Genomic DNA, 120,788 nt, shown 5'->3' with positions numbered 1-120,788 from the left:
AGTGAAGTAATCAAACTTTGTCCAAAAATTTGGGTCTTCACTTCCTAAAAGCCTCAACCAGGATGGCTGATGGTCAGGACTCCTGGGAGTTGAAGTACAAGACCTGAATCTTGACTAGAATAACGCCTTGGAATCAAATGGGTTTTATCTATGTGTTAGGTCACAATTTATTCAATAGCTCTTCTCTAGTTGGAACTAACCAACAGAATTCTAGCTAAAACTCCTGGAAGTCTGAGATTTTGACTAGGATTCCCTCAAATCTGAAGATGGCCTGAAGTAAGTGTTGTTCTTGCAGCCTGAGCAGTAGACTTCAGCGCTCTTTTTGTGGGTGACCTGGAGATGTCAGTGAAAGCTGTCCTGATTAATTTCCTGCTATCCCACTTTTTCAGCTGCTCTTGAAATGTTCCAGTTTCTCCCACTTCCCCCCATTGTCCTCAGCTTCCCTCCTTAGCTGCAAATTGGGTTCAAAGTGCAAAAGTAGTTTCTACTCAACACAGCAAGGAAAAGATAAGAGCACAGGATTGTGCCTTTCCCTGTTGGGTCATGCAAAAGCAAACTGCTGCAGCATCTCCAACCTAGCTTGTGTGTTCTTCCTCATTAATAACTTTTGCCCTCTTGACCAAACTCTGATGTCGCTTGACCAAAGCTGTCTGGGTTTTCAACTATGAAATGCTGGAGGTTATTGTAAGAGGCTGAGCAGCTTTTAAGCATCCTGTTTGCCTCATTTAAGCACTTGACACTGTAATAGATGTGTATTAGATAGTAGCATATTATAAAGATGGACGCATGCTAGTTCTGGGCATGGAGCCAACCTAATTATAAATAAAGATAAGAGCTGAGATAGTGAAGGAAGATACTAGCAAAACCAGTTGCCCATTTGTAATCAAGAAAGGAAAACAGTGACTAGCCTGACTGGGAATGAACCTCCTCTTTGGAGGGATACTGGCTGAGATCAGTAGGATAGTGACATCTCCTACTGAACCCCAGGCAGAGTTATAGATCACTATTTGGATTGGATGAGGAATGGACTGGAGGAGGAATGAGATTTTCTAGCTGACTGGCTAAACAAATGCTGGAGATAATAGAGAAGAGAAGCCTTTTGAGCAGTAAAGCACCAGAATTTGCTCCTGATGAAGCTGGTTCACCTCCAGGGTGTTGTTGGTGTTAACTGCCCTTGAATCAATCTCGACCCATGGTGACCCTATGGATAAGACATCCCCAAGATTCCCTGTCCTCTGCTGTGTTGCTTAGTTCCTGTAAACTCATACCCGTGACCACCTCAATAGTCCATCCATCTAGCATGGAGTCTTCCTCTCTTTCTTCCCTTTCCTAGCATTATTGTTTGTTTCCAATGAGTCCTCCCTTCTCATGATGTGTCTAAAGTACAACAGAGTACTACTGCTGCTGCTAGGTAATTGTCTACATATGGTTAGGGTTGCCATAAGTCAGGACCTCCAAACCGGGACAAATGTAGGACACGTGTTTAAAAAATGGAGGACACACAAAAAAATTGATTTTTTTTTTTAAAAATGTTAATATAAATGCCTGTTTCTTAGGCATGATCAAAATGGAGGACATTTGGGCATTATTTCTAGATAGATGTCAGAAATGGACTTCCCTTTCTGGCAAAACACCCCTGACCTCCATTCCAAAAAACACACGACAGCACATTTGGGCATTTCACATGGCTTCACTGAACATGGCCTCTTGCATCAGAGGCTTATTCCATAACCAAACCCCTTGGGTTTAACACTTAGCATGGTTTAACATGGCTATGCATATTGAACATGTCAAGGTGGTTTCACAGTTCTTGCACCAAGTGTACTTCTCAGAAGTGTGTGTCAAGGGACTTTGGTTTTTCTTCACTGCGCATGAGTTTGTAAAAATCACAGCAATTTACATTGACCAGGCCTCAGAACCAAAAACACACAGAAAAGGCACTTTGGAAAGTCACACTCTCTCAGCTTTTGAAACAGTGCATGCATGCCTCTCAAGCTGACCCACTCATATCTTCATCATCATCATCACCACCACCACACTATCACTGTCAAAGTAAGGGAGACTTGTTAGCATTAAAAGCACCCCCCCCCCAAAAAAAAAAAACCACCTTGAGGCCTCTCTGGCCACTCACTCACCACCTCCTTCCCCTCCACCTCCTCCTCCACCTCCTCCTTCTCCTTCTCCCCCTCCTCCATTCGCCTGGGGGCTGGGGCGGACGGGGCGGAGGAGGAGGGTGGCACGCGGCTGTGCGCAGGAGGCGAACCGCCTCCAGCTTTGCCTCCTCCATGCGGCCGCGCGGCCTGGGGAAGAGGAGGAGGTGAGTGGCGTGGCCGCGCGGGGAGGCAAAGGCGAAGGGAGCCAGTGCCTCTTGCGCGTGGGCGCGCCACCCTCCCTGCCTCCCCGTGCGGCCGCGCCACCTTCCCCCGCCTCCTCCGCTCCCTCTTCTCCTCCTCCCTGCGCGCCCGTGCGCAAGAGGCGCTGGCTCCGTCGGTCTTCGCCTCCTCCATGCTGCGGGCGGGCGCGAAGCCTGGGGGCGAGGGGGCGGAGGAGGAGGGTGGTGCGGGCGCTCGGGGAGGCGCCTCCTCCGCCCCAGGCAGGCCTTGCTGCCCTCCTCTTCCTCCCCGCCTCCCCGAGGAGGAGGAGGGCAGCGAGGCCCTGCAGGCCGCAGCAACTCGGCTGCAACCGGGGGGGTCCCAGTTTTTGGGCTGCACCCGTGCCGGGAGGGGCCCAGGGCCCCCAAAATCGGGAAATACACGGGTGCAGTCGGGTTATGGCAACCCTACATATGGTAAGGTAGCCCTTTCTTGATGAAGCTTGTTATCTAATACCCAACTTACTGCTGGTGTAGAGTTAAAGCTAAAAAGACACACTAGTAACTTAATCATATGACCCCCATTCTTGCCATGATTACATGAATGAAAATAGGTGCATCCATACCAGACTGGGACACTATTTACCACATGTCCCTTCATTAGCTCAACTGGGCTGTTGCAGGTCGCCCATGCTCACTTCTGCCCTTCTTCTTAACTCTGCATCCCTGCCCTATTTGTCATCCAATATGGCTCTTGGTTATGTGTGTGCGTTTGGATTTTTAAACACAATTCCAGAATTGTGCTAATTTGATTTAACAAAACCAAAAGCAAAAGTAAAACAAAGCTGTTCTGGAATAATGAAGAAAGGAGGAGACACTGACACCACATGACCACACAATCCTGGAACTACTACAACATCATTTATTGGACCTGAGGACTAGCGTTACATCAGTGCACTTGGGAGATTATTGATGGCTTTTCTTCATCAGTGGCAAGGTTCAGACTAACCATACTGGGGACCTTATCACACGTGAAACTGGAACTCCAATCCAGAGCCAATTCGAAGTGAAGGGGAAGCAGAGTTAATTCTAATCTAAGGCAATTCATGTGATGAATTATCACATGTGAAGAACGAAATTTTGGTCATTCCTGAGTCAAAGCGGAGCGAGTGTACATTAAATTATCACAGTGATACATACCATGCGGATTCAATGATTCAAACTGGCACCCTTGCGCATGCTCAGTGGGGCTCTGAACGCATCATGAAACTTTGCACTTCTGGGGTGAAGAAGGGGGCCACTTCCTGGTTCACGTGAATGCAACCCTCACATGAACTGTTCCTGTCATCTCTCCCCCCCCCAGCCTCAGATCGCCCCCTCCGTTGCTCCCATCTCTCCCCCAGCCTCCGATCACCCCCTCCATTCCTAAAGGAGCACGGGAAACAAATAGAGCAAAATTGCAGCACCGCATCATGGGAAATTTGCCACCTTGGAGGTTTGGGGGTTGTACCAGGGCCGAAGCAAAGTTGCATTCCACACCAGAACAATTTGGATTGAAAGTGGTGAACTTGGAAACATTTTTTGTGAATTCACTTGTTTCTGAATTCACCAAAATCAGGAGTCACTTTGGATTGACTTTGGATCTGCCTCAAAACGACCCCCCCCCCCAATAGAAAGCAATCATGTCACGTTTTCACTTGAATTCACATGGTTGGACCAGGAGTGACTTCAGATTTCAGCTGCAAAATCCGTTGTGTGATAAGGGCCTTGCAGAACAAGGCAGCAATAAGAGGGAGGTGGTGCTATTATCAAACTTTTAAAACTTTGCATTAAGAATTGTGTGTTATGAGGTCCTAAGGGAGGAGATGTAATGCTTTGCTATGGCCTGTTAAAGACTGCCAAAATAAAGCTGCTTCAGGTCTCTTTGAAGGTATGCTATTTAAATGATGCACAGGTCCTAAGAGTCTGGAGGTCATGCCAAAGCCACACTCCATTCCTAAGCACTGGAGTGCAGCTTTGGTGCAGCTTCCGGATTCTTCGGATGCATGCATCATTTAAATAGCATACCTCCAAAGAGACCCGAAGCAGCTTTATTTTGGCAGTCTGTAACAGGCCCATGTAATTCAAATAGAGGTGTAAGAATGTGCCTTGATTGAATCAAGTAAGCTGTGTCTCTGAGAAAAGTGTATTTATTGCTAATAAATCACCCAGTGGGAAGAAGGAAAGGCTGAGGAACAGTTTCAGAGGATGCACAGGGTGAAGAAAAACAAGTCTTGTGGAGGACAAAAATGTGCTAACTTTCAGAGAAAACTTGACCATTTTAAACTCTTTCTCTCTAGGGCGTCCGGCACTTTTTGGGCAAGTAAGTACTATTTGCATTTTTCTCTTTCAGTAGCTGCTAAAACCCAGTATGTAGCACAACAGCACTTATTTATGGCAGAACCAAGCGCTAGTTTTGACCCCAATGGACAACAACCTGGCAAAATGTATTTAAATATTATTACTGTATTATATACACCACCTTTCTACTGGTTTACTCCAGGTGACTAACAAAATTTGAAACTGTACATTACAACTTAAAAACAATGCAAAGTATTTAAATGTAAATACAAAGTTTAAAAAAACAAACTATCTTAAAAATTTAAAAATATTACAGATTAAAAATTAATAATAATAATAATAATAATAATAATAATAAGTATTTATTTGTATCCCGTCTCTCCCTTTTTGACAATCATGGCAGGTAACAGCAAGAGTTCAGATTCAATTACATGATCAATAATAAAAACATTCCCTTAATCTCCCCAGTCCTCTAGGCCTCCCACCTTCACATAAGAAGTCATAACAATAAAACCATACAAAACAATAACATTAAATGTTAATAATAATTAAATGTTAAAAACTCTATACAAAACTTGAACAGCATTTAAAGTCCAAATCTTGTCAAGAAACATAAGTGCAAAAGCCCACCCTCCCCAAACTATGTCCTGCATCTTGCTTTAGGGATAAAAGAATTGCCCCTAGATGTGTTCCACAAGCAACAATTCTCCTTTAGAGACCAAAAATGTTTTTGAAGCTGCAAGAGAGGAGTATCAGGGAGGCTTTGGAGTGGAAAAGTTTAGGTGGGGGAGTGTTGCATGAGCTGTGTGTGACCCACCCTTGTAATAGCAGATCTCGCAACTGATTCCAGGAGTCACCATTTTATTTTCCCATGGAAAGTCAACTCAAAGTACTGTCGGGGAAATTAAAATGGAAGCTCATAGAGCCAAATACTTTTTTTCAAAAAACAGTGTTTCCAGCTGTGGAGAACATGTGGCCCTGGATATGTTTTTGGCCTGTTATTAGCTAAGGATGATGAAAGCTGCACACCAAAAAACATTGAGGGCCATAGACCACTACCCCTGCTGTACTACTTCAGGCTGCAGATGGAGGTTGGCATGCTTGAATGCTTCCCCCATTGCACCCCCAAACCCACAACAAAATGCTTTGCTAGCATGCTTATAAGGGCTCAGTTAAAAAAAAACTGTGACACATGTTCGGTTTTTTCCTGTGGTCACAGAGGATTTGTTTTCTCAAGTAGCTGAACTGAAAAGCAGAAACTCTTGCTTGTAGCCAAAAGTGACAAAACCCAGCTAGAGTATCATAAATTTCTTGATGTGTGCCTTCAAGATCTTTCCAACTTATGACAACTCTGAAGTGGACATATAATAGGGTTTTCTTGGCAAGATTTGTTCAAAAGAGGTTTGCCCTGAGGCTGAGAGTGTGTAACTTAGTCCAAGGTCACCCAGTGGTTTTCATGACTGAGCCGGGAATCAAACCCTGGTCTCCAGGGTCATAGTCGAATGTTCAATCAACTACGCCAATCTGGCCCTCTCAAAAACTGGACTCTGCTAAGTCTAGCTGTCATAAAATCGTAGAGTTGGAAGAGACCACAAGGGCCATCCAGTCCAACAGGGCCCCTGCCATGCAGGAAATCTCAATCAAAGCATCCCCAACAGATGGCCATCCAGCCTCTGTTTCAAGACCTCCAAGGAAGGAGACTCCACTACACTCCGAGAGAGCGTGTTCCACTGTTGAACAGTCCTTACTGTCAGGAAGTTCCTACTAATGTTGAGGTGGAATCTCTTTTCCTGCAGCTTGGATCCATTGTTCCTGGTCCTGTTCTTTGGAGCAGCAGAAAACATGCTTGCTCCCTCTTCAATATGACATCCCTTCAAATATTTAAAAAGGGCTATCATATCACTTCTTGACCTTCTTTTCTCCAGGCTAAACATCCCCAGCTCCCTAAGGTGTGCCTCATAGGATGTGGTTTCCAGACCCTTCACCATTTTAGTCGCCCTCCTTTGGACACGCTCCAGTTTCTCAATGTGGTGCCCAGATCTGGACACAATATTCCAGGTGGGGCCTGACCAAAGCAGAGTACAGTGGCACTATTACTTCTCTTGATCTAGACACTATACTTTTATTGCCTAAAATTGCATTGGCCTACACAAGTTGTAAGAGGTCATAGACTGGACCAATTTAGATGATCCAGATAGGAAAGGTTGCATTTTTATAGTGGAGACATTTTAAAGAATTGGTGCCACTAGAAGTTTTTCTTTGACCTTCTAAACACAGTAGTTGAGGGATTTAAAACTTTCACAACTGGAACTGCATGTACTTGAGTGTAAAAATGAAAGCGATCTTAAACAGCATACCAGCCTGCATTATAGCCTCCCAGTATTGTTTAATGGTTGCTCTTATTTCTTCCCACCAGATTGGCAGCAGAGAACGGGCTTCAGCCTGGAGGAGACAAAGATGATCTTCTTGTGCTTTGCAAGGAATTCAGCCTGGGCAAGTTCAAGGGCCCCACCCAGCACTTGGCAGGTTACCCACTGTGCCTCATCATTGCACAAGGTAATTTGGAGTCCATCCACACTGCAGAAATAATCCAGTTTGACACCACTTTAACTGCCATGGCTTAATGCTGTGGAATTCTGGAAAGTACAGTTGGTTGTGGCACCAGAGCTTTACTATCTTCAATTGGCAGGCAAGACCTTTTTATTTAGGCATCCCTTTAGCGTTTAAGTTATTGTGCCAGAGGAATTTTTATAATGGGAGATATGTGTTTTTATCTTTTTACTATGTTTTAATGTGCTTTTAATTGTTGTAATTTAGTTTTTAATAGCACTGTTTATTTAATGGTGTTTTCTGAGGCTGCATCTGGACATCACTTTAACGGCCTTAGCTCAATGCTGTGGCATTCTGTGAATTGTAGTTTTTTGTGGCACCAGAGCAAAGCTCAACAAACTACAGATACTATTGTACTTTGGCCACATCATGAGAAGGCATGACCCACTGGAAAAGACAATAATGCTTGGTAAGGTCGAGGGCAGTAGGAAAAAAGGATGACCATATTCCAGACAGACTCAGTCAAGAAAGCCATGGCCCTAAGTCTTCCAGACCTCATCAGGGCTGTTGATAACAGGGTGACCTGGAGGTCTCTCATTTATAGGGTCACCATAAGTCAAAGTTGATTTGATGGCACTTAACAAAACTTTCTTTTTACCTTGATGTAAGTCATATTGAGTCCTGTCCTGGGAGAAAGGTGGAATATAAATAAATGAAACAAATAAATACATAGACTTTGATGTCATTAGATGTGTCATTAAGTAGCCATAGACCACAATGCATCTGCATTGCAGTGGCAAGCTTATAACCTGTTGTTGTTGTTGTTGTTGTTAACTGTCCTCAAGTCAACCTCAGTTCATGGTGATCCTGCAGATGAGACATCTCCAAGACCCCCTGTCCTCCCCTTTTCTGCTCATATTCTGCAAATTCAAGCCTGTGGCCTCCCTGATTGAATCTATTCATCTGGTGTGTGTGGTCTTCCTCCCTTTCTACCACCATCAGTCTTTCTCAGGATTAACGTCTTTTCTAGGAAGTTGTCACTTCTCATGATGTGGCCAAAGTATGACAGCCTCAGTTTGATCATTTTGGCTTCTAGGTGTATTTCCAGCTTGATCTGTCCCGTGACCCATTTGTTTGTCTTTTTTGCTGTCCATGGTATCCTCAGCATCTAGCATCACATCTCAAATGAGTTGATTTTCTTTTTACCCACTTCCTGTACTTGCTTCACTGTCCAGCTCACATCCATACATAATGATGGGTACTACCATCATTGGACCATTCTAACTTTAGTGCTCAGTTATATATCCTTACTCTTTAGGATTTTCTTTTGCTCTTTCATAGCTGCCCTTCCCATTCCCAGTCTTCTCCTTATCTATTGATTGCAGTTTCCATTTTGTTCAGTGTTTGCTCTAAGTTATGTGAAACCTGTACCCATCTGTGTTTGAATTTTGTGTGTGCTTTTTTTTCCTTTTCTCTTTTTTTGCTCTATGTAACTTGAACAAAAATGTCAAGTAAGATGAACAATACCTTGCTGAATTAATTTCCCCTTTCCTTCCCAGAGTTAGAACCTGTCCAGCTGGACCTTGACACTGCTCATCCCATTTTTACTATCGTTGACAAGGGAATGCATCTGATCATTCAGGTAGAGCATCGGAAATATTGGAATGACCCACAGAGGTTTCAAGGCTATCAGACTGTTTGCGGGAAAAATGGCTTCACTGCGGGTAAACATTATTGGGAAATAGAGACTGAAGACATAACAGCCTGGTTTATCGGTGTAACCATAGACTCTATCACAAAGAAAACACAGATTGGACCAGAATGCTGGAAAGACAACATCTGGGCTATAGAGCTAGCTAGAGTGAAAGGTATTTGCCCTGAAGCTACGTCGTCATGCTGGAGGTTTGGAGTGTACTTGGACTATGAGGAAGGCCAAGTCTCTTTTTATAACGTGAATTATGGGTCTCACCTTGGCACACACAAGGTCGAGTTCAAAGAGAAAGTTTACCCTTTTTTCTGTCATTTTGCATCCACACCAAGAGATGCCTCTTTGACAATTTGTCAGAAGTGGTACCCAGTTGCACCTGTATCATAACATCCTTCCATGTACATATCCCTGGTACAGCTTGATTTTTCTTTCTTTTCAGTCTTTTCAGAACAAAGTGGGATGGGGTCTTCTAGGCATAAGCATGCATAGAATGATTCTTATTTCTCATTTATTTATATCCTTTAAAAATGTAAGTCAGTAGCATACATTATATACTCTAACCCCAGCTTGGAAAAGCTTCTTTTGAGGAACTACAGCTCTAATACAGCTTTTTTAATTCAAACCTTCCTGATCCTTGAATGTGTTCATAAAAAAGATCATGTGCCACGTGTTGAAGGCAAATCTCAACTTCGGATCAGATCAGAAGAGCCCCATCTCATTTATTTTGCTGTGTCTCTACTAAGGGGAGTGAAAGAACAGGGAAGGAAAGAAATGTAGGTCCAAAACTCATTTCCGAAATCAGTGTAGCCAAATGCATTGTTATGTTTGTTTTCTCTGTGGTTATATTTATTTATTTTCTTTGTTCCTGTATGTTTGTATTGGAATCTGGGGCCTTTCGCACAACACAATTATAACACTATGTTTCCATTTTAACTCCCATAGTAGTATCCTATGGAATCCTGAGGTCTGTAGTTTGGTGAGGCACTACAGATCTCTAGCTGAGAAATCTAAACAACCCTTCCTAAACTTCAGATCCCAGGATTCCATGGGATACTACTATGGGATACTACTACCTTGGCAGCTAAAGTGGAATAATAGTGTAGTGTGAATAGGCCTCTGGTCAGGTTCCTTGTAAATAAAATCATTAAAAATTTTAAAGGGAGGGAGGGTTAATGGGTTTGATGTTGACATGCAAACTCTAGTAGTTTGTAGTTTAAAATAATATGTCTCCATTCATCTGTATCAAATTTTTTTTACACATACCACAATTTCTCATTCAAAAAGTGACTTAAAGCCAGCTTGGATACAGTTAAAATTTGATCGTTCAATCAAATTGGATTGTTTTAAAACATGGAATCAGTATTTACAAGGTGGAATAAATTATTCCATTGGAACGGTGTGTCCAAGAAAATTTCACCAGATGGATTTTAAAGAAAAATAAAAATGTGTTTTTTAAATGCCTGAAATCATAAATATTCATGTGTATTTAGAAATGTAGATTAGCCTGCCTTAAGAAAATGTTAAAGCTGTTTCTTCAAAGATGGTGATGGTTTTTTCAATTAAAACTGAAGTCTAAACCCCAGTTATTTTTATTGAACTATGTGAAAATAGATGTTTAATTGAAAGATGAGAGCCAGTTAAAACATATAGGCTGTGTATCCCTTACACAAAATGCTTGAGAGCAGGTTTTTCAAATTTCCTTTTTATTATTTATTTATTTTGGAATATTTGCATATACATGACATATTTTGGAAATAGGATCCAAGACATGAGGCTGGAGAGAGACAGATTCCTGCTATTTCATAGATCCTCATGCCTCTCCAGCCTTGCCAACACAATATATACTACACTACTTGTATTGTAGCTTAAAAAGTTTAGGATTTTAAAGCATTTTGGATTAGGGATGCACAATCTGTGGTAACAAATGCAAGAACTTTTCGTTTGGTTTTGGCTGAGTTACATAACTATAGAATTGGAAAGGCCTCAAGAATCATGCAGTGCAATCCTCTGCCATTCAGGAAGATCGTGATCCAACCTGTTTAAAAACCTCCAAAGAGGGAGACTCCACCACTCTCCAAGGGAGTGTGTTCCACTGTCAAACAGCTCTTACTGTCAGGAAGTTCCTCCTAATGTTGTGGTAGAATCTCTCTTCCTGATTTCAGTTGTTCTGTGTCCTAATCTCTGGAACAACAAATCAAGCTCTGTCTTCCATGTGACACCCCTTTAAACATTTGAACACGGCGATCACGTTACTCCTTAACCACCTCTTCTCCAGGCTAAAGATACCCAGCTCCCTGAGCCTCTCCTCATAAGGCATGTCTTTCAGACCTTTTGGTCACCCTCCTCTGGACATGCTCCACTATGATGCCCAGAAGTGGATTGACTATTCTAGGTGAGTCCCAACTAAAGCAGAATAGGGTGGATGCAGTGGTTTAGTGGTTAAGATTCCAATTCTGATGATTGGAAAATTGGAAGGTTGGCAGTTCGAGGCCCAGGTACTGCATGATGGGGTGAACTCCTGTCACTAGTCTCAGCTTCTTCCAACCTAGCTGTTCGAAAGCATGCCAATGAAACTAGATAGGTGCCATTTTTCAGTGGGACACATTTGATAGTCATGCTGGCCACATGACCGCCAGAGCAGTCCTTGGACAATGCTGGCTCTTCAGCTTAGAAATGGAGATGAGCACCACCCACTACAGTTGGTTACAACTAGATATTCAAGTCAAGGGACTACCTTTCTCTTACCTTTATTATTTCCCTTGTTCTAGACACTATACTTCTATTGAGCAGGGAAGAATTGCATTCGCTTTTCAACCTGTTGCATCACACTGTTAACTCATGTTCAGCTTCCTTCTCACATGTATTGTCAAGCCAGGTGTTCCCCATCCTTTATCTGTCCATTTCATTTTTTTCTCCCTAAGTATCTCACATTTCTCCTGTTGAAATTCATTTTGTTAGGTTTGGTCCATTTCTCCAATCTGTTGAGGCCATTTCGATTTCTGATCCTGTTCTCTGGGGTACTTGCTACTTCTCCTAATTGAGTATTCTGTAAAATCGATAAGTGCACCCACTATTTTATCATGGAGGTCATTGATAAAGATGAATAGTCCTGGGCCCAAGACAGAACCCTGTGGCACCCCACTGGTCATTTCTCTCCAGGATGAAGAGGAGCCATTGCTGAGTACTCTTTGGGTTAGGTCAGTCAATCGGTTACAATTCCACCTAACAGTAGTGTTGCCTAGTCAGCTTTTTACTAGTTTATTTGCAAGAATATTGTGGGCGACCTTCTCGGACATTACTGAAATCAAAATATGATATATCCACAGCATTCCCTTCATCTACCAAGGTGGTAATTTTATATTAAAAAAGAGATAAGATTAGTCTGGAATGACTTGCTTTTGAGAAACCCATGTTGCCTTTTTGCAATTACGGCATTCCTTTCTAAGTGCTTACAGACTCTGTTTAATAAAATATTCTAGAATCTTTCCTATTATTGATGTGAGGCTAACTGGGTAGCAATTGTTTGGGTCCTGTTTCCCCCCCCCCCCTTTTTTTTTTTTTTTTGAAGATGGGGACATTTAGCCTCCTCCAGCCTACTCCTGTTCTCCAGAAATTAAAGATTACTGCCAGTGGTTCTGGAATTATTTCTGCCTCTTGGATGCAGTTCATGTGGCCCTTAAGAGCTGAATTAAATTAGAGTAGCCAGATATTTCTGTACTATCTCTCCTTCCCTATTCAGTGCTGCATTTCTGTCCCTAGGAGGTCATCTAGTTAAGCAAGTGCTGCTTCTCAGGCTATCTGATGTGGGGAACTGGCAACTCCCCCACTTCCCGGCAATATGCCAGTGACTAATATATTTGTAGTCTACAACTGCATTTTTCTTTCTTTCCTTGAAATCTGTGAACCAGCACCTGATGACTTCTGGTCCAGCCACCACCACTTTCAATAGCAACTATTTAGTTTAACTATGCTGCTTTAGGATATAGACATTTATGCCAAGATTGGGGGGGGGGGGGGGGTTTGGCTCTGATACAGTGGAGGAAAAGTAAGTATTTGTGATGGCCTTTCACTTTAGGCATGAATGGTAAGTATTAACTGTCAATGTATTTCAGAAAGCCACAACTTCTAAAGTGATTTCTAAACAAAGTGAATTTGAATGTCAACCAGTTGAAACACAACTTTTCAAAAGACTTCAATAAATTATTTTGCTCAGTTGATAAGATTTTTGTTTCTCCTGGTACTGAGTAGAAGCCTTTCTGTCCCAATACTGTGTTTCAAAACAGCAACTCGTTTTTATACCGTTTTATTGAGAGAGATACAAAAAAAGGTATTTACAATTTTTTAAGGCAACATCTCCACACTATGTGTCAGGATCAGCGCCGTCTCTTTGCTGTAGTGGGTGGGGTGGGGGCTGTTTGTGCCACAGCTCTTCTCTTGCTGGCCCTGGTAATGGGAACAACAGGACTGGCAGGCAAGGATGTGCGCACTTCATCCAGGCGATGGGCTTCCAAATTGATCTTCTGCTGCAATATACCCGTCAGGATAAATTCTGAATTAGCAATTGGTACTTTGGCATCTTGTGCTGGTTTACACCGAGGCAGGTCGTCAGGACATGAAACCACTATACGCTTTTCCTGAAAAGGGTTAAAATACAATCAAACTATAATGTGTCCTTTAAAAAAAGGATTAATATATAATCTGACAAAATTCACAGCCATCTTTTTTTGTCAATCCTTTCTGCCAGTGCACCCAATCCCCGATGCCCCCCCCCCCCCCGGGTAAGTCAGTGATGTAGACTTCAGTCAACTGACTGAAGTAACCTTAGTGACTCAACCTGGACTTGACCTGGCAACCAATGACATGCTGGTCTGACTCAGGACTTGCATATTTTCAGTGATTGACTTGCTGGCAATAGGCTTGAGCCAAAAGGATCCTTCTAAACCTCTTGAAGAGCGTTAGAAGGCTCCTCTGATGTGCAGTCTGCACAGGCTGTCAAGCAGACCTTAACCCCAGCCCCAACCTCATTGCTTAATTTACTTGCTTTTCCCCTCTGGGAAAAATTGCTCTTTTTTTTCTGTTAAAATTGGCTCCCAGACTTGAGACTTTACTTTAAAGTATCATGCAAGTACTTGAGACTTGGAGTAAATGACCTGATTACATCACTGGTGAGAGTCAACATGATGTAATGGTTTGAGTGTTGACCTAACACTCTGGAGACAGAGTTTGATTCTGTTTGGCCATGAAACCTACTGGGTGACCTTGGGCAAGTTACATGCTCTCAGCCTCAGAGGAAGGCAATGGCAAACCTCCTCTAAACAAATCTGGCCAAGAAAACCCATGATAGAGTTGCCATAAATGGGGAATTACAGTCAGCCCTCCCCATAGGCAGGCTTGCCTTCCATGACTTTGAGATTATGTGGAAAGCAAGCCCCAGCAAAAGTAATGGGGCGTGTACCTGCGCCGCCAAGAGCACACGCTAATGCAAGCACGTGCCCCATTATTTTCTATGGGACTTCACCATACATTCTTTTCCCCATACACGGGGGCATCCAGAACGGATCCCCTGCATATGGGGAGAGCAGACTGTACTTGAAGGGATGCAACAAAAACCACCACCACACTGGTAAAAGTACACTTTCACTTGCTCACCTTGTAGGCTCGAGGCATTCTGGGTAAGAACATCCCACCACTGCATTTAACGATATCTCTCATGTGCTCAGGCTCTGGCTTGACATTAGGTGTGACATGTATCTCATAGCCCTGGAAGGAAAGGAGACAGATCCATAGTGTGGCTTACTAGCATGGTATGTATGTGTTTGCACCAAATCATAGCAAGAAATGATACAGGTAAGGATCAAAAACTGGTGAACCCAAGTCCCTGTCTTATGGACTATAATTCACCCCTCACCAAGGAGAGCACATCTGTATGGCATGGAACATACAGTGAAGTTGGTGACCATAATACTGCTAATGCCACAGGGTTTGTTAACATCCATGTAGTATGAAGATCCCCTGATTTCAGGAGCAGCTCATTTTTTCCCATCCCCTATTAATTTGAAATACCAAGGCTACCAAGCGAACCCCTAATAGAACAGAGTGTTGATCAACACAACCCAGGGCATTACAGTTCTCAGCCTGAAGGCTAGGAATACCCATTTATGTCCTTTAACACCAGGGTGAGCAACCTGCAGATGAGATTTCAGTGAGGAGGTTCCTGAGCAGGATTATGGTCACAGGGACAAAGCTAAAAGGTTGGACCAAAAATGCCAACCTGAAGCCCTCACTGCCTGTAACTAAGTCTCAAGACCTTCTAGAAGGATGGAAAACCCACACAAAAACTGAGCTATTGTAAAATGATGGTCTGAAGAAGAGGTGGTCAACCATATATGGCCCTAGACCTGCGGTATCCCAACCTCTTTTAATAGTTGCTAATAAGGGAGAAATTGAAACAGGAGCCACTATTTGGATTCTGGCAGCTCCACTGACTGGAAGTGTTTCTTGGGCAGACCACAACAGCCTAGTGAAAAAGGCAGATTATGACCTTACCTGGAACAGGCCCCCTTCCTGCTGTGCTATCCTTAGTGATGTGGTGAGGCTGAACTGGAAATTCTTCTCCTGCTCAGGATCACAAACAAGGAAACTATTGGGTGCCAGGAAGAAGGAATTCTGCCTACTCTGTGAAGGGAGAGGAATAGGATATAAGGAGGCAAAAAATGGATGAAAGACCACTCATTCGCAGGAGGAGGAGCCTGTGCTCTTCAGCCAATCAACAAAAACCAGACAGATAGAGAAACGAATCACCTTAAAAGTGTCGGCCCAAGGATCTGTCTTGTAAGAACCAATATTGTTTAGTAGTTGGAGTATCAGACAGGAATATGGGAGGTCCACACTTTCATGGCCCTGCTGAAACTTGAACTCTGTAGGTGACACTTATTACAGGTTGAGTCTCCCGTGTCTGGAATTCCATCTTTAGACTTGGGTCCCATCTCTAAGGTATCTCAATATTATATACACATATTCCAAAATCCAAAAAAACCCTCTGAAATCCAAAATATTTCTGCTTTCAAGCAAGATTTTGTAAATACATGGGAATACATAATGGGATATCTGATTAAGATGTGAGGGGAATGTCAATTATTAGATCTACAGATTAAAAATGACAGTATGTGTTAATTCATTGAAGCGAGATTAATCAAGTAATATGACAGAATTGGACAAATACTAAAGAGGATAGTAAGAACAGTACAAATAGCAAATGCTTTTAATTAAAAAATAATAATACTTTTAAAAATTGGCAGCAGCCATTTTGAAAGATTGCATCTAGAAAATCTTTTCCAGACTATTATGATCTCTGCCCAAGTTCTTCTGGTTCTCTTATACCGGTTGATTCTCCCTTATCAAAATGCTTGGAACCAGAAATGTTAATACAACTAGCTATTTTAATTAATTATGTAACTTCTTTACGAGGAAAGGATTAATAATTATTTATTTGATTTAATGAGACTCAAAGCAGCTTACAATATCTCGACTCAACCACTTTCCCACTTTTAGACGGAAGTTCTACAACAAAATCTACTCACTTTTTTTCTTTTAAATCAGTCTCCTAAATAAGGACCTCAAAAAGCAGACCACAGCCTTCAGTATATTACCTCACAGAGGACAAAGTGAGTAGGCAAGCTATGGCTGCCCTCTTAAGCCAAACAAAAGAAAGGTGGAATATAAATGTAACTTAAAAAAATGAGCTCAGCATTGTGGATGCTAGAGGTGCTCAAGTACAAAAGTCTTTTTCAGCTGAACTATTTAAGATCTTTTAAACTAGAGTTATTAGGGGCTCTCCTACATATAAACCTTCTACTCCTCCATTGACCTCCGAGTCCACTCCATCAATTCAGTTATGCCAACTTGTGTGCTCCATGTTGCCAACTGTGTCACTAGGAAGTACTTTATAGCCCAGTTCTTCTTTGGATTACCTACTGAGAAACACACCTACATAGCCCAATGTGTCCACCATCTTAGGTTTTATGTACAATAGTGGTGGGAAGCTATGGTCCTCCAAATCTCTTGGCCTACAACTCCCATCAGTTGTAGTCAGGATAGCCAATGGTGAAGAATTATGGGAGTCCCAAAACATCTGGAGCTGACTACCCATTATGTAATAATTGTCCTAGGACCATTTCTGATCTATAGAACATACACAGTCAATCCACATAATACATGAGTTCATATGATATGAGTTCAATTTCACACATCAGAAAAAAATAGGGTTAGCCTAGTACGTACTGACAGTGGCAAAATGGCGGCGCCCTGTGTACATGGGCGCCGCCATTACGACATGACAGACGCATAGCGTCCACACGTCATGTCGCGCCTGCGAGATCACAAGTGCACCATTTGTCCGCTTTTTCCGGGTTCTTTTTCCGCCGGCGGGAAGCCGCATGGTTTATCTGCTGGGGCTTCCCGCTGGCAGAAAAGGAGGAGGCGGCAGACCGACCTTTTCGGGAGGTCTGTATCCTGCCACAAAACTGTGCTGGAAGACCTAGAAAATCCCTAGAGAACACTTTGTTGTTCATTTCAGCTAAGAGAAATAAGGTTGCAGAGTATGCATGAAATAGTGGGCCTGTACAGACAGGCCAAAATAAAGCTGCTTCGTGTCACTTTGGAGGTATGCCGTTTAAATGATGCATGTGTCCTAAGAGTCCGGAAGCCATGCCAAAGCCATGCTTCAGTCCTTTGGACTGGAGCGTGGCTTTGGCTTGGCTTCTGGCCTCTTAGGACTCATGCATCATTTAAACAGCATACCTCCAAAGTGACCCGAAACAGCTTTATTTTGGCCTGTCTGTATGGGGCCTGTGTTACACAAATGGTTCCAGAACAGATACCCCGTGTAATACGCAGGCCACCTATAGTATCTGGCTCTTCAGCATCACTGCCAAATTTTAAATTGGAAGGTGGCCAACATCTTGATCCCACCTTCCTTGCAGCTGGTTGTGTCTCATCTCTCTGGACTTGTAAGCAATGCCCTGATTGTGTTGGAAGGACCGTATCAGTGGTGCAAATCTTGTTCTCTTTTTGAAGCCAAAACAATTCCACCCCAGGCAGCATGGTTAGTGGTTTGAGCATTCGACTATGACTCTGGAGACAAGGGTTCAAATCCTCTCTCAGTCACAGAATCCCACTGGGTGACCCTGGGCAAGTCACACTCTCTCAGACTTAGAGGAAGGCAAAGGTAAACTCTCTCTGAACACAAATCTTGCCAAGAAAACGAAGGGCACCATAAGTCAGAAACAATTTGAAACAACTTGTTACAAAACAAATGTAAATATTTAAGAAGTAATTGCATTGCTTTGTTTGTTGTTATAATTGGTTTCATGCTTACTTTGTAATTTATGGTAGCTATATAGTATTTTTCTTTTCATAACACTTTGTATATCACCCTGGGTTCCTCTGTGAATAGAGATGGTTTCTAAATATTAAAACTAAAACATGATCCAAAACTATAGAGTTCTGGCTACAGCACATTATTTCCCTTCTGGGTAGGCTATAGTCACTTAGCTCTTAAAATCTACTACCCTCATTCTGAGAATAGTAGAGTAGCAGATTCCTGTCCTAAAATAGGGCTGGAGAACAAGAGGCCCTAGAGGTTTTTGGATTGTAGTTTGCATGATCTCTCCCTACTGGCGATGCTGGCTATGGCTCCTGGGAGCTGAAGTCAAACAATGTATGGAATACAGCATGGCATAAGGCAGCAGCTTACCTTCTCCAGCCAGTCCAGTGTAACAATGGGGATGCCTTGAGCCAAGGCACACAAGAACTTAACCGTGCGACGCACACGGTCTGTCACAAGGTGGGTGCAGTCAAAGACAGATTCAGCCAGGGAACCACCCAGCTCCGTCACTACCCGCTCTCCTTCTTCATCAATTACTCCTGTGAACAGTACCTGGAAGAGGAAGAGAGAAAGTCACACAGTAAATTACATAGTACTTCAAAAGCACAGTCCTCGGCTAACCTTTTCCATTGCCTGAGAATTGAGATGTATTGGAGAGGTCACCTTCGTGCCTCACCACTAGAGCCAATACATTACGGGAGGGCACAGGAGAGGGCCTTCTTTGCTGTGGCACCCCACTTATAAATACCCTCTTCTCAGAGGCCCAGCTGGTGCCAATGCTGTTGTAATTCCAACACCAAGTGAAAACATGGCTTTTTATTAAATTCTTTTGGGAACCCATTCTTTGGCACCATTCTTTCTAAATCATAAATCCAATGTGGATCAGCAATACTCCTCTTGTGGTGTTAGTGGAGAGGATATCCAGTTCACTTTGGCATTTGAGCTAGTCAGAGGACAAAGGCACCACTTACTTCAAAATCCTAGCCTTCCCTGGAATGCGACCTGCATTTTCTACCCCCTTTTAACTGAGAGGCCTTAAAAATGACTACTCTAATTCCTTTCCCAACTATTTCCGACCACAACTCAGAAGTTACTTTTTGGAATCACAACTCATCAAATCTTCAGACAGCATGATCACTGGTTATGCCAGCTGGGAGATTCTGGCAGTTATATTCTAGCTCCATATTTTCATTTTGCCTAGAGTCAGTTCCAGAGCAAACTGGTAGGACACCTCCCAGACAGATCAAAGGGTCAGTCACCACAAGGAGCAGAACAAGAAAGCATGCCCAATTTGTACAAATATCCATTTCAGCACTCAGTCCCATAGCAGCTTTGGAAATGTGAACCCACAAAAATTACTAGTCTGCAAAAACTCATTAAAAAAAAAAGCCCAGTGGTAGAGAAGGTTGGTTTCTTCTGCAGTCAGCAGCTTGCTGCTTTTCAGTGCTGGATGCAGAGGAGGAGCCTTCTTTCTTTTAGCTGCCCACTTGATTTCTATGCTGGGTTCCATCCTTCCTGTAACATTCCTAAGGTCCTGTTCCTGTTGAGCAGAATGAGACCTCCAGAGAGCACCTATCCTACCTGCCACACCCGCTGATTTGAACTCCAACAGAACATTGTTGAGACTCCACTGACACTTCCCATCTCTTGATGCTGTGGAGATGCTTCTGTCCTTCCTCTAAGTTTGGTAATAGGACCAGACCAAGCAAAGGTACATGAAATAGCAGTGTGAGAGCTACAATAAAACCTTTTCCTTTAAAAAGTATTCCAAGTAAGAAAGCTCCATAGCAAAAGGTTATTTTTTTTTAAATGAAGGACCATCTTTGCCTCAGGAACAAGAGTAGAAGTTACAAATTACAGACAGATTAGATCATTCAGCCAAGCCAGGAACAGTAATAAAAGCCCCTGATATGACTAGCTAAAAACTTTTTCCTAGTCTACTCAAAGATCAGAATATATCTGTAGTTCTTGATGTTCATAGGATAGCTGGGAGTCTTTGTCAAGTCTCAACCACCTTCCCCAGGGGTGTGACAGGAGGATCTGTCCCCAAGCTCCCTTTGTCTGAGAGTGTCTTAGAGTCCCCTAGAGTCCACTTCTGGTCCTTTCTCAGGCTTTTTATAACCCCTGCTGAGTAACATCTCAGAAGAGTTTTGCACTCCTGCCCAACTGTTCATTTCATTGTGCCATCACTACCTCTTCTCCTCTGTGACACTGAGCCTCACTAAATGTAATCTAGCTTCTTCACCTCATTTAACCATTTGTTGTCTAAAACGAAGGTTATCTGTTGTTCAGATAATGGAATGGCCCATTATCACACTTCTTTGCTAGCTTGCTCACTCAATCCCCCCTCCCCCCCCCCACAATGTCAGACTGCCTGGGGCTACCAATGTTTCAATCTAAGGCTGACCTATGCCTTGGAATCCAAACTCCAAGAGGCAGGACTTCTCAAGAGTTCAATTTCATCAGAACAGCTTCAGTTCCTCCTAACAACCCAATGCATGCACATGATACCTTTGGAGCATGAACACTGGAGGCCTGGGATTGGTTCCGAGGCTGGTATCTCATTTCCACCGGTTTGCTCTCTGTGCTCTGACTCCGTAGCCTCCTTCCCGAAGATGGTGTGGATTGTGCTGGGGAGTCCTGGGGGAAAGAGGAAATATGTTCCAGAGCTTAGAAAATGAAACATCTTTGAATCCTGTGACCTGCCTTACATCGTGGGATCTCATGACAGCATACAGTTAAAAGCAATGTAAATGGTTTAAAACAAAATTAAAACAATAAATGTGATTTGAATAGTGGGCCCTTGGTATCTGCAGAAGTTTAATTCCAGGATCCCCTGTGGATGCTAAAATCTGTGGCAAGCCCCATTATATATATTGGTGCTGTAAAATGGTGTCCCTTACACAAAATGGCAAAATCAAGCTTTGCTTTTTGGATATATATTCAAGCCATGGATGTTGGACCTCTGGATGCAGTATCCGTGGATACTGATGGCCACTATATTAAACAACTGAACAGGTCAGAAACAGCTGAAACTTAAATTATTTACATTTTGGGAAATGTAAATGACAACTAATTACAGTCCAAAGAACTTCCAACCCAAAAAGTACCTCTTCCAAGCTCCAAACAAAACATGCACTAGTTTGCATTAATGGAAAGACTCACAGACTTAGCTGGTCTTTTGGATACCAAGCCTCTCCCTCTGGCATACTGCCTCCTGGTTACAGAAAGCTACCAAGAGCCACCTACATCAATTTAGACTCACCTTACAGGTTGCTTTATTACACTATGCCAGCTTGCCACACAACGGAGAGGCAGTTTTCCTCCAAGAACAACATATGTTTTTTGCAAGCCATTAACACCACATGTTTTGTCTCATTTTCAACAATGGAACAAGGTGACTAATGCAGTTCTTATAATTAATAGCTATCAAGTCAACTCTAGTTTATAGTGGCCCTAGGTATGGGAGACTGCAGTGAATCCTGGTCATGAAATCCCTGTTCAGGTCCTGCAAATTCTTCATGACTTCCTTCACTGAATCTATCTATCTGTAATATGGATTTCCTCTTTTCTTACCTTCCACTTTACCTAGTAGCCTCATAGTTTGTCAAATGGGCTTCTTGGCAAGAAATAACATAACCAACATTTTCGCCCAATGTCTGTTTCATACCTCAGGCCGTCTGAGATAGAAAGACCAGCCATATTTCCCCCCTAACATGCCAGAAACTAGTACCATATTTGTGCCCACTAGCTGTAACTTTTTCTTTCTTTCCTGGAAGCTTACTACAGATTTGGGCTGGCTACTGAGTAGAATGGTCATGAAGTTCACCAGCTGACCATTGCCCATGTTCTGATGGATGCCATCTGAGGGTGAGCAATTGGAAATTGTCTATAGATGCCTGGTATACTCATGGTTCATAACTGCTACAATGCAACAACAAAGGCAATAGGCATGAGGAATGAAAGTAAATTGTAAGAGCAAGGGAGATAAGCACATATGCCTTTTTTCTGAAAAAGGAATCCATTGTACAGTTGTTCTTAATTCTCAGGAGTCAAGTTTTCTTTTCACTACTTCTGCCACCCACCTGCCCAGGTCTGACAGATTTCCCAGTACCCTTTGGGCTTGGCGTGCTCACTGAAGAATTTGACCATCTTTTGGACCGGGTTCGAGGGAGTTCTGGCGGCTGTTCTTCCACAGCTTGTGTTGCAGTTCTCTGTTTCTCCTGCCTTGTCAGCTTTCTGGTTCCTGGGCTGCCTGCAGCTGCTTCCATTTCTCCTTTCAGCTTGTCTGTGGCCACAGCTTCCCTTTGCAAGTACCTGGCTCGGCCCTGCCGTGTGGCTACTGCTGGTGCTCCATTCTTCAGCTTCTTATGAGGGCTCACTTCCTCTTCTTTGGACTGTTCCGTTTTTCCCTCCAGCTCTCCCATGTGCAGTGCTGCATTGCTGAGTTGTCGCAGTCCCCTGCGTCTGGAGACAGGGGCTGCTGGTTCTTCAGATCTTTCTGTGTTGCCAGACTCCACATGGCCACGACGGCGGAGGCTTCGTCCTTGTGGAACAGGAGCTGGAGAAGAAGCAGAAAAGGAGCGCAGGTTGTATTGCTTCCCAGAGGCAGAGGTCTTCAGTGGAGAGGGATCTTCTTCAGAATGCTCTGGCACCTGTAATATAGGTAAGATGATAGTAGGACATCTCTTTTAGCCCAAGGACTGAACTCATTCTTAAAGAAAGTCTCAAGAGGACTGATGGGGGGGGGGGGGGGCTTGAAAAATGAGCTCAAGGAACCCTCAGGCTACACTTGTCCACTCCTGGGATAAAAGAGAAATCTAGGGAAGGCAGAACTTTCAGTTTCCCACCAGAATAGGAGTGGGATGCTACAGGCCATTCTCACAAAGTTAAGACCAATATCATGCTCACCTGTTCAATATCTCTTGCTTCTCTCACAGGTACTGAACTTCTTTCTTCCAGCTCACCATCTACAAAAAAAGTAACAGCTTGCAGTGAAGGATGCAACTTCTGTTTCTGCCACTGAGGCAACCCCAATCAATGGAAAGAATGTCAGAAAGAGACAGACACACACACACCGCCACACACATGCCTCTTCTTTCATTCCCTTCCCCATAACCTGTTTGGGAAACAAGAACTGCATTTCCAGAATTTCACAGGAATCCATTAAAACTGCTCCCCCCCCCACCCATCTGTCTGCCTATTGTCCAGATCTGAAAGAGTACAACTGCCCTCCTCATTAGCCATGGCTGATGCAGGTTGGGGTGAAACACACAGGGAGTCAGACTAAACCTTGCTCTCCTTTCAGAGGACTCATGGAATCAAGTCTCTCAAGCTTGTTGATTATTGAGAACTCAAACAAAATTGAGGTTTAGACCAGAGCTTGGAATAGTTACTGTTGTGCACTACAACTATCAGAACTTTCCCTATTCAGGAAAGATGGCCATAATGGCTGAGGAATTCTCAGAGCTGTTGTAATTATTTTTCCAATTTGTGATTTAGAATTTGTTGTCCTTTTTAGCCCCATTTATCCATCCCACACCCAATCTGCTATCTGACTTAGCAGAGATCACTTTGGGCACTATCCCTGTTCCCCTGTGTTTGCAGGAAACTGCTGTGACAGACAAGTATCAAATCCCACACTGAGACGTCAAATGGTTAGCATGAAAAATCTGACTGCAAACACAGCCAGGTATCATCATCATCATCATCATCATCATTATTATCATCATCCATGTCTCCTGACTCTTCCTAGACTACACAGTAAAACAGCTAGTGCTCTACCAACACTCTAGCTGTTCATTACATGGTTTTCTCTCTTGAGAGAGAGAAACCCTAAAATGGAACAACTAGAACATCTTTTATCCAGGAGAAAAAGAGGTGAAAACACTCCAAATGCCTTCTCTGTCCAGTTTTCAACAGCCTTCCCTGTCCTAGGAAGGGAGAGGGATGGCCTCTTCCCCAATGAGGCAAGAGAAGAAGAGCATTTGTCCATAAAACAAAAACATTCATCAAATGAACACCTTGAGATGAGTCTCCAGCTTCTTCTGTGAGTGAAGACTTGACCCTGGATTTCCCAAGTACCAGTCCAACACTCAAATCCCAGCATCACACTGGCTGTCATGCTTACATTCCTACATGTCTCTATGTCACAGACAAGTGTGCAACTGCTAGACAACCATGTGGTCCACAGCCCCATGGCTCACCTGCCTCACTTTGTGTCTGTGATGGTCCTGTGATGCTTCCACCTTCAGGAATTGCTGTACACACTTGTTCCCTCTTCACTTCCTGCAATGTCAAGGGTTGGCTGCTGCCCACAGTAAGACTTTGCACTGGTTGAACTGACCGTGTTTCCTCTTCCTTCTTGAATTCCTCTGCCCCTTTATCCACTGCTGTCTGGGAGACAGGCTGAGAAAAGGGCAATCCTATGGATTGAGTGCTGTCCCTGGAGGAACTGGTGGCCTGCTGCCCCGTAGTGGTTGAAACTTTAACCACAGCCTGCGTAGCCTGCTCAGAGTGCCCATCTTCTTTGACAACAAAGGCTTGTGTGGGTTCTTCTGAGAGTTGCCAAGGCCCAGGCTCACTACAGAATAGCTGAGTGGCTTCCAATGTGTAAGCATCTGGATCTGAGTCCTCCTCTTTGAACGGGGACTTGTGCTCTGTATGGAGAAAAGAAGATTCAATTCCGAAGGGCTTCACACTCACCTCAGCCTGCCTCTTTCCTCAAAACTGTTGCCCTACTAATAGGGTGACAGCTCAGAAAAAAGAGCACATGGTCTGCATGGAGACTATGTTGGGTTCAAACCTGAGCATCTCCAATTAAAAGAGAAGAGAAACAGATTGAAAAAGCCTGGACAGTTTCTTCTAATCAAGGTGGACATGGAGCACATTTGCACTACAGTACATAATATTTACAACAGTTGGATACTACTTTAACTGCCACTGCCCCATTCTAGAGGATGCTGAGGTTCTTTGAAATCTCTGCTGGAGAGCTTGCGGCAGAGCTGATCACAACTCTCCAGGAGAAAGAAATCTAAGTTTATTGGCAAGCTATAAATCCCAGGGTTCTGTAGAATGCAGCCATGACAATTAAAGCACAGTAGTACCAAACCACTACAACTGTGTAATTCAGACATGTTCACAATGGGCCAGACCCAAACCAGGCACCCTCCCATCATTCCAGCCATTCTGACTGGGGATTTAGATATTTTCAGATTTGTCTGGCTGTTTCTAAGCTCTGATTCGGAGGGCCACAGGTTGCCCACTGACAGTATACTTCCTTCTTTAATCACATCTACTATCATGGCACAAAAGAGGGAAACAGAGAGGTTCTCTGACTGCATACAGCTGGGGATAAAAGAATAAAGGAATGGAAGTAGCAGTCCAAGGAAAGCCGAGGGACTTAGCCCATTGTTCTAAAATCAGTGATGGAATACTGTCTCCAGTTCTGGGCACCACAGTTCAAAAAGGATGTTGGCAAGTTGGAGTGTGTCCAGAGGAGGGCAACCAAAATGATGAAGGGCCTGGAAACCATATCATATGGGGAGAGACTTAGGGAGCTGGGTATGTTTAGCCTGGAGAAGAGACAGTTAAGAGGTGATATGATAACCCTGTTTAAGCATTTGAAGGGGTGTCACATTGAGAATGGAGCAAGCTTGTTTTCTGCTGCTACCCAGAGTAGAACACAGAACAATGGATGCTAGCTACAGAAAAAGAGATTTCTCCTCAACATTAGGAGAATGTTTCCTAACGGTAAGAGCTGTTCGACAGTGGTGGAGTCTCCTCCTTTGGAGGTCTTTAAACAGAGATTGAATGGCCATCTGTATAAAATTACTGTCAGGCTATGTATATATGGTGTATATGAAACATAAATGAATTTTGTCTTTAGACTTGGGTCTCATCTCCAAGATATCTCTTTATGAATATATAAATATTCCAAAATTTGAAAAGATCTGAAATTCAAAACACTTCTGTTCCCAAGCATTTTGGATAATGGATACTCAGCCTATAAACAGTTTTAAATTATTTTTACAGTAATGATACTCATTGTCATCCACCCTAAGATATGGTACAAGAGAGCACGTTAAAATATTTTAACAAACATAAACTGAATGAAAACCTGTTCAGATGGATTCAGTGCAAGAATTCCATGAGAAATTCTAGGTAATCCCAAACCAGACTGCAAAGGGATCTTGCAGCACCTCTGAGACTGTGCGACAGAAGTTGTAATGTAAATCTTCGCAGACTTGGTCTACTTCCTCAGATGCATGGTGTGCTGTAACTTATTTCACAAAGTTAGTCTCAAAGTTAGATCCTTTTGCATACTGATATTCTAGACTAACACTGCTAGATCTTTGAATTACAGACCAGAGTGTATCAATCCCTGTTAGTCCAAATAACAAATCATGAATAGCACCAGAGTTCCAGCTGAATTACAGAAGAAGCTGTCAAGCAAACAGGTCCCAAATGAACATACAGTACCTTTCCCATGTAGGAGTCTGGCTGGAACAGTGGGGGATCTGAAGTCCTGAGTGGGCTCCTCTTCCAAGTTGCCACTGGAAACTGACATGGTGGTGAAAAAAGAAAAGACAGGAATTGTGTTAATCTCTGATGAAAACTCTATCAGAAAGAACCAGTTTGTGGCTGCATAGTGGGGCAGCATCAATATTTATAGAGTTGAAAGAGGGAGCTGAAAGCATTAAAAACTGCAACCCTTGGCACTGAACTCCTAGTTCCCTTGCACACCACACATTTATAAGTGTTATGATTCCACTTTAACTGTCTTGGCAACACCCTCTGAGAACCTAGGATTTGCAGTTTAGGGGAAAATACTTAAATTCCCAAACAGAGAGATCTAGTGCTTCCCAAAACTACAAACCCCAGGATTCTGCAAACTGTAGCTATAGTAGTAAAAGTGGAATCATGGCACTATAAATATATAGTAGGCAAAGGGACCTGTTGTGAACAGCTAGATATCATGATCAAGTCCACCTCAAGAAATGCAAATACCTTTGTAGGTGGACACTTATTAACATAAGCAGAACATTCCTAACACTAAACTACAGCCTATCTAGTCTAGGCTTCTGTTTCAACCAGGTGCCTCTGGGAAGCCCCTAAGCAGGATAAGAGCACAATTATTATTATTATTAACCTTTATTTATGAAGCGCTGTAAATTTACACAGCGCTGTACATGCAATCTTTTTAGTTAGACGGTTCCCTGCCCTCGGGCTTACAATCTAAAAAGACATGACACAGAAGGAGAAGGGAGTGGTGGAGGGAGAGGGTAAGAGGTCCAGCAGTTCCTCTCTACCTCCGAGGCCTGGACCAAGGCAGATGGACTGAGGGAGGGCTTGGCTTCAAAATGGAAGGTTAATCTTCATCCAGGGAAAATATATACTCTCAAGTAGGATAATACAAATACAGTACATAGCAATACAGGAAATGGTTTGATAAACAGGCACTAAAAGAACATCAGATGGTAAGCGACAATTATGCAATGCCTGGGAAGGCTTCTCTGAACAGGATGGTTTTCAACTCTGTTTTGAAGCTAGTTAAAGAAGTGATGGCTCTTGCTTGTGGGGGAAGAAGGTTCCAGGAGTGAGGGGCAGCAAGTGAAAAGGGGCGAATCCGGGATGGGGCAGAGGAGATCCTGGGCTGGGACAGCAGACCTTGACTACCAGAACGGAGGGCCCTGGTGGGAAGGTGAGGAGAAAGAAGGTCTGATAAGTAAAGAGGGGTCAGTCCATGGAGGGCTTTAAATGTCGACAGCAGGAGCTTATACTGAATGCGGAAAGGGAGGGGGAGCCAGTGAAGGGATGCCAACACAGGAGACATGTGGTCAGAGCGGTGGGTGGAATTGATAATGCGTGCAGCTGAATGCTGGACAGAGATTAAAGGACGGAGGTGAGAAAGAGGAAGCCCAGCCAGGAGAACGTTACAGTAATCAAGTCGGGAGATCACTAGGGCATGGACCAGGATCTTGGCAGTAGAGGCGGAGAGATAAGGTCGGATTTTGGCAATATTGTACAGAAAGAATCTACAAGCCTTGGCTGTGGTCTGGATCTGAGGGATACACGACAGAGAAGAGTCAAAGATAAAACCAAGACTGCGGACTTGCTGGACTGGTTGAATAGAAATGTTGTCGACAGAGACAGAAAAAGCGTGTTGAAGGGTGGGCTTAGGGGGAAAGACAAGAAGCTCCGTCTTGGACATGTTGAGCTTCAAACGCCGATGGCGCATCCACTGCGAGACGGCTGTGAGGCAAGACGAGACTTGCTGTTCAAGCCTTGGAGAAAGGTCAGGGGCAGAAAGATACAGCTGGGTGTCATCGGCATAGAGATGGTAGGAAAAACCAAAAGAGCTAATGAGTTTTCCTACAACAGAAACAACTGTTCCACAACAGAAACAACTGGTGAAACAACTGTTCCTACAACAGAAACAACTGGTGAAACAACTGTTCCACAACAGAAACAACCGGTGACATCTCCAGTCCTGGAGGCAATCCAATCTTCCACTTATCTCTTGCTTTCCCATTTTACATAATCTGATCTCTCCCTAGCCCTCCAGCTAGAATCTTTTCTTTTCTTTTACTTGGAGGGTTCTGCCTTGCTTTTCTCCCACATAAGAATTAGTGTAGTATATTGGTTAGAGTGCTGAAATGGCACTTCAGAGACACAATTCCCACTGAGCTAAAAATGCACTGGGTAATATTTATTTGTATCCTGCCTTTTCCCAAATTGGGACTCAGAGCAGCTTACAGTCGAAAAGCACAATTACACTAGGACAGTGTTGGACAAGTATTAGGATTGGGGGTGGGTTGCATTGCCCATGGAACCTTCAAAGGAAATTCCTGCACCACCCTCAGAATCTGAAAATTGTGTGCGGGAGGTGGTGGGAACATGGGGGCCTTTTGCCATATTTCCACACAAACACACACCCATTCACATTGAGCCCTGTAACAGAAAATCAACTTCCAATTGACTTCCTTCTACAACAACTGGCCTCTCCTGGACCTAATATGTCTTAGAAAGGATATGGTGAAATTGTCTTGGTGGGGCAAGCATCACATGTGGCCCCTGAACCACACATTTGTGATGCCTAAAGGCCCTGCCACAGATCCTTCATACTCTGCTAACACTCCTCTTATTTTTTTAAAAGGCAGGTTTTTCTCACAATGTTTGCTTCTGAAATACAGTGGTACCCCGGGATACGAATTCACCGCGTTACGAAATTTCCGGGGTACGAAAAAGTTACATTGGAAAAAACTGTTCCGGGTTACGAAAGATTTTTCGGGTTACGAAATTCATTTCGGCGCGAAATTCAAATGTGAAGTGTGGCTAGCGGCTTTCCAGCGCCTTTTCGGGTTGCGAAATGTATCGGGTTACGAACGGCGCCGCGGAACGAATTAAATTCGTAACCCGAGGTAGCACTGTATGCAGAACAACTTGCAATGCAAGAAAACTCATGAAAATACCCTGATCCCAGCCATAAACCCCCAGAACCCTACCTCTTCTCATATACCTCCATTGTCCTCTCTAACACCTCTCAAAACGGCTACCAGAAGTGACACAATAACAAGAGCGTAAAGTGTAAAGATATACAACTGAACACTAAAGTTAGAATCGTCCAAGTCATTGTTTTCATTATGTATTCACTTATCTCTATGTATAGATGTCAGCGCTGGACAGTGAAAAAAATGGATAGGAAGAAAATCAACTCATTGGAGATGTGGTGCTGGAGACAAGTGCTAAGGATATTGTGGATGGCCATAAAGACAAACTAATGCATCCTTGAACAGATCAAGCCTGAACTCTCCCTGGAAGCCAAGATGATGAAATTGAAGCTGTCATACTTTGGCCACATCATGAAAAGGTATGACTCTTTAGAAAAGACAATGCTTCTGGGAAAAATAAAAGGTAGAAAGAGAGGAAGACCACATGCCAGATGACTAGACTCAGTTAGGGAGGTCATGGACCTCAATCTGCAGTACTTAAGCAAAGCAATGAAGGATATGTGGTCTTGGAGATGTCTCATCCACAGGGACACCATGAAGTGGGGCCAACTTGAGGGCAGTTAACAACGAACAACATTTTGAGCATGACTACAGAGAAAAACAAAGGTAATTGGGCCTGCTGGCCAGAGTAAGGTTTGTGGGGAACTAGAGTGAACTAGCCTCCATGCAAGAACAGCCTTAGGGGAACAAATGCAGCTACAGACCACACTTTCCTCATTCATAGACTGGGACATGTGGTATCACTGATATTAGATGAGGCTAGTGCTTTGAAACAACAAAACTCACAGAAGCAAAATGGTGCCTGTAAAGGCCCTAGAACAGGGGTAGGCAACCTTTTTGAGCCGGGGGCCAGGTTGCTGTCCCTCAGACAACTGGGGGGCCGAAGCCAAAAAATAAATAGTTAAATAATTTTTTAAAATTTGAAATAAATAAATAAACCGGGACAAATGTAGGACAAAATTTTCAAATGGTGGACACTTTTTTTAAAAAAGTGGAGGACACGTGAAAAAATTTGCTGATTTTTTTAAAAATGTTACTATAAATGCATGTTTCTGAGGCTTCTATAGACAATTGCCCCTGCGCGCGAGAGGCCAAAGGCCCCGGCGGCAATCGGCGGCAGGACCGGCCTGGGGCCGGTCCCAAGGCCTCGCTGGGCCGCATCCGGCCCGCAGGCCGCAGGTTGCCTACCCCTGACCTAGAAGCTGCCGCTCTTAGCCTGGCATTTGGTATGTCAATCTTCTCTCAGGAAGCCTAGGAATTATGGAATCTCAGTTCCTACTAACTTCATCCCAGTAGACAACACTCCTTTTTGGGTAGATCGAGAAGTCCTGCAACATTCCTCACCTGCTGCTGCGGTATCTCCTGGCATTTCAGTACTGGGAGACGAGGGCTCAGAAGACAGAAAATACTGTGTTGTCTGGAAAGCCAGGTCAGGATCATCTGGGGAACAAAAATAGAACAGCGCTTTATAAAAGGTTAATAATAACAGACAAATGGACCTTCATATTTCTAATGATCAAGCATGAGCATCAATATTAATAATAAGGCTATAGGCATTGCCATACATAATGTATCAGTATGTTTAACGGGGACCCTGAAGTTCGCAGAACTACAAAATACCTTTAGAAGAAACACCACAAATTTAGTCCTCCATTTGTTTTGGACCTCAGATCCCAGAAACCCCAGCCAAGTTGGCCAACAGTTAAGAATTATGGGAGCTAGGAGCTGAAGTCCATAACATCTGGAGGACCAAAGGCTGGGAAGAGATAGGGTGGCAGTACACTCCAAAAACAGTACAATCAGGACTGAATATATTCAGTGGGTACAGAAAGCATGACTCATTAGAAAAGGCAATGATGCTAGGAAAGGTAGAAAGTAGAAAGGAAGGAAGACCACATGCTAGATGGTTAGACTCAATCAGAGTGGTCACAGGCCTGAGACTGCAGGGACTTGAGCAAAGTGGTAGAGGAAAGGGGGTATTGGAGATGTCTCATTCACAAGGTCACCATGAGTCAAAACTGACTCGAGGGCAGTTAACAACGACAAGCACAACAACACAGAACACTGGCAGATTACTGGAGAGAGAAAAAGGAAATGAGTATCCCAACAGACGCCAGGGCTTGCTGGTTTGAATGCTGAAAAAGAATCAATCCACACTTAACATGTTATTTCACTTCCCACTTGTTAACTTTATATTCCAGCATGCAATGTGCCAGCACATGCTGCTGTAGCTTCTAAAGGACACCAGGCCAGCATATAGCCATGCTCAGTGCAACTGCACAAGGCATAGGTGTAACTTTACTGTTCAATGGACATCTCAAATATTTCACTACAATGTAGGGACAGCAGGGAAAAAGTGACAACACCTTCTTGGTGCTGTTGCACTGCAATTTCTATCATTCCTAGCCAGCATAGGGAGAGTAATTACTTATCTAATTATTTAATTTATACCCCACCTTTTTCCTGGGATGGGAAAACAGTGCAGAATAATGGGGAGCCGTAATCCAATCACATCAGTTAACAGTTCCCAAATGTAATTGTGACACCAGAACTCATATTTTAACAACAGGGTTAATCGTCCCTTGTCCTCAGTGTATCCATATATTTTATGCCTAACTAGATTACAGGACTGTGCTATTAAAAAAAAGATCATCACCTAAGTTCCCCCAATTAGCAGATCTGCCACTGACGGAAAAGAAAGAAAAGAAAATTTGCCTTCCTTTCCTTCTCCTTCCCATCTCCTCACCATCAGTGTTACTGTCCTCTCCTGAACAGGACTTGTTTCCCTCTGCGTCTGTATCTTCATCTTCTTCACAAGGTCCATGGTGGACTCTCACTTCCATTGCAAAGCCAGTTGATTTCTCTCCATTCAGGCTAGATCTCACAGGAACTAATAACTGAGTATCCTGCTCTTCTAGGGGTTTTCCTGGCAATGGTGCAGTCACTTCCTCTACATCTGTATCACTGTCTTGAGCCACAGATTCCTTATGGGGTGGAGAAACCACTTCTACATCTGTATCACTGTCTTGAGCCACAGATTCCTTATGGGGTGGAGAAACCACTTCTACATCTGTATCACTGTCCTCAACCTCAATTGGCCCAGGACTATTTTGGAAGCCAATATCATGATTCTCAGGGTAGCTCCCCTGACCTCCTCCACTTGGCGCAGCAACAATGGATTTATGATTCTCCTCAGAGGCCATGTCTTGAGTTTCCATCACCTCCTCCTCTTCCATATCTGTATCACTATCAATAGAGAGAACAGGCAGAGACTGATTCTGAAGTGAGATGGCTCGCTTTTCAATGATCTCAGAGTTTTCCTTCTCATCTAAGATCTCAGACTGTTCACTGACAGCTTCATCACTGCTCTGCTGTTGAACATTAAGGTTCTTTATCTCCCCTACAGCAGCAGCAACAACAGCATTCTCTTCTTCCAGGTGATTGCTATCCTGTCGCATGGCCTCTTCAAGGGGGATCTTTTCCAGATCTGCATCACTCTCCTTAGAGCTTACAGGGTGAGGACTGTGGGGCTGAGCAACATCTGAATTTTCCAGCACCAAGTCAGCCATTTCCACATCTGTATCACCATCACCATCCACCAGAGCAGCCTCATGGGTCTTCAAAGTCTCACCTGAATTCTCCACTTTGAGGGATGTGTCATCCACATCTGTATCACTGTTCTCATTTTCACTAGATTGTTGAGATTTAGCCTTCATTTCTGGGTAACTGTTGACCTCCTCCACATCTGTGTCACTGTCTTCATTCTCACCAGCCTCAGAACCTTTAGGATGTGCAGGATGTGGATCCTCTTCTGCCTTTTCCATACCTTTGCAGCCATCTTCCATTTGAGCATCAGACCCAACACTGGAATTCTCCATTCCACCCTCTGCATCTGTGTCACTGTCCCTGTTTTCAGCAGTTTTCTGGGCCTTTGGAACACCTATGGGCTCTACTTCTTCCTCCACATCAATATCACTGCTCACATCAATAATTGAAGAATGGTTCTTCCGACAGGCAGCACCTGGATCCATCATCACGGGTTCATCCACATCTGTGTCACTGTCCATTTCTAAGCCTTTGTCAGAATCTGTCAAGTCTGCAGCTTTGGATGATTTAGCCATGCGACCTGCTCCATCCTCATCTTCCACATCAGTATCACTGTCCAAGTGGACGTTTTCTACAAGGCTAGGAATAGAAAGAGCGGTTCCCTGCCTCTCAGCTGTTACTTCTTCCATGCCTGGGAGGCCTGTCGCTTCAACCTCTGTAGCTTTTGTCTCTACAGCCTCTTGCTCTTTGTCCAATGGAGGTGGACCACCATTCTCACAAGGGACTGATTCAGCATCCTGACATTCAAAGCACAGACGCAGGGAAGGACAAGGTGGGTCACTGACAGAGAGCTCTCCACTTTCCTCATCACTATGGGGGACAAATGACAAAGAGAAAAGTTAAAGACAGATTCCTCTACTCTAACACCTAAGCTCCTGAGCCAGTTAAAGAAACCAGAGTAACTGAGCAATTAACTACAGAGGCAGCTAAGAATAGGTTTGCTTGGGTTTTTTTGTGGGTTTTTCGGGCTGTATGACCATGTTCTAGAAGAGTTTATTCCTGACGTTTCGCCAGCATCTGTGGCTGGCATCTTCAGAGAATGTTGGCATAGAAGAGAGCTGTATGTATGTATGTATGTGTATATGTATGTATACACACACACACACACACACACACACACATATACTGTGGAGAGGAATTTCCATGTTAATCTGTGTATTGTTCTGTTTTTGATGGCAGGGCCTAAGGGTGGGAGGATATGCAAAGGAGGATTAGTGTCTGCTAATTCCTCCCTACAGTGTGTGTGTGAGAAAGAGATCCAGCCACATAGGATGAAAAACCCACAAAAAAACTATGGATGACAGCCATGAAAGTCTTCGATTTCACAACAGGTTTGTTTGTTCATTTGTTATAGAAAGACAATACTTCCAGTGTTTTTCAGTGAAACATGCATACATCACATCAGGCTCCGTTTGAGAGGAAGCATTCCCTCCTGTGTGAAAGTAAAGGGAAGATGCTTCCTCTCAGATGGTGTTTGCTATCTGCACTTTTTAATATATATTTTATAATAGCTTTTTACAAATGTGTTCCTTAGTCAATTAAGGAATATAACCATTAATCCTTAGTCAATTAAGGAATATCGAGGAGGGTTTTAGTCGACTTAATTTAACTGACTAAAATTTACTGCCCCAAAGCGTCTAATAGTTATGCTTTTGCACAGCTGTTACAGAATGAGTCTCCCTTATCAGGAATTTCAAAATCCAAAATATTACAAAACCTAAACCTTTTTTCAGGAGTAGCTGAAATGAATACTCCTTTGCTTTCTGGTGGTTCAATGTACACAAACTCTGCTTTACGCATGAAATTATTTAAAAATATTGTATAAAATTACCTTCAGGCTATGTGTATATGAAACATAAATGAATTTTGTGCTTAGACTTGTGTCCCATCTCTAAAATACCTCATTATGCATGCATATGCAAATATAGGTATTCCAATCCCCCCACCCCCAAACATCCAAAATCCCTTCTGGTCCTGAGCATTTTGGATAAGGGAAACTCAATCTGTATTAAACTCTCCAGACCAGCACACCATAAGGAATTCTAGGATCTGCCATCCAAATACTAACTTTGCTAAGCTCTGGGTAGCCTGAGACGCACTGGTCTATGTCACACAAGTGGCTCCTAGCACTATTAAATAATTGCTCTCCTGTTGTATGCTATGGAGAGAACTGCAAGGAATTTCCCAGAGTCATAGAACATAGATAAAATCATGGAATTATTGAATTGATAGTCATGTGGTCCAACCTCCCCTGGTGATACAGGAAATCCACAACTAAAGTATCCCTGACATAAGGCTAGCCAACCTCTATTTGAAAACATCCAAGGAAGGAGAGTCCCTTTTACTAGTGAACAGTGCTTACCATCAGGAAGTTCCTCCTAATGTTTACAGTAACTGAATTAATTTTTTTCCATGTGAATTCATTGGTTGTAATCTCTGGAGCAACAGCAAAGAAGCTTGCTACAGCTTCTATCTGAAAGCCCTTCAAATATGTGAGTATCTCCTCAGGAGAAACAAGAGACATGTCTCAACATAGTTGTTTTATTTGCTTTTTTGTTTGTTTGTTACTAATAAAGCAATCATCTTTCGGGCATCTTGAAATATTTCTTCTGTGAATTCAGTTGGATGCTCCCTAGTTTCTGCTTCTTTTATCATTCTGAGCAATCATTAAAAGGCCAAAAAGATGATGATGATGAACAATAATTAAAAGAATAACAGATAATTTATTCAGTACTTAGCAAGCCCAATAAAAACCAGAACCGAATCCTTCCCACAATGCATATATGTACACACCTTTCCCCCTCAACAGATGACAATCTTTAAGGCTCCTAAGCCCTCTCCCCAAACTAGTTACTCAAAGTAGACATACCTTTCAGGCACAACAGTAGGAGAAGGAGAAGAAAATACAGAGGAAGCCAAATTGGACTGATCTCCAGTGCCATCTTGGCCAGAGGAAGCAGAACCTAGTGGAGAAAGCAGATTAAATGAAAGAGGAAGCAGCCACAGAAGGGATTTCCTCTTTCCTCACCACCATGAACTAACTCTCTCTCTCTCTCTCTCTCTCTCTGGAAAAGAGCATTGCTTGGCCAATGAGCAAAGTGGGAAAAGTTAGGCTACACCACAGTATTTAGCATTCCTAACAACAGTTAAGTCCTTCTGAGAAATGTAGACAGCCACACTTTATCTACCTCTGGTATATAGCAAATATTTTAACACAGCAGTAGGCAACTGTACCCCTTCAGGTTCTGGGAGTGCAGCTCACATAATCTCTCATCATTGTGTATGCTGACTACAGTTAATGGGAGGTGTGTGTGTGTGTGTGTTTGTGTGTGTGTGTGTGTGTGTGTGCGCGCCTTCAAGTTGCTGGTTGATGTATGGTAACCCACAAATTTCAAAGGGTTTCTTAGACAAGTACTCAGAGATGGTTTTGCCACTTCCTTCCTCTGAAATATAGTGTCTGGTATTTATTGGTAGTCTCCCATCCAAGCACTAACCAGGGCTGACCCTGCTTAGCTTCCAAGATTAAATGGGATCTGGTGCCTTGAGGGTATTAAGGCTGATGGGAGTTTCAACCATACTTTAACTTCAGTTCTGGTTTCAAACAACATCCACTATTATTAAATGATCCTAGGAAGGACAGGGCTTCTTCTCAAGCATCTGAAGAGCTAAGGTTGGTCAAGTGAATAAGCATCACAAACAACACAGGAACAAGACAGGTTTGTCTAAGAGCTTGGAAATGTTACTTTTTGTCTACAAATCCCCTGGCCACGCAGAATCCATCGGCCATAATTTTTGGGGAACCAGAAAGTTATACCCACCCTAAAAAGTAACTGTTCCAAGCTCTGGCTTGAAATACAACTGGTGTACAGTGTCTCTCTTATAGTCTTCCCCAACCTAGTGTCCTCCAGGTGTTCTGCACTATAGTTCCCAGACTCTCCCAGCTATGAAACTTCAGTTTAAAAAAAAAAGAAATGAAAAGAAAAGAAATGAAAGCCAAGGCTCTCAAGAAACTCATTTCTGTGGCTAATACTACATTCTGTATTTTTGTGCATCCCCTAAGAATCACAGGATGCCCCATGGTGGATACTAACAGTGTCCAACACAACAACTTAAACATCTGGGGCCTGTAAGAGTTGAAAGTCCAAACATGGACACTTCCACTTACCATCTCTTGTAGGGACAGACAAGTTCCTGCCTGCCCCATTCACTACATCCTCTTCTTCCTCCTCCTTGTCAGAATCCTGAACCAGGACTCCACCAAAGCCCATCATCTTCCTCCCTGGCATAGGTGTCTCCTCAATAGTCAAGACGCTGGCATCCACTCTTGTCTGGGTGGGAGGCACCTCCATGGAGTCATTGGGAGAGTCAGGTGCAGCCTCTGTAGATAGTATGAAATACTGGCATCCCACGTCACCAAAGAGCAAGGTGTCACCATCCTGAAGGCTGTAGCGGACTTGGGGGATCAAGATCATCCGTTGGCGCCGGGTGCGGTTTAGGCTGCCCTTGTCGTACAAAAGGTGGGGCCCATCAGGGATGGGAACTTCGATCACAGCATGAGCTTTGGAAACCGATGAAGCAGGCAAGCAGATCTGACAGCTTTCTAGGCGCCCAATGATGTTCTCTCCTGGATAGATCCAGAAATCTAGAGGTGGAAGAAGTCAAGACATGAAAGGAACCCATATCTCTCCTTGTTCTAGGGCAATTGGTGGGCAACTGCAGGGGGATTTTCACCTCTCCACTCCTATAGGGCCCACATTGGCACTCACAACACAACCAGAAAGGACATCAAATTACTTCCAATTTTGATTTTCGACAGGGGAGGGGGGATTAACAATTGGTAGGGTCAGCGTGGCATAGTGGTATGAGTGTTGGACTACAACTCTGGAAACCAGGGTTTGATTCTCCATTCAACCATGAAACCCAGCTGCTTTGGGTCTCTTTGGACGTATGCTGTTTAAATGATGCATGCATCCTAAGAATCCGGAAGCTGCACCAAAGCTGCACTCAAGTGCTTAGGAATGGAGTGTGGCTTTGGCACGACCTCCGGACTCTTAGGACCCATGCATCATTTAAATAGCATACCTCCAAAGAGACCCGAAGCAGCTTTATTTTGGCAGTCTGTAACAGATTCTATGTGTATGACGTGTATACGAAACATAAAGGATTTTCCTTTTTAAACTTGGCTCTCATCTCCAAGAGATTTCCTTATGTATAATGCAAATATTCTAAAATTCGAAATCCCAGCTTGGTCATGAAAACCCACTGGGTGACCATGGGCAAGTCACACTCTCTCAGCCTCAGGGGAAGGAACAGCCTTTCTTGTTCTGTGCCTCCAAATCATTTTTGAATTATGGTGACCCTAAGACGAACCTATCACAGGGTTTTCTTGGCACGTTTCTTCGGAGAAGGTTTGCCATTGCCATCCTCTGAGGCTGAGAGAGTGTGACTCCCCCAAGGTCACCCAGTGTGTTTCATGTCCGAGTCGTAGTCCAACACTCAAACCAGGTGTCACTGGTGGATTTTGGATACTATTGTACTTTGCTATAGTTTGGATACTATTGTACTTTGCTATATAGTTTGAGTTGCACTACAACTCTAGAGACCAAGGTTCCATTCCCAGCTCAGCCATGAAAACCCACTGGCAAGACATCACTCTCTCAGCTTCAGGGAAAGGCCATGGCAAAAAACCCTCTGAACAAATCTTGCCAAGAAAACCTCATGGTAGGGTACCTATAAGTTAAAGATGACTTGAAGGCACACAACAACAACAACAACAACAACAACAACAACAGCAACAACAACTCTGAACTCCCATCATCCCAAGCCAGTGAGCATGTAAGATTGTGATCTAAATAGAAATCATGCAGTGGGGAGGTACTAGAACAAATGACAGTACTTGCCCATAGGGAAACATTGGGAACTACTTGCCCATAGGGAAACATTACTTGCCCAATGTTCTCCTATGGGCAAGCATTCTCCAATGTTCCTCTATGGGCAAATGCTGTAATTTCTTTTAGTGGCTCCCCAGTGAATCAAAAATAGGCATAAATGCCCAAAGATCTAATTCTATAAATGCCAGAGGGGGGGTGGGGGGTGGGATCCTTACCTTTCTCAGGGCCATACTTGCTGCTCAGGAGGTGCAGGCGCCCCACAGGCTTGGGGTCACCCCCAGAGTGGTCCTCAAACCCATTGGGGGCCTCATAGGGGTCCCCATCCCAGTCCAGCAACTGGGTTTGCTCCATGCTGCAAGTAATAACCAGTAACACAGGAAGCAATGGCAGCCCTGCTATGGCAGGAGGGCACTGCCCCACTTTGCCCTCCCAGACCTCACCTGCCCCTAATTTCTCCTTGCATTACTCCTCAGAGATCCTCCCCCAAAACATAATGACACCCCCCAGAAATCTCACACCCCTTTCCCCCCAAGTTTATTTTTAGGGGGCCTGTCCCTTTAAATCTCCCCTCCTCCTCCGCCTCTTCCCCCTCCCTTGGAAGGGACTTAAAGTCTTCCCTGAGCGCTCCCCTAAAGCAGCATTCTCTGTTGAGCAACGCCTCCTCGCGCGTCCCGCCTTTCACCGGGGGGATTTTTCTCATTGGCTGCCACTGCTGCCGTTTTAAACGCTTCTCGTCCTCCCATTGGTTGGTTCATTTGGTGGTTGATAGCGAGTCAACGGCTCTTATCCTTTCCCCGCTCCCTTTTGTAACCCGACTGCGGATTGACCATAGAGCGGAGGAATCGCAAGGCTAGAGAGTAGCCCGGCTACCATAGAGTTGTTTCAAGACTGTCTTCTACTTTTCACGGTGGAAGCCATTTTGTTGGTCCTCCAAAGGGGTGGAAGCAAATGAGACGCCTATAATATAGAGAGCAATGGCAAATGCTAGTTGAAATTGCCTGTAACAATTGCAGTTGCTCAAACACTTTTTTATACAGAACTGCAGTTGCTTAAACACATTTTTATTATTATTATTACACAATTATTATTATACTGTACATTTTTTTTAAAAAGTGAAATCTTTATTGTAGACCCCAATAAGACTCTGATCTAAATAAAAAGCATGTAATGATTTTTTTAAAAGTGCAAGTTCAAGGGCCTTTTCCTCAATTCAAATCACATTTTGTATGAAAATTTTTAATATTTTGTTTTCCATTTTTTCCTTATCCCTATGGTATATTCAGTGGGCATATGGTGTGCCTTGAACATGGGCAAGAAGTCACACTCTCTCAGCCTCAGAGGATGGCAGTTAGAAACCTCCTCTGAAGAAATTTGACAAGAAAACCCCCATTAAACCCTTTTAAGGGTCGCCATAGAGTCGGAAAGGACTTAAAAGCACACAACAACTATGCCGCATTGTGCCACGTTACAATAACATGCGCCTCCTTTTTTGTTTCTGTGGCCACGCTGGAGAAATAAAGCATCGCTTTAATTGTCGTGGGTCAATGCTGTGGAATTCTGTGATCTGTAGTTTTGTGAGCTGTTTAGCCTTCCTTCTCAGAGAGGTCTGGTACCTCTCCAAACTACAAATCCCAGAGTTCCATAGCACTGACCCATGGAAGTTAAAGTGGTGTCAAACTGTGAAATCAAAGGCTTTCATAATAATAATAATAATAATAATAATAATAATAATTTATTTCATACGCGCCTTTCCTCATGGCTCGAGGCAGGTTACAACATAGTTAAAACAGTCATTACATAAAATACATATATTAAGAGATCTACACAATATTTATATTACAATATGTAGAACGATAATTGATATAAAATTCATGGCTGGAATCCAAAGTTTTTTTGTGGGGAACATGGCCACACAGCCCCCAAATCACCACCAAAAACTATGTTGTCAAACTGTTGTTCTTGCAGTGTGGCAGCAGCCAGTCTGTCCGAACGTACATTTTATCCCCATGTGACACCCACGTACCACTATCATTTGTAATAACAGACACAATGTATGTTGGGAGTACGCGACTTCCTGAAAAACAAGGCTAACTGCTTTATCACACCAGGGAGCAAATGGGATTTAAATGAGAGTTAAACTAGAGAAAACCAGGAAATGTCATGTGATAAACATCAGGCATTTCCTGATTTTCTCTAGTTTAACTCTCATTTAAATCCTGTTTGCCCCCTGGTGAGATAAAGCAGTAAGACAGAAGATAAGCAGTGTGAAATAAGATAAAAGAGTTACAAATTGTATAAATTGGTTTCTGGAAGTCTTTTCACCAGGTCCAATAAAATATAGAAGGGTGCCCATAGGCCAAAGCCCCTGCTCACTGTAGGATGCCCAGCTAAAACATCCTCAGCAAGTAGCTGTCCAGACTCTTTTTGAAGGTGTCCAGAGAAGGAAACCTCATCACCTCCCTATGCATTTGGTCCCATTGCCAAACGTCTCTTACTGTCAAGAATCATAGATTTGGAAGAGCCCACAAGGGCAATCCAGTGCAACTCCCTGCTATGCAGGAACTCACAGTCAAAACACTCCCAACAGATGGCCATCTAGCCTCTGCTTAAAGACCTCCAAAGAAGAGACTCCAACACATTTCAAGGGACTGTGTTTCACTGTCAAACAGCTCTTACTGTCAGGAAGTTCCTCCTAATGTTAAAGTGGAATCTCTTTTCCTATAGCTTGCATCCATTGTTCCGTGTTCGAGTCTCTAGAGCAGCAGAAAACAAGTTTGCTCCATCTTCAGTATGACACCCCTTCAAATACTTAAACAGGGTTATCATATCACCTCTTAACCATCTCTTCTCCAGGCTAAACATACCCAGCTCCCTAAGTCTTTCGTCATAAGGCATGGTTTGCAGACCCTTCACCATTTTGGTCGCCCTTGGACACACTCCAGCTTATCAACATACTTTTTGAATTGTGGAGCCCAGAAATGGATGCAGTTTTCCAGGTGAGGCCTGACCTAAGCAGAATAGAGTGATACTGTTACTTCCCTCGATTTAGATCTCATACTTCTATTGCTGCAGCCTAGAATTACATTGGCCTTTTTAGCTGCCGCATCACACTGTTAACTCCTGTTCAACTTTTAGTCTGCTACGACTCCTAAAGATTCCTTTCACATGTAGTCTTGTTAAGCCAGGTGTCCTCCATCCTATACCAATGCATTTCAATTTTTATGCCTACATGCAGTACCTTACATTTCTCCCTGTTGAAATTCATTTTGTTAGTTTTGGCCCAGCTTTCTCATCTATTAAGGTCATTTTCAATTTTGATCCTCTCCTCTGGGAGTTCCTTCTACTGTTCAATCAAAAACTGCCCTCCTGTAACTTAAAGCCACTAGACCTGGTCCTACCCTCCATACCTATCATCCTTGTTCCCTTCTGCAAAGTGGCCTATATCATTTTTAAAACAAGGCACCCAGAACTAAAGCCATAGGTATAATGTGGCCTCCAAATGTGAAAATCCTGTATGCATTTAAAATACTAATATGCAGAAATTAAACAGCTGGAACCTCTCCTATATGCCCTGTTGCTGTTGTTTTAACTGGCACACTTTTTTTAACCTGCCACATTACATTTAAATAATTAATAGAGAAAACTTGGCTCTCCAGACTTGAAGTGCAACTGCCATCATATCTCACCATCAGCCATGCTGGATGGACTGAAATCCAAAAATAGTTGGAAAGACACAGATTCCCCTGTTCTGTATTAAAGGCTTGGAAGTTCACTCTCAACAGATGTACTTGCTTTCTGCATTGGGGAATAGTGGGCAAGGTATTTTTTATGCATACATGGCACTTTTGAAGCCCACAAAAGTCTAGAAGAGTACAGTAGGTCAACAGCTGGTGCAGCACAATCTTGAACAGACTGAATTTTGAAGCATTAAGTGCTCCAGTTCAGTCTTACATAGTGAATTAGAGTAACTAGGACCTGATACAGACAGGCCAAAATAAAACTGCTTTGAGCCACTTTGGAGGTATGCTGTTTAAATGATACATGCATCCTAAGTAGGGTTGCCATAACCCGGCGGCCCCTGTGCCAATCACGGTTTCGGGGGGCCCTTCCCGGTCCCAGTCCGGTTTGGGCCCCCACCCGTGCCTTGTTCCCGGTTTGGGTGCCCGCTCCAGCCATTGCCGCTGCCGCTAATGCGACTGCTGCGGCGCCAACCCACCTCCTCCTCCGGCTCCGCCTTCCTCCTCTTCCTCGGCGGCAGAAGCGCCGCCGCCACCGCGCCTGCAGTGTGAGGGCTTGCGCGCCGCCCAGGCCTCAGCAGGGACCAGTGGCAGCGCGCGCACCTGCCCCACTTCCCTCCGCGCGCGGGCGCCTGCCCTGCTTTCCTCCATGTGAGCACGCCTGCCCCGGTTCCCTCCGCGCACGCGCGCGCCTGCCCTGCTTCCCTCCGCGCGCGCGCACCAGCCATCATGAGGAGGAGGAGGAGGAGGAAGGAGCTGGAGGAGGAGGAAGAGGAAGAAAGCTGAGTCAGTGGCCATTAGGTCTGACTTGGTATTTTGGGGTTTTTAAATTATATTTAAAAGTATAAAATACTTATTTTATTTAATTTTTTTAATTTTTATTTTTGCTTTTTATTTTATTAATTTTTATTATTGCTTGTTTTATTTTATTTCATTAATTTTATTATTGCTTGTTTTTGTTTTATTACATTAATTTTTATTATCAAATATATACACCCCTGCCTTGTTTTTTATTTATTTTTTCATTATTTTTTATTATTAAATATATGCAAGTGCATTTTTTTGTGTATTTATGGTGCTTTGAATGCTAACAAGTCTGCCTTTCTTGGCCAATTATAGTGGTGGTGATGATGATGATGATGATGGTGATATTGATATCAACAAGCCTCTGAGGCACGGCCAATGTAACTTGCTTATGTAACTTGCTGTGATTTTTACAAACCCATGCGCAGTGAAGAAAAACCACAGTCCCTTGCCCAAGTACACACTTCTGAGAAGTAAAGTTGAACCCGAGGGCAAGTACATTTCTGCCATCTGTCTAGGAATAATGCCCAAATGTCCTCCATTTTGATCATGCCTAAAAATATGCATTTATATTAACATTTTAAAAAAAAACCTCAATTTTTTGCGCGTCCTCCATTTTTAGAAAAATGCCCTACATTTGAAAATGTTGTCCTACATTTGCCCTACATTTGTCCTGGTTTGGAGGTCCTCACTTATGGCAACCATAATCCTAAGAGTCCAGAAGCCGCACCAAAGCCATGCTCTATTCCTAAGGACTGGAGTGCAGCTTTGGTGCAGCTTCCAGACTCTTAGGACCCATGCATCATTGAAACACCATACTGTACTTCCAAAGTGACTTGAAGCAGCTTTATTTTGGCCTGTCTGTAAAGGGCCTAGGGCTCCATACAGACAGGCCAAAATAAAGCTGCTTTGGGTTACTTTGGAGGTATGCTGTTTAAATAATGCATGTGTCCGGAAGTCACACCAAAGCCATGATCCAGTCCTAAGGACTAGAGCACAGCTTTGGTTCAGTTTCCGGACTCTTAGGACGCATGCATCATTTAAACAGCATACCTCCAAAGTGACCTGAAGCAGCTTCATTTTGGCCTGTCTGTATGTTACTGGACATGTTCTCAAGCTAGTACACTTCCCTTGTGTTCAAAGGTCTATGTCAAGAGTGCTGTTGTTGTTGTTGCTGCTGTTGCTGTGCACCTTCAAGTTATTCCTGACTTACGGCGACCCTAAGGCAAACCTATCATGGGGATTTCTTGGTAAGATTGGTTCAGAAGATGTTTGCCATTGCCTTCCCCCGAGGTACTAAGCAGACGGCTTGCAATATATATGATGCAGAGCATCCTGGGATGGGTAGGTGTCAAATTAGTAATTAGATATTCTTAGGTTGCAAATATAATACATGCATATACAGAGCAAAATCTAGATCAGCACAGCTCTCCACATCCATACACAACTATACATTCATGTTTTCCAACAAGTGTGGATATGAGTATTGATATGAGTGTGCCTACTCCTGGACTAATGGTTAGTTTATGGTTTTCCTACCTGTTCACGTATCTTTAAGGGGAGTAGAGATTACCAGGTGAAGCCTTGTATCCCATGGAAATAAAACACCACCTGCTAATGACTACAGAACCAGCTGCTCAGTTATCTTATCATCCACCATGTAATTACATGAAGCAGAGACCTCAGTCTGAACTTAGAAGTGGAGATGGTGTTTCCTTGCCTGTACATATATTTTTTACAAGATCAACAGACTAAAGGGAAATGGCCTTGGTTTTTCAGTCTGTGACTCTCATTGATAGACTATGTTATTTGCATTGAGATTCCCAATGAGGTAATCACTAATCCGTTGATGCACAATGTGAACAAAGTAGATAGGGAGAAGCTTTTATTCTTGTCTTATAATGCTAGGATCTGGAGTAATTTGTTGCCACTGAATGGTGAGAAATTCAGGACAAACAAAATACTGTAAGTTCTTTTTTTGCAGAGTAAAGGCATAAATACTCTAAAGGCACCAGACCCCATCTGATCTTGGAAGCTCAACAGGGTCAGCCCTGGTTAGTACTTGAATGGGAGACTGCCAACGACCCTAAGGCAAACCTATCATAGGATTTTCTTGCCAGGTTTCTTCAGAGAGGGTTCACTATTGCCATCTTCTGAAGCTGAGAGAGTGTGACTTACCCAAGGTTACCCAGTGGGTTTTAATGCTGGAGTTAGAAATCGAACCCTGGTCTCCAGATTCATAGTCCAATGCTCAACCACTACACTATGCTGCCTCTCCTGAATATGTACCCTCCCCTTCCAGCATAATAGCCTCCAAAGATGGCACACGGATCCATTTCAGATGGTATAAAATCACAACGCTAATTAAAAACAAGCTCAAGAAAACCAGTAAAACAGCAGGTATAGGAAGCAGCAATACCAAAAGGGGCTCCAACAGATGAATCCTAATGGCTGTTAAAAGCCCAGGCGAACAGGATGGACATAGCCGGCCCTTAAATTATTCAGCTACCACTGATGTTAATGTAACTTACTTTTCAATAAACTAAGGCTAGGATTAAGGCCTTCATTCCATCGGCAGATGGCCTTAGTGATTCTCTTAAACATTAATATCACTGAAACATATATATATATATATATATATATATATATATATATGAGATTTCTGATGGTATTCTTAACAAGAGCATGATACTGAAGAGTTTGCCTCTTTTTCAGTTGTCTGTTATTCATTTACTGACCAAGAGGTTTCTGTCCTACCCTTCTCATGCACCACTTACAGGGTGTTTACAATGTTAAACATCATCAGTTGCCTTGAACCCCATCCGAGGAGAAAGGCAGGGTATAAATCCAGTAAATAACAATATAAAAATACATGAAATAACAGAATACAAAAATGCATTAAATAAAAATACCAAACAATATAAAAACTGAATAAAATATGAAGGCAGAGATCACTGATGAAACATAGCTTTAACAGAACACCAACACTTATTAGACAGAATATTTTATTGCTGAAATAAAAACTGTCTTTGTCAGCCAACAAAAGAGAATTAGCAATAGGGGTCACCCACATTTTATAGTGCAAGTTGCTCTGTAATATTGGTGAAGCAACTGAAAAGGCCGTGTCTCTCTTTGCCACATCTTCCCTTATATACATTTATTAATCCAAAGAGGGGGAGTGTATGGCTCTCCTACCAATAATTATTACATTTATTAATTAAGCTATCTATACCCTACTTTATCTAGAGCAGTGGTTCTCAACCTTCCTAATGCCACGACCCTTTAATACAGTTCTTCATGCTGTGGTGACCCCCAATCATAAAATTGCAGTGTCTCAGTTCCTAAGACCATTGGAAATATGGTCTTAGGAACTGAGGAACAATTTCCAATGGTCTTGGTGAACCGCTGATCTAGAGAGCTCAGAGTAAAGCACCAACAATAATCAAAACTTAGAGAATGACAGCTTGATTTTAAAAGTTAACAAGATAAAACAAAAGGGCTAGCGTCAAGGCACAGTTATTGAACCCCAGAAACATGGGTGAAAAGCCATTTTTTAGCTCTGTGCCAAAATAAGCCCATTGTCAACACTGGTCATGCCTCCAGCATGAGAACAGATCATCTAGCTTCAACACCCATCTTCACCCATCATTTACTACACTGAATAAGGTTGCTGGGAGTTTGGATCCAACAATATCTGGAGAATACATACTCTGCTGTCTTCGACCTTCCCTAGCCACCTTAAAATGTGTTCATATAAATGCCCAACAGCAAAATTTCTTGAGCTGATCTCTATAGAGGGAAGTGCCACTCATACAAAAGAACATATAGCCTCTCTGTGAAGTGGAATGGGCAGAAGGTACACCACCATCAACAAATAGGTGTGAAGACATTTATAGCAGATCTTCCAAGTACTGTATTTCTGACTCCCAGTAATTTAACCATTAAAGTTAGTGGCTTCTATGTTGATGATACAATGAACCTTCTTGGGCTTTTTGTCCAGATTCAAAAGGAACATTTCAGGCTGCAGAAGCTATTTTAGGGATAATGTCTAGCACCTTCAATAGCTCCTTTCCACTCTTAGAGTATCACCTGGAGCGTATTCACAACCCGGCTAAAGTTCAATCAAAATGTCCTTTCTTATAACTTAAAGTGATTAGACCTGGTCCTATTTTTTCTAAAGTTCCTAAATTCTGCAGATTGTATACCGTCGGCCCTCCATATCCACAGCTTTCTTATCCATTGATTCAATCATCCATGGCTTGAAAAGATTCCATACAAATATAAATTCAAAAAGGCAAACCTTGATTTTGCCATTTTATATAAGGGGCACCATTTTACTGGCCCATGGTATATAATGAGATTTGAGCATCCACAGATTTTTGGTATCAATGAGGAGTCCTGGCACTAAACCCTAGCAGATACCAAGGGCCCACTGCATGTCCTAGAGTGCAGTTAATGGGGCATAAAGGTAAAGCCAAAGAGCCAGCGTTGTCCAAAGGTGATTCCAGTGGTCATATGGCCAGCATGACTGCACACAAAGCTGTTACCTTCCCACTGAAGTGGTACCTATTTATCTACTTGCATTTGCATGCTTTTGAACTGTTATGGTGGGAGAATCTAGGACTAGTGACGGGAGCTCACACAATGCTTGGGACTCAAACTGCTGACCCAAGATCATCAGAATTGGCATCATCATTTATCCTGAGTCACAATTTTGTTTGTCTCTAGTTAATGGATCTGAGCATTCTCCCCACCCCCCTTTCATTCACATTCACACAGAACAAGCCTAAAGCCTGCCAACAGTTACCCTAAGCTACCTTCAGCCTGTTCCAACTCTCTATACAGGATTACTTGGTGCTGTGATTTTCAGTGGAGATGGGGGGAGCTGACTGGAGTCAGACTTCCTAATTAAAGAACTTTGGTTAATGTAATGTTTATTTCTGTTTAAATAGCCACATACCCTAGCATTATGTATTGCTTTGTTTTGTAATTTGTTTACAGCCTGCAACTGAATAGAAGGATGTTACAGTACACAACCAAGAGGCAATGCCATTGCCAGGTTCATGATGAAACATGAAAAAACAAAACAAAACAGACTGTTGGGGGCTTTTGAGTTTAGTCTCATGCCTCGCATGAAAGAAACAAAGGACACAGCTGAGTCTGAAGGGAAGCATCTCTATGCTTCATTTATTTCAAAGAGGATAGGGTATGTATGGCAAAGTCCTCTTCCAGAATGAATAAAACTCAAGGGTGGAACAGATTGTGTCCAAAAGCTGCTGAATCTGGTCTCAGTAGCATCCTCAATTGTGATTCCTTGGTGTGGTTGTGGAGAAGGAGATGGTGGCTGGGGTGAGTGGTTAGGATTTAGGGAATTCCCTGCTGAATTGTTGAAGACGACCCCCCTTCCTTTAAAACAAAAGCTGCAGTCATTCACTGACTCATCCTTTCCCATACAATGGGCATTTGGCCTCTGCAAAAAGGCAGCGATTCAAGATGCTCATTGCATTGCTTGTTCCCCTCCTGTCCTTCCTAACAGGCCTGAGAAACAGCAACCCTGAGCAGTAGTATAGAAGGGCTTTTTAGGTGGTTGTAACACCTACAAGACACACACACAAATGCAAATGAATTCACTAATAAGCCTTCCAAACGCCACTACAGTATCCAGGATGCCCAGTTTTCCCCAGCCCAGGTCATTAGGGGACCTCACCCTGAGATGTCTGCAGTGGGCAATGGCAAAATGCAATGTTGACTGGAGGCTTCAGGTGAAAAATATGTGGGTGTCAAAGCAACTATTTATCAGATCCTCTAGCAAAGTCTGAAGAAACAGAATATGGAGTGAGGAGAGAGAGAATTCAAGACACCCACGTCGTAAAAGGCAGAGGCAGAGCTGGGAAGTTATTTTTAAAAACAGTTTGTTGCCATTATTCGTTCTAGTGTCTGAAAAGTAAAATTTATTTTATTTGTCATTATCCACTGCAAGAGGGATGTTCACACACTGCTTTCAACACAGGGAAAATCTATGTACACAGATGATTAAACTGTGCAATGGTAGAGCATTTTACAGGATACATTTAACATGCGTACATGGATAGCTGATCTATACACTGCTAGAAATCTCCATGTAATGTTAGCTGTACATTCAGTCTGTACAAATGGGATTGTTTTGAATTTTATTGTATTTTTAATGTATTTTTATTGTTGTTACCTGCCCTGATTCCTTGTGATTGGGTGGGATACAAATAAATAATAATAATAATAATAATAATAATAATAATTATTATTATTATTATTATTATTATCTGGATTTAAGAAGATTCTTATACCCACATACCAACCATGAATGAATACAGATCTATGAACCTGTATATAGCCACCATGAACCCATGTACAGTATAACTTGTGAGCACCCTGAAGGTTAAAAGTTTACTCATTGAATTGCCTGTTGTTTGTTTATAAAGCAATGAAAATTTAGGAGTGATAAAATAATAACATAAAAATGGGGGGGAGAACAGGTCCAATGCCTCTAAAATGTCTTTTAAAAATAAAATTTAATAAATAAATTTAAATCATTGCTATTACTCTAAGGGAGCAACTTTGTTTCCACTCTTTGTGTTACATTACTTATGATGTGTAACTTTGTTATAGGAAACTATGGCCCGTTACAGACTGCCCAAAAGGGGCGGTCTTGGGCCGCTGCTGGTTGCAGCGCGGAGGAGTCGCAGCAGCCAAATCGCGCGACTCCTCCACGCTGCAAAGAAGTCCGGCAACCCAGAAGAGACGCCGCAAGTGCCAAAGTGCGCACTCGCGGCGTCACTTCCGGGCTGCGAAGTGTGGACGCAGAGCGTCCGTTACGTCAAAATGGCGGCGGCCGTGTGGAACGGCTGCCGCCATTTGTTACGGACTCTGTCCATAACAGGGTAAGGGGTGTCTGGAAGAGATGCCCCTTTTTCAAAATGGGACGTCCTAAGGACGTCCCTTATGGCGGTATGTAATGCGCCTATGTTACTTATAACTTATTTCTAAGCTCTGGAAAGAAGTGAGCAGCTCACACCCACAGGGTTTACCAATCTGACCAATAAACCTGTTCCAGGTACCAAGCTTCCTCTGAGTCATTTACCATGTGAGCTTTAGCTCCAGCCATTTTGTGTATGACAGCATGTGGTTCCACCCACTCTTCTCCTGTCAAGCCAGTCCATTTGCCTCAAGGGGGGAATGGTTTCCCCATGTTAAAAGGTATATCAGGCAGCAAGACTGTGAAGAGAGAGACCTGGGGGGCTGTTACCTGTTGGGCTAGACAGTGCTGCTCCAAATGGACCAATTTCCAAACTCAGCACAAGCTAGCTTTGTATATTTCTACTTTCAAGGAAGGAATCCATGAACACTACATGGGGCTGGTACAGACGGCCCTTTAAGACGCCCTTGTCACGTGCTAGGGTTGCCTCGGGGCGGCACTTCCACATGCCCCTCAACCCTAGCGTATGATGAGGGTGTCGAAATGGCGGCGCCCTGTAAACATGGGCACTGCCAGTTACGCAAGCGCCGCACGGCATCCGCACAGCGCCATGCCACGCTTGCATAATGAGTCCGCCAGTGGTGCACTTGTTACGCCGCAGCCGCGGCATAAAAAGAACCTGCTTTTCATGGGTCCTTCTTACTCCACAGGGAAACTGCTGGTTTGGTGGCTGCAGCTTCCCTGCAGAGAGAAATCATATGCCGGCAGGGTAACTAGGCTGGGTTGAGACAGTTTGACATTCTTACTGAGGGACAACATGGCTTCCTTGCCTGTGCAGAAGCTGACAGAGATGTTGGATGAATCTACTGGTGCTGGGATAGTAACTTCCAGCTGGAGATAATTTTAGGGTCTCAGGACATGGAGCATATACAGCTATGCCCCCCAACAGAAGAGAAAGTCAGGTTGGGAGTTCTATTGCACCTGCTGCCTGTGGGGTTTGATTTAGTCTGTTTAATGGCAGGGCTGGTCCTAATGAATGAGTCTTTCAAATTGCACAATTATAGCTGTTTGGTACCACTTTACTTGCCATAGCTACACCCTAAAGAACCCTGAGATTTGTAGTTTCTGTTGTTGTTGTTGATGATGATGATGATGTGTGCCTTCAAGTCATTTTCAACTTATGGAGACCCTATCATGGGGTTTTATTGCCAAGATTTGTTCAGAAGTGGCTTTGCCATTGCCCTCCCCAAAGGCTGAGAGCATGTGACTCAACCAAGGTCACCCAGTGCGTTTCATGGCCAAGCTGGGAATCAGACTCTCATCTTCTTTGTCAGTGAGACAGTGTCTCACCAAACTCTAAATCTCAGTTAAAGTGGCATCAAAGTGTCGTAACTATGTAGTGTGAAAGAGGTTAAATGGGCCAGGCCAGGGATTGCCTTATAAATAATGAAAATGTGGAAGAATGACAGCAGTGTAAGTCAGTGTGGTACAGTGGTTTGAGTGTTGGACTAGGAGACCAGAGTTCAAATCCTTGCTCAGATGTGGAAACCCACTTGGTGGCTTTGCATACATCATGCACATTCAGCTGAAGAGGAATGCCGAAGCTCCTCTGAATAAATCTTGCCAAGAAAACACAAGATTGCCATAACGTGGAGTTGACATGGTGGCACATAACAATAACAGCAGTGGAGAAGTCAGGAAAGTGACGATCAGAAGGCATGGGTATTGAATGAAGGCATGAGAAAAGAAAGAGGAAGCAACTTGGAATAAGGAGGAACACAATACAAGTGCCTGTTGTGTGGGGGAAGGCAACAAAGGGGAACTTGAGAAGAGAGGAAGAAGTGGAAACCGTCATAAGGGGAAATAGCACAGAAGATAATTAGGACAGAATTATGTTGTCTTGGTGCAACATGGTGAAGCAACTTGGTGATGGCACCTTGCGGGTAGGAGGATAAACAAATGGGTGTCTGAATGGGTTGTTGTTGTGTGCCTTCAAGTCATTTCTGACTTATGGCAACCCTATCATGGGGTTTTCTTGGCAAGATTTGCTCATTGCCATTGACTTGCCCTGAGGCTGAGAGAGTGTGACTTGCCCAAGATAATCCAGTCGGTTCCCATGACTGATCAGGGATTCGAATCCTGGTTTTCAGAGTCACCGTCCAACACTCAAACCACTACACCATAGTGGCTAGCCTGTTCAGTATCACACCAAAGCCAAAGCCAAACTATAAAAGGTTTTGTGGCACCTTAAAGACAAACAAACGTACCTGAGAACAAGCTTCATTGACTGCAGGGTGCTTCTCAACTTTTGGTCCTCTAGATGTTTGGTACCTCACCTCCCAGAGTTTCTGCCCACTGGCTATATGGCTGGGACATCTGGGAATTGAAGCCCAAAGCATTTGGAGGACCAGCGCCTGAGGAGTACAGTCTACTGCTATACTTCATGAAAACCTTATTGTTCAAAAGAGATGATAATCCAAGTTCTGCAGCTACTCAGTGTAACAGCCACACAAGAATTCTGCTGCATAGTAGGACATTAAAGTGCACGAGAGCAAGATGTGAATCTGCGTTGTCTCTACACATTGAGCATTGTAATTGGGCTGTTACTTAGAGTCATTTTCATGTAGTAGTTTGAATGTTGGGCTACGAGTCTGGAAACCAGGGTTCAATTCCCACCTTGGCCATGAAACCCACCTTGAACAAGTCATATGTTCTCAGCCTCAGGGGAAAGCAATGGTAAACCTCCTCTGAACAAATCTTGCCAAAAAAACCAATCCATGATTGGTTCACTTTAGGATCACCATAAGTCAGAAACAACTTGAAGACACACAACACTACCACTCATGTGGATTGATAGTCAATCCACATAGATTGCACTGTGCTAGTACAGGGGTTGCAGCATAACATAATTCTGCTGTTAGATATTTACATGCATCTGGTGAAGCAGGTTCAAGTCTACATGCTACCAACTTTCTTTCAGTTAAGTTGCTGCAAGAGCCCTTTGCATACTGGTGGATATTTAACTTACCCTGAAGCTCTGTGGCATCTTGGCCTAGTTGTTGCTTGGCCTCAAGGGATAGAACTATAAATTTACCAATTACAATGGCCTGTTACAGACAGGCCAAAATAAAGCTGCTTCGAGTCACTTTGGAGGTATGGTATTTCAATTATGCATGCATCCTAAGAGGCCAAAAGCCGCACCAAAGCCAAGCGCCAGTTCTAAGGACTGGAGTGCAGCTTTGGTGTGGCTTTTGGACTCTTAGGACGCATGCATCATTGAAATACCATATCTCCAAAGTGACTCGAAGCAGCTTTATTTTGGCCTGTCTGTAACAGGCCTATGATATGTAAAATATACCATACTATACAGGAGAATCTCTATAGTGCCGGGGTAAGAAATACACAACCCACAGGCCACACATGGCTCATGGCCATATTTTAACCACTTTCCCCAGGGCTGGTGCAGCCTACATTGGGTCTGTCTGGTGGAAGAAAATATCTCTGACTTTTTCCAAATTGTCCATCCCTAGGAAAATGTGATGTATTTAACTAATTTCAATCCCACCCTTTTTTCTTTTTCTTTTTCCAAAATACTAGGCAGTCTGCCTGGCTACAACTGAGGCGGATCTCACAAACATTCCCTACATTGTTGTTGTGTGCCTTCAATTAATTTCTGATCCATGGCAATCTTATCACAGGGTTTTATTGGCAGAATTTATTCAGAAGGGATTTGCCCTTGTCTTCCTCTGAGGCTGACAGATATACAGTTGGTCCTCTATATCCACAGACTCTTTATCCACAGATTCAACCAGCCATGGCTTGAGTATATGTATATATGTGTGTGTGTCTATATAGACACACACACACACACAGAGATGCAGTGGTTTGAGTGTTGGTTTATGACTCTGGAAAATGGTTCGATTGCCAGCTCAGCCATGAACCTGAGTGACCTTGGGCAAGTCACACTCTCTCAGCCTCAGGGGAAGGCAATGGCAAACCTCCTCTGAACCAGTCTTGCCAAGAAACCCCCCTGATAGGTTTGCCTTAGGGTCGCCACGAGTCGGAAAAGACTTGAAGGCACATAATGACAACAACAAACATATAAATTCTGAAAAATTAAACCTTGATTTTGCCATTTTATATAAGGGACACCATTATACTATGCCACTGCATTTAATGGGACTTGAGCATTCACAGATTTTGGTATCCTGAAGCCAAACCACGGTGGATACCAAGGGCCTCCTCCCTCTCCCTCTTATACACACACATGAACTGCCAGCCATGAGGGCAGAAAATTAGCCAATAAGAGAAAGTGATACTTTGGAGCTGAATTCCAGGCAGCATTCCCCAAAAGATGACATTATTTGTTGTTAACTGACAACTCTATGGATAAGACACCTCCAAGACTCCCTATCTTCCACTGCTCTGTTTAGCTCCTGCAAACTCATGCCTGTGACCAACCTGCTGCCACAGTTTAGCTATCTGGCATGTGGTCTTCCCCTCCTTCTTCTGCCCTCTACCTTTCCTAGCAATATTGTCTTTTCTAGTGATCCATCCTTTTCATTATGTGGCCAAAGAATGACAGCCCCAGTTTGATCATCTTGGCTTCCAGGGAAATTTCAGGCTTGATCTGTACGAGGACCCATTTGTCTTTTTGGCCATCCATGGTATCCTCAGGCCTCTTCTCCAGCGCCACATCTCAAATGAGTTTATTTTATTCTTACCCATTTTTCTCACTGCCCAGCTCTCACATCTGTACATGGGGATGAGAAATACAATGGCTTGGATAATTCTCATCTTAGTGCTCAGATGCCTATCTTTGCTCTTTAAGATCTTGTCTGGTTCTTTCATAGCTGCTGCCCTTCCCATTCCTAGTCTTTCTCTGGTTTCTTGACTGCAGCTCTGTTCTGATCAATATTCAGCGTATGGGAATTCTTTAATTGTTTCAGTTTCCTCATTATCTAGCTTGAGTTTATATATTTCTTCCATGCTCACCATTTTTTGGTGAAGTCATCATTTTTATTTTCTTTGTATTCAGTGTTAAGCCTGCCTTGACCTTCCTTAGTAACTGCTCCACATCTGTGATATTGTCTGCTAATAATACAGTGCCATCCACACATCTAAGACTGCTGATGTTCCTTCCTCCTGTCTTCACTCCTACTTCTCTTCATTTCCTCCATTGTTTAGGTTGAATTTATGCATTTCTTCTGTGGAAGACACTGTGGTTGCAGTGAAAGTGGATCTGATGGCTACAACCCTGATCTTATCGGAGCAAGGCGTGGCTAGTACCACCATACTGACTAGTCCAAGCCCAAGGTGACCAGATGTCCTCCCCACAATGGAGGGCAAGGCAATGCTGAATGTAGGACATTACCAAATAAAAGCTAAAAACACTCATATAGATTTACGCCTCTTAGTCCTGCTCAAAGATGGAGGACATTTGGGGATTCCTCCTGGGCAGAAAATACAAGCTAAAAACAAAAGCACTGATATAAATATAAAACCCATGCTTCCCAGTCCTGCTCCAAATAAATAAATGGAGGGCATTTGGGAATCCCTCTTGGCTGGAAGGCTAGGAATGGAGGACGGGTCCGGGAAAAGGAGGACACAACCCCCCCTCCCTGGCTCAATGGCGCCCATTTCCTCCCAACAAAAGGAGAGTGGCTCAATGGGGGCTGCTGCTGCTGCCACACCCAGCTCTGCCTCTCTTTCCCTCCCACCCTCCATCCCTCCACGTGTCTCTTGTTGCCGCCGTCCAATCAGAGCGCCGCTCCTCATGCGTCTCAGCCAATGGGAGCGCGAGCTGCAGGCCCCTTTATAAAACCTTTGTCTGGCCGCCTCCAGCCTCCAGCTTTTAGAAGGTCCAGCTGCTCTCTTCGCGTTCGGAGGATAGAACCTTGAGCTCCCCAACGTTCTATCGTTAAAGGAACAGCGTCAAAGTAACGGGAGGGAGGGGGGAAAGTAACTAAAAGTAACTAAAAGTAATTAAAAGGAGAAAAGGACAGGCAAGATGAGGGAAATCGTGCACATTCAAGCTGGGCAATGTGGTAACCAGATCGGTGCAAAGGTGAGGATGTGTCATTTTTTTCTGTGTAACTTAAGGTGGTTTTTTTTGCAAAAGTAACGAGGGCTTGGGGAGCCAAAGAGAAGCATGGAGGGGGGAATAAGACCTCCAAAAACATGTGCCACCGTGGCAGAAGGGAAGTAGCCCTAAAACAAAGTCACATGGGTTTTTAATTTTTTAAATTTAATTTAAAATGGGGATTAAAGAAAAACGCGGCTTCTGTTACCTGTAAAATGGTCGCCTCTGGGCAGAGTAATTTGTCTGGGTGGAAGGGGGGGGATCTGGGTGGGAGGGCTAGGTTTCTTTCCTCATCTTTTAAAAAATAACTAGTTTTCTGCTTGATTTCTCAAGATGGAGGGTGTTTTCCCCCCTTTTAAGTGGCTCCTTAACAGGGTGACCAGATGGTCCTCACCGCCAAGGAGGACAAGGCACCGCAAAATGGAGGACATTCGAGGAAAAAGGAGGGCGTGACCAAACAAAAGCTCCAAACGTTCATAGAAATGTAAATGCATGCTTCTTAGTGGAGGACATTTTGAACTTCCTCCTGCACAGAAGCCAGGGATGTAGGCATGTCTGGGAAAGGAGGACCTCTGGTCGCCTTGTATAAATGTAAATGCATGATGCTTGGTCATGCTCCGAATGCAGGATACTTTGGAAATCCCTCCTGGACAGAGAAATGTAGGACAGGTCCTGGAAAAACGAGGACGTGTGGTCACCCTGTATGAACATAAATTCATGCATCCTTAGCCATGCTCAAAATGGAGGACATTTGGGAATTCCTCCTGGGCAGAAAAATAACATCTAAAAGCATTCATACACATATAAATTCATTCTTCTTAGTCATGCTCAAGATGGAAGACATTTGGGAGAAAGGTAGGACATGTCCTGGGGAAAAAAGGAGGACTTCTGGGCACCCTGTCATGAATAGAAAATCATGCTGCTGCTTAAGCCTGGCTCAAAATGGAGGCCACCTGCACTTTCTGGAAAATAATAACAATAATAATAATAATAATAATTGCATAGTGAATGCAGGATTAGGCTTTTGCTTTGGGTGGCAAGGCGCCATTCAGAAAACCCCGCCAAATAACATCTAGCTACCGTTGCGAGGTCTGGTTTTAGCGCCAACTTGGCATCATGGAGGTGGGGTTTGAATTTTGGGTCAAGGCAATGGGGCTGGCTTCCCCCATGAGGCTGAAGAAGGAGGGCTTGCTTCCTCTTAATGGAGGAGGCAGTTGGAGAAAGTATAGGCTTTTATTCTTACGCACCGTTAAACAATTCTGTTTTTATTATTAAGAAAAGAAAAGGTAAGGGAGAAGGAAGTGGGAGGCAAAGCTAGAGCGAAAATGAAGCAACAATCTGTTGTTCGTTTCTCAACAACAAAAAATTTAGATGAAAAAAAGGAGTTGTAATAACTTACGTCCCTCCATGAAAGACTTCCCTCCCTTCCCAGGGTGACCAGAGGTGACCCAGGGTCACCACCCCAAAGGAGGACAGATGGAGGACGTCTAAGGAAAAGGCAGGGCGTTACCAAAGAAAAAGGTCAAAACGCTCATAGAAATGTGAAAGCCATGCTTCGTAGTCAGGCTCAAGATAGAGGACAGAAGGTTCAAATGGAGGAGATGTCAAATATCAATAGAAATTCCTGCTGCTTAGGCTCAAAATGGAGGACATTTGGGAATTCTCTCCTGGGCTGAAGGTTGACATGATGGAGGAGATGTCCTGGGAAAGGAGGACATCCAGTCACCCTGACCTCCCCACATAATGAAAAGGTTCATTTCCCCCTCAGTTCCCGCCTTTTTGGTCAGTGGAAGGAATGCAATTCCTATAGCCATACAATTCCTAAAGCCATGCGGTCAGCCATTCCTTCCCTGTTCCTTGCCCTCCAAGGAAGGGCACTAGGCAGGTTTAGCCCAAGCCCTGAGGGGGCTGATTTACTCAAGGGGCAGCCCCTGGGAGTAAAACACCCTGCAAGTTCAAGGAGGAACCAAAAACACAAAAGGAACTCTTTGTAACCCTTCCGGTTACTTTAGGGATTGGTTGCAAAGCCTTTTCCAGGGCATGTCCTTTGCAAGCACAATAAGGCTCTTTAAAATATTTGGGTTGTGCTTATTTATTTGTTTACTTTAATTCTATGCCAACTGGGACAGATTCAGCAACCCATTTAAAAAAGTTTACAGGAAGTCTTGGGACTAGTTTAAAAAGACCACACTAAAACACTATAAAACTGATTTTAAACATCACACGGAAGCTTAGAAACAGATGAAGAATAAGAAAACGTGGTTTAGTAATGCTGCATGGGAGAGCCAGCATGGCATAGCGTTTAAGTGTTGGACTGACTCTGGAGACCAGGGTTCAATCCCCACCTTGGCCATGAAATCCACTGGGTGACTTTGGGCAAGTCACACCCTCTCAGCCTCTGAGGAGGGCAGTGGCAACTCTCCTCTGAACAAATCAGCCCAAGAAAACCCCATGGAAAGTTTGCCTTAGGAAGCAACTTGAAGACACACAACATGCACATAATGCAGCGTGGGGTGGAGATTTATAGCCAAAGCAGCTGACATCCATGCCCATTCCTCCACCCTTAGGACCCACTGAAAAGCCTCCTTGTAACCATAGCCTGAAAGGGGCCCCATTGCACAAATACTGGCTCTTTCTCACCCCCCTCACTTCCTCCCAAATGGATGCAAGGGCAAAATGGCTTCTCTCCTCAGCCCCCTTTGAGCAGAAGTCTGGTTCCCCTCATTTTTAAAGAAAAATACTTTGTGGTCAATGCTTGCAATACATTACTGTAATAACCTCAAAGTTAATGTGTGGGGTCTAATTTCTTTCAGGATCTAATTCCTCTCCTCTCTTTATTCCAGGGTCCAATTCCTCTCTCTCTCCTTTCTTTCAGGGTTTCATTCCTCTCCTTTCTTCCAGGGTCCAGTTCCTCTCCCTTCTTTCTTCCAGGATCTCATTCCTCTACTTTCTTTCAGGGTTTCATACCTCTCTCTTCTTTCTTTTAGGATCTCATTCCTCTCCTTTCAAGGTCCAATTCCTTTCCTTCCTTGGTCTCATTCCCTTCTTTCTCTCAGAGTCTCATTCCTCTCCCTTCTTTCAGGATCTAATTCCTCTTCTTTTCTTTCTTTTCTTTCTTTCTTTCTTTCTTTCTTTCTGGGTCTCATTCCTCTCCCTCCTTTCTCAGGCAGTAACTATGTGCTGCTACTTTCATTTTACAAAAATTGCCTTCTGTTGTGACTATGTTGCAAGGTCTTCCACTTGCGAAGAAAAGAGAGCTGGAATCTCTGCTTCATGACAGAGAAAGAAAAGGGCTGGTTCTGATTTTCTTTTTCTGCTCTTTCCTCCCCGCCATTTCCTTCCCCCTTTTTCTCCCTCCTTGCCTGCTGAGCCAATGCCATTTTGGGCGCCAGAGGCCCGTCCCCTTTGCTCTCCCGCCCACTGCCTTCCACCCTTCTTTGTCTGCAGGCAGCAGCACATGGCTCCCGGGGACCAGCCCTCTGTTTCTGCTTCCCTCCACATTCCTTGGCTCAAAATAATTTTTCATGGAGCCTTCCTTCCTCTTCCCCACCTCCTACTTGTTTTAGGGTCTCAGGCTGCCCCCTTTTTTATTAAAGCGATGCAGTTTTCTTCGAGACTGTGGCTCTGTCAGAATTTTTCTAGAAATACGGAGACCGTTATCTGGCCTTTGTGGTGGTGTGTATGTGTAAAATGGCTGCTGGGTGGGTGGGACTCAACAGCAGAAAGAGAGAGAAAGGACTGGTTTCAGCCCTAGCAGGACTTGTTCCTGGCAACTTGAGCCAGCAAGACGGCCAGGCGTCCTCCTCTTCCAGGACGTGTCCTACATTTCAGCCTTCTGTCCCAAGAGGAATTCCAAAATGTGCTTCATTTTGAACATCACTAAGAAGCATAAATTTACATTTGTATGAGTGTTCTTAGCATTTATTTTGTAATGCCATACATTTTTCTTGAATGCCCCACATGCCTTCCTTTGCATATAGGGCATCTGGTCACCCTGTGGTTAAGCATGACATAAAATGTAGATGCTTGCATTCACTGATCATGAGTACTGAGCTAAACCACTCTTTGATCAATTTTTATTTATTTATTTTGCATGCTTCTGTTGCAAGACTTCCCATAGTAAATGAAGCCCATTTATCTTAAAACTGGCTCACAGCCATCCTAAAATCGCCCTCCCCTTTCCTCCAATAGTGCTGGCATGTGTGCATCGCTCTATAGATCTTGAACTGGCTTGTAGCCAGACTAAACTGCTCTTATACTGTACAGGGCATTTCTACAACGGCCCATTTAAACTCTCCTCCTCCTTGAAATGAATGCTCCAAAGTATGTGGATGGAAGGATAACAGTTTTATTTATAGGCTAGGCAGGGAAATACCCTAAAGGCACCAGATCCCATCTGATCTTTGAAGCTAAGTAGCTATTTTGAAGGGGGAGACTGCCTGTGAATCCCAGGAGCTGTAGGCTCTATTTCAAAGGAACCACCTCAGAGTATACCTTGCCTAAGAAAATCCTATGAAATTCATGGGGTTGCTGACTTGAAGGCATGGATACAGAGCGTATGTGAGAGCTCTAAGGCGTGTCTCCTTGGTCTAAACAATGGCAGACATTCTGGACTCAGTTTTTCAGCCTGCTTTCCCCACTCAGCAAAAATAGAGGGAGGGAAGAGGGGTCTACAGGTTCAGCTTTGTGTAGGTTTGGATCCTTTATCTGGATATATTTCGTGCATTCACTATCTGCATAATGTATCATGGATAAAAATGTATAACAGGAATATACCATAACTTTGCCTTGAGATATTTTTTTCTTAGAGATAGGAATAGGTAGTTGATATGGACCTTGAATTATTGTGAGTAAAACTAATACAAAATGCACACTGATTTTCCAGACTGACACTGCTATTCCCTTGAAAGAATTATGTGGCACCCAAAAGCTTGAACACACACATTCCCAACCGAGAAACCATTTTGCTTACTTTTTATTCTCTTATTGAAGGTACACAGGAATAACCCAAAGAGCTGTTTTTTCAAGAGCCTCTGTTTATTCATGCTCCAGATCTCCCTGTGTGGTTACTATTTATATAATGCAGATTAAGGAAAAGGCTCATCATTTGGGATGGGATGAAAGTAACATCCTAGGGCTTAAATATGGATCCTTTGAAGGTCAAAATCATCTGTGCATACATATATTATATCGCATCAGAATCCTGTTAGTAAGAGCTGAGGTACACCATTGTGGTAGGCTGAGTCTTTTGCAACCACTATATTACTGACATTTATTCCTTTATATAGGAGAATGTCTTAAATATTTTGGGATTGGGGCTAAAGGAGCTTCATCCTGCTTTGGGGAGTCAGCCTTACCTTTGTAGCCCCATCCATGGGTTTTGTTGGGAGGTTGGTCATTATAATGCAACAGAATATTGGAAGGCAACGCTTTGGTGGTAAGCAACTGACTCTTGTTTGGTTTAAAAAACGATTTGACAAATTATAGGGATGTGATTACAGGCAAAGGTTTTCCATTTTTGTAGCTATGTAGTATTTGTTGAGAAGGGATTGTGGGTGTGGTTCTTTTGATGTTGCATAGGGTTTTAAAACAAAGAGTAACAGTTTGTACTCCAAGGATAATGCTTCCACTACTGACTTTTAGAAAAGGAGTTTTGCTTTCCAGAGATCTGCTTGGAAAGATCTTCCCTAGCCCAGTGATCCAGTGTCTGATATTTCCCAGCTGCCCCACCCTTATTCACCTCTGCATGACCTACATTGCGGCACACGCTTTAGTAGGCAGGAGGGTGTGTTCTGCAGATCTCTGGTGGCACCTGATGAATAAAAAGGGTTTTCTAGACAGCTGAGCAGGAGAACTCTGCTTGGATACATGGCTACCACATCTTTATACAAAATCAGGATCATTCCTTATTTCAGAGCATTCTCCTTTCCCCCACTATGCGCCCCATTCTCAGAACAAAGGCTTCCAGCCACAGCTCCATATAGTCCCTTACTCTGGAATCCATTGGCACTACCAGCCCTAAAAATGCTTAGGTTGGTTCTTTTTTGTGAGTGTTTGCAGTTTCTTGCCTGGTTGGGTCTGCAGTTTTGGTGAGACCAGACCAAGCTTGCCTCCCCACTCCACGCCCTCTCGTGTATTTAAAAATTTATGGATCTGCAGTGCCTTGGGTGTGTTTGGCAAGACCAAGCCAGCCAGACGGCATGATTTTTTTTCTTGGCATAGATTTTAAGACAAAGGAAGCCTGAATCCTTGAGTGGGATAAGCCATACGATGCTGGAGACTGCTGGATCTTCTGAACTTTGCATAGACCTTTTGATTTTTATTTTTTTTTTTTTGAATTTTTAAAAAATGAACACTCAGTCTAAGCACTAAAACTAAATCACCCGAACTATACATTAGTCTATATGCTATGGAGGAAAAAATGCTTAAATGTTTGATGGAGAGTTCTTTGTTCTTTTATGATTGACTTCATAACTTCCATAGAATAGGAAGAAGCAACATGATACCCTCCAGATATTTAGGACTGTTGAGCTCCTACAATTGGTGCTAGTTGGGACTTATAGGTTTTGTTGTCCGAAACACCTAGCAGACATCACTTTCTTAAAACGATATGTGTCAGTTTGCCAACCTGGTTCTAACGTATGTGCCTTCCAGTCTCCTTTGACCTATGGTGACCCCATTAATTTTTTTAGGTTTTTTAGTCAAGAAATACTCAGAGGTGGTTTTGCCAGTTCTTTCTCAGAAATGCACCCTGCACTACATGGTATTTTCTGGTGGTCTCCTATCCAAGTACTAACCAGGGCCAACTCTGCTTAGTTTTCAAGATCTGGCCTCTTTGGGATGTTAACGTTTTGGGGAAAACATCTAAAAACTATTTGCTGCTACAGTAAAGTTATTCTGTGCTTCTAGAAAGAGCACTTTTTGATTCCAGCCTTTAGGATGTTGTGAAGGTTTTTTTTTAATTAAAAAAAACCACACACCAGTATTCATTTTACATTTCTTTCAAGGAAACGCCTAAGAAAAGCTTTGCAGTATATGACTGTCTCCCTGAAGTATTCCTCCTCCCTCTTGGCTCCCATAATTGATGAGGCCATTGTGCTCAGAGCTGGCCAGCTATAACTGGTCTATTGATTCTGAGGCTAACAAGGGAGCCATTTCAAGCAAAGGCTGTAGTCTAGAATAATCTTACTCTTCCCTACCAAGTATGCACTTCTTCTGTCTGATGCACAGGGTGATGCGATGAACTAGGTCTCATTTTATGGCCTTCTGCATTTTGTTCTATTTTACCCCGGGGGATGATCAGCACATTCAGTAAAACATTCCAAAACCAGCTCTGCACTCCCTTTATTTTGATTTATTTCTGTGCTTGGATTACAAGCTGACTCCTGTTAACTAGTGGCTGAATTTAAAAATTAAAGCTTCTAAATAATTTTCCTTGATCTTTTTTTTTTTAAAGTTTTATTTGTGCAATTTTTGCCTTGCTTTGAGGGACGAAATAAATCAAATATTTTATTATCTCTGTTCATAGGTCTTCTGGAAGTCCCAAAGGGAATAGACAAAGGAGTGGTGATTATGCCCCTCTAAAGAGGCCTCCATTTTGTAGGCTGTTCTCAGCCTAGTAAACATGTAGTTATACCATCAATTCTACAAACTTGGGCTGCTTTCATACTGCAGAAATAATTCAATTTGACACCACTTTAACTGCCATGTTTTAATGCTATGGAATTCTGGAAATTGTAGTTTTGTGAGATATTTTGCCTTCTCTGTCAGGGTGTTGGTGCCACAACAAACTACAGCTCCCAGAATTCCATAGCATTGAGCCATGTCAGTTAAAATGGTGTCAGATGGCTGGATGGTCATCTGTCAGGGATGTTTTGATTGAGAGTTCCTACATGGCAGGGGGGTTGGACTGGATGGCCCTTGCGGTCTCTTCCAACTCTTATCATTCTATTTCTGCAGTGTAGATGCAGCTTTACACTTGGAAATCATTTAGTCTTTATAGGACAACAGCATGCAAACTAGCATTTCCCTGAAGGTATAATATTCTTTGGGGAATAATTCTAAACAACCCAATGTTAGTGCTTTCAGATACCAAATTTGATCTCTTTGAGAATCACAGGTCCTGCTTTGCTGAAGACCATGTATTTGATTTAATGATTGGGGTCTGAATGGGAAGATACAGTGAATAACTTAAGAAGTGAACCTTGTTCTACCTCCAGTTCCCTAAAGCAGAAAGGGATGTTCAGAGAGCACATAACGGAAGTTCACTACCAACTAAGAGCATATGCACGTGAATGTGCTTTTATGTCCAAGGGGATGTGTGCTGTGGACTTGAAACTAGTTTTGCTGTAGTCCTTTCCCCAGAAGCGCCTGAACATTGTAGGAATACAATATAGGGTAGGGGATCATGCATAGTATTCTCAGCAACACAAACAACAAGGTTCCTTGGATGGGAAGTACTGATAACCAAAGTGGGTATGCTTAGCAAGCCATAAACAAGCTTTGTTTCTGTTCTTTTTTGGTTATTAAAGCAAGAAGAGATGAGGAATGCAGATTCCTCTTGGGGCACAAAAATATGTTCATGAACACTTTTGGTCATGAAACTGGAAACACATGAGACCACCTTGTACTGAATCAGATCCTTGGTCCATCTATATCAGTATTATCTGCAGCAGTGATGGGCAATTGTGTGGGGACTGGAGGCAGATTTACTCCCCCAAATTCCTCCTAGGCTTGCTGTGTCCTGTTTATGCATGATGCAGTGTCAAAACTCCAAATTGAATGCGGACTGTTTTCCCGAGGCCTGCACCCAATTTGGGGCTTCCTCACCCAAACCACATTTAAATAACTCCTTTTGCTACAGCTTTTCTGCTCTCTGCACTGTTGAACAGTGCTTCTGAATCTACCTTTGACCTGATCTGGTGGATTAAGCTGCAACTAAAATAGGTTCATGGAGACGCTATCAAAAATAAAATAAAAAATATTTCTGTAATCATAACCCCTAATCTAACTTACTAGAATAAAATGGCAGTTGAAGCATGTTAAATATTAATCTCCATGGGAATGTTCTTGAGGTCAGGTGCATGTAACGCTGGTTACTGCGAGAGATTAGATCATCCCCATGTGCAGGATAAAACCTGAGGTTTATGCAGTGCCTTGCCTGCGTTATCTCAGCGATACTTAACACTAGGTTGAGCCCCATATTACTGAGGGGAGGGTAAAAGATTATAATTTGCCTAATCCCACCTACTGAGCTGATGGCACAGGTGATGCCTGAAATGGCTTTTCATTCAGCTTCTTAGTATGATGCTGGTCTGCATCGATCTGAAAAAGCAAAAGTTCCTCACTACACAAAGTTAGGATCCTTGGTTAAGCCTTGGAGAAGTACAACACTGATTTCAGCTCTCTTGACTGAGGATGTCTGGGTTGCTAAGGGCTACATGATGTTAATTAAAATAACTGTGAGACTGTGTCACTCTCTTGTGGATTGCTTGCTCCGATGGGCAACTCCCTTTTTAACAGTGGCCAGGTCTTTTAATGATGGAAACAAGGGGCTTATGGTCCTGTCCTACAACAGTTCCTTTTGCTTGCTGGATCTGTATTGTTAGCCAGCCTCAAAGGACCCTTTAACCCCTTCCTTTCCAGCACTAGAGAGTGCTCCCTTCCCAAAATGTTTCATAGGCAAACCCAGAGCTTGGAAAGGAAAGGAAAGGAATTCATCATGTTAACTTGTTACAAGGTTTCCTCCCCTCCTCCTCTATAATCTGTTGTTACTTGGGTGGAGTGGGAACACTTTTGCCACTTGCTACATTGGTTACTTTTTTGTTTGCATTTTGGTTTTTGTAACTTAAAACAAAACGTGAAGAGTATCACACTTTGAGGTAGTTCGTGTAACTTTTGAATAGCTCTTGTCTGGAACTGTCTCCTAATGTCTAGGTGGAATATTTTTTCTTGTAGTTTGAATCAGCTGGTCCTCCTTGTCTCAAAAGGAGCAGAAAACAAGCTTGCTCCATCTTCTCCCTGACATCACTTCAGATATTTGAAGACGGCTCTCATGTCATCTCTGTTTACTTTCCCACAAACTAAGCATACCAAGCTCCCTGAGTATTAGTTTCCAGACCTTTTATCATCCTGGTAACAGAGAGAAAACTTTCTGGCTTCTGGATGTTAATTCGAGTTTGGGAAGAGTCTCATAACATTGGACTATGGGCATAACCAAGTACAATATAGGTAGGGCCACTGCAAGGAAGACAGGGCCAGCTATAATTCTTAGAAATCTGATATATATATACTTGGTGAAAATGTATGTCTGCATAAGAGTTAGCCCCAGTGGTGTGCCCACACTTTTTCTTCTTTTTTCGTTTGCCTGCTTAAGTTCATGAAACCAGCTTTCCTGCCTGTAAAATGCATCTTTCTTCTGTGTAATGGCTTTTCTGCCTGCACAGTACAGCTTAGTTTAGATAATCTTCAGATAACCTCCATGGTTAGTGTTAATGTGGGGGTGTGTGTAGCAGGATCAGGGAACTGTGCACACAAATGCACAAGGGTACATAACCCTTGGGTAGTTCGTTTTAACCCCAACATTTACCTTCCCACCTTCTGCTCTAAATATGGGATGACTCACTTTCTTTTAGTAGGTACAATCTTATGCAGGGTATTAGTGGGTTAAGCTATGGGTTTTGATGCTGTGACCTGCTGGTCTAGGAATGTATGGCACCCCTTGACACAGTAGTAAAGATTGTGTCAGGTTCTTTCTGGGTTGCTTTTGCCCCCAATTTAGTCTGTTCCAGGAGAAGAAAACCTAGTTTCTTTGTATAACAGATTTTCCCATTCCTGTGCATCTCTCCTCATTCCCTCCACCCCCCCCCCCAGACATTGATGCTAGATTCTACACATCTAAATAATCTTCCTCCCCAAATGAATCTTAAGTTGGTAGTGGTCCTGGATACTGGATTGTCCTTGGAAGCTTTAGGGTGGGCCATATAACATCACAGGTAAGCCAGGAGACAACCTCTGTAGGCCAGTTTCCAATTCCTTGTTGTATTGGGATTGGGGATAGGCACCTGGAGGTATACATTCAAATTTGACTCTTGGGAGCATTTTCTGGCTCCGTTCCCAGCCTCATTTAGCACTCTAGGTAATATTTATCCTATATGATCCTGCCTAGGTAGGCTGCTTTGCCTGAGTTACTACAGCACATAATAGAAAGGTCTTTGCCAAAGCCTCATACTGGGATGGAGTTTCTTGTTATTCTGGGGGAAAGTTACTGGGCATTAGTATTTTTATCTTCCACTCTTCACTCCGTTCATAAAATGGCACTTGTGTTTAAAGGACTGATGACCAGGGAGGGGTCTAATCCTTCTCTTCCAGAATTATAACCTTAGGTCAGGATGGGCATCTCCAAGGGGCCCATGGGCCCATTCTTTCCCCCAAATGCCCTCCAAGGTCCATACTGATTGCCAGAAATGCCTATATCTGTGGCAAGGGTGGGTGGGAAATCAAAACAAAACTGGGAAGCAGTCTACTGCTGGTTTGGGGTTTAAAAAATTAGCTTAAGACTGCAAGAACAGTCATGGGGCCACAGAGCTGCAACTGAGCTCTTAATTTACAAGCAGCAGATAGTCTCCCCACATTACATGGTCTTTTATAGTTACAAAAACTTCCTTCCAGTGTTAAACTCTATTGTCTTTCTCCAAATAGGCCTGTGGGGTTTTATATCTTTACTTGTGAAGCTTGGAAATCTTTTCAAAATTTGTCTTGCCTTTGTCTTGCCATCAGTTAAAGGGGGCTGGCCAGTTGGTGATATGGTCCATCCCTGGAATTGAGTACTTCCAAAGGACTGTGTGTTCATATTCCTGGAAAAACATGGCCACTTCAGGTCTGGTTGTCTAGCCCCAGCCTTCAGCTCATTCTTCTTCCCCTGTTGGTTGGATCTTGGGAGTTTCGGCTTCCAGAAAGATCTCTAATCCCCTGTGGAGAATTGATCGGCAGAGGCCGGATACAAGCAGCTTAACCTTAGTCCTTTGCCATCTGTCCAGGCCATGCAGTTTAAAGCGTGTGTGAGAGAAAGGAGGGGAGAGAGGCCTGGCATGCTTGTGTACAAGCAGCTGGCCAAATGAATGCTGGGGGTGGAGAAGTGAAGAGGCATGCTACAGATACAGAGGGAATTGCTCCCAGTTAAGTAACACTCACATACACATTCATAGATTCAATGTGTGCTTATACTGATGTACATAATCAATGTATGCACAGAGGGCTACATACAAATCAAGTCCTCTACTTTGGGTCAATTATTTTAAAGTTTCTATTACATTAGTACTTAGATAGGGGACTCAGTGGGTATCTAGAGCATTTCAGTAATGTCTACTTGGGGATGAATGTTATTCCTGTGAAGGTTTGGGCTGTAATTTCCATCAGCTCCTGCTGCCATAGCTAATGGCATAGGGTCATGGGGGTTGAGGTCCATCAGATATATGCAAGTTTCAGCTGGTGACAGCTCTTTTAGCGATCTTGTAGAGCAGGTGTGGCAACATGGTGTCCTCCAGGTATTTTAAACTACAACTTCCATTATGGTTGACCATTAGCCATGGTGGGTAGTGTTGATGAGTTGTAGTCTCAGACATATAGAAGCAGCCCTCTAGACATCGCTGGACAACAACTTTTCCAGTATGCTGCTGAGAGTTAACAGTTCTCTTGTTTATATAAAATTGTGTCTCACATATTCCCTTAAGTGAAGCAACTTGAGGAAGTAAAACTTTCAATTGTACTCAGACTACAGTATTGTAAGAATTCTTTGGGGATGTAGTTGCAACACTGTGGGTTTCCTCTGACTGAAAGGAAGCTGCTATTTTCATGAATGGAAACATGAGCCAACCACATGGCAGTGGAGAATTCAGTATTTCTTCCCCACAGTTGAATTCTATTGCTTCTGGAATATATGCCCCCCCCCCCCTATTTTCTCCCTTTCTAACTTAAATCTTCATTTCTGTTTTTCTCCTTCTTCCCTGCAGTTCTGGGAAGTGATCAGTGATGAACATGGAATTGATCCCACTGGTACCTATCATGGGGACAGTGACCTACAGCTTGATCGCATCAGTGTTTACTACAATGAGGCCACTGGTAAGCACTATCACCCATCTTAAGAAATAATAACTCTTCTTTTTGTTTTTAAAACTGAATCTAGTCCTTACTGTTGAGGAGATAAGATGTAGGGGAGAAGGTAGCCTCAAAATGGTACTTGGGTAGGTGTTGCCATACTAAAATAACTGAACAAGTTGAATTCTTCTGCTTTTCAAAACATTTTTGCCAAAATGTGTTGGGCAAACAAATGTCTAAAGGACTTGGCAAAGACAGCTTCATTAGAATAGAAACTTGTATGGATGAAAAACCAGCAGCAACATCAAGATCTGGGATGGGAGGAGGAGGAGGAGGTGATGGTGGTAGAAGCATATCTATTGCATGAGAATGTTGCATCTAAGATAATGTGCTCCTTCTTTCCTCTAGGTGGCAAATATGTTCCTCGTGCCATCTTGGTTGATTTGGAGCCAGGAACTATGGACTCTGTAAGGTCTGGACCTTTTGGCCAGATTTTCCGACCAGACAATTTTGTATTTGGTAAGATACTGTCCCGCCCCTTCTGCTGCTTTATTGTGTGTGTGTGTGTGTGTGTGTGTACAGGATTGTCTTCCATGACATGTCACATCATGCTCTGCTGGTGTTAAGGGAAACAGAAGAGAATAGGGTGGTCTTTAAGGCTAGTGGCTGCCCAAACAGATGGGTATAGTAACTATACCCAAACAGTTGGGTTTAGCAAGTATGAAGGGGGCTGTCTTTCAAAACATGCAATAGTGACTGACATGCCAGCAAATCCTGGGCACATCTGAATTATGGGATGCTTGTTAAAACATTCCTTGTTGCAGCATTAAGCAAGTGCCCCAGTGAACATACTGGGATGTCCTAGTATGAGAACAGGATACTTTTGGCTATCTAAATAGTTTAGATTTCATTCCCAGAAGTCTGCAACTAGCATGGCCACTCACACATGAACATGGGGACAGTACCATGTGTGTCCCTCCCCTGAAATATACTATTAAGGGAGTCTCTCCCAATAGCCTACAGTGAACTTGAGAGAAGTAACACTAACTTGTGAGTTGACACTAATTGCTACATAGACACATTTGATGGATGTGGAAGTAAAGAAGGGAACCAGGCGGTGCTTAAGCTTTTCTAAGGAGATCAGTTGGTAGGATGTAGTTCACAAAGCAGGGACCATGCTGGCTAGGGTATTCTGGGAGTTGCAGTATTTAGCTTTTCTGAACCTGAATGCAGAAATGAGCCCAGTCAAAATTGGTGAAGGTTAAAAAAAATTGTGAGATAGACCAAGGATTGGGGAATTGATCCTGTAAGTTCAGGGATATGTACTGAATTACTATCTTGGAAACTGGCTGTAGGAAGTTAAGAATAGCTAGATTGTAACTGAGGGAGCTGAAAGTTAGCTACCTTAGCCTGAACTTCATGGTTTCTCTCTTGCCTTCTCCTGCCTCATTTAGGCCAGAGTGGAGCTGGTAACAACTGGGCCAAAGGTCACTATACAGAAGGTGCTGAGCTGGTGGATTCAGTCCTGGATGTAGTGAGGAAGGAAGCAGAGAGCTGTGATTGTCTCCAAGGTTTCCAGCTGACCCACTCTCTGGGTGGTGGAACCGGTTCAGGCATGGGCACCTTACTGATCAGCAAGATCCGGGAAGAGTACCCTGACCGCATCATGAACACCTTCAGTGTTGTGCCATCTCCCAAGGTCTCCGATACAGTGGTTGAGCCATATAATGCCACCCTCTCTGTGCACCAGCTGGTGGAGAACACAGACGAAACCTACTGCATTGACAATGAAGCCCTTTACGACATCTGCTTCCGGACCCTCAAGCTTACCACTCCTACCTATGGTGACCTGAACCACCTGGTTTCAGCCACTATGAGCGGCGTGACTACCTGCCTCCGGTTCCCTGGACAGCTGAACGCCGACCTCCGTAAACTAGCGGTCAACATGGTTCCCTTTCCCCGACTCCACTTCTTCATGCCTGGCTTTGCCCCCTTGACCAGCCGTGGTAGCCAACAGTATCGGGCCCTGACAGTGCCAGAGCTGACACAGCAAGTTTTTGATGCCAAGAACATGATGGCAGCCTGCGACCCCCGCCACGGGCGCTACCTGACAGTGGCAGCTGTCTTTCGAGGACGCATGTCCATGAAGGAGGTAGATGAGCAAATGTTGAATGTCCAGAACAAGAACAGCAGCTACTTCGTTGAATGGATCCCCAACAATGTCAAAACAGCCGTTTGCGACATCCCTCCCCGAGGTCTCAAAATGGCAGTCACCTTCATCGGTAACAGCACAGCCATTCAAGAGCTGTTCAAGCGTATCTCCGAGCAGTTCACAGCTATGTTCCGCCGTAAGGCCTTCCTCCACTGGTACACAGGCGAGGGCATGGACGAGATGGAGTTCACAGAAGCAGAGAGCAACATGAATGACCTGGTCTCTGAATATCAGCAATACCAGGATGCCACAGCTGAGGAAGAGGAGGATTTTGGTGAAGAGGCTGAGGAGGAAGCTTGAGGTTAACCTGCTACCATTTTAAGAAAGAAGTTAAATAAATAAATCCGCACAAAATAAAAATTAAAGAAAAATTGCATCTCCACGTTCTATTTCTTTTTCCTTTTACTCAGTCTATTCTGTCAATCTCTCCTTCCTTCTCTTATTGGGAGTGGGGCAGTATCCATTTTAAAACTGGCTGTGTGCGGCTTTGTTTCTTGGTGGTGGAACTAACCTTTGGCTGCTACAGACCAAACACTGGCCTATTTAAGTGGCATCAGTGTGTGGAAAGGTTCTTGTAAGAATAGCTGCAGGTGTTGTTGGGCTTAAAACAACAGGATTGCATAGGATGGTGCTACAGCACTTGAGTGGGGTCAAACTGTTATTTCTGCAGTGTAGATGCAGCCTTTATCAGTTTTACTGGGTGGTGAGGGATGATGGGAGCAGTAGTTTAGTCAACATCTGGAGAGCTAAAGGCCTGGTCCTTCTTTTCCCCATTGGCTATTCCTAATGATAATCTGTCTCTAGAACACTTAAAAGGAAAAGTATCAGTCTCTCCCAAGGTGGGACCTGCCAGATGTGTAGGAACTGTATTTTAAAAAATGAAGACATCTTCCTGTCAAGTCTGGCTTCTATGATTAAGGTAACTCCAAGTCATTGTTTTTGAAATGTATTTCAGACCGGAATCAACTTAGTCTTGCGTGCTAAAATAATTTGAAAGTGCAATTACATTTTGCAGTAAAGCAGGGATAAAATCATTCATCTGTCCAAATGTTGGACTGCCAGTCCCAGTACCACTGATAGTGGAGAATGCTGGGAGATTCAGTCCCACAACTGGAGGGCCCTTTGGTTCCATTCACTGGAGGTTCCCTGGTCAACCTTGCAAGATATTTCTGTAACAATTGCCACTGGAGTAAGAGGCTTAAGTTCCAAACAACTTAAGTTCATGAAAGAACTTACAGAATGGAAGATGCAGAATTTGGGTTCTCTTTCCAGGAGTTACTGGGGTCAGGAGACATCCATGACAACTGTAGGAAAGTGCTGGGTGTGTTGGGTGCCCTTCCTCCTCTTAACGCTCATTTCCACACTAGGATCTGTTCCTCTGCAAATGCCTGTGCTCTATCCTGAACTCTAAATTCGCCCAAATGGAGGTGGAGCGGTGATTTTACTACTTCTGACTTGGCCAAAACGTGCTTCAAGTCACTATTTTAAACTTGTGCCCTGTCTTGCCTTTTCAAAAATCCTGAAGGGATATTTTTACCCTAATATGTCACTTTCAAGAGCCACTATGTTACAGAAGTTTGAGCACTGGACCAGGATTCTGGAAGACCAGAATTTGAATCCCCACTTGGCCATGGAAAGCCACTGTATGATCTTAGGTAAGTTGCACTCAGCCAGAAAGAAAGACAATGGCAAACCTCTGAAATCTTGCCAAGAAAACCCCCTGATGAGGTTGCCAGCCATGAATTGGAAATGACTTGAAGGCAAACAACAACATGTCATTTTTATCTACTCATTCTAGAACTGCATCAGTGTTCAGAGATGGCAGCTACTTCCTGCCTTCCAGTTCCTGTGCTGTTGACATACTTTAAATGTGCCTACCTAAAACAAGGAGTGGCATTTGTTTTTGTTCTGAGTAACTCAGCCTTGAGAGCCATGCTGTCTGGGACTTGCTGTTGACTTGGGCCTGTTTAGAGTGTGAGCAAGCTTTCCCCAAAGGTCTGTTGGACTATATCCCCCATAATCTCCTCGCCAACATAGCTGCACTAGTTATAGTACTGCACGTGTGGAAGATGCTAAAGGCACTGTGATAAGGGCTATATTTTCTGGGGTACTATGAATTAAACTGAAAAAGAGTGAAAGAGGGTAATGTCTGGATCTGCTTTCAGTTTGTCACAGCATACAAAGGAAAATGGAAGGGAGAATCTGATTGTACCTTTAAAAGAGTCACTGTATTTCAGCACAAGCTTTTGTGATAAATCTTATCTACTTAGGTCAGTGGTTCCCAGACTCTGGTCCTCAGGTATTTTAGACTTCATTTCCCAGCAGCTCCAGTCTGTTTGGCCAACAATCAGAAATCCTGGGAGCTGAAGACCCAAACATCCAGAGGACCAAAGTTTGGGAATCACTAGTGGAGTACAATAATTGTCTTAAAAGTGCCATTGCATTCCTTCACCCACCCATGTTTTCCTTTAAAATCCAAACAATGATACCTTTATTGGGCCAACCAAAATGCACAGCTACATGTTGTCATCCACAGTTTCCTTGTTTGTGTATAGAACTGCTATAGAAGTAATTATTTAGTGTTAAAGTAGTTTAAGGAATGGCGCATAGCAAAGTGCTGAAGATTTGGTTTGGTGATAGCGGGGACAAAGCTCTTGAGGGCCCCTTGTTTTCAAAGATCAGAAAAAAGTTGCAGCTGCCGGCAAAGACCTGTTGCACACAGCTAGCTTAACAAGGGATGAGGGAGTAGTCCATGTTGTATAGGATATAGTAAGCTCCTTGTCTCAGTATTGCCCTGCCATGGGACAGTCGTGTAGGGTGAACTTGCTAGCTCAGTGGGAATCTTCCCCAGTCCGAAATTACAAAAAGCTTCTTTTACTATCTCTAGATGCAGAAACAGACAGAAGTACTGAATAGTGTAAAGAACCAAAGCAGGAACATACTTTGTATAAGAGAGCCATAGAAGCAGTGTGAGAAAGGCCAGTCGTTCCTACATCAGTCCCAAATGGGTGCTGTTTTCAAAGACTTCACTACCCTTCCTCTGTCTTGTTTGTTTCTGTCTCTTGCTTGTTACTTCTGTTTCTATTTCATTTTGTGTTTTGGTCATTTTTTCCTCTTCTTTTTTTTTTTTAAATGTCCTTGGTTTTTTTCATATTGAAAAAAATGTCTTGTGAACAAATAAAATGATTTTTTTTAATGTTTTCTTTTTGTCTTGAGTGTTATCACTCTTCCCTGGAGAAATTCGCTTTAAAAAATAGTAGCTAGGGACAACATACATCAGTTCAGACCTGGCACTGAATGAAACCAATCTAGTTCTTTGTTCTTTTTAATAAATATTGCTTGATTAGGTCTTAGAATATGCTGCACTTACATTGTATTTAGGAAGAGAGCAAAGAATCATACAATATGGAGTTTAGGAAAAATGGCGGGGAACCATCAGTAGACTAATGGCAGGCAGTTCCTAAATGAAGTAAGAGATGGGTCTGCCTGATATGGAGCAGTCCTTCCATTTGGCGGAGCGGGCAATTGCCTCAGGCAGCAAGTGCTGAGAGGCAATCCCCTCTTTTGGAGGCCAGAGCAATGTTGGCCACATTGGGTATTCTAGGGAGCTTTGGGTCTCTTTTTTTTTTTTTGGGGGGGGGGGTGTAGGATATAAATAAAACTAGCCAACTGTAACCTCAGGTGAAGTAAAAAGATAGCACTACTTCATTGCCAATGTTAGAATAACATACAGTTAACAATTGCATAGTGGTTTGAGTGTTGGAATACAACACAAGGTCCAATTCCCTGTTTAAAAACCCACTGGGTGACCTTGGACAAATCACACACTCTCAGCCTCAGGGGAAGGCAATGGCAAACCTCTGAACAAATCTTGCCAAGAAATCCCCATGATTGGTTCACCTTAGGGTTGCAATAAGTGAGAAACAACTAGAAGGCACACAATGACAACCAACAGTGGTCCAGTTGCTGGATATGGAATGGGGAAGGATGTCATCAAAGCACCAAAATGCAGCTGGTGCAGCATGAGTGCAAAAGCCATGGGAACAACTAGTCAACATGTAGCTTTGTGAAGCTGTTTAAATGGCGGATATGACAGTCGTGACCTGATAAGGTTTGTGCCTCTGAGGACATGGACGAGAAGCAGACTGAAGTCTATGAAAACTCATGCTGCCAATGTCTTTATTTTAGTTAGTCTCAGAGGTACTACAAGATCTCTCTACATACTGACTATAGCTACATAAAGTAAACTCAACATCAGTGTCAAAAGTGGATGATGAGAGGAAAGAATAATAAATGAGATGAGTCAGGGTGCCATCTCAGCATAACTGGAAAACTTGGGAGGGAGCTGGTAGGAACACATGTGAAAGCAAAGGTGATGGTTAAAGTTTGCTGAAGTAATGAGTAACTAGCTGAAGGGCAATGTAGAGCTGTAACCCATGACCTCAAAGGCTTTCTGGTCTTAATGTTGCTAAAATTAACCTGAATGCTGAGGAATTATTAGAGGGAGAGACTATCTACCTCCTACCTCATTGCTAGATCCCATTGGGTAGTTGAAGGAAAATGGATTCTGCATTTGCACCTATCTTCTTTCCAGTTTTGTTTTTTTTAATGTTTGTATTTCACTTTTTATCAAAGGACAGTAGACAGAGTTCCAACACAGTCTTTCAGAGGATGCAAAGTTTTTCTGAGGTTCTGTAGTGATTGCAGAATTCAGCCCTGTTCAGTTTGCTGGAATATTCATGCTTGCTGTTTCAGTATATTGTTATATTAAAATAACAAAAAACTCTAGCAGATGCTTAAAGTTCTGCATGCTGCTTATTTTTAGCAGCCTGAACATCAAAAATGATGTGCTTAAAACTGTCGTTACTGTTGGTTCCCACCCTCTTTCATCCATCTTGGTGCTATATTAAGCTGACAGGGAGAGGAAAAAGCAACAGAATAACTTTATAAAAACCAGCTATCGTTTCAAGTGGTGGAAGTCATGATCCAAAGTGCCTAAGGTCCAAAACACACCGCAAAAATAATCCAGTTTGAGACTGCTTTAACTGCCTTGGCTCAGTGCTAGGGAATCTTGGGAATTATAGTTTATTGTGGCACCAGAGCTTTCTTACAGAGAAGGCTAAAGTCTCAGAAAAATACAGTTCCCAGAATTCTCTAGCAGTGAGCCAGGGCAGTTAAAGTGGTCTCAAACTGGACTCTTTCAGTGTGTTTTAGACCTAAATCATCCAAAAGCATCCTTCCACCATAGCAGTCTGACATAGAGTATAATGTTATTCTTTGGACACACAGCCTGAATGGTTTACGAAGATTACAGATAGATAACAGTATTGCGTATTATTCAATTGTTTAATTTCTTCAGATCCCAGACACCCCACTGTTGACAGAGGGTTTTATCCAGGATCTACTTGCTATATGCAAAAGGACTCTATACAAGAAGGGTGCCTACCTGAATTTTGGGAATGTCTCATACCATGTTATGTGCCATCAAACTGGTTTTGACTCATGGTGGCACTTTAAATGTGGGACATCCAAGAACTCCATCATCAACAGTCAAGTCTTGCAAATCCGGGGCTGTGGCTTCTTGGATTGAAACAACCTACCTATGATGTGGTTTAAGGCCTAAATACCCTAAGGCACCAGATCCCTTCTCATCTGGAAGCTAAACAAGGTCAGCTCTAGTGGATGGAAGACTGTCAGGGAATACCAGGCGCTTTACACGCCTGGTATTTCAGAGAGAGGAACTGGCAAATTCGCCTCTGAATATTCCTTGCATAAGAAAACCCTATAAAATTCATAGGGTCACCATGTGGGTAAGCCACTGGAAGACATGCACACACATATGATGCGGTTTTCCTTTTTCCCTTACTGCCTTCCACATTACCAAGCATTATTGTCTTTTCCGATGGGTGTACCCTTGTAGTTCACCCGTATTCAGCAGGATACTTCACCCTCCCAAGAGTTTCATTGCAACACAAATCTTTTTGATAATGTCCACTTCAGTGTATATAATTCTGCCCCACCTCTGCTACATAAATGTGGCTACAGCATGACTTCAACATTTGAAAAAGCAAACAGAACAGAAAAAAACTCCATGACTGAGACTGAAATGGACGCTAATGGTTTCATTCTTAAACGAGTAAACTCTAAAATAACAAATGCCACTGTGCTTCTGCAGAAGTGCAACACACATTTCCTTACACTAAATTTAGTCTTACATGTATAAATGTAACTTAGTACTCACGTTTCCCCAAAAGTAGTAATTTGACTGTTAGACTACAACGCTGGAAACCAGGGTTCAGTTCCCAGCTTGGCCATGAAAGTCACTGGGTGACCTTGGACAACCCACATGCTCTCAGCCTCAGGAGAAGGCAACAGCAAACCTCCTCTGAACAAATCTTTCCAAGAAAACCTCATGATAGGTTCACCTTAGGGTTGCCATAAATTGGAAATTACTTGAAGACACACAACAACAACAAGATTTTTTAAAATCTGACTCAAATGGCTAAGACCATGACTGCAAAAGGGTGGTTCTGGTGGCATCACTCAATATAAAAACACTTGTTTAAAATACATTTTCTTATTCCAGCAGTAATCCCCATTTCATACAGCAGGAAAGTAAAGATATTGGCTAAGCTCATAAAGTATCTTTCCAATGTATAAAACGAAACACTGTAAAAGCAACAATGCTGTTATCCTTTGCCATGATACAGCTATGGTAAGTCAAGTATGTATTTATTGGGGATAGAGAATAAATTAGAAATAATTTGTTCTTTGCAGCTAATTCCAAGTTCTGCAAGTAATCCAAGCCCTGATCACAGAATTTGAAGACTGCCCTAGAAGGTGTAGGCTTGCATTGATTAAGACATGTTTCAGTTGAGACTGGAGGGCTACCTGTCAGGGTCCAGTGGCAGTGGCCTTCCTGCATGGGTAGGTATTTATTTATTTACGGTATTTATACCCTGCTCTTCAGCCCTAAAGGCTCTCAGGTAGTTGGCTTACATAATGTTTGAGGTCTGTTCTACGATCCTGAAAGCATTGCATTGCTGTCAACTTAATTATTGTAGTTCTGATGGCATGTTAATTGTCATTCTTCCATCCCAGTAGTAGCCAAAGCTGACCTTACTTAGCTTCCAAGATTAGATGGGATCTGGTGTCTTTAGACTCTGCTCCTTGTTGGCTGGCCACTAATTTGAGACTCTCAGTGTGGGGTAGCGTTTTAAGCATTATGACTCTGGAGACCAGGGTTTGAATCCCTGCAGAAATAATCCAGTTTGATACCACATTAACCCCTATAGCTCCAGGCTATGGAATTCTGGGACTTGCCGTTTTATGAAATATTTAGCCTTCTCTGTCAGAGCATGCTGGTGCCACAAGAAACTACATTTCCCAGAATTTCCCAGGATGGAGCCATGGCAAGTAAAGCGGTGTCAAACTGGATTATTTCTGCAGTGCAGACACAGCTAATATGTACAGTATATGCAAATATTCTAAAATCCCAAACACTTTGGGTCCCAGGCATTTCACATAAGGGAGACTGAAGCTATACTCCCCTCCTTCCCTCTTCTTTTTCTCCAGTCTCTCCCCCTTTTCTGTTTTCTTGTACTGCAATTAAAATGCATTTCTGTCTTCTTGTACTGCAATTAAAATGCATTTCTAGCTTGTATTGAAATTAAAATGCATTTCTGTCTTCTTGTATTGAAATTAAAATGCATTTTTGTCTTCCTGTCTTGAAATTAAAATGCATTTAAATGCATTTTGTATATGCTTGGGGTAGTGTTTTGAGAGAACACCTCTCTAACAACCTCAAGGTCCTCCAGTGCACCTCTATGGTCAGTATATGCTTGCCATTGATCATAGAATTGCACTGGATGATGTAGAAATGCCTAAAGAAGTGTTCTCTCTAGGAATCTCTAGGTCTTCCTGGATGACATCTGGTGGATGTTGACCACAGGGTCACACTGGAGGACCTAGAGATTCATAGAGAGAACATATTAATCAAATCCACTAATAACCACATCTTCAAAAGTCAAAGCCACAGATGTAGAGGGCTGGCTGTAATTCATACTGTCTTTTAAATAGGGGACTTGAATAACCACAATTGCTGTGTCAAAAAAGATGGGAGCATCGATGGGCCATAGAGGTTGCAAGATTGCAGACAATTTATGTTTTTGGCTTTTTGTGCATTTTTTCTCCACACTGGAAAATGCAAGCGTTGACTAATTTTATTCTGGCAGCATTCCTGGACATCTTTACCAGCTATAGTACCAATAGCAGAGGTTCAAAAGGCTCAGCTGTTGTTTTTACTGGTGCATCCATCTCTGGGGCAGAAAAAGTATTCCTGCTGAGTCTCTGTGAGTGTCACACCAGAACAGAAATCCTGCCAAATAAAAGAGGCCAGATAACACCTATTAGGTTTACACAGCCTAATAGGGTAATTCATCACAATTAGGTTATCTGAACGGAGAGATTTTAAAACTCAAGCCTTCTCAAAACAGATTTCCTGCTCAACATGTACGGTCATACTGCCATTATTTAGAGTTTTGTTCTTTTTCTGTAGCACTGGAGATAAAATGCAGAGTGAAAGTTATTTCTGCCTCCAGTACTGCAACTGATCAGTCAAGGGACACCTTATTCTAATTCTGTTAAGGGGCTTCACTGTGGGGAAATCTAAATGGGATGTGTAGGTCTAGCACTGCAGTGGGCCAGATTGTATTTTAAGGGGGGCTCAGAGAGATAGCTAATGCTCCCATCTGATACTTAAAATGCTAGAAAAGCTGCATCTCCTGGGGTTCTTTTTTAAAAAACAAGAGTGGATAGACTTTAAGGTTGTGGGATCTACTTTAGTTTGTTGTTGCTGTGTGCCTTTAGTCACTTCCACTTAAGGTGACCCAAAGGTGACCCTCTTATGGAATTTTCTTGGCAAGGTTTGTTCAGACAGGGTTTACCATTGACCTTAAGGGTGAGAGAAGGTGACTTATCCAAGGCTACCCAATGGGTTTCCATGGCCATGGTCACCCAGAGTCCTAGCACAGCACTTGCATACTTAGCATCTATGCCAAATTAGGTATGTTGCATGTCTGTTGTCTATGGAGCTTATCACTTTGACCAATAAGCTGGCTTACCTCTACTGGCTTCAGTTCTGGATCCAGGATGCTCCTGGATGTTATAACTAAATCTCCACCGATCTAGCCGGGATGCTGCCACCCGGATGCATCCCAGGTCGAAACCTTGCTCAGTTCAGCCAGCACATTTTTGAAGTTGTGGAGTGTCCGACATAAAAAAATTGGCCAGTGGAGTGAGGCTTCTACCCAGGATGCATCTGGGCAGCAGCATCCCACATGACGTAGGTCACTGGCAATTTAGTTATACCATCCAGGGGCATCCTGGACCCAGAATTGAAGCCAGAAAAGGTAAACTGGCTTACTGGCCAAAGTGATAAACTCCTATATATGCTTCTGCCATATCATAAACTTACAGTTGTCTGTCATTTTCCCCCTTCATCATCCTGGTAATGATGATGCCTCTCTAAATTCTAAATCAGGAGTGGTCATCTGAAAGGTCTGAGGGCCAGGTTTTTGATGATGATACCTCTCTTGAAGCATGTAATTATTAAAAAAAATATTGATAAGCTGCCTTTAGAAGTCTTCCCAACAATATTAAAACTGTTGTGATAAAACCATGATAAGATCAAAATATCCAAAACAATAACTTTCCTGTGAAATTGCCTAGCTCTCTGTTTTTGAGTTTAAGATTATCCTGTAGTGGTGCCAGCAGATTGAGGATAACATGGAGTGAGATGGTCTAGAGAGTAGTCAGGATGTGTTAGAAATGGTGTCTCAGCTGCAAATGGGCTCTCCTCGTTGTTTTTACTAGGCCACGTTCCCACTATGATTTAAAGTGAATTGCTGGTTGGGTTATTTGACCGTCGTTTCTATTTGAAACCTGTTCCAATCCTACTGTGATCATTTTCAATCGTGATGAAGCAAGGCAAATGCAAAAAACCTGCTGTTTCCTGACACTAGTTCTTTGGCGGTTCTTTCAAAAAGAATCGATTCTGCAGCATGTTCAACAAGTGGAAATGACGGATCTGAATCACATCATTCTGGAGGAGAGGGACTAATGGCAGAGGGGTGTTTACCATCCCTCCTCAGTTTTTGGTAGATCCACCATTCTTCCCCCTTTTGTGCTTGTGGTGTGATGCATGGTTTTTTAAAAAAAATTGACAGAAGATTTGATTCATTGGTTTTGCAACTACGTGCAATTTCCTGGGCCATCTGATGGCAGTTCTTAGCAATAGCAATAACAAGTACATTTCTATACCACTTATCAGTGCACTTAAGCATACCCTAAGCGGTTTACAAAGTGTAAGCTAATTGCCCCCAACAATCTGGGTACTCATTTTAATGACCTTGGAAGGATGCAAGCCTGAGTCGAGCTTGAGCCCTTTCGCTGGTATTGAACTCGCAACCTTGCAGTTTGTGAGTGAGCGGCTGCAGTACAGGCATTTAACCACTGTGCCATCATACTGAGGCAAGTAGTTGCAAAACCAATGAATCAAATCTTCTATCAATATAGTTCCCAACTGGGCTGCTGCTTACATCACTGATGATGCACAGATATTTGACATGCATTTTGAAGTGGCGCAAACTAGTGGGGATGACAATCGTGCCAAAAAAGAAGCGATTACAAGGGGATAATGAAAAGATCTGCTTTCATAGTGGGAACGATGGACCTTTTGGAATCAATTTACCAACACAAAGTGAAGGCGAATTGCAAACTGGTTTAAATATAAGTGGGAAATGAGCCTCTAGAATACCAGCTGGAGACTGGTGAAAAATATACCCACTTATAACTGAAACATTCTGAACCTAAGTATTTATTTATCTGTTATCAGAACTGAATGGAGCTCTCCAGCCAGAAACATGCTGGTGCAGTGGTCTGTTATACTGATACATGGCATCTTCTGGAGCAGAGTGCAGCAGCAGTCAGTGAAGAGAGAGAGAAGGCTGTTTCTATTGCCACAGCTTCCCTGCAGGCTCCTCAATAGCTACGGTGCTGATACAGCAGCTTTCTCAATGGGTTTCATGGCACAGCTAGGATTCAAACCCTGGCCTCCAGAGCCATAGTCCAGTGTGCAAACCACTACGCCACACATTGAATCCAGTAAATAAAATAAAAGAATAAAAGGCTGAGGATTTGAAGGCATTGCATGTGGCCAGCCAGGAAGCAGAAAGCTGTGATGACTCATACCCACCAAGGAATAAATCCCTCCTTTGTTTGCTGGTGTTCTCATGCCCAAGGCCACATCTGTCACGTTCGGCCCATTGGGGCCCACTGTGAAATTGACTGCTCTGTCCAGCTGGCGGTTAAATCACTGGGCTGGAGTCACACAGCCACAGGCGCAACAGCAGCAGCCACAGGGCTCTTGCCAGACAAACACATCATACTCCCTCCCCCTTCCTGCTATGCAGAGGGAGGCCCTGGCGAGGATGCTGCAAACGCAGCAATACCATTCAAGACCAGACGTGGCTTTTATCCAGGGAAAACAATTGACAAGGGACAAAGGGGTTAGCAGAGGAAGGAAAACCTAGCATTAAATCCAATTTGGGAGGTGAGGGAGTACAGGGTTGGTTTATTGAGGCCTGCCTGGCAAATTCCTCCTCAAAAAACCCTAGAGTGGTGGAGGCAGCACTGTTGTGGTGGACTGATGCCAAAGGAAGACTGACACCCCACCCAACACACATATTTGCGCTTGCCGCATGGTTTGTACATCTGGGTTTCATTTTATGGGCTTGCCGTTGACAAAAGCATCCCAGATAGCACAGTGGGCCCTCGGTATCTGCTAAGGTTTGATTCCATGTATCCCCCCTGGATACCAAAATCCATGGATGCTCAAGTCCCATTAAATACAGTGGCATTTTAAAATGGTGTCTCTTGTATAAAATGGCAAAATTATAAGGTTGGTCTTTTGGAATACACACACACACACACACACACACATGTGCAAACCGTGGATGGTTGAATCTGTGGATCCAGAGGGCTGACTGTATTCAATTGGGCTGAGAAAGTGTCTCCTATCTTCTAAATCAGGGATGGGTAACTGAAATGGGTCTAAGGGCCAGGTTTTTGCTCCCAAAAGCATCCAGGAGCTGAAAGGACTGCAAAGAATCTCTCTCTCTCTCTCTCTCTCTCTCACACACATGCAAAAATGGAAATGACTGGAAATCCATTTCTGATTTTGAAAAAAACAACAACATTTGGACCTTGAATTGTCAAAGAGTGGGATGCTGCAAACTATTTATAAGGTGAATTGGCACCCTTAGAGGCTTCCATACCCTCCAACATTTTATCACACATGAAAACTGGGACATTTGTGGCCAAGCACCGCCAGCATGTGCTCAAGATGTCAAAAGTTATTAATGAGGGAGAACAAACAATTTAGGATATGCTGCAGCAGTTTGCTTTTGCCTGATCCCACTAGGAATGGCACGTTTCTATCCTGTCATTTCTTTATAACCCCCACTGAGGTGAGTGCAAACGACTTTTGCACTTTTAACTCAGTTTGCAGCAACTGAAGTAATGCAGGAGAAAGGAGGAGAAACTAGGACATTTTAAAAGGAACTGAAAGAGACAGAAGGATTAATTAGAACTGTCCCTGCCATACTAGGACAGTTGGAGGCTGTGGCTTTTCAGGAGCACAAATTCACCTTTTGGGAAGGGGCAGAATAAAAGGGGTCTAGAGAGGGCAGAAACAGCCTTTGGGGAAACCACACGTACCCATAGGAGTAAACTTTTTGCATTCCTGATAAAGCCAATCTAGTGGCATCACTAGTGTTGGTATGATCCATGCAGATGCCCAGAAAGGGCTGCTGGACAGACAGCTGGCCAATTGGCTAACCCTTCCCTCCCCTCCCTCACTCACCTGTTCCCCTGGCCAGGTGCCCACCACTTGGCCACACCCAAAAAGGGCTGATAAGGAGCAGGTGGGCAGGCAACCAAGCAATCAAGGCAGTGGAAAGAGTGAGAGCAGAGGGCTTATCACTTGGGCTTTTCTGCTGAGGCTCCCTTGGCTGAGGGAGCAAAGGTTGCAGAGAAGAAGGGATAGACACCAATGGCACAGTTGCAACTCACCACAGTTGCCAATGCCCACCCAGGCAGACTTCTCCACAGCCGCCAAAGGAGACAAGACAGTGAAGGGGTGGCTGCTGGCAACTGTCATGATCTGCTGCTGCTGCTGCCCACCAACCAGCCAAGTGGGGAAAAGAGGTGATATGGCATGAAGTGAAGGCATCCGTGGTACCACTGTTGCCACTGACAGTAACATCTCCCTTTCCCAGTCAGCCAGTAGCCCTGCCAGACCCTAAAAGGGTTGCCATGTGGCAGCAACACCACACCCGCCACTAGCAGCCACAGTGGCCCAGGGACCCAACTGAGCATTACCCAACCGAGGTGTCACCTAATGTTGGTCGCATCCCGGCATGCCCCTATTAATGTCACTGGACCAACCTCTTCTTTGAGGTTGTCATTTGAAGTTCCTCTAGTAGTGGTACACCTAAGCAGAGATGTATTTTCTGGTGACTTCTTTGAAGGGACTTCTTTGAAGTAACCCCTATATTCTAAAACAACTTCCTCTTAGAAAGGAGTTGGTAAACTCTAGGCCTCCAGATGTTTGGGGCTTACAGCTCTCATCAGCCCTAGCAATATCAGAAGGGGGTTCTGAGATTTGCAATAAGAAAAATGTCTGGAGGTCCCATCCCTGCCTTAGAGCTATGGCAGATAGGTACATTTTACTGTTCATGCAGACACTTCTTATCATGATTCCTTAGCACCACCTTTACGGAACACCAGCTTCCCTAGGAACACACAAAGCTGTTCACAGAGTGACATTATTGATCCATTTCGGCCACTACTGTCAGCTCTGACTGGCAGAAATGGCTCTACATAGCTTCAGGAGGGATTCTTTACTAGTCCTACCTGGAGCATGGCAAGACACTTTCACACCACACTGTTGCAGTACTAGGATTCCACTTGAATGGCCATGTCTGCATCCTGTGGAATCCTGGGATTTGTAGTTTGGTCAGAAGTACCAGAGGACATCTCTGGCTGAGAATTCTACAAGGAGAGGCAGTGTGGCATAGTAGTTTGACTACTGGATCCGGGGAGACCAGGCTTTGACTCCCCACTTAGCCATGGAAACCCACTGGGTGACCTTGGGCTAGTCACATTCTCTTAACCTCGGAAGAAGACAAGGGCAAACCTACTCTGAGCAAATTCTTCCACAGGAATCCTGTGATAGGGTTGCCTTAGGTTCAGCATAAATGAGAAATGACTTGAAAACACACAACAACAACCCAGTTTACAAAAGCTTGTGTTACAGTGGACCCTTTTTATATGCTGGGGTTTGGTTCCAAGATCCCCCGTGTATAACAAAATCTGTGTATGCTCAAGTCCCATTAAATATAATGACATAGCAAAATGGTGTCCCTTATAAAAAATGGAAAATCAAGGTTTGATATTTGAAATTTATACTTTTTTTGAACATTTTCAAACCATGTATGCTTGAATCCATGTATAAAAAGTCCGTGTATAAGAAGGGCCGACTGTACAACGTTTGCTCAGTTTCAAAGGTGCTACAAGATTCCTTTGCATAACAACTGCAATCCCTGAGTTTCCACAAGATGGGACCATGGCAGTTAAAAGTGAAATAAGTAGGTCTGATGTGCATGGAAACTTAACAGAAGCATTTTGGAAGCTAGAATGCAAGACAGACTGGAGGAAAAGAGGGGAGCTGGAAGGAGCTGGGAATCTCCATGTGGGATGTGGAGGGCAGCGAATCTGGCTGCCTGTTGGAAGAGTTCAAACTCTATGGGACCACTTATGCTAAGACCTAAATCCAGCTATCAGTTCCAACTAGGGCTGCATACACAGTGCAGAAATAATCCAACTTGATATCACTTTAACTGCCATGGCTCAGTGCTACAGAATTCTGGGAATTGTAGTTTTGTGAATTGCTTAGGCTGCTCTGTCAACAAGGAGATTGTGCTCAGCTAGATATGTACAGTCACCTCTCTGTCTCCATGGACTTTTTGTATCTACAATTCAACATTTTAAAAATATATAAATTCAAAAAACAAATCTTTCTTTTGTCACTTTATATAAGGGACACCATTTTACTGTGCCATTGTATATAATGGGATTTGAGCATCTATGGATGTTGGTATCCAGAGGTATCCTGGAACCAAACCTCAGCAGATACAGACGACTTCACTGTATGAGACAATGTATTGCTCCCCAATATCAGCCAACAATTCTCATTTCACATCCATTTAACTGTGGGATGTCCATCATGTGTTCTCTGAGCATTCACTTATATTCTACTTTCCCTCCAATGAGCACTAAGTGGCACATATAATTCTTTTCCTCCCCACCTTTTCTCTGCAACAATCCCGAGAAGTAGGTCAGACTGAGACAGTATCTGGCTCAAAGTCATCCTGTGTTTCATTGCTCAATGGCAATCTCTCAAACCTCAGCCCAAGCTTCTAACCACTACATGATCCCACCACCATGCTGCATCCCAGAACAAACTGCTACAGCTTCATCCTTGAAGCAGCTGATTCCATTGCTTCTTAGGCTGCATTCACACTGCAGAAATAATCCAGGTTGACACCACTTTAACTGCCATGGCTCAATGCTATGGAATTCTGGGATTTGTAGTTTTCTGATAGTGAGCTTTGTCTGTCAGAGAACTCTGGTGCCACAACAAACTATAGTTCCCAGAATTTCACAGCACTGAGCCATGGCAGTTAAAGTGGTGCCATCCTGGATTATTGCTGCAGTGCAGATGCAGCCTTTGTTGATGTAGGCTTTCAAATCATTTGTTTTATGGCAACCCTAAGGCGAGCCTATCATGGGGTTTTGTTGGCAAGATTTGTTCAGAGGAGGTTTGCCATTGCCTTCTTCTAAGGCCGAGAGCATGTAACCTTCCCAAGGTTATCCAGTGGGTTTCATGGCCAAGCTGGGAACTGAACCCTAGTCTCCAGAATCATAGTCCAAAACTCAAATCACTACACCATGCTGGTTCTGACGCAGGCTTAGTAAAGCTTTGACTCCCTATTTCAGCCCAGCTAGCTAAATCTGACAGCAATGTGCATAAAGAAACTAAACTAAATTAAAACGAAATCTCAGCCCTCATTGTGGCTAACATTTAATAATCATACAAGGTCTAGTAGGTGGGTGGGGATGTCTCCACATCTTTCCTGTCTCCTTCGTCCACCTCAAACTGGCATTTAAAAAAATGATCTGAATTTCATCAGGGTCTATATATGGAAACTGGGATCAGCTACACAGATCAGGGAAATCTACTCTCAAGTTTTCACCAATCCTTTTCATCCATAACAAGGCTTTTCTGGGTACAGAGATGAGAATGGAGGCTATGAAAACTCTGGTAAAGAAGTAACCACATCCAGTTGGCCCTCTGTATTCACGGATTTTTCATCCATGGATTGAACCGTCTACAGCTTGAAAATATATATATATATATATATATATATTCAAAAAAACCAAACCTTGCTTTCTCTCATTTTTTAAAAAATAAAGAGCACCATTTTACTACGTCACTGTAGTTAATGGGACTTGAGCATCCACAAATTTTGGTATCACAGAGGATCCTGAAACCAAATCCCAGTGGATACCAAGGGGCCACTGTGCACATACATCCATTCAACTGGAGAAATAACCACATACATATATGGTAAGGGGGTTGGACTGGATAGCCCTTGTAGTCTCTTCCAACTCTTATGATCCGCTGCTCTCATTCACACACACACGTGTCTCACACACACATATGCACCACAGCCACAGGCAGTAATCTTAGGTTTTATTTTATACCAAACAACTCGGTAGCATTCAGGACAAAGCAGGTCCTGCTTGGTAAGAGTCAGAGAAGGCACCGCACTGAGGCCCCACTACACAGCAAGCAAGGCTAGAGCTGGGATAGACACAGCGGTGTGTGACTTCACCATGATGATTTGACAAGGATGCTATACTACAGTTAACTGCCACGTTTCACCGGAATTGCCAACAGTGGCTGCAGGTCAGCTTGGGACAAGAGGGCAGAAGCAGCATGAGCATCACAGAATAGTCTGGCCATGCATAGCTCAGAATGAGAAGCACATATATGGCTGACAATGGTTCAAAACACAAAGGATCAAAACTGACAAACAAGGCAGCAACAAAGAGGAGGGGGTTGTGGGTCTTAAGACTTTCCTCTCCTGCGTACAACCCTTCTGATGGAGAGGAGCACAAGCAGAGTGTGGGAAAGTTACTTTTGTGAACTACAAATCCCAGAATCCCCCAGGGATATCTGGGGGAGTTGCAGGGTTTTTTTTAAAGGAACATTCCCATGCACAGATTGATTGTCAGTGCTTGGAAAACCATTGCTCAGAGGACCAACTTTCTCATGTCATGACTCATCTACACATGCAGATAAATCACAGGGCCCAAGCACCCATTTAAGACTATAGCAGAAGTCTCTCCTTGCAAAGCCTCCTAGTATGCAGAAGCCTAGAGGGCCAGAGCAAAAAGCTAGGTGAAATAGAAGGTAGCTTCATAAGGTAATGTACAATTCTCTTTTCCCCAGTCTCACACGGTCTGAGCTAGGGTGCATCCATACTACAATTATAGCGTGTTTAACTGCCATAGATTCAACCTATGAAGAAATATTTACAGTTCTAATGGTATATAGTTCAGGAGAGATCACTAGAAAAACAGGGACTCACCAAATTATAAATCCCAGGATTCTACAATTAGGAACCATGACAGTTAAACTAGTAATCAAATAGCTATATTTGCACCCATAGCACAGGTCAGAAACAACCCATGGTGTGCGATTCCCTTGTTTATGTAAGTGGTTCCCAGCCTTTGGTCCTCCATTTATTTTGGACTTCAGAGTGCAGAAGTCCCAGCCAACTTAGCCAACAGTTAGGAATAACGGGAGCTGAAGCCCAAAATTCCTGGAGAACTAAAAGGTTAAGAACTAATGGTTTAAATAATTCCCAAGACCATGTACCTATCACCCCACCTCTTTGAGCTATGGGACTGGCAAGCACTTATGATTGTTCTAAATGGTAACATGGACAATAAGGCACAGCCAGCTGTTGATATTCAGAGAGAATAAATGCACAACCAGTGTTAAGTCTGCCTCTGCTCTGCACAGCTATGAGAGCCTCTATCACACAGCAACCACACACCTTTCTGAAAGGTGCTTTTGGCAGAGATATACTTTGTCATGAAGAGCAGAAAAACTGCTGTAAACACAGGTTCCCTATTATATATCTGAAAATTTGACTGAGAAAGTCCACATCTTGACCTTCTGGATAAGATCAAGTGGATGTATGTGTATGTTGTTGTTGCCGCTGTGTGGTGAAACAGTAAGAAAAAGCAAATAAAGTTTTGCTAAGTGGACAAATTGTAGTTGTGTGTAGCACATAGCAAATATGGCACTAAAAAGGAGAAGACCTGACAAAGGACTATGTACATTGAAGATATAGGTTGCTTTAGCTACCTGGTGCTAGGAGGAGCATGCCCTTCACTAGATTTTATAAGCACTGGCCTGCAAAAGTGCTCTCTAAGTGTCTTCATGGATTGGCAACAACTCTCCTTAGGCAAAACACTAAACAAATATAACATAACTTCACATTTTTACAAGCTGCTCATAGCTTGTAAGCAGCTTCAAAAGGGGCAGTCCTCAGATTTCACCTTCACCCACCAAATAACATTCTTGTTGCCGCCCCAGAATTCCGGAAGCAGATCCAACATTAAATCTTTGAAGAAAAACCACTTCCAGGAGAGAAGAACATGGTGGCCAAGAGACAGGCCAAGTAAACAAAACAAGAACTGAACTGAAGGGAGTGCAAGATGATCATGAGTCACAGTGAACTTGGCAGGGACAGGAGCAACAGAAGCATGCTTTCGAAGTGACGGTGGATGCCAGTGTATTCTAAGGTTCACTTTGGGTTGTTAAGTGGGATACAACAGCTGCACGACAGGGTGACAGGCCTCAGCAGTTTTGAGTAACGTTGGCTAACATGCAACAGAAGAGTTCATAAAGGTTTGGCAATTATGGAAGGGTTCTGGATGGAGAAAAAGGCTATATATGGACACACACAGCTAAGGATCATGGGAGTTCATGCTCAGGAAGGATCTCTCCTCCTCCATCCCCACCCCTCAAATCTTCTGTTTTTAGTTCATTCTTCCTGGCTTCTTTTGGTTCATCTGCTGGAAAGACAAAAGAAGAAAAAGAAAGAGATCAAAGCTATCAGCTGTAAGCAGACGGACAGAACAAACACAACATTTTAAGGAAAGTAGCAGATTGGGGGTTAGGGAAAGAAGAGAGAGGACCCAAAAAAGCATTGGCGGTTTTTAGAATTCTCCTTTCCCTCAGATAGTCAAGGAGCTGTAATTCCAAGTCTCCATCTACCATCCAAATTAACTTTCATTCTTCCACAGAAGCTGGCTCTCAGCTACCTCACACTCTGCACTACCCTATTAGGGATGAGTGTGTAAAGCTCAGGAGCACACCATTTAATACCATTATCATTAAAAAAATAGTAAGCTTTTGCACATCTACAAAACCTCGGAGTTTCTGTATGCATGCTCTTTCTTGCCCACTCTCTTCATAATCTGGAAGCAGGAGACTTCATTGATTCATTAATTCACCTATATGCCCCCTTTCTCCCAGAGTGGGACCCAAGGCAACTCCTGGAGAGAGTTAATTAAAAACTTCACAATAAACCCCGTCCGCCACATAAAGCAGTATAAAATCATTTTAAAAACATACTAAAGTTTAAAAAGATAAATAAAATATCCCAATAAGAACTTCCCTTACTTATACATTGAAAGCGTGCTTAAACAAAAATGATCTCCAACGATCTCTAGCCAATGTTTGGTCAGACTTGCTCAGACTTCTGCCATCATCACTCTAGTTTCTGTCCCATTTCTTTCATCACCTCTGGAGACTTGCTTGGCTCCATTTCATGAGAGGTGACGTTTGGGGCAATCATGTCTATTGTCTTGGCCATTTCCATACGATCAGCCAGGGCTTTGACAGGATCATCTGCCAAGGCAACAGGAAACTCCCCAAGAGCTGTCAGGAATCCATCTGGATCCATAACTCTCCTGGGGCAGAGCATCTTAATGCTCCCACCCCACCCCTGTAGAGGCTCTGTGTCCCAGTGAGTCTAAACCACACCAGTCCATGATCAGTCCATGAAAACGGAAATATAGAAAGTTCCTCCACACCCAGATAACCATCATCCCTCTCAGAATAGAAAATCAGGTCTGGAATATGCCCTACAATATGAGTGGTACCAGATATTACTTGGTACAGACCCATGGTTGTCATAGCAGACATAAAGTCCTGAGCTGCTCCTGACAGAGCAGACTCTGCACAGACAACTTCCATGTCCCCCAGTACAACAAGGCAAGGGGACTCCAACACAGCCTGCAAGGCCAGCTCAGAAAGGGAGACTATTGAGCAGCAGGGTGCATGGTACACCAGCAGAATTCCTACTACTGGAGATAAGACTCAAAGCCAGGACCCCCTTCAGAGCTGCCCTATCATTAGGCAGAGTGGGAAAGCTGCCTCATGTGGCAGGTACTATGGATGGGGAGCAACAGTGAGGAGTTAGATGAAACAGTGGTGTGTACCACACAGCCCATTCTGTTCCTACTACTCCTTTCTCACCATTGTTGAAATAAAATTCAGCTGCCATGCTGGCCAGCTTCGGTATGGGGAAGGAAGGGTCACCATCTTGTTCTTTGACTCAGGTAGCAAAATATCTTTGGTTAGGCTCAGTTCCTCAGTACAGCAGCTTTTATTATCAGCTCAATTCCACATACAAGGCAAGGGGATGGGGGTTGGTTCCTCCTCAGTTCTTTAAGTATGACTTTTCCAAGACCTAGGACCACTCACGTCCCTACCCCAAACATGGCACTTCTGCCAGTACCTGAGAGATGCTAATTCCAGTCAGTTTCTCCACAGTGTCCGGCATCTTGTTCATGATTTCCAGCACCTCCCCAGTTATCTTAGCGGCTCCTACATCCCCTGCCCCACTCGACACCATTGTGATCTTATTGACTGAAGTCAAAGGTTTGGTGATTTCATCTGCCATCTATGTGTAGAAAGAAAAAAAACATAAGAATACATTTAGGCAGTGTTATATATACTTTGTAAAAAAAAAAGGCATTGACATTCTTCTCGATCTGGCAACTTGGCTGATACTATGAGCATCTAAACTACATCAAAAGAAAAAACATTTGGTCAGTTAGATGACTGAAAAAATATCCCACATATCTGGGAAGGAAGCAAGGTGCTCACCTCTGGAAGTTTCTCCAGAAGCATGTCAACCATGGCCACCTCTTGATACTGTTTGAAGGCATCTGCTTTCTTGGCCATCTGCTCAGCATCAGCCCGGGCCTTAGCTTCAATAGCATAGGCCTCAGCCTCACCCTTCACCTGGAGACAAAAGGATTGGGGATAAAAGTGATCTGTCCATATGATTTGATGTCCCCCTTTCCCCTTAAATTGGGTGCACAAGACAGGTACAGGTGCACACTCACCCTGACTGCCTCAGCTTCTGCCTCTGCTTGCATAATAAGTTGTGTCCTGTTAAGGAAGAAAAGAAGGAAGAATGGTCACACCTGTGCCCTGCTTACAATGTTCCAAAAGGTGAATTGCTGGCTCTTTTCCAAACCTGAGGGGGTTAGGTATCGGGGGCACTGCTTTGCAGTGGTTCCGGTCCTTCCTCTCAGGCAGGTCTCAGAGGGTGCTACTCGGGGACTGTAGCTCCAGTAAGAGATACCTCACTTGTGGGGTTCCTCAGGGGGCTATTTTGTCCCCGATGTTATTTAACATCTATATGAAGCCGCTGGGTGAGATAATACGGAGTCATGGTGCTGGGTGTTATCAGTACGCTGATGACACCCAAATCTATTTCTCCGTGTCTCGTTCGTCGGCCTCGAATTCTGATGGCATCTCTTCTCTCAATGAATGTCTTCAGGCGGTAATGGGCTGGATGAGGAAAAACAGTTTGAAACTGAATCCAGACAAGACGGAGGTGCTCATGGTAGCGGCCCCGAAACCAAGAATTGGGTTGCAACCTCCAGCCCTGGATCGGGTCACACTCTCCTCCAGTGACTGTGTTCGCAGTCTGGGGGTGCTCCTTGACTCGTCGCTCCTGACAACAAATCAGGTAAATGCGACGGTCAGGAGTGCCTGTTATCAGCTTCGGCTGATACGCCAGCTGTGCCCTTTTCTGGAAGTAAGGGATCTTGAGACGGTCGTGCACGCGCTGGTAACCTCACGCCTTGACTTCTGTAATGCACTCTACATGGGGCTACCCCTGTGCTTGACTCGGAAATTACAGCTGGTTCAAAACATGGCAGCCAGGCTTGTCTCAGGAACATCTAGGAGGGACCACATTACTCCGGTTTTGAGGTCCCTCCACTGGCTGCCTATCAGCTTCCGGGCCCAGTACAAGGTGTTGGTTATCACCTTTAAAGCCCTAAATGGCTTGGGTCTAAGCTATCTCAGGGACCGCCTCCTCCTGTACAATCCTCCCCGCGCTCTCCGGTCCTCTGGGAAGAACTTACTGCAGCCTCTAAAATCTAGGCTTGCGGCGACCTCCCAGAGGGCATTCTCTGCTGTCGCCCCCAAACTCTGGAACGACCTGCCAGATGAGATCCGTCAGTTGACATCATGCACGCAGCGGCGCACCCCATTCATCCCTATGGGACACGCTGCCCTTTCCTCCCCACATGCCTTTCAGCGTATGCTGAAAGCTGCATAAAGCGCGCCTGCATATGACGCGGGCGCACTGTATAACCACAAAAGTATTCTGTGAGATGGAATCCCAGTTTAAGGCAAGGTAAATTTTAAACTGTGGGTTGATTGTTTTGATATGTGCTGGATTTGCAACCCTGCCCTAGACATAGAAAAATGGGATTTAAATCCAACTGTTAGTCCCAACTAGAGTAGACCCACTGCATCAATGAGAACTTGGAAAGGGGGCATTTGTGTATTCAATGGATATATACTAGCTGGGACTAACAAAAAGATGTAAACCTGGGTGTTAAACAAAATAATTCTGGCTTAGACATCTCCATGACACGCTACATTTCCTATGTGCACAAAACTGTGGAGTCTGCATGTATGTGTGCACACATCAGAAAAAATATTCAAATCTACAATCCTTCCTTACATTAATCCAGAACTGGCTTCATCACAAGATCTGCTGTTCACATTTTTTAACTTGAGCCATGTTCGTGTATTTAGCTGCCCAAATGAGCTGTTGATGGGTTTTACCATGTCACACTGCAAATGTAAGATTATTTGAATGGTCCTGAGAATAAAACATATCTGACACACACAAACATGAGGGGAAGGGGGGGTAGAGACTGGAGAGCACCCAGTGAAATCCACAAAGGAAAAGAAAATACATCTCAGTATACTAACCCCCCTACCTTCTTTTTCAGCAGAACATGCTCTCCAACACAGCTCACCTTCTCTATTGCCCAAAATCTAAAATCTATTGAAGAATCATGTTGTTCCAAGAAGCGGCTTTCCTGGGGAGCACCTGCTTCTCTATTTCTCACACTACTGACATGTTTCCCATGTGTTTCCTGAGAGGCCTAATTGTTTTCTCTACATAAACCTTTTGACAGTCAAATCAGCTTTTGATCTGAAGTGTACAGTGTATAAACAATGTACAAATGTATCAGTGCTGCTATATAAATGGATGCCATGGATTTATGTGTTAGCCTTTTCCATTTTTAAAAAAATATATAGTCCCTGCAAGAAGGCCTGAACAGCATTCACAGGTCAAAATATTTTAGACTTTTTAGCAAATAAAGACTGTTGTTTTAGCAACTTGAGATATGTCTCCTTTTTCTTTGTGGACAAACAAACATGAAACAGGACTTTTCTCTAATATGCTCGTATCATTACTAGCGCTGCCAGAGTGAAAACTGGAAAGGATTCCTATGTAAAAGAATTTCAGCAGGTGTTGGTTGTTACACAAATCCAGATAACAAACAACATCTACCACAATTCCCCCATCTACCCTACCATTAAAAATAAGCAGTCCTCTCCAGTTTTTACTCTGGCAAGCCTAACAATTTATAATTTACAGAAACTTCCAGTGATTCAGTCCCCCCAGTTTCAGTCTGAAATGGAACAGCCCAATATCAAACAGCTCCTGGGATTTCTGGTCCTCTGTTTTGGTGGCAGAACAAGTGGAACAAAACAAACCAGAGCAGCCTTGAGATAGGAAAGGACAAAGACAAGATAGAGGAAAGGGTCTGTCTGTACCTTTCAGCCTCAGCCAGTTTCTCCAGCCGGTAGCGCTCTGCTTCAGCAGGCTTCTTGACCTTAGCCTCCAGCTCACGCTCCTTCCGAATCATCTCCTGCTCCTGTATCTGAATCTGTTGAGTTCGTTCCACCACCAGCACCTGCATCTTCTGCTCCTCAATCTTCTGTTTCGTCTTGGCTACCTGTAGCATGAGGGAGACATTTCAAGGCAGTCAGCGAGAACATCAGTGGAAGGGCTTTATGGTTCAAGAGCACAGTGTGGACAAGTTTCTTGTTTGGATTACACTCCCCAGGGTCTACCAGCCAGAACAGCCAAAGGTTAAGTGGGAGATTCTGGAAATGTTAATAAAAATGGCAGCTTTTTACCAGCCCTAAAAATGTCAGCAGGCAGAATAAATCATAGTTTTAATACCAAGAGGAAAAAAACAAAATTCTCCTTGCCCTTGGTGAAGAGCATATAGTAATCTGAGAAAACTTGCTGCGAAAAGCCATGGGTACAGTGCACTCACATCATACGTGGGCATGACATAAGCCCACATATGATGCGGGCACACTGTACCCATGGCTTTTCAGCATATGCTGAAAGCTGCACCGGAAAAAGCTCTGGCGTGCCCCGGAAGAAGTAATGGGGCACGTGCCTGTGGTATGTGCACCGCGCTGCAGGCACAAGCCCCATTATTTCTAATGGGGCTCCAGCATATGTGGGATTTCCCTTACGCGGGGAGGGGGTCTGGAATGGATCCCCTGTGTAAGGGAAGGGCCCACTGTACTTAACAGTGTTAATGTTATTTAACACTGGTGCTTATCTTCTGAGGATGCCTCAAATTCATTTCTATTTGCTGCTGAAAAAGACCTCTTACTGAGAGCACCTTACATTCATTTCTATTTGCCGATGGTAGCTTTCTGTATTAAACAACATTGTAGTTCAGCCTTCAGAGGACATTCCTCTCCATTTTGATTGATTGTTATGAATTTACAGGAAGCCACCTACATTCCCAGTATTTACTACTGAGAAGGATTCATTTACTACCATTGTAATCTAACACTTGGTTTAGCTTTTTCATGAAACTACACTCGTCCCTCCCGATTTATTTGTTTTATCATAGCACAGAAGTGGGTTGATAAGATACAATTAGGGTATAACAGTACATCCCATGAGTAATTACATAGCCTTCCAATATCCCCCCCCTCCACCCATGTCAGTTGCCTCACCTGCAGCTGGTAGGCCAGGTCAGACTCTGCTTTCCGTGTGTTCACCTCAATGTCATAAATGGCCTTCTTCAGCTCGTAGTCCCGCTGGGCTTTGGCCATTTCAATGTCATTCAAATACTGAGCAGACAATTTCTCTTGCTTGGCCTTTGCTTCCTACAGGTGGAGAAGGATGAGAGCTCAGCAGCAAACCACAAGACATTTTGCTGCCTGAAGTGGAACAGCAAAGGCTAGCCAAGTTACTCTGGCAGCTAAGGCAGAAATAAAATATATCCCAGATGTGCTTTTTCCCTTTAAAAATAAAATAAAAAATAATTTAAAATTATCAATGATTTCCTTCCCTTTCATGATTCCTCAAATCAGATGCCTGAGGAAGTCCTATCAATCTACCTAATGGTTGTTGTAGTTGTTGTTGTTCTTGCTGTGTGCCTTGAAGTCATTTCTGACTTATGACAACCCTAAGGCAAACCTAACCTGGGGTTTTCTTGGCAAGATTTGTTCAGAGAAGGTTTGCCATTGCTTCCCCCTGAGGCTGAGGGAATTTGACTTGCCAAAGATCACCCATGAGTTTCATGGCTAAGTGGGGAATCCAACCCTGGTCTCCAGAGTGACAGTCCAACACTCAAACCACTGCGCCACTCTCCTAACAGTAGGGCTGGAACTGAAAAGCCAGTTTTAGTCAAAGCAGGAGGAACAATGATCAGATACAGAATAAGGTAGCTTCTTGTATTAAATGAAGACTGTTCTAATTATCAGTTTTTATTTTATCTTGTAGAAGCATTAGGCTACTGTTCTTTGGCCCTCAAAGAGGTTGCCAGAATGACTCACATTAACACAAAGCCTGACATACCATAGAAAACATACAACAGAAGAAATAAGGAACAACATCATCAGCCTTCTTTCTTTCTTGTTTAAAATAAATGTTTTATCAAAGCATATAAAGTGTAAAAGGAACTTTATATGAACCTCCCTAAGAAGTGAGTTCCTCAGCCTAACAAGGGATTACAACATCGCATACAGTCATATCACAAAAAGGCATGGGATACAGAAAAAGGCCTCCAAACACAGCAGACTATGGAAAGAGGCTATCCTTGACACATCCTGAGCCCACACTGGTTAGGGCTTTAGAAGCAGGATTTTCAGCTGGGTCTGGGAACAGACTGAGAATCCATATTACTGAAAGAAAATGTGGGTGATGTGTGCACAGTGTGACTCCTGCCTTTTGCACCATTCAACATTTTGGAACACATGACATGGGAAGCTGCCAGTTTCATTCTCTTTGGATTTCTCAGTGTTACAGTAGCATTCTTCTTCTGTCTCTATTCTGTATTAGGTTGCAATAGTTTTTCCCTCCCCAACTGGAAATTTGTTTGTTCTCTATATCACTCCAAAAAGTTCACTTCCTGTGCATATTTTCCTAAGATATGAATTTTTGTATGCATTTGGGATAGTTTTCAAATTGACCTTTTCAAAAATATATATACACACACACATGGCTTTGCGTACCGTATATATTTTTTTCTCTGAAACTGATCACAAGTTTGAAAAATATATGTATTTTTGAGGGAAAATGCACTCCATTCCATTGTCAGTCTTACAAGGTACAAAAGAGACATCTATCATTATCATATAACTTACTCTAATGCCAGCATCCCTCTTGGCTTCAGCTTCTCCAATCCTGGCATCCTTCTGAACCTGTGCAGTTCGGGCTTTCCCCAGAGAGTGAAGATAATCCTGCAGTTGTCAAGAGAAGGAGATTGTGGTAGAGGTACACATACATTGCACTAAATAAAAAAAAGACTCACAATTCAGCATCAAGAAAAGCCAGCTATTTCAGATGAAGTCTGGTAAGCCATTTTGTTTTGGGCCAGTCAATAATCAAAATGAACACTATAAACAAGAAAACAGAAGAAGACTAAGACTTAGAAGGACAGATATCAAGGAACTAGATTAAGATCTCGGACCATAAAGATGTATCACTGAATACTAAAATCAAGATAACCCCTACCACAGTATTTCTTTGTATAGATATGAAAGTTGGACAATGAAGAAAGCTAACAGATAACAAAATCAACACATTGAAATATGGTACTGGAAGAGAAATTGACAGATATTTGTTATCGTGTGCCTTCATGACAATACTAAGGGGTTTTCTGAGGCTGAGAATGTGTGACTCAACCAAGGTCACCCAGTGGGTTTTCAAGGCTGAGCAGGGAATCAAACTTGATCTCCAGAGTTATAGTCCAATGCTCAAACTACTACACCATGCTGGCTCTTATGGATATCATGGACTTCCAAAAAAGACAAATGAATGGGTCTTAGAGCAAATCATGCCTGAACTCTCAATAGATGCCAGAATGACCAAACTGAGGCTTTTGTACTTCAGGCACATGAGAAAACACAACCCACTGGAAAAGCTAATACATCTGGGAAAATCTGAAATTAGTAGGAAAAGAAAAATAGCATGGTGTAGTAGTTAGATCAATGGACTATCACTCTGGAGACTAGGGTTCAAATTCCTACTTGGCAATGAAAACCCCCTGGGTAACTTTGGGCAAGTCATATTCTTGACTAGGACTCATTTCTGACTTATAGTGACCCTCAGGCAAACCTATCACATGTTTTTCTGGGGCTGAGAGTGTGTGACTCGCCCAAGATCACCCAGTGGGTGATGTGGGGAATTGAATCATCGCTGAGTGGGGAATTGAACCCTGATCTCCAGAGTTGTAGTCCAACGCTCAAACCACTACACCACACAGGCTCTGAATTAAATTAGGTGTACTCAATATTGCATAGATATAGGATGGGGGACACCTGGCTGAACAAGACTACCTGTGAAAGCAATCTAGGAGTCCAAGTAGACCACAAGTTGAACATGAGTCAATAGTGTCATCAGGCAGCTAAAAAGGCCAATGTAATTTTAGGCTGCATCAATAGAAGTATAGAGTCTAGATCAAGGGAAGTAATAGTGCCACTGTATTCTCCAGTTCTGGGCACCACAATTCAAAAAGGATGTTGAGAAACAGGAGTGTGTCCAAAGGAGAGCAACTAAAATGGTGAAGGGTCTGGAAACCATGTCCTATGAGGAACGACTTGGGGAGCTGGGGATGTTTAGCCTGGAGAAGAGAAGGTTAAGAGGGGATACGATAGCCCTGAAGGGATGTCATATAGTGGAGAGAGCAAGCTTGTTTTCTGCTGCTCCAAAGAACAGGATCCAGAACAATGGATGCACGCTACAAGAAAAGAGATTCCACAACATTAGGAGGAACTTCCTGACAGTAAGGGCTGTTCGACAGTGGAACAAACTCCCTCGGAGTGTGGTGGAGTCTCCTTCCTTGGAGGTCATTAAACAGAGGCTGGATGGCCATCTATCGAGGATGCTTTAATTGAGAATTCCTGCACGGCAGGGGGTTGGACTGGATGGCCCTTGTGGTCTAAACCAGTGATGGTGAACCTTTTAGAGGCCAAGTGCCCAAACTGCAACCCAAAACCCACTTACTTGTTGCAAAGTGCCATGTCCCTCTGGCTTTCTAGTAACAAACTCTGGCAAACTCTGTGCTGGGGCGACGGCACCTGTGCCCACAGAGAGGACTCTCGAGTGCCACCCCTGGCACGTGTGCCATAGGTTCGCCATCACTGGTCTAAACCAATTCTACAATTCTCTATGGTTGTATATTTGGGGCTATTTTGATCTTGTGGGACTGCAGTTCCCCTCATGTCCCATCACTGAATATGTTGATTAACCTTGAAGGGAGTTATAGTCCAATAACATCTAGAGGGTCACATGTTCTACAGCACTCCTACATGGGTTTTTAGGTTATTACAAGAACCGGTACTCTGACAATTGGTTAACAAAAACCTTGACATCCTGGAATGCTGAAAAAAGATGCCTGTTTCAGCAGCCCTGGTACAGAACTGGGACAAATTGATGGGCACTGAAATATCCAGAGAGCCTTTTCTGAACCTTCAAAGTGAAACTGCAACATGGATAGATTAGCTGGTGTAAGGCAGTTGCAAGGAACCAGACCGGCAACATTCGAGGCAATCAACAAGGGCAAATGAAGGAAAGCTTTAAGCCATCAGATTAAAAACTTGCAGTCTGATTAACCAGAGGGGATGGCAACAAGCCAAGGATCCCACCAGCCAATACAAACATATGCTCCCCTCTTCTCCCAATCTGATTTAAAAAATGCTCCAAGTAAGGCAATCCTTTACAGAAGGGGTGGAGTGGGGCAATGGGGCATATACATTTTGCTGAGTCCTCTGAGGGCCAGATGACTTCATGGGACTGGGTTGCACCTGCCTTCAATGTGCACATGGGCTTTCCCTAAGCAGAGGAACGCATAGAGAAGCCATTCCACTACTGTCCAACTGCTTTCTGCAAGGCCATCCTGTAATCAGCATCTGGCTAATAGTTTATAGAAACAAACAGCTGGAACACACCGCAAGGGCCATCCAGCCTAACCTTGCTATATAGATATCCAAAGCTAAGGCATCCCTAAAAGGTGGGCAGGCACCCAACCTCTGTTTAAAAACTGTTTAAAAATCTTCTGAGGTAGTCTATTCCTCGGTTGAATAGCTTTTACCATCAAAAAGTTATTTGTAACACTTAGGTGGGCTCTCTTTTATTGTAATATGAATCTAGCGGCTTGTGTCCTATTCTTTGGAGCAGCAGAAAACAAGTTTGCTCCACCTTCTACATGACATCCTTTCAGATATTTAAAGATGGCTATCTTATCACTTCTGCTGTCCTGGATAAACATGCTTAAGGGCTTTTCTCTGTGCAGCATAGCCACTCAGCAAGTGGTGTCTGCAGACTCTCCTGTTGCAGTGCTTGGATTAGGGCAGGTTTAGCATAAAACACACTGCAGAAATAATCCAGTTTGAGACTGCTTTAAGTGCCTCACTTAGTGCTAGAGAATCCTGGGAATTGTGGTTCATTGTGGCACCAGAGCTCTCTGATAGAGGACTAAATGTCTCACAAAACTACACTTTCCAGAATTCCCCAGCATTGAGTCAGGGCAGTTAAAGCAGTCTCAAACTGGATTATTTCTGCAGTGTGTTTTGGATCTTAGACACTCTGAGATCACTGTAAAGACACAGAATAGTGGGAGTTCCCCACAGCTTTCAGGCCTTTCCTCTAAGAAAGCAGTGGAGACTCCAGCATAACAGCAACTTTCTCAAATTTCCCAAAAGGGAGGTGGACAAGGAAATACTATATGCAATGAGCCTTTGGTAGCCATTGGAGTTTGGTTCCAGGATCTCATGTGGATACTATGGCTGCTCAAGTCCCATGAAATGCAATGGGACACTAAAAGGCTGTCTCTTATATAAAATGGCAAAGTCAAGCTTTGCTTTTTAGATTTTTTTTTTTTAGTATTTTCAAACCACAGATGGTTGAATCTATGGATACAGAGGACAGACTGTATACTTATGTCTAATTCTAGAAATTTTAGTAAAAAAAATTGAACCAAAATACCTGGGTTGATTTATCCACAGGCCAATGTAAGTTGTGTACCTTAACTCTTATCAAAAAAGAAATGACCTCCTTCTCTAAGTAGAGTAGCGAAAAGCAAGAGCTTAGTCCATCCTGGGAGAACTGAAAAGAAGCACCAATCCCCTCTACTCTCTCCGCTGCAGAGTACTTTCTAGCCTTTTTGAATGCCTGGGTGGCGTTAAAGGAGCACCAAGAGAGCTGAGGAGGTCAGTGGTTCTTTTATGTGCTCCCAGGACAGACTAAGCTCTTGCCTTTCACCACTCTACTCAGAGAAGTGGGTCATTCTTTTCTTTTTCTTTTTTGATAAGAGTTAATACTATACCTTAATTCTTGCCTTTGCATCCTATTTGACATATGAGCATTTTTCAGCCCTGCCTGCACCTGGTCATCTTACCCACACATCACACAGCCATCCACTCATCATTTAGGGTAATCACAAAGAGCCAGAATTTTGTACATTCTTTGGCATCATTTTCCTTTGCTTCATTCCTTACAGCCTTTGTTTCAGTCTTGACTTATCCAATGGTAATTTCAAAATCCCGAATTTCAGCCTTCTAACTATCTCTTTACTTACACCTGAGGTCGACCTATACATGAGTATATATGGTAAATAATAATAATAATATTTATTTATATCCCACCTCTCCCTGTATTGGATCGAAGCGGGTAACAAGATATCAAAAACAATAAAATCAAGTAAAAACAAAAACAAAAACAAAAAACAAAACACGGAAACAATAGCTAAAAGACATATTACATTTCAAGTTCCCAAACTCCCTCCCACCCTATAAAACAATTCCCAACTGATGGCCAATAAAATGAATCAAGATCATTCAATCCAATGGGAACAATTAGGTAAGTGGAAAAATTGGAAGTCAGTTCGGGAAGGCTCGCCGGAAAAGATCCATTTTTATTGCCTTCTTGAAGGCACCTAAAGATGTTATTTGGCGGATCTCGTCCGGTAAATCATTCCAGAGTTTCGGAGCGGCAACGGAAAATGTCCTCTGGGAAGTGGTTAATAGTCTAGTTCTCTCTGACTGCAATAGATTCATCCCAGAGGACCTGAGAGTGTGGGAAGGATTATATGGGAGGAGGCGCTCCCTCAGGTATGTTGGACCCAAGCCATTTAAGGCTTTATAGGTAATAACCAACACCTTATACTGTGCCCGGAAGCAAATGGGGAGCCAGTGTAGGGATTTTATAATAGGTGTAATGGATTCAAATTTTGAACTCCCTGTTACCAATCTGGCTGCCATATTTTGTACCAACTGCAGCTTCCAAGCATGGCATGAGTGCTGCCCCAAGTAAAGTGCATTGCAGAAATCGAGACAAGAGGTTACCAGTGAGTGTACAACCATTTCTAGGTTTTCCCATTTCAGGAAGGGTCGCAGCTGGCAAATCAACCGAAGCTGATAATAGGCACTCCTGGCCGTCGCATCCACCTGAGATGACAACCGAAGAGACAAATCCAGGAGTACCCCCAAGCTACAAACACAGTCCTTTAGAGGAAGTCTGACCCCGTCCAGAACTGGGGAACAGATCACCATACCCGGATTGGGGTTGCCTATAGTGAGTACCTCCGTTTTATTTGGATTCAATTTAAGTCTATTTTCCCTCATCCAATCTATTACCAACCTCAGACATTCATTCAGAGGGGAGATGCCATCCTTGAATCTCAACTCTTATCCCCAATCTCTGATTCCCCCGTGTAGTGCCAGATTTTCAACTGGAGACAGAGCTGCTTCAATAGCAGAGCACATCCTCAATGAAAGAAGGTTCCAAGTCAAGCTTATGGAATTTCCTTTAAAAATAACATCACTAGGTATCCAACTCAGCAGTAGAAGCCATAAGCAAAATCACTCCTGGGGGGGCAGCAACCTACAAATTTAGTACTCAGAAACATTTGCCACTGGACATATGCTCAGTTCATGGACATATTTTCAGTACTAGAAGTGAGTTCACAGTATTTTCACACTAACATCAATTTTTGTTTTTGCATTTCAGTAGTTTATTGCTTGGAGGTGGTGAGAACCTCTGGTTGTTATTACTGTTTAATAGTTTGAAACCCAGAAATTCTTATCTTCTGCAACTCACTCATATGGCCTATTTTATAGACCAGGTAGGCAGACTTAGGAGATGTAGGAAGCAAATTTCACCATCTCCCTGGACCCACAGCAGGACACACAACCCCTTTCTGCTGATACTGGAATTGGCCATAAATCTGCTTCCTATTTGAAAGAAGGCAACCACTTTTTCTCCATATTTAAATATCCCTTCCCTCCTTTGCAGGTGGTCTCCAGGGGTGCTGAAGGCTGCAAATGCCAGTGTGGGTGACACGCAGGTTATGAGCCAATAGTAGTAGTAGTAGTAGTAGTAGTAGAAGTAGTAGTAATATTCTCACACAGTATATAAACAACACTGAGCTAGATCAACCAGTGGTCTGAGGGAGTATACAGTAGCTTCCCATGTTCCTACCTGGTCATCATGTATATCCTTGAGAGTATAGCTGACCACACTGATTCCCATATTGACCAGATCAGAGGAGGCAACATTGAAGACCTGCTCAGAAAACTTCTGCCGGTCCTTGTAAATTTCCTGTTGGGCGTAGAAAGACACAAAAGGGCACCAGAAAGAGGTGTGTAAATCTCTGCAACAACAAACATTTCCATTTTTTTCTCTTTGTCAGGCATGATTACAAGTGCTTTTGCACATTTTCTCCCACTGTTTTCCCCCAATTGGGACCTTTTTGCAAAGGGTGGGGTTTTGGGGGGCAAAAAAGCTTTTGTGCAAAATTCACTGTTTTTGTGAAAGTAAATGTACAAAATACTATATTTCTGCAGAATGCATTCTGTGAACAAAAACAATTATTTTGGTGCAAATGATATTATTTGCTATTGCTGCTCCACATGGAAAAAATGCTGGTCTTTTTGTCCCTATGTAATGTTTAAAAAATATTCAGGATGTGATAGACAATTTCTTACTGAGAAAATTTGCAGTTGTCCTACAGTTTGGTCTAGATTTTGTCCTACATTTTGTCCCAGGTTTTAGTGGACAATTATGGCAACCCTAGTGCAGTGTGAACACTGACTACATGACTGAGTTTCAACCTTCTCCAGCAGGAGGCAGCAAAGATTTACACATCCACAAACCTGTAGACAAAGTCCAGATTACCTCAACAGTCATGTGGGCCATGATGGCTCTCTGGTGTCCCTCCAGTGTCTCCAGAGCAATCTGGGCAATCTCAGACTCTGATTTGCCCAGGAACATTTGGCAAGCTGCTGCCAGCATCTCTTTGTTCTGCCCCTGGATCTTTACCTGTGTAAAAGAATAGGGTAGGGGGGGAAAAGAAAGGGAAGATGAGAAAAAGATCAGAAGCCACAAGCAGTCCACCAAGCTCATAAAACCCCACTTCAGGTTTAAAAGATGCATGGGACTGAAGATGTTTGTTTGTTTATCCATAGAGGTTGAGTATCCCTTATACAAAATGTTTGCAACCGGAAGTATTTTCAGACTTTGGATTTTTCTGGATTTTGGAATATAACATAGTAAGCACTGTGTCTGTGAGGCTAGAAAGAGACACGAGGCTGGAGAGAGATGTGAGGATCTGTGAATGGCTGAAATCCAAACATAGTGCTTGATGCAAATCCACCTCCCCTGTCATTTCACAGCTCCTCGTGGTTCTCTCTAGCCGCGTCTCTGTCCAGCTTCACTGGGGGAAAAATAGTACAGTACTGTATGGGGAAATTTCCAGGGAGTCCACCAGCCTGTCACTTTTGCATGGCAAAAGAGCCAGCAGGACTGCCACAACCACTGCTTCATAGCATTATGTCAGCATTCAAAATATTTTGGAGCATTTCAGATTCTGGATTACTGAATAAGGGATACTCAACCTGTATATCTGTATCCATCCCCATATCCAAAGATCCCATGTCAGTTTACAATAAAATCAATTTAAAGTGATAAATAATAAACAATAATTTTAAAAGACTGAAAAGATATTAAATCATTTATCAGCTAAAACCAGACCACTTAAAATCAGGTAAAACAATTCAGAATAATGCCACGTGCAAAATGGTTAAAATGAATTAAGCCATGAAAGCTTTACTATAAAATACTATACCATAAAACCGTATTTTGAGTTGGCTTTATAGTAGGAGTAGAGGAGTAGGAACTGGGGCCATCCTGTATGGAGAGCAAAAGTGTCTGGTTTTATTGACAGACAGAAGAAAGATAGTTTGATCTATTCCCAGCTGCAATCCTCACTGTATTGCTAGGAAACTGTTACCTGGGCAATGCCAGTGACTGAGATGGGGACTCCATGTCGGGTATACACCTTCTCACTCTTCACATTCAGGGTCAGAGTATTCAGTGAGATCCTGAGAATGGAAAGAGGCAGGAAAGATTTAATCAAACACACCCATACACTCAGTCTAATATCTTTTCTCAGCTGTACCACACTTGAGATAGATATAGATACAGATAATAGATGTGTATGTGTTTGTGTACCCTGTTTTATCGCCACTGAGTTCAGTGTAACACAGTTGGTGTCTCCTACACCCCATTTTATCCTCACAAACACCCTGTAAAATAACACAGGCAGTTAATGAAGGCTCTGAAAATAAAATTTCTTTTTATAAAAACCTCTAGGCACACATGGGCTACTAAGCAGATAGGAGGATTGCTACTTGGGGTTGCTTACAAAAGGTAAGAACAAGACAGACAGAGGGAGAAAGGAGGTGACTGAAGGGGATTTCCAAAGCCTTCTCCCAACACAGTAAGGTATATAAGATAAGTGTTCAGGTTTTCAGGGGTTCTTTCCAGAGAATTGTGCTCATTTAGATTGCAACAGTAAGATGCTAAATAAGATAGCAAGACTAAAAAACAGAGATGGCTCCTGTACCCTTAATGGTTGTGTGGAAGAAGGAATTTCTGCAAGTATTGCTTGTCATGCAAACCAGGTAACAAGCATCACCTGCTAAAATTCCTTCTTCTACTCAACCATTAAAGGTCCAGGAGCCATCTCTAGTTTACCACTTTGGCAACCCTAACATTGTTCCATGGGGAAACGAAACAGGCAAGGCAGATGCCCTTGCATTTTGGAAGAAGGCCTGCCTGACCTGGTTGTTTCATTTCATGTGCACCCATTGTTAGTTGTGAATTAAAAGTTTTCTGAAACATATTGAATTGCTCTTTTATTTGTGGCGTAGGAATCTGTGCCTATTCTTTCCATGTTATTTCTTCTGCTTCTGGTACCAAATGTTCTGTTAAAGAAGTAAGTTCCTGGAGTACATCTGCTTCACTAACTGAGGTATGCCTGTAGTAACAGATACTTGACTGAGGTCCAAAACACACTTTAATGCTTTAATGGCTTGAGCTCAGTGCTAGGAAATCCTGGGATTTGTAGTTAATTGTGGTACCAGAGCTCTCTTGACAGAGAAGGCCAAATGTCTTACAAAACTACAGTTCCTGGAATTCCCTAGCACTGAGCAAGGGCAGTTAACGCAGTCTCAAATTGGATTATTTCTGTGGTGTGTTTTGGACCTTTGTCTGTTTTAGCAGAAAAAGACATAAAGAAATCCAGTAGCTCTTTTGAGACTAACTAGGAAGAAGAAAAATTCTAGCATTAGCTTTTGTAGACTCAGTCCACTGCAACCTGTAGAACAGGTAGAAAATGTGTAGAATATGCTGTATTAGGGAGAAGACTGGAGAGAAGGTGACAGTGAGATGCATAAGTGAATAAGAACTTGAATTAGGGTCTCCCCCAACTCAGTCAGAAACTAACTGCTACACCACACTGCCGCTAAAATGGGTAGTCTCTCACTCCCACCTATTCTGAGGATTCTTTCAAAAATCTCAGTTTTCACCAGGAGCCTAAATTCACCTGCCATTAAGAACCGGTCCTCTATAAGATCATTAAGTCCAGAATCTAAATTTAACTAAAAGGCACCACTCAAAGTTGGATGCAACAATCTAACAATTTCAAATCATGGTATTCACAAATAATTTTAGCTTCGAGTCCGTTTCTTTCCCTGAAGTTCATAAAGTCAGTTTTCAAAGATTATAAATGTACCCTTTATAAACATATTTGTACAGTGGGCCTTTGGCCAGGGTTCCAGGACCCTGCTGTGGGTCCCAAAATCCAGGGATGCTCAAGTCCCATTAAATACAGTAGCATAGTAAAATGGTGTCCCTTATATAAAATGGCAAAATCAAGGTTTGCTTTTTGGAATTTATATTTTTGGGGAATATTTTCAAGCTATGATCTGTTGAATCCGTGGATTAAAAAATCCATTAATATGGAGGGCTGACTATTTAGTAAATTTCCCAGAGCTGGAAAAAGTTAGAAGGGGAGGGAAAATTACAAAGTAACCATTTTCAAGCTCCAAATATTATTTTTATCAGATTCCTTATTAAAAAAACAACCTGGATACTTTGAGAATTCAATAATTTATTTTAAGCACGATTCAACCTTGAATTATCAAGGAAAACTGACATCACATTTCTGAGAATATCCGAAAAGGAGTAAACAGCACCAATAATAATAAAAGGAAGGGGAAGGTGGGGAAAGGGGAAGGACAATGGTTTTATTACCGTCTGAGCCATTCAGATCTCATTTCCTCAAGGCAACATCTCCTTCCCTCTGCAAATACGTGTCTCACTTAAGAACTTGGCAGATAGAAAGGTACAACTTAGCTTGACCTGTTTTCTAGCAGTTGCCTGTCAGATAAGGGCAAGATAAAGAACAGACAGCCCTGGACCCAAGTGCCTGGTTAGCAAAACATTTCATTCAATCTCTAGGTGACTATCCCTACCTGACACAAGCTCCAAAGATGTTTAAATGCATTTGACCACAGTCATGCATTCCTGGGGTCTCCCACTCCAGTCTAATTTTAAACTGTAAGTAGTTTTGGGCAAGAAAACTGTCTTCTGCAGAACTCTGTAAGTAGCGGTGTACCTCAGTGACCTCAAGGCATTGGGACTGCCACTCCCATCATACTAGCCAATCATGATGGATAATGGGAATTGCAATCTTAGAACATTTTGGAGGAGTCCACTTTTCCCCCATCTGTTCTTGTTCCTAGCTTAGCCCAAAGATCTCTTTCACTGAGGGAACACCTACACTGTAGAAATAATGCAGTTTGCCACTACTTTAAGGGCTGTAGCTCCATTCTATGGAATCTTGGGATTTGTAGTTTTACAAGGTCTTTAGCCTTTTCTGCCAAAGAATACTGGCGCCTCACAAAACTACAAATCTCAGGGTTCTGTAAGGTGGAGCCATGGTAGTTAAAGTGGCAGTTAAGGACAGCCACTTTGGTGTTGATGAACCTAAAACTTCAGGTGCATCTACATTGTAGAAATAATGCAGTTTTGCATCACTTTTACTGCTGTGGCTACCTCCTACAGAACCCTGGGACTTGTAGTTTGGTGTGGCACCAGCACCCTTTGGGAGAGAAGGCTAAAGACCTTGTAAAACTACTAATCTTAGGATCAATAGAATGGAGTTACAGTCCTTAAAGTGGTGTCAAACTGCATTATTTCTACAGTGTAGAAGTACCCAGAGGCTGCAGTCTTGACTCGTTTTCCTGGGAGTAAAGCTTGCTGAACCCAATGGGGTTTACTTCGAAGTAAACATGCACAGGCTTGCACTATGAGTTTCTCATTTTGGCAGTTTTTATCTATGACTGCAGAGCCCAGGGATTATAAGCCATGGATCAAACATGTAGTTTTGCTTGGGCTTTTAGGAGTGCTCTCCTTCTATTTCCTCTGCATAAACCACATTCTTCCCAGATGCATTTGGCAGGATGCCTAAGAATATTCTTGGCTTAATGCATTTTAGATTCAACAGATTCTTTACAGAATTGGCCAAGGGACATACAAGCAGGAGTGTTCATTCTACTGACGTAACTGAAATACAGCTTGTATGCAGAATCAAGATATCTGAGGCAACATTTGGATTTCTGAGAACTTTAATGAAAAGTCTCACAGGGAGACTGCAAACGAGATCTGTGTTGGAAAGAGAAAGAGACCTAGCCACGGAAACAGCACTTTCCAGATAAGGGCTGTACTTCAGAGGAAGGAACTGGCAAAACCACTTCTGAGTATTTCTTGCCTGAAAACCCTATAAAACTCATGGTACCACACAAACACATATCCAGCCCTCATGGTTAAGTCAGAAGATGTAATCTGTGCTTGGTATCCTGTCTGTCACTTGTATATGCACAAATGCTGTTTACCCATGCGTACTGTATATACTCATGTATAAGTTTAGAATTTTAGTCAAAAATTGGCCCCAAAAACCTGAGTCAGCTTATCCATGGGTCAATGTATTTTAACTCTTATTTAAAATGGAACCATCCCTTAGTTAAAGGCAAGAATGTTATCTGTTCTGGAGGTACTGATCCCCCTCTGGATGGACTACATCTATTCAGTCTTTAGGATGAGCATAAAGTTATGCCTGCTGGAATTGTGTAAGTTCTTTGACATTTTTTCCTTTGCTTTATCCTTTAGATTCGTTGTTACATGCACCTAAGTTTTATCCTCCAGGCTGGAGTCTTTCAATTAACAGTTGAAGACTGAATCAATGCTAGTCCCAATTACGAGAGTCACCAAATGAATGGAACTTGCTGAGGAAGTGATTTCCAAATTTTGTTCCTCTACGTTTTTGGATTTCAACTCTCAGAGCCCTAGCCAGCTGGTCAGCAGCCAGGAATTCTGGAAGCTGAAGTCCAAAACATCTGGATGATAAAGTTTGGGAACCACAGCCCTAGAGCAAGACTTTTGTAAACCCCATTGATTCATTGGATCTGTGTTATTTGGATTAACAGTCAGATTTAGCCCAGTGGTGGAATCATGTAGTTCTCCACATATTTTTGTTGGATGGTAACTCAACATCGGATTAGCTGATGGTGAGGAATGCTGGAAGCTGCAGTACCCCAACATCTGGAGGTCCACATGATTCCTATCCCTGCTATAGCTCTTTGTAACAACATCTGGAGTGAAAAAATGTTGTTTTTTCAACTCTCATACAGACAGAACCAGGAATTTGGGCCTGGTTGGCTTTGTGTGGGGCGGCAGTACTTGCTACTCTCCACAGATATTGAGCAATGGTGGTGACAGGAGAGAAGCACAGTGCTAACCTTCCTGTTTCAGATGGCAGGGAAGATTGGGCTACCGCTGTTTGCTTCTCCTCATCCTAAACACACAGTGGCAATAGCTCTTAGAGCAGCAACTGTATAGCCCAGGGCAGTTGTCTTCCTATTTGAGCTTTTCTGAGCATTAATATCTTCAGGAGGGGCCCTTCTTTTGGTTCCATCACCTTCTCAGGTGCATTTGATACAGGAGAAGGCCTTTTTGGTGGATGCTCCCAGATTTTGGACCTCCTTCCCTAGAGAGACAAGGATCTCTCCTTGCTATCTGTACTGCATATTTCCTATATTTTCCAACAGTGCAGTCACAGAACAACTCACCTCTGAATCTGTTGGATGCATGGCACCACAAAAACCCGGCCTCCAGCTATCATAACTGGGGGACTACGGCAGAAACCTGTTGGAAAAGGGGATGGTATTAATATAGCACACCAAGACCTTAGAAATGGGGACAAAAGGGATATATAGCTTGCCATGAAGTATCGAAAAGAGAGATCAGAAAACACTTAGGCAGCTATCCTGCTATGCAAGGAGACCCAGAGGATTGATTAGATCTGCTCCTCATCTTTGTATTCATGCACAGCTAAAGTGGGAGCAAGAAACAAGTGTATGTCTAGAATGTCTTGTGGACAGCAAAGGGTAAAAATCAAGTGGTTCTCCAGATGCAGTAAAATTGCAAATCCCCAAACTCCTAATCACTAGTAATTGTAATGAGAGCTGGCTGGGGATGAGGGGGGTTGCAGTCCAACAACATCTGGAGGGCTCCTTGATTCTCATCCTTCAAAAGAGATTCTGGAGTATACTAAGAATCAGTATGCAAGGACACAGTAGAATTCAAGAAGAAGATCTCATTTTGACCTATCTCCAGGCTAAGACTCACTTCCAGAAGTTCCACGTGTTTGAAGACACTTCTCATCCACCCCTCCTCTCTGCTGCCTGATCTGGTGCCATCTTATTCAACTCTTCATTGGAGAAAATTTCAGTGTTTCACTTAGGATAGCAGAGGAAATGGCAGGAAACAGGAAGTGTCAAGGCTTCCTGTTCCCCAGCATTTCCAAGCATTTAAAACCTGCCAGTTCAAATTTATAACAGCTCTGCTTTCCATTGGTTGTATATTTACAGTTAATCCATTTGGCAGTCGTACTGTAATCAAAACAGTACCATCCAAGTGCAAGAAAAAGATGTGCAGACACATGACAATACCATGGATTACAGAAAGAACAGAAGATTTGGGAGAGGGTGTGATATCAAAGGTGAAGAGAGAAAAAGAGATCAGCTAAAAAGTCATGCTCAGCTGCCACAGTATACTTGTCCCTCCACATTCGTTGGGGTTAGGGGGACAGAACACCCGTGAATGTGGAAAAACCACAAATAACAAAAACACTATGTTTTTACATGAGGGAACACCTCTCTAGAAATCTCTAGGTCCTCCAGTACAACTCTGTGGTCAACATCTGTCAGACATTGACCACTGAACTGCACTGGAAGAGCTACAAATACCTAGTGGACTGTTCTCTCTAGGAATCTCTAGGTCCTTCAGTGCAACTTTTGGTTAAAGCTGACCATGCAGTTGCGCTGGAGGAACTAGCTATTCCTAAAGAAAACATAATAAAATCCGGGAATAATCAAATCCACAAAAGTCAAAGCTGCAAATGTGGAGGGACAAGTGTACATGGAACATCTCTTGCAGGAAATATATGGAAAATAGGAGAGAGGGGGGATCGACAAGAACCTCTGGCTATTACAATGTTCTGTTTTAAAGTTCCCATCTTGCCCATCTCCTGGGTATGTGGGTGGGATCCATGATAAATATAACCCCAAACACCTGGACAGGCTAATGATCACCACTCATAGAAAAGAGTTTATCTAGCTGTTTTGAACCACAGCACATTATAATTCCTTAGCAAGCTCAGGAATTTGAGTTACAATAGCTAAGTAAAGTGGGCCCTTGGTATCTGCTGGGGTTTGGTTTCAGGACCCCCTGTGGATACCAAAATCCATGGATGCTTGAGCCCCATTATATACAATGGCATAGTAAAATTGTGTTCCTTATATAAAATAGAAAAATCAAGGTTTGCTTTTTGGAATTTATATATATATATATTTGGGATATTTTCAAGCCACGGATAGTTGAATCTGTGGATAAAGAGCCTATGGATATAGAGGGTTGATTGTATGCAGCCCCATTTATTTATTTTGGAATGGGACAACACAGAAATAATCCAGAGGTATCAACAGGTTCCCAGGAATACCTAGGTGTAGAGAAGTGGAGTAATGGGATGGAACAATATTAGGGAGCAACACCTAAAGTGACAATCCCCATTGAAAAAGAAGTCAATAACAACTGAGCATGTTCAATGGCTACAAAATTCAGAGCACCTGTTGAGGCAGGAGACAGATAATCAAAAGGAGAGGCAATGGGATGGAATATCCTGAAAGAAGATAAGGCAAGAGCACTGAAAATGTGTTCTAGTCTACAATACTCTCTTGCACTTGTAACACTTATTTAATAAGGGCAAGAAAGGGACGTCTAGCACTTACCTGAAACCACCATGGCCTCATTAGGGCCACAGGTAAAGAACATCTTGGTGCCAGGAGGGTCTGGAAAGGTACAGAAAATATACATCTTAGAGTCATGACAATTACGTAGTTTCTCTTTCCTTGTCATTGTGCGCCTTCAAGTCATTTTCAACTTTTGGCAATTCTAAAGCAATCGCTATCATGGAGTTTTCTCAGCAATATTTGGGTTTGCCCTTGCCTTCCTTTCAGGCTGAGAGAACATGACCTTTGCCTTGAATACTCAATGGGTTTCCAAATGAGAATTCAAAGCCTGGTCTCCCAGAGTCCTAGCTGAAAATTCAAGTCACTACTACATCATGCTGGCTCTTCTCTTCTCTGTCCCCAACTATATTTCATATTTATATTCTATTAGCTAAGAGATGGCTGGTGGTTCTTACCTAATCCGCTCCAGACTTTTAGTCGAAACTCGGAAGGTGCTATCCAAAGTGCTGAACTCATGTTGGAGACAGAGGTCAGCATATTGGATCATTATTTAAAACCTGGAGTAGATTCACTGTTCCACAGACATGGAAGCCACCAGTATCTTTTTCAGTGAAACTGGGGGTGGAGGGGGGGTAGCAGGCTTCGTAATTGACAGAACATGAGCTGCAATCTTGTCCCAGCATCTGGATGTGAAGCCAACATGAAAATTAGCTGAAATCTCACACTAAAGTAAGCCTGTTTTGGAACCAACATCAGAAGAAGAAGGGAATATTGTAGTACAGTGACAGAGAACACAGAAACCTCAAAAACAGAAGGGACCAGATTCAGTTATTACCATCTCCAAGAAGTCCTGGGAAAGATCCCTGTCAAACTCTACAGATCCAGAGCCAGTCAGTGTAGACAATACTGACCTAGATATAGCCAATGGTCCTCCTATGAACCACCTTTCTGGATCAAACCAAACGACCATCTAACCCAGCAATATTAAAATCATATTTTGATGCAGTCCTGAGATTCAGGATTAATGCTGCTTATTTTCCTCCTGTAATACTGAGCTGCAGAAAATGGTTTAGTGCATTCCAATATGAACTGGCAAGAGCTACTAAGCCTGATGACCACTGCACTCTCCAGTGTATCCAAGAACATATCCAGGAATTGGCTGGAACATCTTGGGGTTCTACAGTGAATATTCAGGGGTTCCCCATCAAATATGTCTGAAGAGAAAGGGTTCTTTAACTGCAGAAAGCTCGAAAGACCATTGGCTCAGGCTTCTTTCTCCACTGTGTGCAGCCAAATACCTTTTGGAAGCTGAAAGGAAGAGTATGAACAGGGATAGCAATACCATCTTTTTTCTCCCCAGCATTTAGCGACAAATGAATGGGCCCTAGAACAAATCAGGCCTGAATTCTCACAAGAAGCTGAGATGACTAAATTCAGGCTGCTGTACTTTGGACATATTATGAGACAATGTGGCTCACTGGAAAAGTTGTGCTAAAGTTTGGCAAAGTCGAAGGCAGTGGGAAAACGAGGAAGACCACATTATAGGTGGATTGACTCAGTTAAGGAAGTCACAGCCCTGAGTTTGCAAGACCTGAGCAAGGCAGCTGATGACTGGGGTTCTTGGAGGTCTCTCATTCATAGGGTCACCATATGTCAAAGTCAACTTATAGTAAATAATCACAATAACAACAAATCTAATAAACCAGACTGTTTGGGACTGCCAACAGCAAGTTGACTATGACATACGGTGACCCTTTGAATCAAGTTGACTTTGACTTATGGTGACCCTATGAATGAGTGAATTCCAAGTCACCCTGACATCAATAGCCCTGCTCAGGTCTTGCAAAGACAGGGCTGTGGGTTCCTTGACTGAGTCAATCCATCCATAATGTGCTCTTCCTCTTTACTTACTGTGTTCTCAATTACCATCCATTACTCACCATTTCTGGAGAAACAAGCCTTCTCATGATATGACCAAAATACAACAGTCTCAGTCTGGTCATCTTGCCTTTTAGGGGGAGCTCAGACTTAATTTGCTTTAGGACCCATTTGTTTGTCTTTTTGACAGTTCATCATATCCACAGAACTCTCTCCACATCTCAAAGGAACTGTTTTTCTTCCGAAGAGACTTGCTGCCTCTCAAATCCAGGATGAAAACGGCTAACTTCATCATATTTGAAAGCCTGGGAATGTGTCGCACGCATACGCCATCAAACCTCATTGCAATTATTTTTTTAGAATTTAATATTTGCCTTGACAAATTCAAATAATTTGTTATCTTTGCAACACCAGGCAAATTCTTATCTTGATCTGGTACTGTAAAGATAACAAAAGAACTGACAGAAAACTCCAAGGCAGAGTAAGGCTATCACCATGGAGAAGGTCCCGCTCTGCACAGCTATTAAACTTAGGTGTCAGGAATAGCTAGGACTATTAAGAAAGCTGACATGGAAACAGGCAATCCTTCAGTTGCCTCAGACCCAGGCTGCATCTACACTACAAAATTAATGTAGTTTGGTATTGCTTTAACTGCCATGGCTCAATACTATGAAATTCTGGGATTTGTAGCTATTTAGTCTTCTCTGCCAGGGTGCTATGGTGCCACAATAAATCACAGGATTCCATAACATTGAGCCAGGGTAGTTAAAAGTGATGTCAAACTGCATTAATTATGCTGTGTAGCAGCAGCCTCAAGGTGTACTAGGCTTTGAAAAATAGCACCTTGAACCATTCCTAGCAAAAGACAAGACATCTGTACAGCTGTTCAAATACTAGCCAGAGGTATGTCCATGCTGCACAATTATAGCAGTTTGATCCCACTACAACTGCAATGGCTTCATCTTATGAAAAAACTTAGATCTGTAGTTTTGTGAGGAACTCACAATTTGCTGCCAGAGAGCTGTAATGCAGTAGTTCTGGACAGTGCACTAGTGAACTCTATGTCCCACAAGATATTACAAAAGCCAGAATTATGTAGAATGGAGCAAGGGCAGTTAAGGTGGCATTAAACTGTTGTAACTGTGTAGTGTGGATACACCCCTGGCTTGCAAACTCCCAGCTGCACTCAGATGTACTTTGAACTACCTGCTTTTTCCAGGCAATCCTCAAAGACAATCCCACCTATGACGCATTAAAGTGATCAATATCAAATTTCTAATTCATGTGCTTACAAGATCATGCATGTCACACACAATTCCCACCCTACACAACACTTGCAGGCAGTGTTGCCAGGTTTTTGAAACAGCAATAAGAGACAGTCAAAATGAATGACCTTCAGGCTTGACTATTGGGAAGCTGCTATTAACTAGTTTCCAATCTACCAAAATTCCAAATCAAAGTGTTGATTTCAGTTAATTTAGTCATGTGTTTTGCTGTAAAATTAATATATGGTCCACAGTCATATGTTACATGATGCACACACACTTCTGTATTTATGAAGGGCCCACATCCCAAAAGCAGGGTTTTTTTGGCATTTTGTTCAGCCTGGGTGACACTCTCTCAGCCTCAGAATGGCAACACACACATACACTCCGAAGAAATTTGCCAAGAAAACCCCACAACAGAATCGCCTTAGGGTTGCCATAAGTCGGAAATGACTTGAAGGCACACAACAACAATGATGGAAAAGCCAGATCCTCAAATCAGGGACATCCCATATAATAAGGGATATGTGAGAGTCAGCAAGGCATAGTGGTTTGAGTGTTGGATTGTGAGTCTGGTGACAAAGATTCAAATCCTTGCTCGGCCGTGGAAACCCACTGGGTGACCTTGGGCAAGTCACACTCTCTCAGCTGCAGGGGTACGCAATGGGCAAACCTTCTCTGAACAGATATTGCGAAGAAAACCCTGTGAACTACATCTCTTATTTTCAGAGACACCTGGAAAACTTACCTGTGCATCACTACTCAGCACCTGAGGTGCATCTCTTCAGGGCACAGAAATCTCACACAACCCATTATTTATCTCCCCAGCCAGCTCCTACCCAAAGGCGTGTCACCATTTCCTTGGAAAGCCTATTATTATTTCACCTCTTGTGAATTACAACAGATTCAGCCACAGGGTGTTTTACTAGGGCTGCATCTGCTCTGCAGAAATAATCCAGTTTGACACCACTTTAACTGCTATGGCTCCATTCTATGGAATTCTGGGAATTGTAATTTGTTGTGGCACCAAAGGTCTCTGACAAGAGAATGCTAATTATCTCACCAAACTACAAATCCCAGCATTCCATAACATTGAGCCATGGCAATTAAAGTGAAGTCAAACTGTATTAATTTTCCAGGGCAGATGCAGCCATGGTCTTTGGAGGACTTTTGACCCAAGCCATGAAATTCTGGGATGTGTAGTTTTGTGAGACAGTGTTCTCTGTCAAAGAGAGTGCTGGTGCCACATGAAACTACGGTTCCCAGGATTCCACAGCATATAGCGGTGGTAGTAAAGGCTGCATCCTCACTGCAGAAATAATCCAGTATGACAGCGCTTTAACTGCCATGGCTCAATGCTACGAAATTCTGGGATTTGTAGTTTAGTGAGACATTTACCCTTCTGTGTCTGAGAGCTCTGGTGCCACAACAAACTACAATTCCCAGGATCCCATAAGATGGAGCCATGGCGGTTAAAGTGGAATCAAACTGCATTCATTCTCCAGTGCAGATGCAGCCAGAATCTTTCAGGCACTTTGGACCCAAGCTAAGAAATTCTGCCATGTGTAGTTTTGTGAGATGTTTAGCTATTTCTAACAGAGAGCTGTGGTGCCACAACAAACGACAATTCCCAGAATTCCAGAGGATGGAGCCATGGTAGTTTATTTAGCTTTTTCTGTCAAAGAGCTCAGGTGCCACAATGAACTACAACTCCCAGGATTCCAGAGGATGGAACTATGGCAGTTAAAGTGGGGTCACACCAAATTATTTAGCTTTTTCTATCACAGAGTTCAGGTGCCACAAAGAACTACAATTCCCAGGATGGAGCCATGGCAGTTAAAGGGGTGTCAAACTGGGTTGTTTCTGCAGTACAGATGCAGCCCTAAAAGGAGCCCTGATTACCCACTTTTCTGGAATGGAAAGCCCTTGAGGACTAGTATGTTAAGAGAAGATGGACCCTGAGCAAAAAGAGGAAAACCTGGAGCTGGAAGATAAGCAAGCAAGCTAGTAAACAAACCCCAAACAAGGCCAGCAGCAATTGTAATGAAATACATTTACAGAAGGTAGAAAGAGGGAAAGGACTAAATGGGTTTCTCTCTCTCCATGAGATATGCAGAAATCTTGCCCCTTGCAAGCACTGTCCCCCTCCCCACTTATTATTATTATTATTATTAGGTCTTTGGGGGTTGCAAAGTAAGGTCACTCACCCCTCTCTCCCGGAGGAAGCAACAAGGGCTTGCAAACCTCCTCCTCCTGGGTTGTGTTTCTTCCTGATCCAGCAAGACACACCCTTCCTGGCTCTGACACCACTTCATTCCCATCAGCCCTGCTCAATCCGTTACCTTCTCCTCCCCATTTTGCAGATAGGGCTGTGCAAAAGCAGGACCCAGGAGCTTCTGCCATCTGCTGGCTGCTTGCTCCTTTTGCAGTGGCTGGAGGAGATGCAACCCAAACAAACAATCCCTAGCTAGCCATTTCTCACTAAGAGAGAGGCAGTGCCATGTACTGCACCCACACTGCAGCAGTATTGAAGTCCTGAAGGCCTTTAACTTCAGCACGGAATGAGTACAGGAATACCTGTTTAACCTAAATGAACATACGTAAGTCTCCAGGACCAGATGAACTACATCCAAGGGTATTAAAAGAACTGGCAAATGTAATATCGGAGCCATTGGCAATAATCTTTGAGAACTCCTGGAGAACAGGAGAAGTCCCATCAGACTGGAGGAGGGCAAACG

At 43.2% G+C, this 120,788-nt stretch overlaps 3 protein-coding genes across 6 annotated transcripts; 1 reads left to right on the top strand and 2 right to left on the bottom strand.

The window, feature by feature from the left end:
- Positions 1–13,196: 13,196 nt before the first annotated feature.
- On the bottom strand, positions 13,197–39,780 carry MDC1 (mediator of DNA damage checkpoint 1). Of its 2 annotated transcripts, none has more exons than XM_089515097.1 (14): positions 39,520–39,780; positions 37,579–38,055; positions 36,283–36,376; positions 32,554–34,223; positions 31,152–31,247; positions 26,776–26,856; positions 24,501–24,953; positions 23,206–23,264; positions 22,380–22,949; positions 20,806–20,934; positions 18,664–18,846; positions 15,456–15,584; positions 14,559–14,669; positions 13,197–13,543 (listed from the first exon to the last, which is right to left on the bottom strand). In XM_089515097.1, exons 1-14 carry the CDS (start codon positions 39,653–39,655, stop codon positions 13,283–13,285), a joined length of 4,449 nt encoding a protein of 1,482 aa, XP_089371223.1. In that variant the 5' UTR covers positions 39,656–39,780; the 3' UTR covers positions 13,197–13,282. The 2 variants fall into 2 exon arrangements, with proteins under 2 accessions (XP_089371223.1, XP_089371233.1); XM_089515107.1 differs by having other exon boundaries at positions 22,431–22,949.
- A 16,861-nt stretch (positions 39,781–56,641) lies between these two features.
- On the top strand, positions 56,642–75,386 carry TUBB (tubulin beta class I). The gene is made up of 4 exons (XM_089515120.1): positions 56,642–56,864; positions 69,890–69,998; positions 70,383–70,493; positions 71,429–75,386. The coding sequence occupies exons 1-4, from the start codon at positions 56,808–56,810 to the stop codon at positions 72,484–72,486; spliced, it is 1,335 nt and encodes a 444-aa protein (XP_089371246.1). The 5' UTR covers positions 56,642–56,807; the 3' UTR covers positions 72,487–75,386.
- A 13,659-nt stretch (positions 75,387–89,045) lies between these two features.
- FLOT1 (flotillin 1) lies at positions 89,046–120,340 on the bottom strand. Of its 3 annotated transcripts, none has more exons than XM_089515067.1 (13): positions 120,258–120,340; positions 114,947–115,006; positions 112,727–112,802; positions 107,545–107,635; positions 106,431–106,574; positions 105,735–105,854; positions 99,401–99,496; positions 97,766–97,918; positions 96,554–96,735; positions 93,805–93,850; positions 93,563–93,700; positions 93,192–93,356; positions 89,046–91,461 (listed from the first exon to the last, which is right to left on the bottom strand). In XM_089515067.1, exons 2-13 carry the CDS (start codon positions 114,987–114,989, stop codon positions 91,426–91,428), a joined length of 1,290 nt encoding a protein of 429 aa, XP_089371193.1. In that variant the 5' UTR covers positions 114,990–115,006; positions 120,258–120,340; the 3' UTR covers positions 89,046–91,425. The 3 variants fall into 3 exon arrangements, with proteins under 3 accessions (XP_089371193.1, XP_089371202.1, XP_089371210.1); XM_089515076.1 differs by having other exon boundaries at positions 89,046–91,458; XM_089515084.1 differs by lacking the exons at positions 114,947–115,006; positions 120,258–120,340 and adding an exon at positions 109,851–109,976 and having other exon boundaries at positions 112,727–112,787.
- Positions 120,341–120,788: the final 448 nt, after the last annotated feature.

Source organism: Sceloporus occidentalis, unplaced genomic scaffold (assembly GCF_023333645.1).
Source record: "Sceloporus occidentalis isolate IW3139 unplaced genomic scaffold, rSceOcc1.0.p SCAF_1, whole genome shotgun sequence".
Lineage (NCBI taxonomy): Eukaryota > Metazoa > Chordata > Lepidosauria > Squamata > Phrynosomatidae > Sceloporus > Sceloporus occidentalis.
This window is presented reverse-complemented; position numbering and strand designations above follow the sequence as displayed.

Coding starts and splice junctions, on each gene's coding strand:
- MDC1 (XM_089515097.1), bottom strand. CDS start 39,655: ATGGAGCAAACCCAGTTGCTGGACTGGGATGGGGACCCCTATGAGGCC. Junction 23,265..24,500: donor ACAGACACAAAGTGAGGCAG/GTGAGCCATGGG, acceptor CTTTTTTTGTAG/ATGGTGAGCTGGAAGAAAGA. Junction 20,935..22,379: donor AATCTGTCAGACCTGGGCAG/GTGGGTGGCAGA, acceptor TCTTTCCCCCAG/GACTCCCCAGCACAATCCAC.
- TUBB (XM_089515120.1), top strand. CDS start 56,808: ATGAGGGAAATCGTGCACATTCAAGCTGGGCAATGTGGTAACCAGATC. Junction 56,865..69,889: donor GTAACCAGATCGGTGCAAAG/GTGAGGATGTGT, acceptor TCTTCCCTGCAG/TTCTGGGAAGTGATCAGTGA. Junction 69,999..70,382: donor TTACTACAATGAGGCCACTG/GTAAGCACTATC, acceptor TCTTTCCTCTAG/GTGGCAAATATGTTCCTCGT.
- FLOT1 (XM_089515067.1), bottom strand. CDS start 114,989: ATGTTCTTTACCTGTGGCCCTAATGAGGCCATGGTGGTTTCAG. Junction 112,803..114,946: donor TGAGGCCATGGTGGTTTCAG/GTAAGTGCTAGA, acceptor CTTTTCCAACAG/GTTTCTGCCGTAGTCCCCCA. Junction 99,497..105,734: donor AGGATATACATGATGACCAG/GTAGGAACATGG, acceptor TGACAACTGCAG/GATTATCTTCACTCTCTGGG.